The sequence below is a fragment of the Crinia signifera genome, chromosome 1 (genome assembly GCF_055691185.1).
Source record: "Crinia signifera chromosome 1, ASM5569118v1, whole genome shotgun sequence".
Taxonomy (NCBI): Eukaryota; Metazoa; Chordata; class Amphibia; order Anura; family Myobatrachidae; genus Crinia; species Crinia signifera.
In genome coordinates, this window is record NC_139217.1 from 67,522,012 (window position 1) to 67,639,167 (window position 117,156).

A 117,156-nucleotide genomic window follows, 5' to 3' on the forward strand; every position below is an offset into this window, starting at 1 on the left:
TGCGCACGCCTATGACTCCGGGTGGCTTCTGGAGACCCTGGGGTTAGTACCCCATACCTCCCAACAGCCCCGAATTCAGCGGGACAGTCCCGATTATCAGGGCCTGTCCCGCTGTCCCTCCCGTGGCAGGCAGTGTCCCGCAGTGAGGGGGGGCTGTTGGGAGTCCCCCCTGTCGGCTGCTAAGCAGCGGGGAATAAATGCTGTGCGCACGCACACAGCGTCTATTCCCGTAGCCAGGGGGCTGGGGGCATGGCTAGAGGCTCACAGAGCCTCTGGGTCATGCCCCCATAGCGGCAAAATGGGGGCGTGTCCTCACGGGAAAGCCGCGAGTATAGACCACACCCCCAAATTAGGCCACGCCCCGAAATTTTCAAAGCGCCTGTTGGGAGGTATGGTATCCACGTGTATAAGAGGTGGTTGGGGCAGGCCTGAGCCGGCAATGCGACTGACTCAGTAAAGGGGGGGGGTTTGGGTCAGCCCTAGCTGTGTGCGTCGAATCCGCGATGATGTCATGATGCCCCACGCTGGCCTGGGACCCGCGCAATGCACTCTTGGGAACGAGTGCTGACTGCAGTGACACACAGCCTGCAGTGACTTATACCCCTTTTACACCGCCGAAAAATCCGGGTCAGCGGCGGGTCAGACCCGGATCCGCGGCGGTGTAAATGGGGGGTATCCGTTTCCATTTACACGGGTCCTCTACCCAGGTCCTGACCTGGGTAGAACACGGATAGGACCCGTGTAAATGTCGGTGTAAATGGTCCCGCTGCGGGTGCAGGCACCCGCAGCGGGTCCACAGCGTGCAGCGCTGGGGAAGATGTTCCCAGCTGCTGCGGGAGGAGGGGGGTCCCTGCGGCTGCTGAGGAGAGGGGGGTACCTGTCAGCCTGCTGTGCTGGGGGTACGGGGGTGCTAGGGGTGCTGGGGGTACCTGTCCTGCCTGCGGTCGGATCTCAGCGGAGAAGATGATGTGCGCCGCTGCTGTATCACCCCCCCCCCCGCATCCGGCAGCCGGTCCCTGCGGCGTATGGAGTGTCAGTATCGGCGGTCCCTCCAGCGCATAGGAACTAGTACTAGTTCCCATGCGCCAGAGGGACCCCCGCCACTGACACTCCATACGCCGCACGCCGCAGGGACCGTCTGCCGGGGAGGGGGGGGGGTGGTACAGCAACGGCGCACATCATCTTCTCCGCTGAGATCCGACCGCAGACAGGACAGGTACCTTCAGCACCCCCCAGCACCCCGGTACCCCCAGGTACACCAAGCACAGCAGGCAGGACAGGTACCCTCCGGCACCCCCAGCACCTTAAAAAAAAAAAAAAACACTTAACCTGGGTCAGCCCTGATATATATATATATATATATATATATATATATATATATATATATATATATATATATATATATTATATTTCTATATATTATATATTTCTATATATATATATATATATATATATATATATATATATATATATATTTCTATATATATATATATATATATTTTTCTATAAATATATATATAAAATATTATTTAAGGCAGGGCTGACCCAGGTTCAGTGTAAATGGTGCAGACCCAGGTCCGACCCAGGTCAAAGTGCTGTGTAAATGGGGTATAAAGCAGGGTCAGACCCTGGATACTCCAGCATTCAAAGACCAGGGTCCGACCAGGGTTTTTGGTGTAAAAGGGGTATTAGTCTAAAAATGTTTAAAAACGGTACATTCGGTACAATAGTTATTTTCCGGTACAGACCATTATAAAACGGTACTGTAACGGGAAATTCGGTACAGTTGGAGGGTCTGGAGTGGTCATGTATGCTACTGTAATAAAACTGTGCATAAGGTATATGGACACATATATATATATATATATATATATATATATATATATATATATCATACATATATATATATATATATATATATATATATATATACACACACACACACACACACACACACACACACACACACAGGATAAACCTTTGTCAAGTTATCCAAAGCAGTAACAGGCCCTATCAAACTTAAAATTAATTGTAGAAGGAACCAGATACAGTTGGAGCCCCTGTCAACTTTGTTCCTTAGGTCCCGACTCACCATGGCTATCCTATTGTTCTCAGCAGCAATACAATACATAGAACAATACAGTAGGGGATTAGCAGAGTAATCCTATTACTCACTTAATCCAATTAACAGGCTAAGGGCCAGATTCTCTAAACTTCAAAAGTGATAAAATGGAGAGTGATAAACAGCCAGCCAATCAGCTCCTACCTGCCATATCATAGACTGTGTTTGAAAAATGTCAGACAGGAGCTGATTGGCTGGCTGTTTATCACTCTCCATTTTATCACTTTTGAAGCTTAGAGAATCTGGCCCTAAATGAGGAGGGCTCCATCTGTAGATGACAGTTTAATTGTGTCTATGCAGTTATATATATATATATATATATATATATATATATATATACTAGGTGTTTCATCACGCCCTACGGGCGCTCTTTACACCGTCGTAAGGGGCTCCGCCTTTTAACATGTAAACCCGTGATGTTGCGGTTGGGTGTGGCGGTGATGTGGGTGCTTGGGGGTGGTATAGGAGATAGAACACACTGTAATGGTTATTACATATTAGGTCCATTATATATATTATGCCGCACACTGTAATGACTATTGACTCTTAGATATCATGCCACATAACTGCCGCTTACGTACATGCTTGTTGCTAGGAGTGACATGCTTGTTGTCAGGAGTTTTTTGGTTAATGTCAGTGGTGACATGCTTGCTGCCAGGGGTTACATGGGGCTAAATATATAAGAGATTTCAGTTTTCAAAACGCTGGATAAGGATTTGCTAAGTTCCGCAGTAATAACAGGTAAGTTGACAAATGACACAGGCCCCTGCAGAGGTATATGGCCATTAGGTCGACACACCAAGGGTTGACATGCATTGGGTGGATCACTGAAGGTCAACATGGCTTAGTTCGACAGCCGAAATGCCTAAGGTCGACATGAATGGAAGGTCAAGACAAGCATTAGGTTGACAATGGCTAGGTCGACATGGGTTTTTCACCTTTTTTTGAGCCGACAGGCGGTATTTCATGCCCTTCCCTCTACTAGGTGTGGTGGGAGAATAGAATAGTGTGCAGAGAGTAACGAGGCACCGTGCCCAAATTTGAGTGGACGCACTGTACCTACGCGGTGTCCATGTCAACATGCGGGACCATAAAAAAAAAAAATGAAAACCCCATGTCGACTTTTTAACTGTCGACTTATTCATTGTCAACTTAATGCTTGTGTTGACTTTCCAACGATGTCGACCTATTTCCGGTGTCGACCTTCAGTGGTCGACAAAATGCATGTCAACCTTTGGTTGGTCGACCCAAGGACCCATACCTGCTGCAGAGACCACTACCGTGACCATTTGGTACAAAAGGTTGCACGTGGCCCCTGAGGCGTGGTGGGGTGCTTCTTACTAATCCTGCTTCACTCAGACACAAATGTACATGGCTCATTTTTACATTTAATTCTGTTTTCTGGGCCCTTCGTGTCCATTCACAGTTCCTGTATCCCCCAATGCAACACTTGAGACTTTATTGCTTTGCCTGGTGAGGAAAGAAAACACTTCAGGGTAGAATTGGCTGATACATGGGGAAAGTATTGCCTGGATTTAACCAGTAATACCAAGTGACCATTATGTGGTTTCCTATTTGAAATGTGTTTGTTATGACTGGAAACTTTTTGAAAGCTTAAGGCCAATAATCATTTCTCCAGTTCTGCGCAAATGATTTACAACGTAGAGAATATGATACTAGCACAAGACAAGACAGCCCCCAAGTGGCCAATTAGAATAATGCAGCAGAAATTCCATACACAATGGCCCTTATTCTAGTTGACTCGGACGGATGCGTATTTTCGGACGGACACGAGTGTTCTTAGCCCCGCCTACCATACGGATCGCTCACACCATCCAAATGCGGTAAGACACCGAGCGAACGGACCGCGAGTGGATGTGTCATGTGAACAACTCCCCCATCTGTGGGAACCTCCCCCATCCTCCGATGGTCGCCGACCATCGAATGATGGACCGAGGGGAGGGCAGCACCAGTGCTCCAGACCACTTGGACATTTCTCTGTGCAAAAGCAGGGATATGGGCGGGCAGCTGGCATCCGACTATGTCAGCTGTCCGCCCCCCACATGTGCGTCACGGCTGCATTACCATACGTACGCCCAGCGTTTTCAAGGGCACGCTCATGAAACGCGGGGCATAGGCATATGGTAATGAGCCCAAACAGCCCTTCACGCCCCTCTCCACCCCCTGCTCAGATGGTTCCGTACAATCGTTTTCTGTACCGAATTCACGCCGTATTCGGACGCGAGCAGCGTTCGCACATGCGCAAACACAATACATCAGCCGTCCAACCGAACACACTGCCATCCCACTCAATCAGAATAAGGGCCTATGAGGGAGTACAAAAACTCAAAAAAATGCTCCTATTTATTTATTATTTATTAACAGTTATTATCTTATATAGTAGTCTCATATAGCGCACGCATAATACACAGCGCTGTACAGAGAATAGTTGAACATTCACATCAGTCCCTGCCCCAGTGGAGCTTACAATCTATATTCCCTACCACATATACACGCACACACAGACATTCTAGGGTTAATTTTGTTGGGAGCCATTAACCTACCAGTATATTTTTGGATTGTGGGAGGAAACCGGAGTACCCGGAGGAAACCTATGGGGAGAATATACAAACTCCACACAGTTAGGGCCATGGTGGGAAATGAACCCTATTGCATATACTAAAGTTAGTGACACACAGCAGCTGGTGCACAGTCACACAAGGAATGCTATGCACAGTTGCGCACTACTCTCTCTGCATACTTACGGCATTTTCGAATGTATCATTTTCGCCGTGGAGGGTAATGCCAGATTTTTCTGGTGTTACTTTATAAAAGCCTATGGGCATCTTTTCGAATACTGTCCACCCCTGCTTGACCGCATCGCCTGCGCTGCCCCCCCCCCCCCCCTCATTTCTGGGCAGCCTCTTGCTGTTCTGCCTGGACCCAGTGACCTTCCTAGCAATGGTGACTTCCCCTTATGGGTGCAGGGAGGAGGAGGAGCCTGGGAATCCCTGCAGCCATCTGAAGCAGGAGGCTCCCAGGCGCAGAAGGTGAGAGGGACCAGCGGGGACCTCTCACCCGGAGCCGGCTGCTTTGCAAAGGGCAGCTCTTTTCACAAGAGCTGCCCTTTGTGTACTGGTGCTAGTATCAAACTGACTGAGGTAATAATTAAGACACCTGTCACAGACACTGTAAGAAAGAAGGGGGCCTCTGCGCAGGCTCCAATTGGTCCCCCTCCTATCAGTCGGTAGAGTAGACTGTGGAGATAGCAAAAAGGATAAAAAGAGTGTTTGATTGTCAAGACACTTGGTGTTTCTTACGGGATGCTGTACCTTGTTTGTCTGCACTTTCGTTGGAAACATCTATCCTTTTTGTAGACTCTAGAGTTGTCACAATCTTTAATACACATGTGTGAATCACCAGAAAATGGCCGCTATTATGATTTTTGCTGCTATGCAGCCATGTATACTTACATGGATGCAGGGTGTGAACTCCCTGGACCCAGATGCCCGTGTGCACCGCCCACCTTTCACCCATTATAGATATGCCAGTTCTATCTGTGCCTAAGTATGGGTATCCTTAAAAGCTAGGCTGTTGGCAGGGCTGGTGAAAGGTTTTTCGGCACCCTAGACAAAACTTTAACTTACTGCTCCCACCACCACTCACACACCAATACCGACTTTCCTGGACCTCAGGTGACAGTGTGGAGGTGGCATCCAGAAGTCCAACATCTGCTGCTTGCATTAAGTTCAATGAGAATGTCTCTCAGAGTCAGACTTAAATTTAAGATAGACTCGGTGTTGCCCCAAGATTTTTTAACCCCTACCAGGTTTGTGATCTTGTCTGCATATACAACATGAATGCACTGTACATGTAGAACAATAGGGGACCAAAATACTAACTGGAGGAGACGGTGTGTTATAACTGCCGACTTTGATTGGCAGGAGGATATATCTTGGTGTAGTTTCTATAGAAGCAAAGCAAGCACTTATGTTCGTCAGTGATCCTTCTTCACCAGGTAGCTGACCCTCATAGACCCTAATAGAGCAACAATGAACACAGGGGGTTATTCTTATCCATTCGGTCCTCTGTGCATTCGCACAGAGGACTGATGGTGCGCGTCTGCGCATATGCAGGCACATTTCTGCGCATGAGCGGTTCGCCGGGCGCACACACCCATGGTGGCGTGCGGGGGGGGGGGGGCGGAGAGTGCCGGCCTGCCCCATCACCATATGGGAACGCCCAGTGCTCTTATATAAGCATGCACGCACCACATCATTCGATGGTCGGCGACCATCGAAAGATGTGGGTGGTTACCCGAGGCATGCGAATGGATGTTTATGTAAAACATCCATTTGCAGCCTGTGCGGGCGAAGCCGCACTTCTAGGGGGCGGGGGTGGGCGTTAATTCGCCGGGCAGGGTTTGGTGGACTCGCAAGGCTGCAAACTCGCAGCCTTGCGAATCCACCAGAATAACCCCCACAGTGTGGACCATGAGCCCTAGAACCAGGAGAGGCTCCAGAGGTGGGGCTGCAGCACGGTTCAAAATTCAAATAGAGGAGCCACGCCCACTGCCATTTCAAACTGAGGGGTAGATTTATGAACAAACGATCAGGGGAATATGTGCTATCCCCGTGCCTTATGGCAGGGGATAGCGCTTCCCCTGATTTATGACACCCGCTGAGCGGGTGTCTATCGTGTGGGGCAGGAGGCATAGCGCAGCTACGATATTTCGTGCTGCGCGCCTGCCTCCTGCCCAATTTATGAACGGTCAGCATCGCTGACCGTTCCGCCGCCTGCAGCTATTGACTTCGACAGCTGCAGACGGCGATGCCCTATGCCTACAGCAGGGACAGCGCTGTCCCTGCTGCTGGCTCTGAGCTGCGCTGGGATCTCGCGTGAGTAGCGAGATCCCGCGCATGCGCAGTCCTGCCGGCCAGGGAGAAGCAGACAGCGCGCGCTGTCAGCTGGAGGGGACATCGCCGGAGGGGGGAGTTAGCGCTCCCCCGCTTCGGCGGCAAGATCTTAGTAGATCTTGTCGGTGTCCCCTCCTGCTTCGCCTCGCTACTGAGTGCTCTTAACGCCGCTATAATAAATCTATCCCTGACTCACTGGTAGTTGCTGTTGTTCCCCTATTTGAATTTTGGACTGAGCTGTAGCCCCACTTCTGGAGCCGCCATTGGTCAGAACATGACTGGCAAAGGCTTTCCAGGGAAGCAGAACACATATCCCTATGGGACCTTCAGCCCATTTTAGCAGTGCCGCTACTGCCAGAGGAGGGGATATGCCAGGCACAGCATCCACCAGTGGAACTGGACCCAGGGCTGCTAGTGCTGCACTTGGGGAAAGCAAATACCAGTCGGCACTCACCAAGCATTAGGTGGATATGCATTAAGGTTGACACAACTGAAGGTCGACATTCAGGAAGTTCGACATGACTGAAGGTCGACATGGGCTAGGTCGACATGGGTTAGGTCGACAGGGTCATGAGTTCGACATGGGGAAAGTTGACGGTTATAAGGTGGACATGAGGTTTTTCACTGTTTTTTAAACCGACATGTGCCAACAGGTGGTATTTCATGCCCTACCATCCACTAGGGCGTGGTGGGTGAATAAAATAGTGCGCCAAGTGTAGCGAGGCACTGTGCCCGAAGCATGGCAAGTGCAGCAAGCCATGCGTGGGGACGCGGTGTTACGTTTCAGTGTCCATGTCGACTGTGTTGACATTCGGGCCAAAAAACAGTGAAAAACCCCATGTCGCCCTAACCCATGTCGACCTAATGCTTGTCTACCCAATGATCCCATTCCATAAACAGTGAGCGGAGGGGAGACAGAAGGCTGAGGTTGCGCTACCAGAACCAGAAAGAAGGCGCTGGCTTCAGCAAGCTATGACAATACCGTAGTGTACAACGCACAGATCCACTGTAGCTTGCAAGGGTTGCAAAATAATAAATGAGATTGCCCGACAGACACTCCTATTCATTTTCAATTCATCACAATATCCCTAATTTAAAGTCCATAAAGAACAACTGCAGAACAGAACAAAAAGAACCCTTGGAGGCGCTTCTCAATCAGTTAGTGTGAGACGGCAGCTGTAACAATTAGGGGAACTTAACTCACTGTACTCAGACAAACACAGAGCCATCAGCAAGTATAATTACAGAGAGAACTAACATTGTAATTAGTAAACTCTGACCATTGCAGCAATTAATAAAAATTATCATATCATATATTCATAAACTGAACAGATGAAGAATCTGATGCACAGCTGTTCTCATTGGAATAAAGCAACAGAAAGGAAAACTCATTACAGGCTAAAAAAAACATCAGTTTAATAATAGCTAAATATAAATAACCATCAGCGGCGGCTCCTACCTGTGCTTAGTAGGGGGCTGCCACTAGCCGTGCTGCCTGGTCCCCGCCTCCGGCCGGGTCCCTCCACCTGTGCAATGCAGCAGGACCCATGTGGGGCCATTTCCTCCCACCCTCCCACTAAGAAAAGGATAATAAACGAATACCTGGCTGGGGCAAAACAAAATTAGGATGACCTCATCAGGACTAGCACCATATTTCTTGCAATAGAAGGATATGATAAAATAGGTTCATTCTGGTCATTGCAGGATAATACTTGAGGGAGAAGCAGTATAAAAAAAATATATGTAAGGAGAAGCAGATAAAAAATAATAGAACATCAGCTGTTTCCCCGCTGCAAATCAAATAAGTGTATACAGTAGTTAAAGTGCTATCCGACAAGGCTATACATAACAGAGATAATTAAGATCAAGAGGGAACAGAAACAGCACCCACAGAAATGAGATATTATAATATCAAACATACGTTCAGCCGGCGCTCTGTACTGTGTAAGAAAAAAAAAAAAAATCTCAGACAGCGCATGACACATAAACAGTAAAGAATATACATATATATATTATCAAAAGATAAATATATGTATGGATAGCGTTCTAATTTATAACAAGACCTTAATCAGGCCAACTTTTAGTCCCCTGAGGAAGCAAGGCAGTCTCTTGTAAAAAATGACAAATCTCTCGAGGACAGACAGGAAAAAAGGTGCACCGTGCACTAGACAAAGTCCAGAAGCAAATCATATTTACTGATAACTGGACAGAGAAGTAATTGCAAATTATGGCAACATCACGTCTTGCAGGGGCAGCACAGCGATTATTCTTGGAATTGTAAATGTCGGCATGAGAGGACAGGTCCATTGTAACAGCCCGGACCTTTGCAGGAGGTGTTAGATGAGCAGTGGGTATATAAAAATCCTCCACATCAGGTATATCACAACTGTCAGGTACATAAGAAGACACTGTAGCACCTCTCAGCACATCATCCAACTGGCGATAAAGTCTTGCAGAGGAGGCATATATCGCATTCAGAATCTGTTTAACAGAGGATTCCATTGTCACAGATAAGCGCATATAAAGGCGAGCCGTTAGTAATAGGATGGGCAGATGAAGGTGGCTAGCACACCTCCAGGTAGAAAACGGCAGTCGCACTGGACACTTTAGATATAGAATCCTATAGAATCCTAGGACCGTCCACCACCTCAGGGGTCACTGTATTTCGGATCTGAGAAGCGGCAATAAACCTCAGGGATCCTGGATCAGAAGTTATTAATAAAGCTGTTTCAGCCTGCAACAAGCGCCACAGCCCAGGAGACGCGTGGGCAATACAAGATGGCGCCGACACTCCCCGTGCGGTAAGCGGCAGCACGTCTTCAATCAAGACGGCTTCCCGCTCCCTCCGCTGCAAATTCCGGAGAGACACCAGCACCTATCCCGCAACCCACCCGGTCACCCGGTGGGGCGGCGCTGCACTCGATCCTGGGGAGCACACTCAGAGATCCACAGGTCCTGGTAGCCGGATCAGCAGTGGGCCGCAGCAGGCAGCCCCCTCAATATGTCGGGCGGAGTCCACCAGCGCGCAGCCTTAGAGGCACCTGATACTCAGGTATGCTGTCGGATTGCAGGCATAGGCTTCGGAGCAGTCAGCGGGGCATAGGAGGATATTTAGAAGGATATTCAGCAGGAGCTCCGGGGAGATGCTGCCTGTTCCCTGCTCGGTCAAGCCACACCCCCCAACCCAGGATTTTTAAATAAGTGGAAAAGGGGTATATAGAGGATGTTAGGTAGAAACAGGATTGGCAGTAATGTCTTAAAACAGGGAAAATCAAATGCGTCCTTGCAGGTAGCTGTAATTTACAAAGTATATTTTGATATATTATATTTTGATTATGCTTTTCCATTATTGAGATGGACAGAATATATGCACTCTGCAATTTATCTCTGCAATTGTACTCACAGACAGCTCAGAGGGAACAACAGTCATTTATTTTTGCACAACTTAGACATACCCCCGAACTAGGGTTACCACCTAGTCCCTTTAATTCCGGACACATATTAATTACACAGGTTCTGTGGCTGGCTGACTTCAAGACTCCACTTCACCTGATTTTAAACAGCCACAGAACCTGTGTAATTAACATGTGTCCGGAATTAAAGGGACTAGGTGGTAACCCTACCCCGAACCCACCACACCCACTAGTTGTCGGACCCAATGACACGACTCACTCTGAATCACATCTGAATACCATTCTTGTCTTTGTTGTACAGCGAGGGGGGGGGGGAAGAGTCACAATGATACGATTATGCAGCGACACACTCAGATCGACCCGCATTCCCACCGGCCAAATGTTCCCATCCCACAGTGATACAGGTTGAGTATCTCTTATCCGAAATGCTCGGGACCACAAGCATTTGGGATAAGAGGTTTTTACGGTTTTTGGATATTTTTTTGTTAACATACTTACCTGGTCCCCCTGATGGATGGTCCTCCGGCATCCACAGCGGCCTCAAGATCTTCTTCGGTTGTTCCAGGGGTGCATTGCGCAAGTTTACAGGTGCGCCAGTGACGTCACTGGCACAATGCACTCCTGGGAATGCTGAAGAAGATCCTGAAGGCCGCCAGGGACATCGGGGAATTGGTAAATATGAAAAAAATTCCGAAATATTCATTAAAAACAGATTTTTTGGAATATTTCGGATAAGAGATCTCCGGATACGGGAGTCTCGACCAATTCTCCACTTGGGCTTTCAGTTCTACAGTAACATCATGTTGATGGCAGAACACTCCATTCTGTATATACTTTTGCATGTAAAACTGAATAGGACAGTTAGATAACATGTTCTACAGGAAGCTGTAGAATACAGAATGTTGCCTGAAGTAACTGATACTCAAAAAAGTAGCGAGGTGGATTCCGGAGCAGATTTCTCAAAGCTTGTGGAGAGAGGTAAAGTACAGACCAATTAGCTCCTGTTATTTTTAAAGGCTGTGTTTGCAAAATGGAAGGAGCTGATTGGTTCTCGCCAAACTTGTTAACCTGACTTGTTTACCTTCTTTTGTAACATACTGTATCAACTTTATTTGCACTTTACAATCCTAACAGTACTGAATTATCCCAAATGACCAGCAGCCTTCCATGTATCAGACACTTTCCAGAGATAGTTACAGGGCCAGGCAGGACGTCACTAGCCGTTTAGTTTACAGAAGGTTTTACAGCCAAAGAACTAAAGGTTTATAATCTGTTTTTCATTTACATATTTCTGGAACAAACATGAGGTCATTACAATACAATGGCTATAGCAGGCCAGAAAATAGATTTCTGTTTAATAGCAATGTCCTTGCAATGTGAGCCAGCTTTGTGTGACAGATCTAAGCACTTTCTTCTAGTGAAAACTGTTAAAATATTTTGTTTACACTGAGGGTTAGATACAGTATAGCAAACCTTGGAGAGAGAGAGATTAAGTGCCAGCCAATCAGCTTCTAACCATGGGTGGTATCCTATCAGCCATGGTAAATAACTGCGGCTAATGACCTCACCCGGAGATATCCAATTAGCGATGATGTTGGGACTTATCGGGTATTTGACAAAAACAAATCCAGCATAAGAAGCCATTTTTCCCCATAAATGTGGCTACAAAAACATGTTGGATTTGTGCAGATTATATGTGTTTTCACATGAAAAAGCAAAAAATTAATTGGATACACCCCCCCCCCCCCCCAATAAATAAATTTTGACGGCTATTTGAATACCCCCCATGGACTATAAGGTGCCAGAAGATGATTGGTTAACACTTAGTGGGTATTCAATCCCAGTTGAATTTTTTCTTGGCATAATTAAAATTCACCCTATTCAATTCCAGTGCCGATTTTCGTCTGGGCGAAAAATCCAGCATTGGAAATCGTTTCTACCTATCCCGATTCACCGCCCCCCCCCCCCCCCCCCAAAAAAAAATTAAACGGCATCGGTGAAAATGGACTCAAGAACGACTGTGAGTGAATACTAATCAGGGAATTCTTGCTGATTTTTCACCTGACCAGGGAATTCCTGTATCTCTCTCCAAGTATTAGTACAGGTTGAGTATCCCGTATCCGAATATCCGTTATCCGAATTATTCCGAAAACCATACATTCCAGAAAGTGAAAAAAAAAAAAATTTGCCTAAAAACTTATTTGGGACATATGTAACAGCACTACTGAGGGAATGATATGGAACTGGAACTATATATGTTCAAGAAAATTATTGCTTGGCATTAAAATTCAGTATCTGATATAGTACACAAATTTTGTTTCATGTTTTGAAACCTTGTTTTTTGAACAAATAAAATATATTTGTGTGTATTTTGTGTGGTTGATGTGTTTATACAACATAATTGCAATATACTTCAAAATACATCACTGAAATATTAAAATATTCCGAAATAAAGAATAATCCGTTATCCAAAATTCTCCTGGTCCCGAGCATTTCGGATACGGGATACTCAACCTGTATATAGGGCAGGCATGGCCAAACTGCAAAGTGTGGATCTCCAGCTGTTGTGAAACTACACATCCCAACAGGTGGAGGGCCATAGAGTGGCCATGCCTAATATAGGGGGTTATTCAGACCTGATCGCATGGCTACAAATTAGTAGCCATGAGCGATAATCTGCGCATGCATACAGATTGTAGTATGCATGCGCAAGGCCATCACGCGATAGAATCCTGTTAATTTTTTTTAATCGCTGGTCGTGTGCAAGTTGATTGATAGAGAAACAGTGTTTGGGGGTGGTAACTGCCCATTTACTGGGACGGTCAGGGAAAACGCAGATGTGCCTAGTTGTTTAATGGGATGTTGTGCGATGTCAGCTCTGGCCACGAGCAGCCTGTTTCTATCGCAGCCTCCAAGTAAGTCTTGGGCTACGCACAGACTGCGCACACTGGGAAAATCATTAGCTGGTGAGCTTCTTGCTAATTGATTTGCAGCGAATCACCAATCCATCTAATTTTTGCACGACCTGCTAAACAATTGCCAAGCTTGCGCGGGGCGGGATTTCACTATGGCTGGGTGGTAACCATCTCATCGCAGGGTTCTGCAATTTAGCATCCCGGTGATCAGGCCTGAATAACCCCCATAGACCCCTTAGAAGTAGATTGGGGGTGGGGGGGACTGAGCAACTGTCACTGATCATTCCATGATATCTTTATGTCCTGAATTTGTTTTTCTAGATTGACATAATTAATTTTACATTATGATGAATTATCATATATTATATAACAGAGGGGTTAGCAACTGTCACTGATCATTCCATGATATCATTATGTCCTGAATTAAGCTCGGTGAAGTGTCTATATTTATCACCGGCCAATCAGCTCCTAACTGTGAAGTTACAGGCTTGGTTTGAAAAATGACAGGTAGGAGCTGATTGGCCAGTGATAAAAACCAGACACTTTATCACTTCCCCGAGCTTAATAAATCTACCCCAGGATATCTTACCTGCCATGGTACAGTAGTAAGGTACAGATGTAGTAATATCTTTGATCAGGTGATCAGGGCCACAGTCTGTTATCTCTCATATGAGATGTCCTGGGAACCTACTTTACTAGCAGATGACATTAGCTCATTTCAGATATAGCCAATGTACAGCTGTCTATGACAGCGGTCTCTTGATGGTAAGTGATACCACAATGGAACACTGGCAACATTAGACAGCGGTCAGAAAGAACAAAAATCCCTTGTGTCTGCATATTTCATGTATTTTTGATTTGGGATTGGTTTAGGATCCCGGCGGTCAAAATCCCGACCTCCGAAATCCCGACAAGGGGGGGACGGGACGTGGATCGTCCCCCCTTGCGGGCTCGTTGTGCTCGCCACGCAGCTGGCCCGGTGCCTCACTACGCTCGACACACTAATTTATTCTCCCTCTATGGGTGTCGTGGACACCCACAGGGGGACAAAGTGCCAGGATTTCGACTGCATCCCTTAAGATTTCTGTGACGTTTGTATTAAAGGCAGGAACAGATATGAATAGGGATACGGTCGTTTTATCGAATGACATTAGGTCGAATGTCATTTGGTCGACCCCACTAGGTCGAATGTGTAAAAAGGTCGAAATGGGTTTATGTCGAACTTCCGACTATGTCGACTGCCATTAGGTCGACTGGGGTTAGGTCGAATTGCTCTTTTTGGTTTTTTTTTGGTGCCGACATGTGCCGACAGGCGGTGGTTCATGCCCTACCATCCACTAGGGCGTGGAGGAGGTTATTAAAGCTGTGGCGAGGGTCCGAATAACTATGTCAACAGTGTCCATGTCGACACTGTTGATATTTCGGCCAAAAAAAAACCAAAAAGAGCAATTCGACCTAACCCCAGTCGACATAGTCGGAAGTTCGACATAAACCCATGTCGACCTTTTTACACATTCGACCTAGTGGGGTCGACCAAATGACATTCGACCTAATGTCATTCGATAAAACGAACCGTATCCTATGAATATGCTGTTATTACAGGTGTGCTTATATACTACCAAGTGATGAACTTCCAACAGGGAAATCTCCGGGCCCAGAACCGATGGAATAGGTACATAGAGATGTACAATAGGAACGACAAGCACTGAGGACGACTGTGTTCTTGTTTTGCATTCATATAGGGCATTGAAATTACTATTTTTAGGAGGAAAACATATAAATAAGATTATTATAATCACTATTAATATTTCATCAGATGTTATGGTTATATACTGTGTTTGTCTTTTGCTGTGATGTGATGTGTACACTCTGATGAATGATCGTAGATAAGATAACAAGAGATATTATCTGCCATGCTGCAGAAGTAAGGAAAATACAGGTAATAGTTCTGATCAGGCTGATCAGGGTGGAGTCTACTGGGCAACGGTCATTAGCTCAAATTAAGCCAAAATCTATACCTGCCACAGCCTCGGTGATGTCACAATTAGGGATGCCAATCCCGGGGAATTTTTTTCAATCCCGGGATCCGGGATTGAAAAATGCTCAATCCCGGGATTCCCGGGATCGGCATCCAAACCAAAAAGCCCATTATTAGCATTGGACCCACCCCGGCCGACCCGCACATCTACTTACATAAGGGAGCGGGCGGGCGGGCGGCCGGGAGTGGGTTTGGAGGTGCACGGTGCCTCCCGGCAAGTGCACCTCCATCGAAGACAGCAGGCAGGTGGGCGGAGGCAGGCTGGCGTGCAGGCGGGCGGCGGAGAAGAGGCGGGCAGGCGGAGGCAGGCCAGCGGTCACTGGTGACGTGTGGCCTGCGCAGCGTGACCTCTACGGTCACGCTACGCAGGCCGCACGCCGGGTCAGTTTACGGGAACAGCCGGGCAGCGTCTGAGCGAGTGCTCAGCCCGGCATTAGACTGCGCATGCGCAGTCTAATCCCGAAATCCCGGGATTGGATTCTCCAATCCCGGGATTGAAATCCCAGACTTTTTTAGGCCAAATCCCGGGATCCCGCCGATCCCGATCCCAGGATTGGCCACACTAGTCACAATGGAACAGTGGTGCTGTCATCACCTCCAGCAACCAATCGGAAAGCATAGGATAAGGAAAATAGCTTATGTGTTGGCATGATTTAGAATTTACTCTTTCTGTAACTTTTTGTATTAAAGGCAAGTATAGATGCTCCTATACAATTATTTAGGGCATATTTGCATTTATTTTCATGTATATGAATTTTTTTTCCCACAACCACCATAAAATGACTGTCACATGAAGTATGCCACTGCCAGATTCATGTATATGTGTCTCTGCATATACTGTAGCTGCTACAGTATGCTCTACCTCCTTGTGCAACACATAGCTCGCGTCCATTGTTGTCTCAGTAAACCTTGGCCTGGCACCAAAAGCAGAAAGTATATCATCATGCTTCACACATACGTGTCAGCATGTTTAACCCTTTGAGCGCCAAAATGGATGTGAGTGAGCCTCAAAATATCTGCTAAAAATGCCAGTGTCGCTCAAAGTAATAATAAATGCAAATTCGAGCGAATGAACCAGAATTACCCCTTCAGTCTGAGCCTACAATGATGCTTGCACCTGAGACCGAACAGGATATGAAATACCGGACTAATTACTAATTACTAATTACCCTCTATATTGCATTTTTGAAAATTCACTATCAACAGGTATGGTACCAAAAGACTGGAGAATAGCAGAGGTAGTGCCAATATTTAAAAAAGGTAAAAGGGATGACCCTGCAAATTACAGGCCTATGAGTTTAACATCAATAGTGGGTAAAATATTTGAAGGAATTTTAAGGGATGGTATCCTGGAATACTTAGACCTTCATAGTTTACTTAGTATTAACCAACATGGGTTTGTTAAAAATCGTTCCTGCCAGACAAATTTACTGGGCTTCTACGAGGATGTCAGCAAAAACCTTGATAATGGAAACGCAGTAGATGTGGTCTTCCTTGATTTTGCAAAAGCTTTTGATACAGTACCTCACAAGAGGTTGATAAATAAAATGGTGGACCTGGGACTAGGTGCAAATATCTGTAGATGGGTAGGGAACTGGCTGTGTAATAGAGAACAAAGAGTGGTTGTGAACAGTGCAGTATCAACTATGATACCAGTACTAAGTGGAGTGCCACAGGGTTCGGTACTGGGGCCCATCTTGTTTAACATTTATATTAACGATATCGGGATGGGGATTCTCAGCGATGTATCCATCTTTGCTGATGACACAAAACTGAGTAGAGTTATTGAATCAACAGAAGATGTGAACATACTTCAAAATGATCTTAACAAACTAGATGAGTGGGCTAAAAAGTGGAAGATGAGGTTCAATGTGGATAAATGTAAGGTTATGCATCTTGGGAGACGTAACCAGTGTGCAAGTTACAACCTAAGCGGGGAGGCATTAGGTACTTCAGCACTTGAAAAGGATCTAGGAGTCCATATAGATAAAAAGCAGGGGTGCAGTGTTCAATGTCACATTGCAACAAAAAAGGCCAACAGAATTCTAGCATGTATTAAAAGGGGCATGGAAACTAGGGACTCAAAAGTAATTATGCCACTGTACAAGGCATTGGTTAGACCACACCTTGAATATGGAGTACAGTTCTGGGCCCCACACTATAAAAAGGACATCATGGAATTGGAAAAAAAACAAAGAAGAGCAACAAAGCTTATTAGGGGAATGGAGAATTTAAGCTATGAGGAGAGATTAAGCAAGCTAGGACTATTTACACTAGAGAAGAGACGTTTAAGGGGGGACATGCTCAACATGTACAAATATATCAGGGGCCAATATAAGGAACTCTCAAGCACTCTTTTTACTGCAAGAAAGGAAACTAGGACACGAGGGCACGAATTTAGATTAGAGGAAAGAAAATTTCGTTCCCTCAAAAGAAAAAATTTCTTTACGGTCAGAGCAGTCAAACTTTGGAACTCTCTTCCTGGAGAGGTGGTGTTGGCAGATACAATAAATACGTTCAAAATAAGGTTGGACAAGCATTTATTGGATAAAAATATCCAGGGGTACTAATAAGAACCATATTCTGTCTTTTACAGGGGATAAGCTATTAAAACGTAGGTTGAACTAGATGGACGCAAGTCTTTATTCAGCCTTATCTACTATGTAACTATGTAACTATATATCAGTTAATATTGTAATTATGAATCACATAAATCAGCATCATGTATTTAAGTGATCAAAAAATTCAAATGGCATAAGGCTCAAGTGTAAATAAAATAAGTAGCAATTATAGATTTATCCCTAACATTTTTTAATGCACTGGTTAGAGATATGTGTACATGGAGTTAAAGTGCCCATACACTAGTAAGATTTATCTTCAGATCTGGCTGGTTGGAACAAAAACATGGTTATGGATGAGTAACAGTTTGTCAGTTTTCCAGCATTTCCAAGCAAATGGTCAACTGTCATTTTCTCTCATCCATAACCATGTTTTTATTCCAACCAGCCAGATCTGATAAATCTGCGTGTGTATGGCCTCCTTTATAGTTTAGAGCCAATATTAATAAGGGGATGACATCTTTACTGAAAAGTAGCATACACGGTGGGGGTTATTCTAATTGAATCTGTCCCCAGCGCATTCGCAGACACTGGGTGTGAGGGGGCACGGCAAACTACATGTTCACCGTCCCACTCGTACCTATCAGTGCGGGTGGTGGGCATGGGGTACATAGCCCATGGGAACGCCCATCATTTCAAGGGCGTTCTCATAAAAACATTGGGTGTTCCCTTTCAAATGGGCTGGTGATATGGATGCGGGGACGGGGGCTTCTTGCACTGGGTGCTCGCAGTCTGAGACACCATAGAGGTGTCTCAGATCTGCAAGCGCTGGAGAAATCTTTCGATGGTCACCTACCATCGATTAAATCTCTCCCGCATCCAAGGCTGCGAATCGATGATTATACACAAAATAAGGATATTTCATAGAACGTGTTATGCTGGGCACACACCCGGACGACTAGGGCCCGATCCCATCAATCTAGATCCAATTCCGACCAATTGGATGTAGATTGTGTGGTGATTGGGCCCTTTTCAGTCCTGTTTTGATCCGATGCCGATTGGATGCGCGGCCCCGCGGGTCGGTCGGTACTCAGATCCTACCTGCAGCAGGTAGGATCTGGAAACGACCATACACCCGGGTGCGGGTCACCATCAGATCGGTACCGCTCACGGTGCACATCGTGAGCGGATTGTGCGCTCCGCATCATCGTGAGCGGGTCGGACGAGACACTGACGACCCACTCACAATGTGCATTGTGAGCGGGTCGTCCTGGTGTGTATCCTACATTAGTGTCACGTATTATTTTTTGAACACCTCAAACTCTCTCTCCGCTGAAACTGTTACATGACGTGACTTGTAGAATTTGTGGAAAATAGCAGAATACAAATATTACGTTAATTTATTATAAGGAGTCAATTAATGAAAGGAAAAATTTTAACTTTTTTACATTATAAATGTCAAAGGGTAGAGTGTGCGTTCTGTCAGTCACTGCAATGATGGAGCATCTGTTAAACAGATAGGACTGGTCCTCAGAAACATGTATGCAATGTCAGCTGGGTTACATATACCACTTGGCTCATAACTAATGGCTACACACAGGCCATGTCATCACTCATTCAGTGTCCATGTCGGCAAACAATGGATATCACTTCCATCTACAAGCTAGTCATGTCTGAAGATCTCATTCCATGCAGTTGGAGGGAATTTTTATTGAGGTTTGTCAAAAGCCACTGAGAAAGTGTCCATAATGTAAATGGTGCCCGAGTCGCTTTTACTTTCTTGAGAAGGGGTCGCTCCACACTTTTAAGCCTAAATAAAGATAGAATAGTAAAAACCATAAATGGTCAAACAAACAAACATATATATGGACAAAAAAAAACCCACAAGTAGGTCATTGACTGATGCTAAAATTAGACTATCCATGTATTTAATCTCATTCTATTGTACACAGTGAAGAGAAATAAAACTTTTTTATTACAGTTATTTATAATTTATTAAGTTTCTTACATAGCGCATACAAATTCCGGAGCGCTTTACAGAGAATATAGAGAACAGAGAATATAGAGAACAGAGAATATAGAGAACAGACAACATTCACATCAGTCCCTGCCCCAGTGGAGCTTACAATCTATATTCCCTACCACATGTGCACGCGCACACAGACATTCTAGAGTTAATTTGTTGGGAGCCAATTAACCTACCAGTACATTTTGGGATTGTGGGAGGAAACCGGAGTACCCGTAGAAAACCCATGCAAGTATGGGGAGAATATACAAACTCCGCACAATTAGGGCCATGGTGGGAATCAAACTCATGACTTCAGTGCTGTGAGGCAGTAATGCTAACCATTACACCAGTGGTTCCCAACCCTGGTCCTCAAGTACCCGCAACAGTGCATGTTTTCCAGGTCACCTGGCAGGTGCACTCATTATTCAGGCACATTTGAAAAGATCCACAGGTGGAGCTAATTATAGCACTTGTGATTCTGTGTGGAGACCTGCAAAACATGCACTGTTGGGGGTACTTGAGGACCAGGGTTGGGAACCACTGCATTACACCATCCATAGTTGGGCCAATGTAAAGCCCTCACACTGAGCGATATATCGCTTGGTGTCCCGTTTGCATAAGCGACCAGAGATGGTCGCTGATGAAAAAGAAACTGCCGGGGGAGCCCGGCAGTGGAAATCAGCTGGTCGAGCTGAAAACGGGAGCGCGCACCCGGCGATTTATTGCCGGTGCACACTCCCATCGCTGGCAATATGGTCGCTCAGCGACCATATTTCCAGCGATATTTGCTATAATCGCCCCCGTGTGTACGCACCATTAGATAGATAATGCAGTTCATTTGCTAGTATTAATAAAAGTTGCCAAAATTGCCAAATAATATGCAGAAACTGTTGTAGGGTTATTTAAAGCATTGGAATGTCAGCATTAAGCATAAACACGATTTAAAACTAGGCGTACCATATTTGTCACTTTATAGTGCACACTCATTAATAAAACAAAAAAACAGGTACATTGCAGGCTTGAAGATAGCCAGTAAAAGAACCTGTGTAATTCATGAGTAAAGCCATTTTTATAGTCCCTATTTTCAGTCCCATAAGATAAATACCTGTGGGCTGTACATTTTCCTGTATAACACCAGCTCTATTCACAGTTTGTTCTTTCTCTGGGAAAAAGCAAAACACAGGAGAATATTAATATACACTACACACACACACACTCTCCGAGTTCTCATGTACCAGTCATACCCCTTTCACATCTCAAATGCCGGATCAAACCCAGGATTTAAACATGGGTCCTTCCCAGAAGTGACCCAGCATTTGCAATGTTTTACTGCCCACAGCAACCAGGCATATTGCCGGGTCACTGACGCCAGGTGGTGGGCAGCACGTCATTGGATGGCAGGGGAGAAGGTAGAGTTTGGAGCAGACGCTGTCTCCAAGTGCTGCCTCCTCCACGGTGTGAACGGGACCCTGGTCGCTTGACCTGGGTTACCCTTTCACACTGCACAGCATCCTGGGTCAGAATCAGGATTAACCCGGCTCGGAATGCAGGGTTGCTGGACCCAGGAAATTCAAAAAGTTAATTTCACATTGAACAGAGACCCGGGATTGAACCAGGTTAATTTTGCAATGTGAAAGGGGTATTAGTCTCACAATATAAGCAGTCTACGGATGATATTCCCACACATTTTTTCAATGTATCAGTTAGAAATGTTATGAGAAGGCTAAAATGCAATGTGGGGGAAGACCATACTGTATTTTAGAATGACCCATGATACTTGCAGATCAGTGGTACCCAACTCTAGTCCTCAGGTACCCCCCCAAACAGGGCGTGCTCTGTAAATTATTTTAATAATGCACATTAATCTTTTATGGACAGTAATTATTTAATCTGCTTCAACAGAGAGGAATCCTGAAAATGTAACATGTTGGGGATTCCCAACATCAAGCCACACTACAGCTGGGTACACTGGCAGACATGACGCACTGGCTGTGCAACACAACCAATAGCTGATACAGTATATCTGAAGGTAAGCTTAAGGCTGGGTACACCCTAATACAGGGGTGGCCAAACCTGTCCTCAAGATCTACCAACGGTGCATGTTTTCAAGGCAACCTGTGGATCTATAGTAGGAATGAATGCAGCAGGTTTGAAAATGTGACAGTTAGTAATGACTACAGCTGTGCACCAGCTAGGTGATCTGGAAAACATGGACCGTTGGTAGATCTCGAGGACCGAGTTGGCCACCCCTGCCCTAATAGAAATGTCTGCAGATTAATTGAGATATATATATATATATTCTACAATTGGGGGCAGCATGTTCTCCAAATACACTGTCGTCCAGTCCGTTGTGACTGATGTAACTGTCCCACTGAGCTGTCAATCACCACCAGCTCCTGGTGTGGGTAGATGGATCGCCTGTACGGATAGCCATACTTGAGCACAGGTGACTTAATTAGTACCGTAATCGGATTTGCACCAACAGTATGCATTGCCGATCAGTAGCATAGTCACACATGTAAGTGCGGTTAGGACAGCAGGAATACACAGTATGCATTGCCTATTAGCAGCATACACAACAGTTGCACATGTGAGGATAGCACGCACATACAGTATGCAGGGATGTATTATATATATATACTAGGTGATTCATCGCGCCCTACGGGCGCTCTTCACACCGTCGTAAGGGGCTGCGCCCCCTTAATTTGTGAACGTTTGTATATGAGAAATATGGTTAGAATTGTATGAAAGATGCCCTGTATTGCAACTTAGGTGTCCGCGAATCGCGGGAGGGGGGGTCGCGGAGGGTGCCGCGAATTGCAGGAGGGGGGGGTCGCGGGGGGTGCCGCGAATTGCAGGAGGGGGGGTTGTGGGGGGGTGGATGCTGCGAATCGCGGGAGGGGAGGGATTGCAGAGAATCACGGGAGGGGGGTCGCGGGGTGGGTTGCCGCAAATCGCGGGAGGGGGGTTACGGGGGCGGGGGTTGCGGCGAATCATGGTAGGGGGGGTCGCGGGGGATGTGCCGTGAATCACGGGAGGGGGGGTCACGGGGTGGGGTGCCGAGAATCGCGGGGGGGTGTGTGTGTGCCGTGAATCGCGGGAGTGGGGGTTGCGGGGGGTGTGACGCGAATTGCCACAAGAAAAAATCAACACAGAAAGGTCAACACATGTAAATGTTGACATAAGTGTGGCACTTCATTGGTGTCCATGTCGACACATGAGAATGAATATAAATACATTCAAAAAATGAAAAAAAAAACTTCAAAAACTCATGTCAACCTTTTTCATTGTCGACCATAGCCATGTCAGTGTTTTCCATGTGCAATTTAATTCTGGAGCTACCGGGGGTGCCGCGAATTGCGGGAGGGGGGGGTCGCGGGGTTGGGTACCGCGAATCGCGGGAGGGCGGGGTTCACAGGGGTTCCGGTGGGGGGTTGCCGCGAATTGCGGGAGGTGGGGGGTCACGGGGGGTGCCGCGAATCGCGGGAGGGGGGTTTGCGGGGGTGTGTGACGCGAATCGCCACAAGAAAAACTCAACACAGAAAGGTCAACACATATAAATGTTGACATAACTGTGCCACTTCATTGGTGTCCATGTTGACACATGACAATGAAAACATTAAAAAAATGAAATAAATCTTCAAAAACTCATGTCAACCTTTTTCATTGTCGACCATAGCCGTGCCAGTGTTTTGCATGTGCCATTTAATCCTGGGGCTGCCGCGAATCGCGGGAGAGCGGGGTTCATGGGGGTTCCGGTGGGGGGTTGCCGCGAATCACCGGAGGGGGGGTTGCGGGGGGTGTGACGCGAATCGCCACAAGAAAAAAATCAACACAGAAAGGTCAACACATGTAAATGTTGACATAAGTGTGGCACTTCATTGGTGTCCATGTCGACACATGAGAATGAATATGAAAATATTCAAAAAATGACAAAAAAACTTCAAAAACTCATGTCAACCTTTTTCATTGACGACCATAGCCATGTCAGTGTTTTCCATGTGCAATTTAATTCTGGAGCTGCCGCGAATCACGGGGGGGTGCCGCGAATTGCGGGAGGGGGGGTTGCGGGGGTGGGTGCCGCGAATCGCGGGAGGGCGGGGTTCACAGGGGTTCCGGTGGGGGGTTGCCGCGATTTGCGGGAGGTGGGGGGTCACGGGGGGTGCCGCGAATCGCGGGAGGGTTGGTTGCGCCACAAGAAAAAATCAACACAGAAAGGTCAACACATGTAAATGTTGACATAAGTGTGCCACTTCATTGGTGTCCATGTCGACACATGACAATGAATATGAAAAAATTAAAAAAATTTAAAATAAATCTTCAAAAACTCATGTCAACCTTTTTCATTGTCGACCATAGCCATGTCAGTGTTTTGCATGTGCCATTTAATCCTGGGGCTGCTGCGAATTGTGGGGGGGGAGGGGGGTTGCCGCAAATCGCGGGGGGGGGTCGCAGGGGGGGTGCCGCCAATCGTGCAAGGGGGGGTCCTTTTTGCCGCGAATCGCGGGAGGGAGGTCGCGGGGGGGGGGGGTGTTTTTTCCGCGAATCAGGGGGGAGGGTTTACAGCGATTCGCGGGAGGGGGGGTTGCGGGGTGGTGGTTATGCCGCGAATTGCGGGAGGGGTCGTGGGGGGGTTCTTTTTGCAGCGAATCGCGGGAGGGGGGTCGCGGGGGTGTTTTTGCTGCGAATCGCGGTAGGGGGGGTCGCGGGGGAGCGGGTATTTTTGCCGCAAATCGCGGGAGGGGGGCGCGCGGGGGGGGGGGGTTTTGCCGCAAATCGCGGGAGGGGGGCGCTCACCTGGTGGCTGTGGAGTAGCAGTGCTGGGCAACATGGGAAGGCAGTGGGTGTCTGGCACTGTCTGTGGGCTCACTGGGCTGGTTCTCTTTCACATACCTCCCAACATGACCCTCTCCAGGAGGGACACAATGCTCTGTTTCTAGACTTCCCCTTAATGTATGATTGCCATCACCTGTTTTAAACAGGTTAATTTCTCAGAAAGGTGTTCACCACAGATGAAGGCAATCACACATTAAGAGGAAAGTCCAGGAACAGAGCGTTATAGACACAGACACCCACTTTGAGTGACAGATGTAGCCAGATATATATATATATATATATATATATATATATAGCAATATGCCTCATAGCCAGCAATAACTATTAATAGTGTGACAATCAGTGGCTGCAGCTTGCTGGAAAACTTACTGTAGTCATCTATGTGCTCCAGTGGGTGATAGTAGATGGGGTAGAAGGCTGCGGCTACTGCAGCAATAAATCCCCCAAATATCAGCACAACCTTCCTGTTGCTCTGGGCCATGTCTGTCACTGTGTGGCGTGTGCTCACAGCAAGGACATCAGCACTGACTGCTTCCTTCCTGCTCACTGACCCCATGTGACATTCCCTGGTCATGTGACTCACTGCTGCAGTCATGTGATATAGTGTAGGCTGCAGCAGCAGCACTCGTTTCTATCCCATTGCAGCTGAAAGCATAGCAGCAGGAGAATTACGGTGCCAATACATTGGTGAGATGTATCTCAGCATGTGGGCGGAAACTTCATGGGGGACAGGATCACATATGATACATAGGGGCAAATGTATTAAGCCTTAACAAGAGATAAGTGCCAGGGTGATAAAGAGAGATAAACGTTCAGCCAATCACCTCCTTACTACCATGTTACAGGCTGTGTTTGAAAAAAGTCAGTAACATACCTCCCAACTGTCCCGCTAAATGCAGGAACGTTCTGATCTTTGGGGACGTTCCCGCCCCCCCCCCCCCCCCGTGCATAAGCCGAGCCATCATTTACATAGGCCACGTCCCCTTTTGGACGCTCACGCGGCTTTGCCGCGCGAGTGTCCCTATTCTACTATAAAGAAAGTTGGGAGGTATGCAGTAAGGAGCTGATTGGCTGGACGTTTATCTCTCCTTATCACCCTTGCATTTATCTCTTGTTAAGGCTTAATACATCTGCCCCATTGAGGCAGATGTATTAATCCTGGTGAAGAGATAAAGTGGAGCTAAAGTGGAAGGAGATAATAATGCACCAGCCAATCAACTGTGTTTGAATAATGACAGTTGGGATTTGATTGGCTGGTGCGTTATCTCCTTCCACTTTTTCTCCACTTTATCTCTTCACCAGGCTTAATACATCTGGCCCATTGTACACCGTCAATTTGAACAGGGACTTCCCTGGTAATGTATGATTGCCAACACCTGTGGGGAGCTAGTTAATTGATAAGAAAGGTGTTGCAGCACAGGTGATGGCAATCATACATTACCAGGGAAGTCCAGGGTCAGGTAGGCAACTATCTTTGTGGCAGCCAGTGATTGGGATGCGAGGACGGGAGTGCGCCTCACATTGCAATCGCACCAAAACCACCTGCGATGTGCCAGTTTTCATGAGATCCATCGCAGCAGTGTGTCACAATCGCATGAAAACTGGCCATATTGCACCAGTGTATGGGCACCTTAAGTGGCAATGTGGTGCACACTGGTGGTGAGAGAGGGATATGATGGCAAAGTTGGAGGGGCAGGGAAGTGTAAACGAGGGTTTGTGATAAAAGCGGATGAGGAGTGTACATATGGAAAAAGCTGGTAAGCTGGGGGGGGGGGCATATGTGGTAAAATGTTTTTTAAAGTGGTGTAACTATGCAATTGCTCTGGGGCTCGGGCCTTGGGGGTGGGGGGGTGGGGCAGGCTATCCCCTGCACCCCCTTGCTCCTTTTTTTTTCAGTTTTTATTTAAATATAGCAGCGCAGGGAGTGGTGGGCTTGCTGCTGTCTTCTAAGCAACTAAGTCAGCAGCGCCGGGAGGCGGTGAGCCCAGGGCCAGGAAGCAGTACAGCCTGGTGCCGCCCGGGGAGAGGTAAAGGACGGCCAAAGGGGAGAGAAACCATTCGATGGTCGACGCCCATCAAATTATTACATATTTACATCACATGTTTTATTCAGCCTACTGACTATTGCTTAATATAATCAGTGCCTTATAATGCCTTATAGTTGTTCCCTATCTTTGGATCTGATGTGTGTGTATATATACATATGTAACGTGATTTCACTTCCGGGTCACGTGATTTATGGTGATCACAATAAAGGTTTTTATACATATCTATGATTAATATTGATGTCTTTTTAGTTCCTCCTATGCATACTAATTATACAGATTATGATGATTATTATGTCTATCTGATTTATTATGTGTTTTCACAATGAATGGTTTTCCATCACACCTGGGACTATTTTCCCAATTAATTCATGGTATATATAGAACAACCCTGGATGTACAATCCATCCCTGCTCCTGATGAAGATGTGTGAACACGTTGAAACGCGTTGAGCCAGCTCCCAATTGTTCCAGTTTGCACTCTTAGGTAAACCCGACCTTTCTTCATTGCCCATCCGGACCAGTACAACTAACAACATATTGGATCCTACAACCTCAGTTCTATACACAGCATATCTGGTGGATAATGGAGCATTTGTAGCTGGCTGGCAGCAGGGTGCATGTTATACATTCACTAGGCCAACTGCCATCCAACTAGCTGGTTGGTTGGGGTTCCGACAGTCGGGATCCCGACAGTCATTAGCCGACGTCGGGATCCCGACTGCCCGGACTCAGACAGCATGGTGAGCGCAACAAAGCCCCTTGCGGGCTCGCTCACCACCTATTCTATTCTCCCTCTATTGGGTCATGGTCCCCCACGAGGGAAAAAAGCGGGTGGCCGTCGGGCACCTGCCTGTCGGCGTTTTGACAGTCAGGATCCCAACGTCGGGTAAATGACTGTCGGGATCCCGACTGTCGGGACCGCGTCCAGCACCCGGTTGGTTGGACTGAAAATCTGCAATTTGCTCACAAACCCAGGAAAATGGACAAAATATTTAGTCAAATTGATTAACCCTTTGAGTGCCAACATCTCTATGAGAGATGTGCATTGTGGTCCTCATTCTGGTTGACTCGCAAAGCAGCGGTTTTTCACTGCTTTGTGAGCCAACTAACACCCCCCACACATATGCCTGCCGGCTGAATGTCCCCACAGGCCTGCGAATGGATGTTTTGCGAGGGGATCCGAAATCATTCGATTGGCGACGACCGCCGAATGATTTCATAAGCGTTTTATTATCTATATTTTACTCCTGAAATCACCTTGATGCCCCCCCCCCCCCATTAAATTGTGATCTCATTAATAGAGGCAATTAGATGTCTTCAATTTATTTCCGTTGGTGTTGGCTAAAGCCCCGTGCACACGGGGTGACGTGGGAGCCGGTGCTGAGCAACATGCTTGAGCAGATCGCTCAGCACACATCGCTGCAAACCTACGATGTGTGCTGAGCGATCCGTGCAGAGCAGCGTTTTGCCTCTGCTAATACTGTCTAACCTGGGGCCATGGTGACACGCGGGACCATGCATCACCCGTGCTTACTAAGCGATCTAGTCAGATTACATTCATTGCTATGAAACCAGGCTGATATTAACAGAGGCAATAACACATTCATTTAAATATTTTTTTTATTGGTACAAACAGGTGTGCATCTGCATCTGCGGCCCCCGTCTCTTACCTGTGCGCTGGTGCATCTTGCGGCACAGACTTGTGGGCAGCTCTATCTTCTACCACAGTCCATGGCAGGATATTTCCTATAGTCACCCAGGGCCTAGTCAGCGTCCCATGCTGCTCCCATGCCGATTCCATGCTACATGGGCGCCGTCATGACACCTATGGTCAGCTGACAGTTTGGCTCTAATGAGCTGCCTGCTAACCTTGATCTCTGACCTGTGCACTTATTCACAGGCTTGCAGGCTGTTTCTTCCAGTGATACCTGTGCACCTATGCTGCTAGCAAACCTCCTCATTAAACTCTCCAGTGCCAGACTCCCTCCAGCTTATCATCTGCAGTCTCCTATTAAGTAGTCTGTGCCCATCGGGCTCCCAGGCCGCATCACCATTGGCTCCCAGGCCACACCTCCTGTACTCACGCACGGGCTTCCAGGCCTAATACCTACCTTGGTTTCCAGACCAACACCAGTACTCAAGTTATCCATCACCATCAGATCCCAGACCAATAAACTTCATTATTGATTACTACCTTTCTCAAAACCTAAAGTTTACTCTTCCCAGTGTATCCAGTATCTATAGCATCTCACTCCTTAGTCAGCTGTATACCAAGGACCAGGGCAGGGGCTTGTCGGGTGCAGCGAAGTCCAAAGCCCCTTGCGGGGTTCCCTGGTGAAGACTTCAAGTACACCGGACAAGGAGCACATCGCTGCAGCGTTACCCTGAAGTGCCGGGAGCACATATCGCTTTGCTTCCTGTCAGACACTAGAGGCCAAATATGATCTCTAGCATCTGTCTCCTCCGAGATGGATGTGTGCGTTGGGTGTGGGGGAAAGCGGTGGGTGGGCGGAGATCATTGGTCTAATGTGTGGTCCGGTGCACCCCTGGACCACTAGATTCGCTATGCATCCATCTTAAATGAGTGGTTCCTCACCTCCTCCATTTGTCAACTTTTGTCAAGTATTTCTTTATGACCTTATCCCCTTTGTAAAATTTCCTGAAATTGACCCATTTAAGTTTTTTTAACTCCATAAAATACCTATACCATCTTAAGATAATTTTGTAAAAATATACTTATTTTATTATACTTTTTCATATGTTTAAAAAATGTTTTACTATTTGTTGTAATGTTAAATTACGTTTTACTAACTTCTTATCTGGGAGCTAATGCTTTAGAAAACTAGTCAGATGGGTGGTGATTCTCTTTGAAGTGGACTATGGACCTGTTGATGTTTGTAATTGCACAGCTACAATTCATGCTTACTCTAACCCGCAGAAATACTAATGATATTAATTTTCCACAACTTTCCACCTCCCTCCAACAACAGCTCTCACTAATTTCTACATTTACCTCTCCTGACTCTGCTGTTTCCCACCTCTACCTGACTCTTGAAACAGCCCTTAATGAAGTGGCTCCAGCTACCCATTATACCCCACGTAGGCTTAGATGCCAACCGTGGCACTGCAAAACAACAAGACAACTACGAAATCAGTCATGAAAATGAAGAAGACGCCAATGGCGTAAATCTCATAATATGACTGATTTCCTCACATATAAGACTAGCTACCACTCCTACTGCAATGCTTTGGACACGGCCAAACAAACTTACTACCAATCTCTCATCTCTTCTTATGCCACCAACCCTAAGCGACTTTTTAACACCTTTAAGTCTCTTCTGTATCCTCCCCCTCCTCCCCCACCGGCTACCATCAGTGCACAAGAATTTGCCTCCTACTTTAAGGACAAGATTGATAACATCCGAGATGAAATGGTATGCTCCACAACCTCTAACCCGCTTTCTTCCACACCTGAACCCTCTGGCACTTTTTCTCTTCATTTGAGCCCACAAATGAAAAGGAAATATCCGCACTCTTCTTATCCTCCTACTCTACTACCTCTCCTCTTGATCCTATACCTGCACAACTCATTAAAAATCTATCTCCTGTGCTTATTCAAACCTTAACTAAAATCTGCAATCTCTCTCTTGCTACTGGTACTTTTCTGTCTCTGCTCAAACATGCAGTGATTACTCCCATTCTGAAAAAAACACAATTCTGACCCTAACTCTCTCTCGGTACTTGTGTATTTTGGCGGCGCCCATCGCATCGCATACCATAACACATACGATGGTATGCGATGCGACGCGATATCGTACGATAGTGCACGATGGCATACAATTTTGAAATTGTATGCCATTGTACATGGCATACAATGCCATACGATGCGATGCGATGCGATTAAACATTGTATAAGCACCCTAATGGGTGCTTATACAATGTTAAGCACCCAAATGGGTGCTTACAATGTTAAATGCACCCCCACGCCACCCCCCCACTATAAACGTGAACCCGAAGCGTGGCGAGCGCAGCGAGCCCGCGAGGGGCGGCGGTACGCGTCCTACGACCTTTTCATACCCCCACTATCCACGTCGGCGTGGAGTTGAGAATAGAATAGTGTGGCGAGCCCGAAGCGTGGCGAGGGGACGCGGATACCTGTGAAGCCCGCAAAGGGACGCGTTTACCTGTGAAGGTATCCGCGTCCCCTCGCGGGGCTCGCTGCGCTCGCCACGCTTCGGGCTCGGTGGCTCGCTGCGCTTGCCACACTATTCTATTCTCAACTCCACGCCGACGTGGATAGTGGGGGTATGAAAAGGTCGTAGGACGCGTACCGCCGCCCCTCGCGGGCTCGCCATGCTTCGGGTTCACGTTTATAGTGGGGGGGGTGGCGTGGGGGTGCATTTAACATTGTAAGCACCCATTTGGGTGCACAAAAGCACCCTTTAGGGTGCTTATACGTTTTTTGGTCGTATAGGGGGTCAAAATCGCGTCGCATCGCATCGTATGCCATCGGGTGCATGGCATGCGATGCGATCTGATCGTCGTACGACGGACATCGGGGGCGCCGCCAAAATACACAAGTATCTCTCTCTCTAACGTCCTATCTCTCAGCTCCCGTGCCTCTCCAAGCTACTCGAGAGGCTTTTCTACTCTCGCCTCACAAACTTTCTTAACTCTAACACCCTATTAGACCCGCTTCAGTCAGGCTTTCGCTCTCAACACTCCACTGAGACAGCACTGACTAAAGTGGTGAGTGATCTAGTAACTGCTAAGTCTAAAGGCCATTACTCACTGCTTATTCTTCTAGATCTTTCTGCTGCATTTGACACTGTGGATCACACTCTCCTTTTACAAACACTACACTCCCTAGGTCTTAATGATACAGCCATTTCCTGGTTCACATCTTACCTATCTGATCGCTCTTTCACTGTTCGCTTCTCTGACTCTACTTCCTCTTCACTACCTCTGTTAGTCGGAGTTCCGCAAGGCTCAGTCTTAGGTCCTCTGCTTTTCTCAATCTATACCTCCTCACTTGGCAAACTAATCAGCTCTTTCGGATTCACTTATATGCAGATGATACTCAAATCTATCTATCAACCCCAGAGTTGTCACCAGTGGTTTTGGGCCGAGTCTCTGAATGTCTCTCTGCCATCACATTTTGGATGTCTTTTCCCCAACTCAAACTCAATATTTCCAAAACAGAATTACTTATATTCCCACCAACTAAGAACAGTTACCATCCTGATATCTCCATCACTGTTGACAACTCTACAATCTACCCTACCCCACAAGCTCGTTGCTTAGGGGTCATCCTCGACTCTGACTTGTCCTTTCTTCCCCACATTCAATCTGTCTCCAAATCATGTTACATGCATCTAAAAAACATATCCAAAATACGACCGTATCTCACACAAAACACTACTAAATCTCTTATCCATGCACTCACTACATCCCGCATTGATTACTGCAATAGTCTCCTAACTGGTCTTCCCAAAAACAGACTCTCACCACTACAATCCATTTTAAATGCTGCTGCTAGGCTGATCTTCCTTGCAAGACGCTCATCGTCTGATCCGCTCTGCCAGTCTCTCCATTGGTTAACTGTGTTTTACCGTATTCAATATAAAACACTTCTACTTGCATATAAAGCTATTAACCATACTGCACCAGCATATATCTCCGCTCTGCACAAGATCTGCGTCTCTCTTCTGCACGGATCACTAGCTCCCATTCACTATTACAGGACTTTCATCGGGCTGCTCCCATCCTATGGAATGCCCTTCCACGCACAATAAGACTCTCCACTAGCCTCCAAACTTTCAAGCATTCCCTGAAAACTCACCTCTTCAGGCAAGCCTACCATATTTAAGTTCTACAGGCATAACCCTCTGAGGCACTTATGCATTACATAGCTTCCCTTCTGGACCTGTAACTTGGTGTGACTGCTATGCTATTACTGGTGCCTGTCCTTGTATTTCCCTTTTATATCCCTATAGATTGTAAGCTTGCAGCAGGGCCCTCCTACCTCCAAGTCTGTCTGCTACCCAGTTTGTTTTATCACTGTCTACAATTGTAAAGTGCAACGGAATCTGCTGCGCTATATAAGAAACTGTAAATAAATAAATACAATTCAGTGTCATTAAAATTTGAAGAAGCCTCCCTAGGCGATAGACGCCTACTATTTGCATTAACAAGGATCTATGGGCCTAATTCTGGAAAATCACAGCCTACCGAGTCCCACAGTGCCTTTGGCACCGACGCATTTCGTTGTCTCTCCCTGTAACTTTTTCAAGGAGAGACACTTGCCAGATCCCCCTCCAGTCCCCAACTCACTCATTCCACTACTTGTATGCCTGAACCATCTTCCACCACAGCATAGAGAGGACATAGTGGGTTCCTTAACAAGTCCATTGTTCTTCCTCGAGCGGTCTCCATTGTTACAGCTTTGTTGGACCAATCGTGCCATCATGAGGAAAATTGGACTCCAAGTCATTAAGGATCCCAACGACTCCTCCAGTGGTGAGATTTCTTTGCAAGCGGCATTCAATACAATTTACACAATGTGGAACTTTAATTAAGGACCGTCAGATACTTATTTCCAAATAGAGGGACTGGCTGTATAACAATTTTGGTGCCTACCCCTACTCTATTCACCTAGCAAAAAAAAATCTAAGGATCGGCCATTTCATAGTGATTAAGTATAATCAAATTTATCTCATTTTATTTGTAATTTTTATATATACAATAAATTGTTTATGTACTTTTAATTGCAAACAATCCCACCTTAATTTTTTTCATAGCGCTGCTGTTTATGCTTTACCAATTTGTTGGGTATTATACTCTACCTGATTATACTTGTCACCTGTCTCTACAACATTTCCACACAAGGTGAACAGACTATAAAATATATTGATATAATCGCAACTGTATAGTGTGTACCTCCAAACAGAGGCAGATTTTCCACAAGGCAACCAAGGCACTTGCCTAAGGCCCAGCAGGTACCAAGGGGCAACATAAAGATATCATGGCCATCCAAAACGTTCCCAGATGAGCATTGCATGACTACTGTGTGACATCATAACATCACAAGGACCTGCTCGCACCCCCAAAATCCCTTTGATATTCTTTGATAGGATAAAAAAAATGTCAAATGGGCATTCAGTTTACTTTAAATGTGACATGGGTATTAAGCCTACTTTCAAAAAACCTAGAACCTGATTCAGATTTGTACCCAATGCCTATGTTCACCCAGCTCACCATATCAGGGTCCACCCACAGCCGAGTCCCCAAATGTGAAGAACTGGTACCAGAAAGCACTATGACTTACGTTTCTCCGCCTAGTAGACAATCGGCGGCTGCCCTTCACAGTCATTTTAACAGAGAAGGATTATAGTTTGCAGGGTGGGAAGGAGCTGATTGGGATTGGTATTATGCTCAGGAAATTTCTGTAAGGAGCCCTCATGGAGGCGGAGTCTTTAGAGGGGATGGGGTCTGTTGAAGGGACGGATCCCTCCTCATAGAGCACGATCATTCTTGTGTCTTTTCCTGCAGTTATGTGTGTGACTTTATGCTAATTCCACTACGGTGCTTTCCCTGGTGTCATGGACCCCTATACCCCCTAACGCCCGCACCTAATGGTGGTACGGACGAGGGGTTATTAGGTGGCAGAGGGCAATGAGTTTGTCCATTGCCCCAGGACCACTGTATCATACCTCCCACCATGACCCTCTCCAGGAGGGACACAATGCTCTGTTTCTGGACTTCCCTCTTAATATATGATTGCCATCACCGGTTTTTTAAAGGTTAATGGATAAGAAAGGTGTTTCCACACAGGTGATGGCAACCATAAATTAAGAGGGAAGTCCAGGAATAGAGCATTCTGTCCCTCCTGGAGAGGGTCATTTTGGGAGGTATGCTGTATGCCCTGCTAGGGCCCCATGAATTCTAAATACACCCAATTTTGGTATTATTATAATCATCATGTTTGCAGAGTGTTTGTGACACCTGTCCAGCATAAATACTACTGCATGTCCCACTGTGCATATTAAACTGGTTCATAGATGATAGTTCTGTCAGTGGCGTAACAATAGCCCCGCAGACCCCGCGGTCGCGGAGTGGCGCTGATTAAGTGTGTGCGCCGGGGGTCTGCGGGGCTATCATGCGCTGCACTGCTGACCAACCTTGCCCCGCTCTGTTCGCCGCCAGGACACGTGACCGACTTTGCTTCTTTTGTTCACCGCCGCCGCCGGGACCGCAGATCTACTTGTCTCTTGTCTGCGGTCCGGGCTCCCGGCTCTCCTCCTGTCAGGCTTAAGGAAAATGGACCACCCAAAATGGCCGCCCCTTAACAGCAGACCATTTTTGAGGATGCTAGAGGAGCCCACCGCCTCCTCTAGCATCCTCAAAAAGTGTCTGCTGTTAGGGGGCGGCCATTTTGGGTGGTCTATTTTCCTTAACAAGCCTTAAAGGAGGAGAGCCGGGAGCCCGGGACCGCAGACAAGAGACAAGTAGATCTGCGTAGAGATGGGCAAAACGGGTCACTGAGCGGACCCGGGTCGACCCGGGGCGGTCAGTGAAAAGATCTGGATCCTTTCGGCGGCTCTGCGGCTCAGTTTGTGTGAAAAAGACAGTTATTTATGGTTTGAGTTAGTGTACCATACCTCCCAACATGACCCTTTCCAGGAGGGACACAATGCTCTGTTTCTGGACTTCCCTCTTAATGTTTGATTGTTATTACCTGTGTGGAAACACCTTTCTTACCCATTTACCTGTTTAGAACAGGTAATAGCAATCATTCGTTAAGAGGGAAGTCCAGAAACAGAGCAAAGTCGTAGGTCAGAGATGGGGAACCTTTGGCCCTCCAGCTGTTGTTGGACTACACATCCCAGCATGCCCTGCTACAATTTGGCCATGATAAAACTGTTGCAGGGAATGCTGGGATGTGTAGTCCAACAACAGCTGGGGCCAAAGGTTCTCTAACCCTGACCTAGGTGGTGCACTTAACATAGATTGTTCTCCACAGTATTAGCCTGTAGAATCTATGGTTTTACACACAGGGGAAATTGACTAATAATTGAATAGCCCTGCGTGGTAAACACAGTAGATAATTGAATATTGAATACGTTGGGTTTGCCCCCTTATATATCTCAGGGTCCCTTCCTGTGGGGCTACTGGTCTCTGTACTACTACTATAATTAGCCTGTAGCCCCTCCCCTTGAATATCTCCCCAATAGGCCCTCAGCATTTCAGGCATACACGCCGCCAGATACGGCAGTAGGGGGAGGTGGAGTCTGACATTCTGTGGCTCACTGTACAAATCAGGCCTCCCTCTTGAAGACCCCTTTTCATTGCCAGTTTCGGGAGGGAGGAGGGGGTCCCTATGATATAAAAATAAAAGTGTCTACTCACCCATTCAATACAACCATTTCCCTCATGCCTACCTATATACTTGTACAATGACAAATACAGGGAATAATCCTTTGTGAGGTGGTGTCCTGGGGTATTGATCATATTGGGGCAATTTATCAATTTTGAGGGCGCAGGGACAGGGCTCCGAAAGGAGCCCGTCCCTGCGAAGCCCTAACCTGGAAGCCGGGGGGTAATGACATCATCTCCAAGCGCCAGGCCCGCGATGATCCCCGCCGGGACCACTCATCGCCGTGCTGGGGACTGCCCAGCACCAAGGTAAGCTGCTGGGCTGCCCCCAGCCCCTGTGCACCCCTCCAGCCATCGTCCTGGAGGTGAATGGATGCCTCACACCGGCATCCATTCACCTCCTCCACTGCTGTCTGCTGAATATAGCAGACAGCAGCGCAGGCTGTCTGTGCCCCCCTGTCCAACCTGCGGATGCTGCGGTCCCCCATTGATGTAAATAGGAGCCGGGTCGGATGACCCAGTGTACCCATTTACACCGACTGCCCTCTACCCAGGTCATAGTCATGTTCTACCCAGGTCAGGACCTGGGGAAACGGTCGTTTGGTCAACTGAACTAGGTCGACATTAGGTCAACAACACTATTTATCAATTTTTATAAATTGCTGACCCCTCTCATTCGAGCCGGGCAGTGCGATGTGTAGCCATAGACTACAATGGGCTATCGCCATCTCAGAATGGCGGTAGCCCAGGGGTGCGAAGCCGGGCTGCCCGATGTTGATACATCAGGCAGCTTCGCATCCCCCATAGAAACCTATGGGGATGCGGCCGGCGGCGCTGAAAGGGGGATCGCAGCAGGGATCGGAGATTCCTGCTGCGGTTCCCCGATGATACATTTAGGGGATACTGGCTTACTAGAGTAGAAGATACCATGTCTCTGGTACATGTACAGCTTCTAGCCAGGGAGTACACGGAGGGTGTCAGAAGGAGAAGAGGAGCTTACAGCGGGATGCGGCTCCTTTAAGCGTTCTGTACATTACACATTTTAGAGAAATGTAATGACATCATCTCCAAGCGCCAGGCCCGCGATGATCCCCGCCGGGACCACTGATCGCCATGCTGGGGACTGCCCAGCACCAAGGTAAGCTGCTGGGCTGCCCCCAGCCCCCGTGCACCCCTCCAGCCATCGTCCTGGAGGTGAATGGATGCCTCACACCGGCATCCATTCACCTCCTCCACTGCTGTCTGCTGAATATAGCAGACAGCAGCGCAGGCTGTCTGTGCCCCCCTGTCCAACCTGCGGATGCTGCGGTCCCCCATTGATGTAAATGGGAGCCGGGTCGGATGACCCAGTGTACCCATTTACACTGACTGCCCTCTACCCAGGTCATAGTCATGTTCTACCCAGGTCAGGACCTGGGGAAACGGTCGTTTGGTCAACTGAACTAGGTCGACATTAGGTCAACAACACTAGGTCGACATGCTGAAAGGTCGACATGGTTTTAGGTCGACGTGGTTTTAGGTCGACATGGAACAAGGTCGACGTGGTTAGTAGTAGTAGTAGGTTTATTTATAAGGCGCCGCAAAGTGTCCGCAGCGCCGTACATAGCAAACAAAAAACAAATGACAAGGTAACATACAGGGTGTGTTGAAAAAGTCGATGTGGTTACAGGTCCACGTGGTTTTACGTCGACATGGAACAAGGTCTACATGGTTATAGGTCAACATGAGGAAGGTCGACAGGTCATAAGGTCGACATGGGGATTTTCACTGTTTTTTGAGCCGACATGTGCCGACAGGCGGTATTTCATGCCCTACCATCCACTAGGGCATGGAGTGAGATTATAATAGTGTGGCAAGCGAAGTGAGCCACTGTGCCCGAAGCATTGCGAGCGATGCGAGGGTCCGATTTCACTTCCAACTGTGTTGACATTCGGGTCAAAAAACAGCGAAAACCCCATGTCGACCTTATGACCTTTCGACCTTCCTCATGTCACCCTAACGTCCATGTCGACCTAAAACCACGTCGACCTTGTTCCATGTCGACATTTTCCCATGTCGACCTTTCTGCATATCGACCTAGTGACTGTCTGACCAACGCTTGTCTGACGAACAATCCAGTTCCCAGGACCTGGGTAGAAGTCCCGTGTAAAGGGACACGGCGTGTCCCATTTACACTGCCGCTGACCGGGGTCTGACCCGCTGAAGACCCAGGGTTTTGCGGCGGTGTAAAAGGGGTATTAATTTTGCTCGTTGCCAAGGGAGACTAAATTTGCTTATTGCCAAGGGGGATTAAATTTGTTCATTGCCAAGGGGGACTAAATTTGCTCAATGCCAAGCCCCCCCCCCCCCTTAAATGAAAGTTAAAAGAAGGCCCCCTCCCCCTCCAAATTAAAGTTAAAAGTACTACACAGCCCAGCAAACACAGATCTACATTTACACTGCCTAACTAAAGTCTGTGGGTGAGATTTAATAGGATGAGATTTTCAGAAAGTGAGAGATTTGGTGAGAAATCTCCAGTTTTTTTAAAGCGGCAATCATTTACACTTTAAAATCAAACTGATTTAGCAGTGTAAATGATTGCCGCTTTAAAAAAACTGGAGATTTCTTACCGAATCTCTCACTTTCTGAAAATCTCATCCTATTAAATCTCACCCTGTGTGTCTGTGAGAATGTGTGTTCATACTTCTACACAACTTTCTATGATACTGTACTAGTAGAAGATGGTGAAGCAATCTTGCAATGCCTCTGCTGTTGAACTCCTTCAGGGCTTCAAGAAGAATCTAGAACTGCACATGACACAACAACAGCAGCAGCAGCAGCAGCAGCAACAACAGCACAAGCAGGCTTGTTTTTCTATTCACTCACAGTCTCCAATTAGAAGAAAATATGGTACTTGTTTCCTAGCACGGCCACACCGATTTACATCGGGGTGGTCGTGTCGGAAAAATCGATGCGATCGACGCGACCGACCGATTTTGGACCCGATTTTTTCATTGAATGAAATGTAAATCGGGTCCCTGGGACCCGATGTTACATTGGATTCAATGTAAAATATTCCCAACCCCCCCAAATTTAACGGCGTAAACCCCACCCCACGATAGACGCCAACCCGAAGCGTGGCGAGCGCAGCGAGCCCGCGAGGGGCGGCGGTGCGCGTCCTCCGACCTTTTCATTCCCCTACTATCCACGTCGGCGTGGAGTTGAGAATAGAATAGTGTGGCGAGCGCAGCGAGCCACCGAGCCCGAAGCGTGGCGAGCGCAGCGAGCCCCGCGAGGGGACGCGTATACCTGTGAAGTTATATGCGGCCCCTCGCGGGGCTCGCTGCGCTCGCCACGCTTCGGGCTCGGTGGCTCGCTGCGCTCGCCACACTATTCTATTCTCAACTCCACGCCGACGTGGATAGTAGGGGAATGAAAAGGTCGGAGGACGCGCACCGCCGCCCCTCGCGGTCTCGCTGCGCTCGCCACGCTTCGGGTTGGCGTCTATCGTGGGGTGACGACGGGGACATCTATAATGTGAAATGGGTCATATTGGCCCATTTCACATTTTTCACATTTTCTCACGATTTCAATGTTAAAAAATATTTTAACATTGAAGCCTATGCCCTCGGGGGCATCGCGTCGGTCGGGACCATTAACATTGGTCCCGACGCGATGCCCCCGCTATTGTGTCCTAGCCGGCAAAATGGACCTGATTTCAAAGGAAATCGGGTCCATCGTGTGGATCGTGTACCTTAACTTAAAGGTACACGATCCATAAGATTGTGGCCGTGCTAGGAAACAAGTACCGAAAATATCTCAGCTGCCAAAGGTGGCAGTGCTGAGCTCAAGCAATGCATTGTATTCAGGGCCGGTGCAAGGCACCGGAGCGCCCCAGGCGAGTCGGGGTGGGGGCGCCCCGGTGCCGGGCGGGGGGGGGGGGGGGGGGGGGTCTTGGTTGGTACCTGCGTAAAAAAAACTTCTGTCCCCGGCGTCCCTGCTGAGTGCTGGTGTAGGGGTGTCCGTGCCGCCGGGGGAGCCTGCGGCGCTGTTATCGTGTATACGCTTGTCGCGCCCGGCGGGGTCCCTACAGAGCATAGAAAATAACTAGCGCTATGCGCGCGGCGTTATTTTCTATGCTCTGTAGGGACCCCGCCGGGCGCGACAAGCGTATACACGATAACAGCGCCGCAGGCTCCCCCGGCGGCACGGACACCCCTACACCAGCACTCAGCAGGGACGCCGGGGACAGAAGTTTTTTTTACGCAGGTACCACAGTGCAGGGGGTGAGGGGCGAACTGCCGCCCTCCAGGTGCCGGCGCCCTAGGCAAATGCCTAGAGCTGCCTAGTGGTGGCGCCGGCCCTGATTGTATTGCATGCAATGTAAAGCAAAACTGATCCGGATCACCATGTGGGATCGGCGACTCCCTCGTTCTTTGAAGGGAACCGTTCAAAAGAACCGGATCGTTCACGAACGACCCACCTCTAGATCTGCGGTCCCGGCGGCGGCAGCGTCGAGCATAGGGTAAGTGCGGAGTTGGAGGCGGGCTTTACTTTAAGGGGGCAGGGCAGCCTTTATTTTAGTGGGCGCCCAAAATTGTAAACAAATTACACCACTGAGTTCTGTAGTAAGTAAAAGTACTTGTAGTGTAGCCTGCACATATAGTAACATCACCGTCTGTCTTATGCAGTATACACTGTGTATATATACTGGTGGTGTACATGTGAGCGCAGAGCAGCAGTATTATACTATAGTAGGTATGCATGTAATGTATCAGTGTCACGGGAGGGGGCAGGTCCAGGGCGGTACCCCCCCCCCCTCAGTCCACAGGTCTCTCCCACCTGCTGGCAGCACAGCCCTGCCCCGCCCGCAGCACAAGCAGAGGAAGCGCTGTGACCGCAGGTGACAAGTATGCCGGGCTGGCTGCACATCCCCCGGGACCCCGAGCAGCAGCACACAGCCGCACTTCTCCTGCTGTGCATGGTGAGGATACCCCCGCTGTTATGTATCACCCTGCTATAGGATGTCCCTTCCCACTGCATTACCTGCAGGTCATGCTGAATGGGACTCGCTAGCTAGGGATTTACTGTTGCCATTAATCAGCACCTGCTGGGATTACAGTGTCTGAGCTGTGCCCTACTGCTGCACTCTCCAGTGTGTAGTGTCACTTGCTGCACTGTCCAGTGTGTGTAGTGTCACTTGCTGCACTCTCCTTTCCTCCATGTACCTGTAGTAGTCACCAGCACCTCCCTGTACTATGACCACCAGGTGCATTGTTGTGTCACATCTGTCTCTGAGATTACACAGTGTCACTTCCTTGTACACACCTGCAGTATACCCACTCTCAATGCTTTACTCTTGTGTATGCCTGTTGATGTAGTCATACTTATTACTGGAGCCAGACAACCTGTGGTACTTCAATTTCTGTAGAACTAGAAGTACCAGCATGCCCTGCTCATATGGAAGCAGCTAGTTATGTAAGCTCTGAATCCACTTTTTATTTCATTGTATTTCTTGTTTTCTTTTCCTCCTTTTAATATGTATAAGAGAGCTCCCTGATGCTAGAGGTTGGTTTCTGGCTTCTCTCAGTGGGGGAAATTTACTAAGATGGAGAGTTCTATTTCACTTGGTTGCTATGGGCAACCAATCAGAATCTACTTATTTATTTAGCACCTTCTGATAATAGATAGTATCTGATTGGTTGCCCATAGCAACATCATATGTGAAGTAGAACTCCCATCTTAATAAATTTCTCCTGGTGTATACCCATATATATAGTAGAATTCATGCACTGGTGTATACCTGCACACTTCCAACCAATGCAGTGGCTCATCCTGCACTCCTTAGATGTTTTGGCCATGTTTGTTTCCTCAGAGGGATGTGGCTAATACCCCTTTTCCACTAGCAACCTGGGTCGGACCCGGTAATTTGTACCCGGTTCGAACCCGGGTGGGACATGGGTAGGAGACACATTTCCACTACAGTGCTACCCGGTAAATTGCCCGATCATCCCCTTTTACACTTAACCCGGGTAAGGCCTTTTTTTCCCTATAGATAAACATAAGAAAAAGCCTTTTTAAAGGGCTTTACCATGGGAGGTCACAAAATAGGGCCACCATTACACCAAAAGGGCCACCATTAAAAATATTACCATATTAGAAGAAGGGACCACACTCATTTCTTTTAAAATAACTTTTTTTTTTTTACTGGCAAATATTACCACACTCATTTCTTTTAAAATAACTTTTTTTTTTTTTACTGGCAAATATGACCACACTCATTTCTTTTTAAATAACATTTTCAATATTTTACTGTAAAATATTAAATATTTGGAACTTTTAAAAGTTTCTTCACACAATACAAGAAAAGACATGCCAAAAAAGGGTAACAAACAGAGTCCTGGGTGCTTCTTTCTGGTGTTATGCTGCCTTGCCTTAACCAGTGGTTCCCAACCCTGGTCCTCAAGTACCCCCAACAGTGCATGTTTTGCAGGTCTCCACACAGAATCACAAGTGCTATAATTAGCTCCACCTGTGGATCTTTTCAAATGTGCCTGAATAATGAGTGCACCTGCCGGGTGACCTGGAAAACGTGCACTCTTGGGGGTACTTGAGGACCAGGGTTGGGAAACACTGGTCTAAACCTGAGGGCTATTCCTTCTTCGCCCCAATAGAAGCAATGCAAATAGGTATTTTGGTAAGGAATCTGATGTAGCGCCTTATTCCTTACCAAAAAACCTATTGACAAGAAAAGACATGCCAAAAAAGGGTAACAAACAGAGTCAGGTAAAATGTTTGCCGCACACCTGAGCCTTTGGCATACATAACAATGAAAAAAGTGCACGTAAACATGTTAAAAAACAAGTGCCCATAAGAATTTTTAAAAGTGCAAGATGTAGGCTTTAACCAAACTGTGCCCACAAGGCGACTGAATGCTATAAATGTATTCAACATTGTTATTGCAATAATGCAATAAAGAACTTCGAAGAAAAAAAAACAAGTATTTCTTAGGACAAATTACGATATACCGTAAATTCAGGGGAGTCTAGGTTTGGCAGCAGCGTGTTGTCAAGGCTAGTGGTGTTTGCCTCACTATACTCTGGGTTTAGTGGGGCACTGGTAGCAGTGCTGGAGGCATAGCTAGTGGAAGTGTTGGGTGCGTGGCTAGCACCAGTGGTGGGGTGGTAGCTAATTGCTGTGCTGGGGGCGTGGCTACTGGGGCCTCTATATGGTAGAGGCTCTCGGTGTGGCTGTTGCTCACACGAAGTGCTAGGGGCGGAGGGAGTTGGCCCTCTACTGTATTGGCCATATGCCTACTCATGGTGTGCTGGGTATGCTGGGGCCTGTGAAGCATGTGGCGGATACATTGGATAATGAGGAGGTGGCATATACCCACGATTAAGTATCCGTTCCAAGAAGGACAATTGTCTGTCCTGCATGTCCTTTAATTGATCCAAGAAAGAGTGCTGCATCTGTCTTTCATTTTCTAAAAACTTCTCCATACGAGCATCCTCATTGGCCTGCATGTCGGAGTCCATTTCACGCAGTTGATCTATTACTACTGAAGAGAAAGCTCTCGCTGCTTGATCGGAACGGTTTGCTTTTTTCTTCTTTGGAGGCACCTTGTAAACTGCAAGTGGGAAAACAAAAATACACTATAAACATTAAATAGCAGAGGTGTTTGCAGCCCTGTGCTTGCGGCCCTATCCCACCTGCACACTTGCGGCACTCTGCAACATATACCATTGATTACTGGGATAAATGTTTTTTTTACTTACTATTTGAACGCAGTTTTGGTGTTTGATGTTCAGTCGCTTGCTCCGTTGCTGTTTCGGACCCCTCCTCCACCATGGACTGTGCGGTGTCAGACAAAGCAGACCTATCAAGTAGACTGCACTCTTCATCGCCATCTTCCGAAATCAGGAGCGGAGAAGTTGGGCAGCACGGTGACATTGCCATGGTGGACTGTGTGTCAGGTGGCTCCTGGCTACTCTCCATTGGTGGCTCCTGGCTACTCTCCATCTGGCTGGCCAACGAGGATGACAGTGCCACAGGATTAATCAGAGCTGTGTTGCCAAATGCCCTGCAGCATAGATCGTAATGGACCCACTCGACACGTGCGGCACCGCTTTTTTTCCTGTTCTGGTCACAGACCTTGGTGAACTGCCTCTTTAGTGCTTTCAATTTGTTAAGCACTTGCTGGTGAGAGCGGTGTATCCCAATAGACTCCAGCATCTGGGCAATATTTCTGTACAAGATTGCGTCTTTTATGGTACCAGTCACCTGGCGCTTGATTTCCTCCTCTGCCCTAATGAGCAGCAGCTCCTTCACTTCAGCATCAGACCAATTGCTGGCAGCCATAATGAAGTTGTGCTGCGGGATGATTAGCAGTGTCCGCTGGGGCAGCCTGTGGTGCTGGTGGCAGAGAGGAAGGTGGCTGCTGGAGCAGCCTCTGATACAGCAGGGGAAAGTCAGCAGGACAGACATGCAGCACATGTGCACACAACGCTGTCCTCCGTGCTATGTGCGCAGTCTGCGGGGCTCTGAGTGATGACATCACTCACCAGCGCCCCAGCAGCACCAATCAGTGAAGATTTTTACATGCTCAGTCAAATAACCCGGTTAGGGAGCGTTTCCACTACCCTTGAAGCCGGGTGCGAACCGGGTGCTACCCTGATCATGACCTGGGTAGGATTGCCGGGGAATCCAAACCGGGTTATTTGAAAGGGAGCATTTCCACTAGCAGAAAAACCCGGGTAGAAGTGCGTCCCCGCGGAGATTACCGGGTTATTTCTTCTAGTGGAAAAGGGGTATAATTCTTTAACTACTGGCCTGGACATTGTAATCCCTGTTATTAAAGCTCTGTAATTAGTCCTCAGCATGGGATATGTTAATGGCAGTGCTTACAGCAATCTGGATACGATTTCAGATACGTTCTTTTTATGTATTTAGTCACAAATCCTATATAACTAGTATGACGCACCCAGGATATCTTATTTGGAGTAACCCTGCAGATTAAAGTTACTCTACAGGGTTTTGGTGATTAAAGAGGAGAAAAAAATGGCTTCGGCTTCAACCAATTCATATACTCGAAGGCTGTGACTTCACTGTAGTTTGAGTGATGTCACTAGTCCTTTGACATCATTTCAGCATTCAGGATGTATTGGTGGGAAATCCACTATGAATATAATTATATATATATATATATATATATATATATATATATATATATATATATATATATATATATATATATATATATATATATATATATATATATATATATATATAATGTACAAGGTACAGGCAAACCTGATAAATGACAGGAGTTGCAAATGGACCCGCAGAATGCTCAATGTCTCATTGTGACATCTCCTACTACAGGGATTCTTAACTACGGGCCTCAAGGTACAACAGTTCAGGATCTAGATTCTGGTTCACTCCTTCTGGCAAATTCCTTCTTAAATGAACAAAAGCATGTACAGGGGGGGGGGGGGGGGCAGATGTAACGGAGAGTTAGATTTGGGTGAGTTATGTTGTTTCTGTGCAGGGAAAATACTGGCTGCTTTATTTTTACACTGCAATATAGATCTCACTTTGTAGTAAAACCCCACCCAAATCTAATTCTATCTGCACAAATAACATCTGCCCCACCTGCAGTGCACATGGTTTTTGGAATTTGCCAGAAGGAGTGAACCAGAATACTCCCCTTAGTGATATCCAGGCTTGAACACAGGTAGTTTCATTAAAAACCCTGAAGTACAAATTAAGTCATCTGTGGTTAAGTATCACGCACTATAACATGCCCTACCACGGGTTGTTAACAATACAACATTAACAGTACAACATCGTTCGCCCAGGAGTTCCTTGAAAAACACAAATGATATTGCTCATGGTCACACCGTATGTATTTTTTTACAGGGCTTTATTGTGTTTTAAGGACCGTGGATTGGAAACTCATGTCCTAAAATATCCTCTATTTCATTGGTCTTTCACGTGGGCGTGTTATACCATTTGACTGCCATAGATGCATAAGGCAGGAAGTGTTCAAGTTCATTTCCATTTTTCAATTGTCCAGAGGATATTCAGTCACAGTACAATGTTTGCTCTAAACCTTGTTTGTATAGGTATTCGTAAAACAATAGTGGGTGTGATGATCATATCAATGCCAGTATTGCGAATTATGAAAATTTATTTGTGGGATAATAATGCAGGTCTGGTCCTATGAGATCACTGCAATTCAATTGGATATGAGGAGTACCGGATTGCACAGATAATGTAAGTAGTGATTCATTATGGTTGAAATGCAAAGTTAATGGCAGCATGTTCTATACGGGAATAGGCAAAATCCAGAACACTGGACCGGACAGGCTCCATTCATCAAACTGCCATTCCGGAGTGTGTAGTGTCCAGTCTGAGGGTTGCCTGTCCGGTGGGGATGTCTATGACAGCTGTCACCTGGGAGACAGGAAACGAGAGATTACAGACTTCTGTATGGTCCAGAGCATTCTGGTTTTTACCATACAGGGAGGCTGTAACCTGTCTCTCCCCGTCTCTCTGGTGACAGGTGTCACAGACACCCCCACTGGACGGGACACCCCCCAAACACACACTTCCAGGACCGGCATTGTATAGCGGGGGGGGGGGGGGGGAGGCACAATGATGCAATCATTCTGGCACGCCCACTTATGCCGCGTCAGACCCCCTAACTTTGTTCCCCTGTGCCAGCCTAACTGCGCCCTCCTGGAGGTGGCAGCCAGAATGTTGGAAAGTTTGGGCCACAGTTATAGGCGTGCGCACCCATAGAGGGTCGAATCAAGCACTGACGATTAGGCCCCATTTGTCATACTCAAATAAACTGTAGTGTTTTGGCTAAAAACTTTTTTAGAATAATGCAAATATCATTGTATTATTCTATTAATTTTTATAGTCAAAACTCACCACTAAAATCATATATATATGTATGTGTGTGTGTGTGCGCATCTGGCTGAAATGCTAGCCAGTGCCTCCCCAGCCATTCACCTCAGTGCACATTACTACTTCTCAGAAGCAGTTTGTATTCGGGATCATTGGAGCAACAGGGCCCACACCATCAGCCTGAGACCCATACAAATGAAACATCGAATTTGATGGCAGCTAAGAACCATTTGGAATATCTAGTTTGACTTTTAAGACTCTGAAAATTCAGTCTATGTAGGGTGCTGATGGTGCCCACACACCGTGAGGTGTGTGCTACTGGGAAGTGGGACAAGGGATCTACAGCAAAAAGATAGACAACCATTAGGTCGACACCATTAGTTTGACAAGCAAAATGGTCGAGATGCAAAAAGGTTGACACTGCCATTAGGTCGACAGTCAAAATGTCAACATGGGGTTTTCCACTCTTTTTTTTACCCAAATGTCGACATGGACACAGTTTGAAGTGAACCTTAGCCCCTTGCATCCCTCGCTTAGCTCGCAATGCTTCGGGCACACTATTTTATTCTCACACCTCGCCCTAGTGGATGATAGGGCATGAAATACCGCCTGTCGGCACGTGTCGGCTCAAAAATCTGTGGAAAACCCCATGTCGACCTTTTGACTGTCGACCTTTTTGCTTGTCGAACTAATGGTGTCAACCTTTTTTGCATGTCGACCTTTTTGCTTGTCTAACTAATGGTGTCGACCTAATGGTTGTCTATCTTTTTGCTGTAGACAAATAGTCCGGATACCGTGCTACTGTAGGTGCGGTTTGAGCCTGTAAGTGCTGTGTGATTTGGACTGTACACACTGTGCGATTTGAACTACACCAGATTTTGACTACAATGGTATGTAGTACAATAGAATGCAATGTAGTACAAAAATACCTGCATGCATATACTATTTTGCCTTGCGATATTGACTATGCGGGAGTACGAATCGCAACGCAAGGGAAAATTAACGCAATGCGATTTGAGCTAAAAAGATCACTTGAAGAGAAAAATGTAACCCCCTTTTGCTGTTGCTAATGTATAATGCAGGCCTATAGATGCCACTGCATTCACCTGTCAGTACAATTTGGTGCCCATCTGTTATTTTTATATATTATTCTTTATTTCGGTTGGTCAAGAAGATTACAATAGCATCTTTTAGTACAACTAAATAAAAAAGTAGATGTACAGTAACATGGGCAGCTATAACATTTTTATTGTTCACACGTGCAGCCATATTGTCCACATAGTACCCTGCTCTCACCACTGCTTTGGACAGAGCAGTGTCGGGATGAATCTGGGCAACCAGCGGGTGTCCCGGCCGCTCGGGCAGCACTGGAAATGGGAATGTGATGCTAGGCTCATGCAGAGCGTCTCCCATATATTGGGTGTTACTGTATGCTACAGGAACAAAGTAAGAATAAGGGGGGGATTCAATCTTTGTCGTGCTCCTGCAGCCATCTCCCGACGGGGAAGATGGCTGCGGGGCCCTATTCAATGCTGTCTTCCCCGACAGCATTGAACAGGGGTTCTCCGCAGAATGAGCCCGACATCACAAGCTGTTGGGCTCGTTCTGCCGAGAAAAGCCGGAAATAGGCGAGCTCCCTCCCTCAACTCGCGGCCACGCCCCTTTCTGGGCGGCCGGGACATTGAATCCCGACCGCCGAGCTCCAGTCGAGCAAAGCGAGAACGGGCCAGGGGCACGGCTGTCGAGCTTGCTCGACAGCCGTTCCCCTGACATTGAATACCCCCCTAAATACGATCAAATTGAATAAGGTAAAAGTGTTTAATGGTGAATTGGGTAGGGGTTAAGCAGGTTAAAAAGGGTGTCGAGCAATGGCGTCCTAATTAACTCACAATGGTTAGAGGGGTATTACGCATTGATAAATAAATGGGAAAGGGGCAGCACTGAAGCATATTTGTCCCAGAAGCTGCAGGAGACTCACGATTTTTAGGGTAGTCTTCCGCAGCCCCAGAAGGATACATGTCTCTCCTGCATCCTGCCTGCTTCCTTGGGGACCGGCAGGATGAAGATTAAAAGCAGTGATATCTAAACGACACCGTGGCAAGGGGGCAGGGCTAAAGATGGGAATGATGTCATGAAGTCCCGCATCCCCGCACATCAAAGGTATCCCTCTATCTTATGGGTGGGGTCTGATAACATGGCAGCTGTGACGCGAGACCCCCCCCCCCCCCCCGAATGACGTGAGGCATCTCCTCTCTGAGCTTCTACAGTAGAGGAGAAATGAAAAAGGTGAAAAGTGGTACTGTAAGTATAGAATGCACTGCAGGGCTTAAGGACTGTTTGAGTATTGAGCGTCACATTGTCAGTAGACTGTTGTTTGACAACCTCTTTCTGTGCAGGATGTACAAAACAGAAAATGAGGTAAAAAACCCTGCTATCTGGACATTATAACTTATAGATAAAAATGCACTTTGTACTATTCCCTCAGTTCTACACCCCCCCCCCCCCCCCCCCCCGCCTATCCACCTTGTGAGTTCCCGCTCTAGTTGTGTTGTGTATATTTGTGACTGGTGGTGATCCTATTTTTTGTTCTTAGAATATGTTATCTTATAAAACAACACTGTTTTATATGCATTTTCTGTTTTTTTTTGAGTTGATATTGCATATATGTATTTACGTTTTTCTTTGGAAAATAAAGAATTTCTAAAAACCAAATAAACTAAAAATATCAACAAAAAAAAGAATCAGCACTTTGTATTGTACGTGTTCTTGTATATTGATGGAATTTACGCTGCGTATGTATCATGTGACCAAATTGTTCAGTTGTCGGCTATGTCAGTATTGCTGCTACACAAGTTTTTAGGTCATTATCATTGATTGGTATGCGCTGCTTGGAGAAATCTGCCCGTATGTAGAAACAGAATGCAATTGAATTATCACTGAGGTTAATAAGTGCCTCTCTCTACAGGTTCCTTCACTGTGCTCAGCCAAAGAGACAACATCTGTAACAAAACAACCGGAACAGTACTTGAACAATAAAGACTATGTTGCTCTTGAGGACTTGCCAAAAACTCTTGCCAGTTCAAACATTTCAGTAAATTATCTGTGTACCAGACCTTGCACGGTACATATGGATGTCATAGCTTCCTCGGAATTTAGGACTGGGATTTCTGTATTCAAAAAGAGCTGGAAGAGCGATAAACCTCTCCATCAGCTATGGACTTGTTCAGTCAAGTTAATGTTTCCGAGCAGCATGGTCTACAGGAATGACTATATCATAAAGCATTCTATAGACGTGTACTATGCAGCTGTTCGAGCCTGGGTTGTACACAATGACGAGGTAGACACTGACAGCCGACATAATGAAACCATGTTCTATGCAGTAGCTAAAACCTTTGCAGTGTTGAAGACTATTCCACCCCACCAACGACCATACAAAGACCATCTGGTATGCACATCGTCGCTTTTTAAACACATGTGGATGCAAAGAGAAAAACGTTCTGTGTGTACATTGGAAACAGGTAAGAGTCGCAAGAGTTTGTGGTAGGTAGTGGTTCATTTATTTGTCCATATTGCTTACACAGCTATTCATTCATAAATGCATTTTTGGAAAACTGTAGTACCATTCCTTTTAAATCCGCCCAGATGACGCTGTTAAACTCATCCTGAAGTCTATAGCGAAAAATTTGGCAATAATAGGGTTTGATTTGACAGTTTTCACCTAGGATTAGGGATGTCCATCGACCACTGGTGACCAACAAACATTGATGGTTTATAAGTGAGCCTCGATGGCTTTACCACTTATAGCGGAAAGCAAATTGTGTTTTTTTTTTTCCCTTTGTGCCTGGAAGTGGAACATGGCTCCACCCCCTGATGCAACCCACAACACCCTATCCCCAACTCTGATTGGCCTGCTGCCTAGTGAGTAATAAAGCAGGGACAATAATTGGTGGGTAACACCATCAATGTTTCCCATGTTAATAGATTCATACCATCAAAGTTAACCACCAATGGTATTATCGATTGGGACAGTTGATGTTGGCCATCCCTACCAAGGATACATTTTCAGTTTGGGAATTCATATTCAATTCATTCATTATTACTTATTTGATTATAAAGTTGATAAATGATAAACCCTTGTCCCCTGAACTAATGTTTAGCCCTATTTGAGTCCACATGTTTAGTAAGATAAAACATATAAAACATGTGTTTTCTTTATTAATGTTGTGTTAGTGTCTAACTTATATGTATTTTAAGATACGTTAATGTTTCCCATATGGACGGCATGCAGTCACAATGTGGACAATGAAAATATTAACACCCAATAAGCCACAATTACAAAATGTCCACGGGTACAAAATGTATACAGTCAAAATGTCAACAGGTAACAGTATTAATCTTAAAAATTGCATCTTAGGGAAAATAGTTTTCTTTTATGCGAGAGATGTCTAGGGATAATTATGAGAAGTCCTTTGGTGAAGATCGCGTCTTCTTGGGTGCCTCTAGGCCATGGGTCCTCAAACTGCGGCCCTCCAGATGTTGTGAAACTACAAATCCCAGCATGCCTTGCCACAGTTTTAACACTCCCTTATAGCAAAACTGTGGCAAGGCATGCTGGGATTTGTAGTTTCACAACATCTGGAGGGCCGCAGTTTGAGGACCCATGCTCTAGGCATTCAATTGCTTCGTCTATCAGACACCTATTAGCCTCAGCAGACACATCTCTTCTCATAGTCACCGGAGGTGTGATAAAACATGTGTGAAAAAGTCTTTAGTTTGTAGTGGTTTATCCAGAGCTATCAGGTGCGTTAACGACTAGAATAACATGGGTAATTGTGTCACTAGGGGCTATTCAATTAGTCCCAATAAACTGGTGCGAGCTGGGGCTTATCACAGATTTTGTTTCACCTGCCTCCGTGACTAAATTCAAATTTCTAGAAAAAAATATCGGAGAAACATCAGGACAAATTAGGAATAAACCAGTTATTTGCTCCCAATGTTTCTTCAGGGCTAGTTAAATTCCCTTCATGGTGTGCAGATCTTATATTCCAGAGGCGCCACACGCATCCGATGAGTGAGGTCTTTTCCTGCTAAGCTCCCGCAGTGCCGGTGTCCTGAGCTGGAAGCCGCCTGGCACAATGGAGTTTTGCCTCCTTTAGGACCAGAGGCGCCCGACTCCATTGTCTCTAGCTGTTCCACCCCTGACACCGTGCCAACTTCTGAATCGCCCTGTTTTTTAGGGGGTTGCTCCTGGTTAAGGATATGAATAATGCCAATAAAATATTCAATGCCGGTGTGCTACTTGCACAGATATATATATATATATATATATATAACAGACTACTATGCCACAAATAGCCATATTCACCATCTGCATTTAGGCCCTTCCAAAAAGACCCCAGTAGGCACCAATGGGCAAATATTATGCAATGCTCATCTGCATTTTTTTCTGTGTTACTTAATACATGTATAAACCCAATGAGAATACTAATGTTCTTTATCATAATACATTAAATAAATATGTATTGTGCACATTTTGTTTGCTTACCTTTGATCCTTTTCTTTAGATGTGGTTACATTGCTGTCTAGTCCACCACTTGCATCAAATAATGAACACAGTGGTCTTATCAAGACATTTCACCCATTTAAGAACCGGGAACTCGAGATTAGGAGACAGCAAAGTGTCAAATATTATCCAAGGTGAGATGTAGTCAAGTAACAATGAATAGTGGGAACAGCCAGCTTTATTCTCCTACGTAATATATACAGTATATCTCTGTTAGCTTTTGCACATCTCCCATATACGTTTTCTCCTATACATTATGTACCCTTCCTCATCCTTCCTCATAACATCTCACACATTATCCTCCTTATTCCATCCATCTTCTTCTGCCATCTTTTCTCAGGCTCTCCCATTTACCCTCTCTCACCCACTTACTGCATTGCAGATTATGGGGTAGATGTATGAAGCGGTGATAAGGGAGGAGAAGTGATAAAGTGCCTGGTACTTTATCACCGGCCAATCAGCTCCTGACTGTTAAGTTACAGGCCGGGTTTAAAAAGGGACAGTCAGGAGCTGATTGGCCGGTTATAAAGTACCAGGCACTTTATCACTTCTCCTCCATTATCACTGCTTCATACACCTACCCCTATGTTTGCTTACTTTGTTTGTTGCTTACTGTGTCACACGTTGTCTCCTATCTGCTGTCTCTTTTATCAGCTATTCCAAACGCTCTTTGTGGCCAATTCAGACCCATACTTTATGGGCCAAATTCGTCCCGATGTTTTGCGCATGAGCAAACCCTGGGAGTGAATGGCTTCGGAGGGGAGGGAAGGGGACGGGACCAGGGGAATGTTCAGCGGTTTATGGGCGTCCCCATAAAAATGCTGGGTGTTCTCCTGCACATGCAGGTGCTGCTATGCCTGCTTGGATCAGGCAGCTGGCATCACATGACATCAGCGCCCGCCCCGAATTCGGAGGAAACCGTGTAAATGAAAAGTCAGTCAAACCGAGCGAACAGGTCTGAATTAGGCACTTTGTCCATACACAGCATTTGTGTTCCCCACATGGTTCGCTCTAGAAATGAACCATCCTGATAATAGAAATCCCATGTTCCCATTGGACTAGTATAGTAATTGATAGATTTGCTACCATTGTATTCCAGGACTACTCTTTCCATTTGGATGTATTTGCTGGACTATTGCAGAGCTAAAGAGTGTGGCATTTTCCACCACATAGACGCTGATAGCATGTATGCTACACCTCTTCTCTTCCTCACCAGTGAAGGTAAGTAAACACTTAATAAACACGAATTATGCTGTCACACCCTGCATTTATGGCTACTGGTACAAGTAACATTTACTGTACATGATTTGTAAATACTGCTGTTATGTGGACTCGATCAAGGATACATCAATTAACTAATTAAGAGATAAACTCAAACCAATGTTTTCTGTTCTGGGCATGCGCAGGACCCGTTCTAAGCAGCAGTTGTTATGAGCCACAGCAGTGGCTCATTCCTGTTCCATATTTCTGTCTGTTTGCATACCATGTCTTCTGGTATATGGTTTTGGCACTCTGGAGCTGCAGCCTGACTCCTGTGTCCTCAATGTGCAGTGCAGCTGCTGTATAATTAGATCATTAGCTCTGGGCCTTGTGTGTCAGGCTGCTCACCTGTATTAAGGGAGCTTGTCAGCCTTAGCTATTCTGATTGGGAATGGTCCCTTTATCTCCCATGCTGCCCTTCACCAAGATGCCGGTGATAGCAGTTTGTAAGCTATTCAGCTAAGCCTTTGGTGTCCCTGGTTTGTTTGCTCTTGTTGCTCCAGTGTCTCGTGCCCTGTCTGCCAGCTCCTGAAGTTCCAGCGTCCTGAGCCCTTGCTTGTGCTGCAGTCCTGCATGTTCCTGGTCCCATTGACTTGCTGTCCCAGTGTACCAGCTGTGTGTGTCTCCCGCTCTGGTCTGCCATTCCCACTTCAGAGATAAGTCAGGAGATATCTGCTTAACTGTTTGTGTACTTGATTACTAGTGTAATCCTTTTGCATTGTTGCATTCCAGTCATTGTATTACTTCACGGTCTCAGCTTGTGTATTGTTACATTTACTTGTCATTGTCATTTCTTGTATCCGGTATTATCTTCATGCATTGTTACATTGGTGGGTTTAACCCGCATTTGGAATGTGTTTGTTCTCAAAGCCTGTTTATCCCATCTTGCTGCTCTCTACCTCCAGCAGCATCCTTGTCACCCTGAGGACACCAGGGTTGGGGTGAACCTTATTTACCCCTTCGAACGTGGCTGTTAGAGGTGGGCAACCTGAGTTACTCACATGGCCGATGCTTACATATAGTGATCCGGTGCTGCATGTCTGAAGCATAAACACCTCCTAAACATTATACACCTCCTGCAGCATTGCTTCGACATCGATGACATCACTAAAGTATGACACAAAAAAATCTTACCAATTCACTAGCAAACAGCAGCATTGTACCTCATTGATGTCACTAGTTGACATGTAAATTAATTTGAGCAAAGTTGTTCACTTCGAGAATATTGGCGAGCTTACAAAATGGCTGCTCCCTTTGTGTAAACTTGGTATATACAGATTAATATATATATTGCGACATTGTGAGGATCTGTTTCCTTCTGTTATTAGGTAAAGTTCATGTGCAGTTGCAACTCACTGATGGGAACACCAATGCTATATTGTCTACGTTTTATCTCCCGTTGTATCAATGGTTCCGCCTGGATGTTACAGTTTACAGAAAAAAGGTAATTTTACTGAAGAATTATTATTTTCTGTTTTGGTTTTATTGTATACATTAATATATTAAACAAATGACATAAAGAATTATCATATTTACAGATAATCAGAGTCAGACCCATAGGGCCAAATCTAGCAAAAACAGATTTATATTTCAGGCGCTGATAATACATGTAAAGTAATCCGCGTCCCCTCGTGGGGCTCGCTACGCTTCGGGCTCGGTGGCTCGCTGCGCTCGCCACACTATATAAGACCAGCTCCACGCCGACGTGGATAGTGGGGTAATGAAAAAGTCGGAGGACACATTCCGCCGCGCTCGCCACGCTACGGGGTGGCGTGGATAGTGGGGGATGCGTTAAACTTATTTTTGGGACATACAATCATATTATTGTATAATATTGTATTATTGAATGCGATTTTCCTACGTTACCGTCCGTATGCTAATTGGGCGCCCAACTAACATATAAGTACCGTTTCGACTGTCGAGAGTCGGAAAGTTTGCGGATTGGCAAAAACGGCCACGGATTCAACATTCCACGGCCATTTCCAACTAAACAGATTCAACTTTAAAAAAAGTTGGAAATATTGGCACAGATTGAATTCCCCCTTAGTCTGTTCTTGTTATTATTTGTTGATGTGACTATAATTTCTTTGCTGCTATTACTGGTGTTATCCGTATTTAATATTAATAGAATTGCTATTTATTCTTTTTATTATTGGTATTATTATGTTGTTGTTTCATAGCAATACTTTTTTTGACTTTTAGATAATATTAAAAATATTTCATGGACAAGAGTTAAGAAATCCTGAAGATCAAACATACAGGCAAGTAAATTGTAATGAGCAAATATTAATGGTCATATGTTTTTTTTTTTTATCATACTGCTCAATCTATAACACATAACATCTGACAGATCTATCAAAATGATATACAGATAAATAGATTTACTTATCCCATGCCTTGATAGACTATGACAAAATCACAGCAATAGGAAGTGACCTCATAACAACAGGAAAGCCGTGAAAGTGGGAGAACAGAGAGGAGGAGGTTGCAATAGTTGAGGCAGGAGATGATTAGTGCTTGGACAGAGGTTTTGGTGGCATCAGTGGTGAAAGGGGAGGTTTTGGTGGCATCAGTGGTGAAAGGGTCTGACCATTGAGATGGTTCCAAGATGGAAGCAGTAGGAATATAATTTGGTTGAATGTGCCAGGTAACATATAAGAGGATTTGAGTATGACTTCTTTGCAGCATACTTGTCGAAGAGCCTGGAGGGAGATGTTGTCAACAGAGAAAGGGCCAGATGCACTAAGCTTCAAAAGTGATAAAATGGAGAGTGACAAACAACCAACCAATCAGCTCCTACCTGCCATGTCACAGACTGTGTTTGAAAAATCTCAGGTAGGAGCTGATTGGCTGGTTGTTTATCACTCTCTATTTTATCACTTTTGAAGCTTAGTGCATCTGAGAGAGAGAGAGAGAGAGAGAGAGAGAGAGAATGAAGATCATGGGAAGATCATGAAGTAGAGCTAATACTTTCACAAACTGTGGAGGTGTAAAGGGAATAGGAGGGGCCAAGGGTGGATCCTTGTGGAAAGCCACCAATTAGAGGAAAAAAGGGGAGTAAGCAATAGACATAGAAATGGAACAGTTACTGATGTACAGTAAGAGGTGAATCAATAGAGAACTGATTCATAGACCAATGGAGTGGAGAGTTTGATGGAAAAATGGGTGATCAACAGTGTCCAAGAAATAACGTTACCTTAATGGCTACTGGAATTCATTCTCTTAACAGCTCAGTGATGGCAATTCATTTCTCCCATGACACCTATCCATTTCTGCCATACTCTGGGGCAGATATATTAAGCCTGGAGAAGAGATAACCTGGAGATAAATTGGGGATAAAGTGAAAGGAGATAAAGCACCAGCCAATCAACTCCCAACTGTCATTTTCTAACACAGTTCATTGGTTGGCGCTTTATCTCCTTTCACTTTATCTCCTATTTATCTCCAGTTTATCTCTTCTCCAGGCTTAATACATATGCCCCAATGTGAGACACCTGCATGATTCTTGTGCTACGTGCTTTCTTCTCAACTTTGATGATTTTTCCTGCTATATTTTAATTCATTGTGCTTCTTTTTTTGCACCAATGTTTGCTTTTGGTGTTCTAGTTACTTAGGGTTTGTGCTTTGGTGAAGTATCAAAATATATCGTGAGATATGGGCTATTTGGGGATTTAAGGATAGACGTATGAATAATCTGTCCTGAAATGTGTGAGGAAATGTAAAGATAAACACAGAGATACTTGGGAGTGGAATACGATAGTCATAAAGAAGAGGGGATGTTCGGAAAAATTATCACTGCATATCATTAAATTTCACTTTATCATATACTGTACATAAAGTAAACATTTTGCCCCAAGTATTTGGGCTGTGTTGCTCTAAAAGTGGGATAATGGGGCAACAGACAAATGTTTGATGATTTTTGCTAACTTTAAAGTATTTTACATATTTACAATGTTTTATACGCAATTAGTGGATATTATTCAGTATAAATATAGTTAATTTTGATAAGACTTGGATAAGCCCCTAATCTAACTGCTTCTGCAGGCGCTTGTGCCTGTGTAGACCGCCCACTTCCTTCATGGCTTCTTAAATATCTTCTGTCATTGCTAGAACAAACAAAGCCATTATTTGCGTTGAGTGCACGGAGGTGTCATTGTGTAATATTATTCTCTCACAGACAGCACAGCTCACCAAGTCTCCTTTGCGTAGCTGAATGTATTAAAGAGCCCTATCCTACAAATGTGAATAAAAAAAAAAAAAAAAAGATTTGCAAATGAATTTACTTTCATTAGAAAATTTGCTGAATTTTAATTTGGTCCTCTCTAACGTGGTTGCAGCTCCTCGCTGGAAAACGTAAAGGGCCAGATGTTTAAAGCTTCAAAAAGTGATAAAATGGAGTGTGATATACAGGCAGCCAACCGGCTCCTAACTGTCATGTTACAGTCTGGGTTTGAAAAATGATAGGGAGGGGCTGATTGTCTGGGTGTTTGTCACTCTCCACTTTATTACGATTCAAGATTAGTCCAAAGTGATGAACTACACCAATGCTGTATTTGGAGTAATTTTCTTTAGTAGTAGTTAGTTTGGCTGTGTGTGTGTGTGCACTAACTATAAATACTTATTAAAGTTTGGATGAAGATGTCTATTTTGATGACACAGTCGGTTACATGGCTCTTGGAGGAAGCAAGTATGTGGTCGGTATTGAAGGATTCTTCGGACCTGTGAAGTATTATCGGCTCAGGGCTCTGCAGATGGATGAGGTACAAATATAAACAGTTTTTAATATGCTTGGGTGTCACTCCTAATTCTTCCCTCTCTTTAACACCCCACATCCAAGCTCTGGCACAATCCTGTAGGTTCCAGATACGCAACATTGCACGCATCAGGCCATTTCTCTCCCAGAGGGCAACTAAACTTATCATCCACTCACTGGTAGTCTCGCGCCTATACTGCTGCACTGTTCTCCTCACTGACCTCGTTCGCTCTCGTCTCTCTCCCCTCCAATCTGTCCTCTGCGGCTAGGCTTATCTTCCTCTCCTGCCACTCCCCTTTGACAAGATCTGCACTGGCTCCCATTCCCCTACAGAATCCTCTTCAAACTCCTCACACTTACATACAAGGCCATCTTTAATTCCACTACTCCATACATCTCCAACCTCATCTTCATTCATACTCCCTCCCGCCCTCTACAGTCAGCCAATGTCCGTCGCCTCTCCTCTACCCTGGTCACTGTTTCCCATGCTTGAGTTCAAGATTTTGCTTGTGCTGCTCCCGTTCAGTGGAACGTGCTCCCACTTATTCATCAAAGCATAGCCTTCTGCTGTATATTCTAGTCATGAGGCTGCTCCTCCAACCCCTGCCTCCTGCCTTGACCATCTCTGCTTTGCTTACATCCTGCCATCAGGTCACCGCACGCTTGCTTGCACCTCATGTTATCTGTATGTCCCCCTTTCCCACTAGATTGTAATCTACTCAGAGCAGGGCCCTCTTCCCTCTTGTTGTCATAGCCCTTTTCTCCTCATAATTCACTTACTGCTCTCTCCTACTCAGTGACTATCTTTGCTCGCATACTCTCCTGTTGATAAATGCTAATCTCCTGCCTGTGGCCGCCAGCCCATAATAGTATGCTGACTACTCCCTCGCTACAGACATCTAAGCTGTATTGTGTATTGTATTGTGGTGCTCATTGTTACCTGTACTTATTTTTTGTTATTTATTTTCTTAAGGTAATGCTAAGTCCTGTCTCCCTGTACTGTTTCATTGTATACCCTTTGTACGGCGCCGTGACCCTGTCTATCGTCCAAGTGATGCAAACGAGCCCCAGCGGCTTCCCCTTCCTCCCTTACCCAGCCGGCTGATGATCCTGATGCTTCTGCGGGCTCTGCCGCCTCCTCCCTGCACCCGGAAGGGGATGTGGGCGGCGTGCGTCGGTGTGGGGCGGTGGGGGTCCGTGGGGGGCTGCTGGGTTGCTGTGGTCCTGCAGCGAAAAACACGGCGTGTGGGTTTTCGTGCATATTAAAATGCTGTAAAACCCAGATAACGGGGTTTTTACAGCATTTTTTTCGCTTAGAGCATCCCATCCAGAAAGTGGCCATTTTGAGTTGGTAATGGGGAGTTTAAGGGTGGTCATGCCCATTTTAGGTTACATAGTAACACAGAAACATAGAACTTGACGGCAGATAAGAACCACTTGGCGCATCTAGTCTGCCCCTTTTTAAAACATGTTACCTCAAACCATATTTGATCCTTATTTCTTTGTAAGGATATCAATATGCCTATCCCAAGCATGGTTAAATTGTACTACTGTATTTGCCTCTACCACCTCTGTTGGGAGGCTATTCCACTTATCTACTACTCTTTCTGTGAAGTAAATCTTCCTCACATTTCCCCTGAATCTTCCTCCCTCTAGTGTCAGTGCATGTCCTCGTGTTCTGCTGCTCCTCTTCCTGTGAAGAATGTCTCCCTCCTGTACCTTGTTAAAGCCCTTGATATATTTTAACGTTTCTATCATGTCCCCCCTTTCCCTTCTCTGCTCTAAAGTATACATATTAAGATATTTTAGTCTTTCCTGGTAAGTTTTGTGATGTAGGCCATGCACCATTTTAGTTGCTCTTTTTTGTACAGTCTCTAATGTATTTATATCCTTCTCCCGTGGATCTTTAGCTGAATCTTCTGATCTTACGTGCTGCACAAAAGATCAGAAGATTTAACAAAAGATCCATAGGAATGCACATGGGATCTAAAAGCCTTAAAGACTAAAGTCTAGATAAGCTACATCTACAGCCCCACCTTGATCTATTACTTTAGTCACCCGGTCAAAAAAGTCAATAAGATTTGTTTGACATGATCTTCCCCCAGTAAACCCATGCTGTTTCGGATCTTCTGATGGCTTCATGATCATATGCACAAACACATGGCTTCTGATTTGTTACTGCTGTGGCCAGTGTGTGTAGCTATGAACCAACCCTTAGCTTTCCGTAATTGTGTATAATCCACTTTTCTGCACCAATTGAACTTCCGATGAGTGTGGCCGGCATCCGTTTTTATTACCATTACCAGTTCCGTGGCCTGAAAGATCATAATTGCAACATTAATTAGGCCTTTACTGCAAGATGATACCATGAGTTTATTTCTCTTTTTTTATTTGTTATTAATGTAGATATCGAACTTTCTCCCAGAACATGAGATTTACCATCAGATAGGCGATTACTATAGCAGGTGTATGAACGCAAAACACATAGTGCGCCTTCATTCTCTTATCCATCTGGAGAACCGCAACAAGGAAACCAAGTGTAAGTGCAGTGCATGCAACTAGTACCAGTAAATACATGAGGTATATATCAAACCGTGTTATGGGCATGTACTGTATGGGCAAGTTATTTACTGAGGCAGTGGCTTGTATTTTGTTTATACTGTGGCCCTTATTCTGATTCACTTGCAAAGGCAAATTCCTTCCCAAATGGACAAAACCATGTGCGCTGCAGGTGGGGCAGATGTAACTTGCACAGAGTAATTAGATTTGGGTGTGGTTTTACTTCAAAGTGAGATCTATATTGCAATGTAAAAATAAAGCAGCCACTATTTTTCCTGCACAGAAACAAAATAACTAACCAAAATCTAACTCTCTCTGCACATTACACTCCCCCTCCACCCCCCCCCCCCCACCCCTGCAGTGCAAATGGTTTTGTCCATTTGAGAAGGAATTTTCCTTTGCGAGTGAACCCGAATAAGGGCCTGTACTTGCGTTTTCATTGGCACATCCCAAGAATGAAACTTACCAGTGATAGTGTAGGCTAATACTGTATATCATTCATTTCCAGGTGCAGCAAGGAACTATTACAAAGACATGTACCTGAAATATGGAGATAGACCGACTTCTAGTTTGGATCCTTGGACAACAGAGGACCACGATAAACATAGTAGTCTGTTTAGCTTACTGAGCTCTCCCGAGTGGATTTCCTGGGGTAAGATCTGCCTAACGCATCTTCATGCTGTTACAACCAATCCTGTACTGTAGACGAGACTCTCATTAATAACCTATAATTCATAAGTCTTGCTTGGAACTCCAGTTAGCCCAAGATAAAGCACCCATGCCCCCAACCATTGTTAATATGTAGGGTCAGAGCAAAAAACATTTTCTTTTACATGTAGAAAAGGGTGTAGAGTCTCCAAAAAGGGTCTTCAGGGTGAGCACATATAGAACCTTGTATTGATAAAGATCACAAACCTTACTAGTTCCTGTAGCTGCCAGTGTAGTGCCAGCTATTAATCAACATTTAGGGGTTGTTTTTATCAAGAAGTGCAATAATAAGAGCAACCAATCAGCTTTCTCTAAAATAAGTGGAGTGGTTACTATAGGCAGAGGCGTAGCTAGGGCGGAGCCAGTGGAGCACATGCTCCAGGCGCAGAGATGTCACCTGGCGCCGGAGCCGTGCACTCTGCCACCGGCTACCCTGCCCTGCTCGCCGGCTCCCCCGCCCAGACACTACCCCCGCTGTGCCCGACGCTGACCGCCTCTTCTGGGGGGCTTGTGCAACCTCATCTAGTTGCCGACTGACCAATATGCCGCTGCTGGGTGCCTCACAGTTTTGACGCCGTGCGGGTGATGTCATATCACCATCGCTGCCCGCGCGTCTGAAGTGGGATGACGAGCCGCCGGGCAGAGATACAATACTGTGCGTGACCAAGGACTCCCCGGGAGTGACCAGTCCACTGACAGGCAGCATTTGAAATGTGCGTCTGACACCTCTGCCACCCCCCTCCCTGCACTGCAAGTAAATCCAGGCTGCGCGGACCGGAGCAATGGAAGGCAGCAAAAGGAGGAGAATGAGGAAGGAGACTGCAACATCTAGGTGAGAGTAGGGGGAATTTCACAGCTGTAGCAAGCACCTGTTATATTCATTTGAATCTGTTTATATTCTATTCTTTTTTTTAAATCTTGTTTTATATTATTTTTATTTATTTTTTGTGTTTTTTTTTTATTTGTTGCTGCTAACATTATACTCATATACTTATTAATTACATTTGACCAATACAATACTGCTTTCTTACTGCTATATTTTCTTTTAGGTGCCCCCCCCCCCCCCCCCCACGTCATTTTTTTTTCTGGATCCGCCTCTGTGTATATATATATATATCTACATAACTATACGGATCACTGCACTACAATGTGGTGCTAATAGTCTAGAGTTTTGTGTATGGTTTTTTTTCATGTGGGGACCAATATGTATATTTTTTAAACTGTGATGCCAAAAGGGTGAGGGTGGGGGGCCCCAGAGGCGTACCTATATATTCGTGGGCCCCATAGCAAAAGTTTGTAAGGGCCCCCTATTTAGCAAATGATGGTGATAAATGTATGTAAAACGTATTACTACACAGCAAAGATGGGCCCCCTTCAGCTCTGGGCCCCATAGCAGCTGCACCTCTTGTACCTATGGTAGTTACGCCCTTGGTGGGGGCCCCTTTCAAGAGGATTTATATGCCCAGAGGGGGAGGGGGGGTTATATGCGCAAGAGCCTGGCTACTACAAATCAGGGGGGGGGGCGCGCGAAACATGCCCTTGCTCCGGGCACCGTGGCACGTAGCTACACCACTGACTATAGGCAATGTCTACACTGGTCCACTTCTAAACTCTTTCCCCTGCTTGGTACATGAATGTTTTATGTCCTTACCTTACAGAATCCTCTGCATTTCCTTAGTATACTGTAGCACATTGCACTCCACTAACAGCTGCAGGAGTTGATGTGTTCTGTGCTGGAATCTGTCTCCATACAATATATACTGTAGCTGATATCGACTGATCTCGCATTCTATCAGCCCCTGTATAATTGGTGTTCAGTAATCTGCTGGCATAGAACCCTTTAAGTTGTGACCAGATTGGTAATAACTACTAATATTTGAAACCATTCTTGACATTTGGACAAAGTGAAGAGATCAGCCATGTTTAGCTTCAGGAACTATATTTATTTGCTTAATTAACTTATTCATGTAAAAAATAAAAAAAGTTGAATATTAGTTAATACCAAGTAATCTGTCCATACCTGATATGAAATCTGCTGTGACGGCGGTAGATCTATTTCATGAATTTTAGCAGTTTCCTGGTAAGATGATAACGATCATAAGTCAGCTTTTTATTTATTTATTTCATATGCAGTCAGGTCATCAGTGGTATTACATGGAATTATACAACATTCTACTTACATTTATCTATTTATGTTCTAGATTTTTCAAATGATCCAGTTGTTTGGTTTGGTAAAAATATATTTGAAGCTGCAATGAAGAATTTATCTGACAGTTCCGACCTCAGTGCTGTTGTTCCCACCCTGTCGGATGCCAGCTGCAGTGGGTACCATAAAGCATCGTACATGCTTGCCATTATGTATGAGATTGGTCTAGGTGTGCCTACTGATCCAGCCCAGGTTGGTACCATCATGGAGAACATTATGCGGGTACTGATGTGCTCTCATACACTCTGTAGGCCATATGGTGGGAGCCACTTGGCAATGATCGCAGACACAGGGAAACACCATTGACGGTGTACTTTAAACTAGGCTGACACAGGTACAATGTCACAGGTAAAGCACCACGGAACTTGCAGTGGCGTAACTAGGGCTCCGCAGCCCTAGCGGAGGTGGGGGAGAGCCGGCGCCACAGCCCAGGTACCTCAGCAGCAGCCGCCGAACATGAGTAAGCCATGTATCTTGATCTGCAGCATGGCTGAGTTGGTAGGAGCTGCTGAATTTGCGTAGCATGGATGGCCAGAGTCTGGGAGCAGGAGACCCGCCGATGCTGGTGCTCTGCCACTGCCATTCACAGTTCATTCAAGCACTGAGGATGAAGCTATTTCCTGCTCAGCCAGTAAAGCCTTATGAGCAGCAGCTACTGACAGTAGCATTCTGAATCTGAAGAGCTCTGCCTTCTTGATCTTCCCGACAGCTCTGTCCCTGTTTGTTATCTGCTGGAGGTGCAGTGGACGTGAGCCTGGACACAGGAAGGAGGAGGAAGCCCTAACCTGTGACCGCTGGCTTGCCAGAGGCAGGCGAGCAGGGGAGGGAGGAAGGAGGTGGGAGGCTAGGAGCCCTCCCCCTTGACTGTCTCCTCAGTGGCCCACAGAGAGCTTTAATTGATGAGGGAGGGGGGGTGCCAGAGACTTTTTTTTGGGGGGGGAAGCAAAATTTCAAGTTACGCCACTGGGAACTTGGCAGGAGAAAAAGCCACAGTTGCTCACATCAGAGTCCTTGCGCACAGATTCACTCAGTCGCACACAAGTGTACAAATGTCACACATCAAATTGACCAGTGTAATCAGGCAATGTAATTTTGTTGCTACCAGTAATTTTATTTATTTACGACAATAACAGCGAGAGTGATAGCTGCTATCTGGCTCAGCTGAGGTGTATACATCTGTTTACACTCAGGGCCTAATTCAAACCTGATCACACATCTGCAAATTAGCAGGCCGGGCAATTATCGATAGGCAGCACATGCGTACATACAGCGGGATTTTACTCTGGCGGGCGGCCTATACCTAATTGCAAGGCTCCAAAAATTATCTGCCCAACAATCACGCCTGAATTAGGCCCTTAGTACATATTTGTTATTTTGTACTTTATTTTTTGTAATGGTCTATTCCTAAAGTTTCCAATACCATACAAACGCAGGAAATGTTTTACTGCCAATTAAACTTTCTTTGTCGTTAGTGGGTTTTTTTTCAGGTTTCTTTTTACTAGCATTATTGAAAAACTTTATTGAAAAAATAAATTAAAAATTATACAGTACAAGTAAACACATTTGAACAGATTTATTTCACTGGGAAATTATTTTTGATGTATTATTTGGTACAAAGGGTTTTCTTTTCACCGGGACCTATCTGTTATCTATTAGCTCTTTAAGGCAAAAAAATAAATAATTTGAAATGATTTACTGAAATATTATAATCCCTTATGTTCGCTAGTGATTACAATTAAGATAAACGAGAGCTTCTTCTTATAGGGCAGCTTTGAAGACGCTTTCGTGGTTAATCCACTTTACTGCATTCATTAATCCCTGTTGTACCTCATTAAGACTATTATAAAAGGCTGTTATAAAAGGTCATAGAATTTGAATGTTAATCAATTGATGAACATTTCCTTTTTCTGTATCCAGGGTCTGCTTTACAGTCTGGTTGCAGCACAAGGAGAGGATAGGCTCGCTCTGCTGAAGCTTGGGTATAAGCATCTCCAAGGAATTGACCATCACAGTTTGGACTTAGATATTGCATTTGCTTACTACATGAATGTGGCAAAAAAGACTCAAAAGGATCGTTCGGCAGGACATGCAGAACAAGTATTATGCATTTCTCTATTATAGACATTCATAGATCATGTCCCCCAGCTTTCAGCATATACCCTCTGCTCTATACTCTCACCCATGTCTACTGTCCAACTGTCTGCATGTCTCCCGTATGTTTAATGTAAAATGAGGTTGTTAGCTTACAGTACCTGTGATGTCAAGTGATATTTTATTTAAAAACGTGCTATGAAAGGGTTGTGGCCAGGCGGCAGTGGGTTGTCAGTGAGACGACAAACTGCCATTCAGATCACTTTTAATTCCAGGAATAGCAAAAATAATGATCTACAGGTGAACTGTCCTTAAGTTCTGAAAAGGTTGAAGTCGATTGCCACTAACACCCACAGTTGGGAATTACAGATAGATTCAAAGGTGGACCCTGCTATTTGCCTGATCCATAAGGTGGACCCTGCCACCAATGGATTTATCTATAAGGTGGACCCTGCCGCTGTGGGCCTGATCTATAAGGCGGAAAGCTTCCACTATTGGCATGCTCTATAAGGGGAAAGCTGACACTATTGTCCTGATCTATAAGGGGAAAGCTGACACTATTGTCCTGATCTATAAGGGGAAAGCTGACACTATTGTCCTGATCTAGAAGGGGAAAGCTGACACTATTGGCCTGATTTATAAGGGGAAAGCTGACACTATTAGCCTGATCTATAAGGGGAAAGCTGACACTATTGGCCTGATCTATAAGGGGAAAGCTGACACTATTGGCCTGATCTATAAGGGGAAAGCTGATGCTATTAGCCTGATCTATAAGGGGAAAGCTGACGCTATTGGCCTGATCTATAAGGGGAAAGCTGACGCTATTAGCCTGATCTATAAGGGGAAAGCTGACGCTATTGGCCTGATCTAGAAGGGGAAAGCTGACACTATTGGCCTGATTTATAAGGGGAAAGCTGACACTATTAGCCTGATATATAAGGGGAAAGCTGACACTATTGGCCTGATCTATAAGGGGAAAGCTGACACTATTGGCCTGATCTATAAGGGGAAAGCTGATGCTATTAGCCTGATCTATAAGGGGAAAGCTTACGCTATTGGCCTGATCTATAAGGGGAAAGCTGACACTATTGGCCTGATTTATAAGGGGAAAGCTGACACTATTAGCCTGATATATAAGGGGAAAGCTGACACTATTGGCCTGATCTATCAGGGGAAAGCTGACACTATTGGCCTGATCTATAAGGGGAAAGCTGATGCTATTAGCCTGATCTATAAGGGGAAAGCTGACGCTATTGGCCTGATCTATAAGGGGAAAGCTGACGCTACTGGCCTGATCTATAAGGGGAAAGCTGACGCTATTGGCCTGATCTATAAGGGGAAAGCTGACACTATTGGCCTGATCTATAAGGGGAAAGCTGACGCTATTGGCCTGATCTATAAGGGGAAAGCTGACGCTATTGGCCTGATCTATAAGGGGAAAGCTGACACTATTGGCCTGATCTATAAGGGAAAATCAGACACTATTGGCCTGATCTACAAGGGGAAAGCTGACGCTATTGGCCTGATCTATAAGGGGAAAGCTGACGCTATTGTCCTGATCTATAAGGGGAAAGCTGACGCTATTGTCCTGATCTATAAGGGGAAAGCTGACACTATTGTCCTGATCTATAAGGGGAAAGCTGACACTATTGGCCTGATCTATAAGGGGAAAGCTGACACTATTGTCCTGATCTATAAGGGGAAAGCTGACACTATTGTCCTGATTTATAAGGGGAAAGCTGACGCTATTAGCCTGATCTATAAGGGGAAAGCTGACGCTATTGGCCTGATCTATAAGAGAAAAGCTGATGCTATTGGCCTGATCTATAAGGGGAAAGCTGACGCTATTGGCCTGATCTATAAGGGGAAAGCTGACGCTATTGGCCTGATCTATAAGGGAAAGCTGACGCTATTGGCCTAAAGTGTTGGTTAAAAAAGGGCGTCTCATAAATGTGTTATAAGAATTTCACAGATGCGTCAGTGAACATGGCTGCGTTCCCAAAGCTGATCCACAGCCACAGATGCCATGTTTACAGAAATTTCCATAGGAGACCCTGAGAAGCATATAGGCTTTTGCAAGTGTCAATGGTGCACCAATGGTGAAGTGTCCAAAACTGCCAATGCCATTGCACTGCAGTCAGCTTCCAGTGAGCCCCATTTCCAGTCCTGGAGAGAAGGCCAGTGCTCAGAGATGATTGAATGATAACCTTATAATCGATGATCTTTGCTCTTCTCCTTTTCTTCTGTGGATATATTTAGATTCGGTACTTGTTTCCTAGCACGGCGCCCCCGATGTCCATCTTACAGCATCGCATCGCATGCGGCTATATGGCATGCGATGCGATGTGTTTTTTAATTGTACAAGCACCCTGATGGGTGCTTACAATGTTAAATGCACCCCCACGCCACCCCCACTATCAACGCAAAGGCGAAGCGCAAACCTGAAGCGTGGCAAGTGCAGTGAGCCTGCGCGGGGTGGCGGTATGCGTCCTCCGACCTTTTCATACCCCCACTATCCACGTCAGCGTTTAGTTGACTTTAGATGGGTGCTTACAATGTTAAATGCACCCCCACGCCACCCCCACTATCAACGCAAAGGCAAAGCGCCAACCCGAAGCGTGGCGAGCACAGCGAGCCCGCGAGGGTTGAAGGTACGCATCCTCCGACCTTTTCATACCCCCACTATCCACGTTGGTGTGGAGTTCACTTTAGATAGTGTGGCGAGCGCAGCGAGCCACCGAGCCCGAAGCATGGCGAGCGCACGCGTATTACTTTACATGTCTTCCGCGTCCCCTCGCAGGGCTCGCAGCGCTCGCCACACTATCTAAAATTAACTCCACGCTGACGTGGATAGTGGGGGTATGAAAAGGTCGGAGGACACGTACCGCTGCCCCTCGCGGGCTTGCTGCGCTTGCCAAGCTTCGGGTTGGCGTTGATCCTGGGGTGGCGTTGACTATGGGGGGGCCATTTAACATTGTAAGGACCCATCAGGGTGCCTGTACAATAAAAAATCGTATACAATCGCATCGTATGCCATTGTATGGCATACGATGTGATGCGATATTTTATTGTACAACATCGCATCGCATGCCATTGTATACCTTATTTAGCACAATGGTATACGATGCAATGGGCGCCGTGCTAGGAAACAAGTACCTTAGATTCTTAATGTCCTCAATAAATCTACATGTCTACATGACTTTATCTCTGCGGTTTTATAACACACCCCATGTCTTCCATTTAAGGCATTTGTCGAAATCATAAGGCTAATGGATGACGACATATTGAAAGAGCAGACTAGAGAAAATGATGACTTTTTCTTGTGGCTCAAACTGAATGCAGAGAGAGGAGACGCATATGCCCAGGTAACCAGAGCGTCTAGGCATGACTATTATTGCTGAATAACATCATATAGAGTACAACTGGCAGCTTGGAGACAGACAGATTATGGACCAAACCACTATTGACAATGCTTCATATTCAAATATAAACTTATATTTAGCCCACAGAAGTGATGCCAAATTAGGTCAACTTGCATTGGGTCGACCACTGAAGGTCGACGCCTGGCCCTTTGCAACTCTGCAAGCATTGGGCATCTTTTTTTGACCACATTGCTGCAAAGCAGTATGGCTAGGAGGCAACAGGAGACTGTGCTGATTTATATATGTGACACTTGTATATCTGCATGTGACTGAGTCTGAATATGAGGCACAAAGTAACTTGACTTGGAAGAAAATCCACTGCCACTGCATCATGTCATTGTGTATGCTGATTACGGGGTATACACATGGGGCGATTTTTGCCTGTTTTCTAAGGAATCTGTCTAGATCACTTAGAACACAGGTTCTCAAACTCAGTCTCCAGGAGCCCACACAGTGCATGTTTTGCAGGTCTCCACACAGCAATGATATGTGGTGAGATCGCTGGCTGGTGAGGCACCTGCATCCACCCCACCCTTTGGAGCTGGCCCTGGATCCTAAAATATCCAAGATGAATAGGGGACAAGATGAATAGAGATCCCCCGTATTTTAGGAACCAGCACCGGGCTCCACCAGCAGGGGGTGTAATGCCATAGCCAGCGGAGACGCATGACGGGGTCCTGTGGCCAAAACATTACCCACCCTACTAGTCACTCCAGGCCAGGAGTTCTTGAGGAGATGGGACCCCCCCCCCCCCCCAAATAAAGAGGTCCCCCGTCTCCCGGGAGCCCCAGACTTGGGCTGAAGCCCAAGGCTAACCCCCACACCCCTGGATGGTGGGTGTGGGGTTAACAGCAGGTTAAAAAAAAAATATTGTCTTTTACAGTGGGACTACAGTTCCCAGCAAGCCTGCCCCACATGCTGGTACTTGGGAGAACCACAGGTACCAGCATGTGGGGCAGTAAAAGCCCTTTACATAGCTTAGCACCCAACGTTAAGAAGGATCACCCCATGTTTATGGGGCTTAAGAGAGGCACACAGTTATACCTGGCAGTGCCACACATCAAATTAATCAGCAGAGTCTGTTGGTGTGTTCTGACTAAGAAGCATTTTGAAAAAAAGACATCCAAGGCTTGCAGAGTCTCACGGGACATGGCATGCCAAGAGAGGCTTTTTGGCATGACAGCAGCAAAAATGCACAAGGACATATCTGGAGATTATAGGACCATCTTTAGGGCAAGCTTTGCGTCCCCATAGAGTACCAGTGCTTCTAAGACAAGAAGGTTTGAGAGCTGTGGGGCGTGACAGAAATATTGGAGGCGAGGAGATAATCAGATTGGAGGAGAGGCAGCAGTAGTGACAGAAGTGTGTAGGCAAATGAGGTCCGAAATCTCGTGGGGAGAAGACTGGAAGAGTGTGAGGAGCCTCAATTGGAATGTGAAGGGAAAGGGGAGCCAGTGTGAGCCCGGAGGAGATACATGAGCGTTACGTTTGGAGGGGAAGATGAGCGAATGTGATGTGGGAGGCAAGATGGCCAGATAAGAGAGGCCACAGTCCAGAGATATATTCTGTGAGAGGATGATTATACTATTTCATGTAAGAGAACCAACGGATGCCATATGGAATATCACAGCATTACAGTAATAGAACGTGTTATGTAGATGGCGGAACCTCCTTTGTTGTGTTCTTAAATGAGGAATGAATGTCCTCTACATGCTCCCCATGTACGGAGAGTTGATTGGATTCATCTTTGTACTGACCTTGGATGTATTTAGCCATATCACCTAGGACCAGTTCCTATTATAAGAGCATACGAGCCTTGTTCCTGGCACTGATACATCTCCCTCGTCTATGTTTGGCTCTGCCTGTGTTTGCTCATTAGTTCTGAGTATTGTGCAGTCTCATTGTGCCAATGTCTCGTTGTCTTGTAGCACAGGTTGGCACAGATGCTTTTCTGGGGTCAGCAAGGTGTTGCCAAGAACACCAGAGCGGCCATGGAATGGTATGAGCGCGGGGCCCTGGAGAACAAAGAGCCAATATTAATGTACGACTATGCTGTCTTGCTGTTTAAGGTATGTTGTGTGAGTCTACATTACTGTATGTCGCTATATATGAAGGCTTATAGAGAAGGGGATTGGTCATTAGGTCGACATGCATTAGGTCATGGCTTGGCTGAAAGATCAACACAAGCATTAGGTCGACAATGGCAAGGTCAACAGTCAAAAAGTTGACGAGTTTCCACGTTTTTTCTCTTCCGAATGTCAACCTAGCCGTCATGGACACCGTCAAAGTGTACCGCGTCCCCTCTCATGGCTCGCCATGCTTTGAGCACTAGTTTATTCTCCCGCCATGCCGCAGTGGACGGTAGGGCATGAAATGACATGTGCCAACATGTCCGCTCAAAAAAAAGTGGAAAACCTTTTGACTTTTGACCTTGACACTTGACATTGTCGACCTAATGCTTGTCAACCTTAGCCATGTTGACCTATTTCAGGTGTTGATGCCCTGTTGACATTAAGTGGTCGACCCAAGGCATGTCGACCTAAATAGGGTCGACCTAGTAACTGTGGGGTAGATTTACGAAGTGGCGTTGATGTGTAAATGCGCTATCCCCGTGCGCTGAAGCAGGGGATAGCGCATCGCCTAATCTATCACACCCGCCGAGCGTTTACTCTAACGCCGGCGGTGTGGGGCAGGAGGCATAGCGCAGGGGCGATATTTTGCACTGCGCCCCTGCCTCCTGCCAGATTTATGAATGTTTAGCATCGCTGACCGTTCCGCCGCCTGCAGCTGTCGACTACGCCAGCTGCAGACGGCGATGCCTATACCTAACAGCAGGGACAGCGCTGTCCCTGCTGCTGGGGCTGAGCTGCGCTGGGATCTCGCGAGACTAGCGAGATCCTGCACATGCGGAGTAAGCCGGCTGGGGGGGGAGGAGACGGCGCATCAGTATTAACTGATGCGCTGTCTCCAGGAGGGACATCGCCGGAGGGGGGAGTTGGCGCTCCCCCACTTCGGCGGCAAGATCTTAATAGATCTTGTCGGTGTCCCCTCCTGCTTCGCCTCGCTAATGAGGCGAAACAGGAACTGTTATAGCGGCGCGATAGGCGCCGCTATAATAAATCTACCCCTGTATCCCATAAGGAACATGCCAGCAATACTCAAGAACACACAAAGTGAACATTTGTCATAGATAACAGAATATGCTACATACAGTTCTGTCAGCGCACTCTTCCTAAGGTTCAGTGATGTCAGTATACAATGAGAGATGAGCTATGTTCCCACAGCTTAGATCACACGTACAGTATCACATGTGTAAATAAAGCAGTGCACAAGGGTGAACTTGGTATATGTTAAATCAGTGCTGGAAGTGGGCAAAAGAAGGACCAGACGTCGGAGCCCCCTTCTGTCTCCAGCCCTCTTTTGTCTCTTCATCCCTCCAGTGTCTCCAGCTACAGTTTCCCATTGTCTCTCCAGCTCCTTTCAGACTTTTCAGCCCATTTGAGGTGGAAATATCACCTCAGGTGGATCATTTATATTCCCTATTCCTTACCCCCCTTCCTTCTCTTCCTTCCCCTTGTCCTCTCTACTTTTCTCTGGTGGCGTTCTGTACATACCCCAACTAACTGCTATGGCTTTTCCATGGAGGGGTGTTTCCGATGTCATGCCATGGTTTGAGTTATAATGAATACAGAACAGATACTGTAACTAAAATATAACACCCAGCACATGTCACAAACCATGCAGTTCCTCTTTCCTAAAAGAAAAAGGGGTACACTGCGCTGTGCAGTAGATGAATGAATTAAATAACATGGTGCAAGCATAAAAGTGCAATAACGTTTACTAAAACACATATAAACACTAATGGTATGTACACACGGGGCGATATGGCTTCCAATGTTGCCGATATAGTGAACATCGGAAGCCATATCGCATGCAGATCGCATGCTTTTTTAGGGCTTGCGTGCCTGATGTGCTGCCGATGCGCACTCCCGTGTGAGTGCAAGTCGGCTGTCAAATAGAGAGGGCAGCCAAGACTATATAGTGCAGATCTGCACTATATATAGTCTAAATTGTGCCACTGCATGCATGCCGTGCGATGCGAGTCCCGATGCGATCTGATCGCATCGGAACTCGCATAGCACGGCATATCTACCGTGTGTACACACCATAAGACATGACATATAACAACATAAAGTAAAAAGTCAACAGTGTGACGGTGGGAACTACTATTAGAGCCAGTCTCAGGGTTTTTTCAGAAGGGGGTTTCCAGAGGGGCGGAGCAAATCACGGAGATGGACACTTAGGTGACCCAGTATATGCCGGGTCAGTTAAAGTATTTTAGATAGACCAAATGTATATAAATAATAATAATAAATATATATATATATATATATATACATAACAGCAGTGTAGACCCCTGGGCATAGCAATGTATTGGGGCCCCTACCTATCCTCCAGCTGTAGGGGTGGGGGGTGCTATGAGCGTAAGCTTTGATGTCCCGCGGGTGGTAGGGGGTATTATATCAACCGCTCAGCATGTAGGGCTCAGTAATTTCTACTAATTACCCCTTTACTGCAAAGATGGTGGGAGATGAGGTGGGAGAAGGGGGCATTGGGCTGAATGAAGGGGCCCCTATACATAACTTCCAGGGTGGTAGAGGATGTTTAATACGCAGAGGAGGGGTGTATAGTGGAGTGGGCTTATTATTCATAATTTTCTGGGGGGAGGACAGCTTGCTAGACTGCAGATATCTCCAGTTCCCGGAACTAGATTTCTTAGCTTTTTTTTGAATAAAGTTATTTTATTTTGCAGGTAGTAAAGACAGAGCAAAACAGCGAATCAGACATTGTGCATATAAATCAATCAGTCCAAATCAATCAAAATAAAGCATCAGAATGTACATATCGTTCACATACAGTGTCATTATTTTGCAACAATGTAAATCAACCGATTAATAAAGGATAAATATAATTTTGCCAATTTTCTCTGACTGGGTAGCCATCTTATTTTGTTTTTTAAATTACATATTTAAAGATACAAACAAAAGAGGAAAGAGAAGGAGAGAGATAAGAAGAAGAGATAGATGGAAAGTGGAGAATCTTAAGTCACTAATGAGAGCGCATATGGGGGGGTTCAGTCTCACCCAGAATAGCATATCAGTGGGCTTCACACAATACATTGGACTTAGATGGATATTGGTCTTGTGGTTATCAGCATCCGCATCCCGCGATATATACTGACCCTGGATTCATCAAATATGAGCTGAGTGCGGGGATTCCAACCACCTGCCCCATACCTTGTCGAATTTAGGAAGAGTGCCCCTAGACATGTACACGTATTTCTCATGCTGTACTGTGGTGTTAACCAGTGCCCTCCACTCCGCCACCGTGGGTCCCAGGCTAGCCATCCAGTGCCTAGCTATGACAACTTTAGCAAGGGAGGATAAGTTTGTCACATATTGACCCTCATTGTTATTTAGTGAAGTGCCTGCTTTACTACCCAGAACACACATCTTGGGGGTCAGGGCCTGTCCAGGTATTCCAGTAGATGTTATAATCGATTTAACCGCCACCCAGAATGAGCTAACTAGAGGGCATTCCCAAAGGAGATGCCACAAGTTCGCCTGCAAAATTCCACACTTTGGGCAGGCCGAGGAGGCCCGTCCTCCAAACTTAACCAGGGTGTATGGAGTCAGGTATGTTCTGTGTATGATAAATATCTGAACCTGTTGAAACCTCGCGGAGACCGTGGCATGTCGTGGTGAGGCCAATGCCTCCTCCCACTCCTCCTCCTCAAAGGTGCCAACATCGTTCTCCCACTTGATCCTCAGGGCGGGAAGTGAGTCTTTATGTATAAAGGACAATAAGAATGAATAGGCCAGAGAGATGGTTTTGACTTGTCCGAGATTGGCTAGGAATATTTTTGCTGGGGAAGCTAGTAGTTCAGGGGGGCCATTGTTAAATTGGGTATTTAGGGCATGGCGTAACTGCAGATACCTGAAGAAGTGCACCCGGGGCAACCCGAACTCCTCCCTCAACTGCTGGAAGGACTTCAGCACAGCTGCCTCATATACTTGTCCAATCGTCACCACTCCCCCAGACGACCACAGACTCTTTCCTGACAAGCAGGCAAGTTCAGGTAATTTGGTGGAATGCCAGAGGGGAGCTCCAGGGTCTATAGCTGTGTATCCCATCAAGGATTGGACCTCCTGCCATATCTTGACAGCCTGGACCACCAGGGGAGGGGCGCCTCTTGGCACCCTCCCACCCAGAAGCAGCTGCGTGGGTGTGATGTCAGGGCATATTTGGTGTAGAAATGTGGTCGGGAGTGAACTTTGGTCGGTGTCCTGCGTCCAATGCCTAAGTAGTGAGAACTGGCCAGCGTAGTAATATAGTCTGAATTGTGGCAGGGCCAGGCCCCCATCTGCCCGTGGCCTAGTAAGGGTGCTGATACTAATTCTGGGGCGTTTGTTGGCCCATATCAATGAGGACAGCAAGCTGTTTAAGTGTCTGAAAAAGGAGGCAGGGACGTACACCGGGGACTGATTTAGGACATACGTTATTTTAGGCTGTAGGATCATTTTGACCAAATTGACTCTGCCAATGACATTCAGGGGTAACTTGGTCCATACCGACAATTTATCTTTAACCATGGATAGCAAAGGAGCTAGGTTCTTAGGTATAAAATCTGAACTAGTATTAGTGATAATAATCCCCAGGTACTTGAATTGGGAAACCCAACTAAGTGGAAGAGGGGTGCTCGTGGTCACGGGTGGTGGACCTCTCAGGGGCATGATGGAGGATTTGGACCAGTTCACCGTAAGACCGGAGAAGCCGCCAAATTCACCCATCAGTTGCAGGGCAGTCGGCACAGACAATCTGTAGTCTTTTAAAAACAGGAGTAGGTCGTCAGCATAAAGTGCTACTGTGTCCGTTCTTTGACCCAATTGGAGCCCGACTATATCTCGGTGTGACCTAAGGAGACAGGCAAGCGGTTCTACTGCTATGGCGAAGAGACTAGGAGAGAGGGGGCATCCCTGTCTAGTGCCCCTTCCCAGCGCGAAAGGAGATGAGACATGACTGTTGACAGAGATCCTGGCCATCGGGCAGACATATAACAACTGGACCCACCTTAAGTATTGTGGACCAAAGCCCATACGCTTCATTACCTGCCATAGATAAGGCCACTCGACGGAGTCGAAGGCCTTATTTGCGTCGAACGAAACAATGGCTGAGTGGGTTTCCTCAATATGGGTGGCCTGAATATGGGTGAACAGCCGTCTTAAATTTATACTGGTGGACATACCCGGCATAAAGCCGGTTTGATCCGGGTGAATGATTGATAATATTACACTATTTAACCGAACGGCCAGGACCTTCGCCAAGATCTTAATATCCGTGGTAATCAGGGAAATGGGTCTGTATGAGTCGGGGTACTCGGGGTTTTTCCCGGGCTTGGGTATAACTACTATAACCGCTTCGGACATAGAGTCCGGTAAAGTATTGAGGTCGAAGAGCTCGTTAAATAGCTTCAAAAGCTTAGGGGCAAATGAGTCTAAATGCATCCTGTACAGTTCCACTGGGACTCCGTCTACCCCCGGAGCCTTTCCCCCGGGGAACGACCGAACCGCAGTTTCTATCTCAATAGTTGTGATGGGCGCCTCGAGGGAAGACTTAGCCTCCTCAGACAGTGTGGGTAAGTCAATACGGTCTAAGTATTCAGTAAGTTCCTCCTGTGTGCATGTCAGGCGTGTGCGGTATAACTCCCTATAGAAGTCTAGAAATACATCTGCTATTTCTTTGGGGGACGTCCTCAGCACTCCGTCAGGGCCAAATATTTGGGCCACAGAGTTTGCAGGGCGGTCCAAGTGTATCAGGTGAGCCAGGAGGCTGCCTGTTTTGTCAGCGCTCATGTACAGTCTGTGGGATTTAAACAGTAGACTACGAGCGTTGCGCTCCTCCAAGTGGGAGACCCAGGTGTTTTGTGCTAACTCCCATTTTGCCCTGGACTCCTCTGACCCCTCCTCCAGGTGAGCAATCTCTGTATCCCGACATTCGTCCTCCAGTGCAATACCCTTTGCCTTATACGTTCGTTTAGTGGAGGCTATTTTGGATATAAGGGTGCCACGTAAGAATGCTTTAAATGCCTCCCACACTATCGGGGCAGGGGCTGTGCCAGTGTTTGTGTCAAAGTACCCGTCCCACAGATTCTGGAGGTCCGAAGATTCTCCAAACTGCAGTAACCAGGAGGGATGTAGCTTCCAGAAGGACTGTCCCCTCTGGCATTCCATCTCCACCGTCAGTAACAGAGGAGAGTGGTCTGAGACGCCCCTCGCCTTATAGCAAATGTTTTGGAGTCTGGGCAGTACTGAGGGAGTAACGAGGGCCAGATCGATACGCGAAAATGAGTGGTGAGATTTGGAAAAGCAGGAGTACTGGGTGACCGCCGGGTGCTTAAGTCGCCAGGCATCTCTGTAGCCAATTGACTCTACATATTTAGCAAAACCTGTGGTGCGATCATCAGGGAGGACGGAATCGGGGGGCCACCATCTGTCTAGCCTAGGATTCATTAGCTTATTAAAGTCCCCGAGACATATGACTGGCGTATCAGGGGATTGGGCCACGTAGGCAGCCGCTTGTTTCAGAACATCGTAGTTAAAGGGGGGTGGGACGTAGACCGCTAAAATAAAGAAGGGTTGGGAGTATAGCTTACACTGGAGGAAAACGTATCTGCCCAGAGGGTCAGTCTTAACATCAATCAGCACAAATTGCACAGACTTGTTTATTAGTACTGAGACCCCTCTAGAGTGAGTAGAGTGTGAACTATGGTAGACCCACCCCACCCAGGGCCTACGTAGTGACATTAATTTGTTACCTTCCAGATGGGTCTCGATCAGGCAGGTGACATCCGACCTATACTGCTTAACCATCTTGAGAACTAGAGAGCGTTTAACTCTATCATTCAGCCCCCGGACATTCCAGGCTAGAATATTAAGTTGCGTCATGTCGGGGGTATCGGGTATGGGCAGTGCGGACTTGTGGTGGTGACACTGTCACCTTGCGGGTCTGAGTAAACTACAGCTAGTATCTGAGCTAACCTCGCATCCCCCAATTGCATACATAGTAGATTATGGTATTTAGTGTGACTAATAAGAAGAAGAAGAAGAAGAGAAAAAGAAGAAAAACAAGAAAAAATGGAAGAAACAATCCCAACATAGTACACCCCCACCCTGTATACCTCCCCCAACCTAGGCATACTTATATCCCTAAACCTAATACCTAGTAAACTACCAAACTATGAGAGCAATCAGTTAATAGCTACCAATACAAGCTCCGGGGCCCCCTGGCCATATATTGCCTACACTTGCCTACAACGTTATATAAGCAAAAAACAAATAAACAGAAAAACAAATGCACAGTATATATCGAGATTTCTTAGCTTTTAATGAAATTAAAAACTAGACAATCCCACCTACCAAATGGCACTGGGGACTATGGGGTCAAAGTTCAGGAGGCAGAGCAATCCCCCAATGAGTATATAAAACTACATACCAGGTGTGTGGAGCTGGAGCAGTAACCAGCTGCTGGAAGGCTAATATCTCTGGTTCTGGGAATAGTAGAGACAAGCTACTAGTGTCCATCAAAATTCTTATACCCATGGAAAGAGGGGACCCTCAGCTTTCAGAATAGGGCCCTCAGATTCCTACGGTAACGTATTTTTGAGTCCTGTACTATGATTCCTGCTGCAGTTAAGCTGTAAAAAGCAACTTAATGCCGTCCAGCAAATTTGTCTGTTCCTCCAGCAGAAGGGCTGTCTGTGGCCCAACCCGAACTGAGGTCCCAAAACCAGCCAGGGAGTGCTATCCCACATAAAAGGAACCACACCGCGGGTCACTGGGACTTATTTCCACGACAACAAATTTGCTGGACGTCATCAAGTTGCTTTTTACAGATTTACAACTCCCGGAGGCATCATAGGAACGGACCATTACTGTACATGACTCAAAAATACGTTACCATATAGACTGGCTCTAATAGTAGTTCCCATCTTCACACTGTTGACTTTTTACTTCGTATTAAACGTTATTGCACTTGTATGCTTAATTGGCACCACGTTATTTAATTCATTCATCTACTGCACAGCGCAGTGTACCCCTTTTTCTTTTTGTATTTTGTATAGGGGTTGACTGCCCCTTTTTCACACTGCAGCTTGACAGGGCACCTCGTATTATCTGTGCCCCTCAAAGTTTGTTGATAACCTGTTATCAACTGTTCCTCCAAGTTCCTATTTCCTACCTGGGGTGTTGCTCTCTGCTTTTGAAGCTTCTAGCACACTCTGGTCTGTATTTGAGTGCTGAGAACAGTATGTGCTAGAAGCACCAAAACCGACAACCCAGCTAGAAAAAGGAGAACTTCATGGGTTTTGACATGTGCAGGATTGTAGAATGAACAATGTCTTACATATATTTGACTGAATAAAAACATATTTTAAAAAAGTGTCTTATCCATTGCTGTGTTTTAGGGCGATGGTGTACCGAGGAACATGAAACTGGCATTAGAATTAATGAAGAAATCTGCTGCTAAGGTGACAATAAAATAATGATTCAATGTTAACTGGTCTTCCGATCTCTTGCCACGCTTATGGCCATTGTTCTGGAAGCTGACATCACGGCTCAGACATTAATTTATAGGTATACAGTACAATGTCTTCTCTGGAGAACAGGGACAATAGATTAGGGAATTGTATAGTAAATATTGTGTAGGACGCCTCCAGGCTAGACTACGTCAGTCATTATGTTACTGTGTTAGCTTATACAAATACACTGTACCAGATTTGGAACTGCTTGCAAGAGATCTGCACTGGTCAGGGAAGAAGTCTGACATCCTCATTGTTGGCTTCCTGGAACCATTATGTTATTAACAGCAAATGATCAAGAACTAGAATTCCTTATGGCATTGTGAAATGTTCCACAGTATTTGTATTGGCTCAATGGCTCAGTCCTATGTCGGTATTTGCTCACAGGGACAAGTCGAAGCTCTCAACGGCTTGGGCTGGTATTACCAACATTTCAGGAAAGACTATGTGAGGGCTGTGAAATACTGGAAAGAAGCCTATGATGAGGGGAATACAGATGCAGCATTTAATCTCGGAGTGATGTGTCTACACGGCACTTATCCTGGAGAACCTGGAGCCAATGAAGTGAGTATGACCGCATCTTTTCCTTATGGCCAACGTCTAGCTACAAAACTGCAAGATATTCAATTAAAGGGAAAATATTATGTTTCCAAAGTATATGACCTTAGGCTGAATGCATCATTTAGTTTAGCAAGTTTGTAGAAACGGTAATTAGAATAATATCAAATATTAGGGCAGGTTTGGTGCTAAAGCTTCTTTGTAATACATTCTGCATGGAATGATGGAGTAGTTTAATCGGGTTTGGTTCATAGGGTCAGTTATTAGGTCAATAGTGTCTAGTTTGACCCCAGAAGGTCAACATGCACCAGGGTAACATGCGAAAAAGGTTGACACACGGAAAATGTCTACATGAGGTTTTTGGGGTGCCAATTTTTGTCTTATTTGGATCTCCAATTAGATCAAGGGATGGCATTAGCAGGTGTCATAATAAATGGATTTAAGGCCTTCGGTCGGTCAAATATTACAGGGAAAACTGCTATGTTTATGTATAGTATGTTTTGTTTAGCTGCTGTAACAAATAGACAGCGCACAGTAGACATATCTCTTATGTAGAGATGTGCAGGTTCTGATTTACTCTGATTTCAAAGCAGGATCTTATTGGCTATCCCAAATCACATGACAGTTGTTGACAGTTGATAGCCAATAAGATCCTGCTTTGAAATCAGAGTAAATCAGAGCCTGCACATCGCTACTCTTATGCCGTACCTTTTGGCACATTAATACCCCTGGGTCATACCTTTCATACAGGAGAGGGGCACTGTCACTGCTTTGCTAGTCACTGGGAAAAACCCTGGTCGTTTGCTGGGTCTCAGGGCCCGGGTCTATCAACCCGTGTTGACCTTATGGTTAGAAGTTGGAGCTGAGTCAATTTGCGTTAACGTAAAAAAAAAAAAAAAACAGTGTATTTCATTTATGTCTGACACATGTATTATTATTATGTTCTTTCCTCAGACACGTGCTTTCAAATTCATGTCAAGAGCTTCTGAAGGCGGCCATATTGAAGCATCCATTAATGTAGCACAGTATTTAATAACTGGACATTTGGAAAATGTCCCAAAGGACCCTGAGACAGCGATACTGTAAGTAACATACATGTCAGTAAAACAAGCACACACTTGGTATATGGTATCCAACATATATCATAATAGTTTCTTAGTAAATTCATCTAATGGACATTTCTGATATAGTTTGCAATGAGGCATAACATGAAACAGTTCCAGAGCCCCTTTCACTTTCCGTTACTTGCCAGTTGCGGCCACCCCACCCCAAACCAGTACACTTTTATGCCATGATCTAATCCGGACAGGGGTCTAGTGCAGGGGAATACACAGCATTTTTGGGGGGCGTCCCCATGCGAAACCTAGCGAACTAGTCTGAACCAAGCCTACTTTTTGGGATGTCACTGGTACCTAATATATGGCTAGGTTCCACCATTAGAAATACTGCATTAGCATATGTTCTTACTGTGCTCCCAACTCAGCACCAGCACCTATGTGTGCATTGAATTCCAAAGTATACGAGTAGTAGTGCAATATAATACACTACAAAGTCGCATCAAGGTCATTCGGCCATACTGTATTATGTGTATACATGGCTAAGTTAATGCAATGATATATATATGGTATATATAAGCCAGGCTTTATTCTAGCTGGTAATGACTGTGTAAGTCTTGTAGAAACCAGTTTGAGAACCACTGATCTAGAAAAACTACATTCTACATTAAATAAATGATTCCCATGTGATTGTGCTAATGTAGATTTTGAATTTGACCAAAGTCTGGGGTCATTAGTCTTTTATTCCTTTATCATTTGCACCTTTTCATGGTGGAACAAGCCAGCACCACAGCAAACATGGATGACATTCCTGAGGACACCTTTATTACACAAGCTCTTAAGTTGTCATACCAGGCTTAGTACACCTGGCAGAGCTTGCAGACAAGATCAGGAATGCTCTGTGTTAGCAAATGAGTCCATGGATAAATCGTAACCAGTTATTAAGCAGTGGGCTAAATTCTGATATTATACACTTACTGCACATACTACTGAACCTGTGAAATTGTCATTTCTTTGTCACATAGTGGGCGTGGCTACTCTCCCAGGAACACTATTGGCCATGTTGCATACTGGGATTTAGTTTATAACATGGGTCTTCAAACTGTGGCCCTCCAGATGTTGTGAAACTACATGTTCCAACATGCATTGCCACATTTTTTCCTATAAGAGCATGCCAAAACTGTCAGGGCATGCTGGGACATGTAGTTCCACAACATCTGGAGGGCCGCAGTTTGAAGACCCATGGTTTATAAGCTATGTGTACACTGCACAAAGGCTGGTGACAGTGTAGGACCACACAGTACTTGAGGGGATTATCTGGGAAAAAAACCCCTATTCTGATGCCTTGGTCTGGGGACCAAAGAAATCCAAAGTTTAGAAAATCCTAGATTCTGACCAAAATAAAATCAGGAATAATGAGTCAGGAATTTTTATCGTCTTGTTTTTGGTTGTTCTAGGTGTATGGCCTGCATTAGGAAGAATAGTTTATATATATATTGCACCATTCAGCTAGTCTTTATTAAAAAAAAAAGTTACTTCTTTCTATAGAATTCATGGCAAATATGAACATGAAACACTTATGGTGCGTACCCACGGTACGATTTATGTTCCGTAAGATATCATATACAATTCCCCAGAAAAGTCCTGGTGGTTAAAAAGCATAAGATTTGTGCTTAAAATAAGGTACGATGTGCATAAGATATAGCAAACGATCTGACGTCACAGCTATACTACACTATACTAACTTATGCTTTCTAGACAGAATTGGGTTGCATGTTCACCCGATCAGCTCCCTCCCATACGACCTGCGGGAGCGCGCATCGTACGTCGGATAGTGCATACACACGGTAAGATATAGTGCACTATCTAGCATGCTATTCGAAACTGGCTAGATAGTGTGCTAGATTGTGCACTATATCTTACCGTGGGTACGCAGCTTTACAGGTGTGAACTGGCACACCTACAGTATACTTTTTGTACCACGAGATTTAGGCACCTCACTCTCGGTCGCAATTCCTGTGCTTTAAGCGCTTTTTCCAGAATTTTGCGTCTTCTTTGCATCTCAGCCAAACACAGTTTCCCTTATAAGGCCTCATTCAGGTTTGTTAGCAAACCAAAAAATGCGCACAACTGAGCACAGGGCCGAAACTAGGGTTACCGGCGCCCGGGGCAAGGCAGTCATTTGGTCGCCCCTTCCCCTGACGGGATGGGGGAACAAATTACTGCCTTGCCCCTGGCGCCGGAGGCTGGGCGACCCCCCCCCCCCTGCTGACAACATACCTGTGTACAGGCAGCGGGGGTCCGGGGACAGGCAGCGGGGGTCCGGGGACTGGTGTAGCCGCTGTAGCGGCAGCTTTCACTCCGTCTCCTAGCGCTATTTGCCTGGCGGCGGGTGCTGACTTTGAAAAGAGTTGCCGGACGCTGATTGGCTGAATTCAGCCAATCAGCGTCCGGCAAGTCTTTTCAAAGTCATCAGCGCTTCCCGCCGCCAGGCAAATAGCGCTAGGAGACGGAGTGAAAGCTGCCGCTACACCAGTCCCCGGACCCCCGTTGCCTGTCCCTAGACCCGAGCTGGTCTGACCCCCCCAGCTCCCCCTAGTTACGGCCCTGCTGAGCAAAACCATGTTGCACTGCAGGTGGGCAGATGTAACATTTGCAGAGATATTTAGATTTTGGTGGTTTATATTGTGTCTCCGCAGGGTAAATACTGGCTGCTTTTGCATGTAGTCCACAAATGTAAAGGGCCCCATACATCAGCAATTAATTGTGACAATTTTCAGATATGGAGATGATTTCCACAATAAATTTTAGATGTGTGGGCTCCCCCTTTTGGCAATCCCAATCAAAATCGCCAATCGATTGCTTAATCAGATTTTTAAGCATGCTTAATAATCTGGTATTATCTGCAGATCTTTTTTATATGTGTGGGCATTCCCAATTCGTCTTCTTCATCTATTTACATTATGAACAGCTGAAATGACAATCGATTGGGCAATTTCCAGATATGAAGATGCAATCTTTAGATGGAAAAATCTGCCGATCACTGAAATAAATCTGTAATGTGTGGGCAAAGTCAGATAGATTGTAAAATCCATTTATCTGGCCAAAAAATCCCTGGATCTGGAAATCCATAAATTGTGATTGCTGATGTATGGGGCCCATTAGACAGCTTTATTTTTTAACTGCAATTTAAACGTCCGTTGGAACGGGATGCGGTCATCTATTAGAATGAACTTAGGTCTACAGTCATTAGGTCGACCCCACTAGGTCGACTGGCAGGAAGGTCGACCTGACTTAAGGTCGACATGGGCCAAGGTCGACATGACTTAAGATCGAATTTGCATAAATGTCGACATGAGGAAGGTCGACTGGTCATAAGGTCGACATGGGTTTTTCACTGTTTTTTGAGCCGACATGTGCCGACAGGCGGTATTTCATGCCCTACCATCCACTAGGGCGTGGTGGGAGAATAAAATAGTGTGCCGAGCGCAGCGAGGCACCGTGCCCGAAGCATTGCGAGCGATGCGAGGGTCCGATTCTCATTGCCAACTGTGTCCATGTCGACTGTGTCGACATTTGGATCAAAAAACAGTGAAAAACCCATGTCGACCTTATGACCAGTCGACCTTCCTCATGTCGACCGTTATGCAAATTCGACCTTAAGTCATGTCGACCTTGGCCCATGTCGACCTTAAGTCAGGTCGACCTTCTGCCAGTCCACCTAGTGGGGTCGACCTAATGACTGTAGACCTAAATGCAGTCTGACGAATGATCCCATTCCGTTGGAACACATCTCATCCAAATCTAAATATCTCTGCACATGTTACATCAGCCCCAACTAATTGTTGCATTAACGATACCAATAATATACATAGGAACTAATTCAGGCTGGTTTGCTAGGCTGTGTGAACTTGCAGCCTATCGCACAGATAAGCGCCGCCCGCCGAACGCCCCCGTCACCCGAATCCCCTTAGTAGCATGCGAGGGAATGTGTCTGAATCGGCCTCATAGTCCATTGAAAAGTGTATGGTAAGAAGCTGTTTGGTGTCTGTAAAGAAGTGTATTCTTTAGTAGCCTTTTACATATTCAGGTAGATTTATCTTTTGTGTCCTGTAGTTTGGCCAAGTCTGTTGCAGAGCAGAATGGAAACATTGGACTCGTCATCCGGAAAGCTGTGAATGCATACCTTGATGGGTCCCTGTAAGTACTGGTATTACACCGGTCATTTATACATGTCTAATTATCACCACCAAGTCAAAGGCACATGACACATAGAACCAGATTAAGTAGGTAAAACTCCCAGAGTACTACAAAGGCCAATGTACGCATGCACTCAGGTAAAGTGCTCAGGGGTAGAGGTATGAAGCAGTGATAAGGGAGGAGAAGTGATAAAGTGTCTGGTACTTTATCACCAGCCAATGAGCTCCTAACTGTCATGTTACTCAGGGGTAGAGGTATGAAGCAGTGATAAGGGAGAAGTGATAAAGTGTCTGATACTTTATCACCAGCCAATGAGCTCCTAACTGTCATGTTACTCAGGGGTAGAGGTATGAAGCAGTGATAAGGGAGAAGTGATAAAGTGTCTGATACTTTATCACCAGCCAATGAGCTCCTAACTGTCATGTTACTCAGGGGTAGAGGTATGAAGCAGTGATAAGGGAGAAGTGATAAAGTGGCTGGTACTTTATCATCGGCAAAACAGCTCCTAACTGTCATGTTACTCAGGGGTAGAGGTATGAAGCAGTGATAAGGGAGAAGTGATAAAGTGTCTGGTACCATTATCAGCGGTCAATCTGCTCCTAACTGTCATGTTACTCAGGGGTAGAGGTATGAAGCAGTGATAAGGGAAATATGATAAACTGTCTGGTACTTTATCATCGGCCAATCGGCTCCTAACGGTACCTTTTCAAAAACACTGTAACTTAAGTCAGGAGCTGATTGGCCGGTGATAAAGTAAAAGGCACTTTATCACTTCTCCACCCTTATCAATGCTTCATATATCTACCCCCCAGTTATGTAAGGGAATTAACCAACCTCTTTAATCTTTTTTTATTTTTAGACTACTGTATCATGTTTATATTTTAATAACTTCTAATCTAATCAATTTGTATATTTTCTAAAATCGCCCAAATCATTGATTTTAGCAAATCTGCGCAGCACGTTTGCGCAAACCGCCAAACTGCAGTGAGTAAAAAATATGAAACTGCAAATATGAAATGAGCAAGTGAATGCAAGTGCCCCAAGGGTGTAGAGACTAAGCCTTGCATAGCCCTGCATTCTCCACAAGGGGTGCCATTCTAATCTTGGGATCTTGGGAGAGAGGAAGTGGGCAGAAGACAGATGTACTGAAATGAAATGTCTTTAAAATCATGGCGCATACAGATCTATGCTCTCTTCTAGGTGTCTACCCTTGTACAGTACATAACAGCTCTCCCTTCCTCTAGTGTCCATGTAAGGCAGAGGAAGCCATTCACTAGTCATTATGACCGTCCAAGTCAGTGTATTTGTACACAGAGCACACTCCTTCCAATGTTCTATTTTGAGTGAATGTAGTGTAAGTAAATTGTGACACTATGACTTCAATTTCAAGCATGGACCCCATCGGCTCAGTCCAGCTATAGGCGATGATCTTAAACACCACAGCAATGGCACATTGAACCCTTGGCATATAATTGGAGAGATATGTATAGAGCCGGCATGTTATCCCACTATATATCTGAATTTCCATTGGTTTGTGGGATGTACTAAAGCCCCTCCCGGCAGGGCTTCGCTGCGGAAGGTTACGCCAGCTAGAGCCTATGGCCTATGCCTCCTCTCCGCAGTGCTGCTGTGTGAGGAATCTGATATGGATCCCTCCCAGCATGACACTTGGGCGCCAGCATCCCTGCACATGTGCAGAGGGACCCCTGGGTCACAGACTCGGAAGTCCAGGCAGCGGCGGGGATTGCTCTTATCGGGAGAGCTGCCCTTTGCGTTGCTCATCGCATATGTCAGTACATATGTGATGAGCATCTGTGTGATGGGCAGCGGGATGTACCGCCACTGGTTGGTGCACCCCACCATAAGTGCCTAAAAGGTAAGCTTGATTAGTCCTTTACACTAGCACATAGTGCCATCTGAGGATAGAGCTATGGGGCGGGATCTTCTATCATTTGCTGCCCTTTATCGCCCCCCTCCACCAACTACCGCATTTTTACTAATTGCATATGCACTAACATATGCGATTAGTAATGCAAAGGACAGCTCTTGCAATAAGAGCCAATCAGATTCTACTCCTTATTTATTTAGCACCTTCTAGAAGATAATAGAAATAATCTGATTGGTTGACCGTAGCAACATCCCATCTTTGAAAGTACTCCCCTCTTAGCAAATAAACCCCATAGTCTCAGAAAGAACTGCATAATATTGTCATACTGCACAAATAAATGGTGATACATAAATACAGTAAACACACATACAGTATTAAATACAATAACCACAGACATATTTCAAAGAAAAAACTTGCTATAATTATGCCATTATTTTACTATATGTGAGTTACGTTGGGCAACGATCATTACATAGTGTATAAAAAAAATTAGGATTCTTCTGATTTTTATGAGGTCTGCTTTTTATTTTTTTATGTATTCATTTATTATTTTTTTTTATTAAATCTATTTTTATATTTATTAATCATTACTATACTATGGTGTCCCAGTAACTGCTTTTGTAAATTTTGTGTCACTCATTTAAAATGATATATATTTATCGCAAAAAAAAAAGTAAAAATTAGGTTTTCTTCTGTGATTTTCTATGGTGTGTAGCTATTGCACGATTAAAGCTTTGACCTTTTACACTTTTCATGTAACTTGTAATTCTTGTTCTAACCAGATGAGGGAGCCATTAAACCACTCGGCTGTCAAATTATTGAGCAAGATTATTATTATTTATGAACAGTTTCTTACATAGCGCACACATATTCTGCAGCGCGTTACAGAGAATAGTTGAACATTCACATCAGTCTCTGCCCCAGTGGAGTTTACAGTCTATATTCCCTACCACATGTACACGCGCACACAGACATTCTAGGGTTAATTTCTTGGGAGCTTATTACCAGTATATTTTTGGATATTGGGAGGAAACCGGAGTACCCAGAGGAAACCCACGCAAGTACGGGGAGACTATACAAACTCCACACAGTTAGGGCCATGGTGGGGATAGAACCATTACACCATCCGTAACTTAATGGTGGCTTATAATTAATTTTGCTGTCAGTTGAATGTCATAGCCATAGAAATTTAAATGCCTACATTCATTTTTTTATTTATTTATTTTTATTCTGTTTGACAGACAGGTTTGTGATAACTCTGCACGGTTTTGGAGTAGCACCTCTCCCTGAACATGCTGCTTGGAGTCACACCTTATAATTAAATCTAACTATCTCTTATTTACGGAATGTTTAACTGAGCTTTAAATTGTTGTCTAATTACAGGACTTACCTTTATTGTGCAAATAAGTCCTTCCTTTTTAGTTAATACACTTAGAGGTTTAATATAGAAATAATACAGTGTACGTATAATAAGGATGGTTACACAGGTAATACACTCATGCCAGTAATTTTTATTTTCTGAACAAACACATTTTGTCTGATTTCCCACAGTAACGAGGCGTTCCTGAATTTCATTTTGACAGCAGAAGCCGGGGTTGAAATGTCTCAGACAAATGCGGCCTATCTGTGCGAGGAACTCTCAGTATGTTATTGCCTGACTTATCCTATCTTGTATATTTATCTAGTGACATTTATTTATACAGCTCCTTTGCAGCTAGAACACATTCATAAGGGGAACTTTGTATTAACAGACACACAGAAAGGTAAGAGGTCCCTGCTTGCAAGCTTGCGCTCTTCAGGAGAATAGGTATTTGATACGTAAGGCTTCATGCTACGTTCTTAAAATTGACTGCAAGGTTGTTAGTGAGATAATTGATGACAGTTTCTTATATAGCGCAGCAGATTCCGTTGCGCTTTACAAAAGTAGACAGTGATAAAACAAACTGGGTAACAACAGACAGACTTGGAGGTAGGAGGGCCCTGCTGCAAGCTTACATTCTATAGGGACATAGGAGGGAAACACAAGGACAGGCACCAGTAATAGCATAGCAGTCCCACCAAGTTGCAGGTCCAGAAGGGAAGCTATATAATACATAAGTGCCTCAGAGGGTTATGCGATAATCGCTCAGCATTTAAATCCAGCTGCTGGAACATAGGGCCTGATTCAAGCCTGTTTGCTGCTCTAACCACACAATTATTTTCTCCCATTCGCAGATAAGTCAGTCTAGACAGATTATTTTCTTGCCTGGAGATGGCCAAATTGAAACATGAAACATGTGACATCAGCGCCCGCCCTGAGTAGGCATTAACACGCCTGCATTTGCAGGGGACCGCCCAGTGTTTTTATTATGGGCGCGGCCATGAAACGTTGTGCGTTCCACTGCTCAAGTCCCCTGCCCTCCCCTCACTGACTGAACACCTCGGGGTTTGCACATGGGCATTTTTGCTCATGAGCAGACCCCCAGCATCATCCGGGGGACCAAATTGGCCCCCCTCCGAGTCGGTCTGAATAACCCCCCTAGTGCGATAGCTTTGCAGTTATCTAGGGCACTACAGGACAGAAAACCCTGCTTGTGTTCCTGAAGGATAGCCAGCAAGTGTATGCCAACAAATACAAATGTTTTGTGTCATTTGGGCTACATTTAAATGTCTCTATTGTTATTTTTAAGTGTTTATGTATAAAGGAAATAACTGTAGGAAATAACCCTTGCAACCTCTACCTGCAAGTGCAAAACCCACTTTCCCATTAGTACAACACTTCAACATACATGTGTTATGGGGCCCATACATCTACAGATCGATTGTCAGATCGGGCTGATTTGAACAAACACCTGGTAGTATCTGGATGACCGTTTTTGGCAGTTTTCTAGCATTTCAAAGCAAATGGTCAACTGTTTTACTCTCATCCATTACCAGGATTTTGTTCCAACCAGCCTGATCTGACAATCGATCTGTAGATGTATGGCGGGCTTAACACACTGATATGTTACTAATTAAACACACCTATACATTATTATTATTAATTGGGAGGCTGTACTAACAGAACTGCAGTGTGTTCTGACATTTATAGTCAAAATTAGGACTTTTTACTAGATATCTAGAGTTGTGAATTAAAAGCTGTGCTTTATCCCTTTGATACATCTGTTAGCTTAATACAGATATATAACTGAATGGGGGGATGTATTATTATTATTATATCTTATTTATAAGGTGCCACTAGTGTTTCGCAGCGGGGAGACAAAACTTAACATTTCAGTAAATAAATAATGAGAATAGAGTACAGGTAACAAAGAGCACCACAATGTAACACACACAACAACTTAGATGTAAGTAGGGAGAAAGTAATCAGCGTAGTAGTGGGGGCTGGCAGCCATGGATAGAGATGCACCGTAACCATCTGGAGAGTATGCGAGCAGAGATGGTCACTGAGCAGGGGAGAGCGGTAAGCGTGTGAGGAGAAGAGGGTTTTGACAACGGGAGTGAAGAGGGCCCTGCTCAGAGGAGCTAAAAATCTAGTAGCAAGGGGCGACAGACAGATGACATGAGGTGCAAGCGAGTGGAAGGTGGCTTGGTGGCAGGATGTAAACAGGCGGAAATGGTCATGGCATGAGGCAGGGGTTGGAGGATCAGCCTCAGGACTGGGTTATGCAGTGGAAGGGTACGCTTTAATGAATAGACGAGTTTTAGGAGCAGCAGCAGGAGTGGTAGTAACCACTGAAAGATATAAATAATACAGTGTTTTCTCTGTTGTTGTTTTTAATATAGGATTTAGACACCATTCTATTGAGAGATACCTGTGTCTGGAGATATTATAATTTTTCAGCACACCAGCATAATCCTTCCACGTATGGTAGGTGATTTATTAAAATGTTATATAGAGAGAGAGAGAAAGAAAGACTGTCTGTCTGTGTTGTTCGGCACCCAGACTGACTGAGAGATAACTGTGCCGGGTCAGTGTCATGGTTCATGGTCAATGTTTCCAACGATACGAATATCAATAGGACAATAAAATACAATAAACAAAGCTCTCACCTTATATCCCTTGCACCACACACATGTGAAGCGAGAAACAGGCGACGCAAACTGACGTCATCACGCAGCCACCGTGTATGACCAACCAATCACCTAGCAACACCTAGTGTACGAAAATTGTACATTAGGTGTTGAATAGTAGCGGAAGAAGTAGATAATAATCTCATCTTATACATAAACATAACCTATGCACGTTATACATAAATCTCATAGTAAATAAATATGAAACTGAGCAGGGTACTGTAAATCCTAACTCATATAGTACTTGATGGAAAAACTACATGTACATGGTACAGGTTGAGTGTCCCTTATCCAAAATGCTCAGGACCAAACGCAATTTGGTTAACGGATTATTCCGTATTTTGGAATATTTTTATTATTCCATGAGATATCCTGAGGTATCTTGAATTTATGTTGTACAAACACATGAAATACACACAAATATATTTCATTTGTGCATGAAACAAAGTTTGTGTACTATCTCAGATACTGAAATTAAATGCCAAGCAATAATTTTCTTGCACATATCAATTGCAAGTTGCATATCATTTCCCCAGTAGTGCCAGTTACAGATGTCCCCAGTAGGTTTTTAGCAAAAATAAACTAGTACATTTTAGAGACTTTGGTTTTCAGAATAATTTGGATAACAGATATTTGGATAAGGGATACTCAACCTGTATTGAGTTTGCTAGATTGTATCCCTATCACCACCTCTAGTCAGGGGAGGGATGTGGTTGATCATTCTATACCCAAAGCTGGAAAGGTTATGCTTGGCCTCTAGAAAGTGGCAGTTGTTGTGCCCTGAAATCAATGCAGACCATATTGAGAAGCAGTGAACTGCCATTCTCTCTTTGAATTTCCTTTTGGTTCTCTTATTGAGAAGGGAAGCAATGAGGATCCACAAACTCAATACCATTTACCTGAGAGGACTTAACGATATATTACTTTTATCCTGTTTTTCTAATCGTTAAACAATGTCTGATACGTGTTGTGTTTCCATTAAGTACCAACAATCCTTCTGTCTCGATCAGTGAGACTTTATGAGTTAGGGCTTACATTACTCTAAATACCCTGCTCATTTTCATTTTTATTTACTATGAGATTTATGTATAATATAACAAAGCGTTCAAATTAAGTGTTAATAGATTGTATTTATCAATTAACAAAATGCAAAATGAATGAACAGAAGAGAAAAAATCTACAGCAGATCAAAATTTGGTGTAACCGCCCTTTCCCTTCAAGATTCAAATTCCTAGGGACGAAAATGTCCAGTGACCTAAGATGGGGATTAAACATAACCACAAACATCAAAAAGGCCCAACAGTGCCTGTTCTTCCTGAGGCAACTCAGGAAATTCAACATCCCACAGGAGCTGCTGTGCGTATTCTACACCGCCATCGTGGAGTCTGTCTTATGTTCCTCGATCACAATCTGGTACGGTGGCGCAAGCCAGAACGACAAACAAAAACTGCAGAGGGTAGTGAAGACTGCGGAAAGGATCATAGGGACCGACCTCCCCCCGATAAGGGATCTGCTCTCATCCAGGGTAAGGAAACGTGCTGAGAAGATCGCAAACGACAAGCTGCATCCTGGTCACAACCTGTTCGACATCCTACCATCCAGAAGACGGTTCAGGTCCATCTCCGTCAAAACGTCCAGATCCGCAAGAAGCTTCTTTCCGTTAGCCGTTCATCACCTGAACAATCCAATCAAAGCGAATGCAATCCCAATATCAACAGCCAAACAACGTGTCCCTACTTGGCGACCTGACCACCATAGTCGTAGCTAGAAATGAAATGCTTGTAATGTCTTTATGTAATATATGTAATGTCTCCCTCCCGCCCTTTTCATCCCTGTTTGATGCTGCACTGTAATCCACAAAAAATTCCTAGTGTGCGCAAGCACACATGGCCAATAAAGTTGATTCTATTCTATGTCATACTGCATCAGCAAGGTCTCTCCCAGGCAAAGATTTCTGAGTAGACTGGAGTTTCAAGATGTGCTGTAAAAGCTTTTTTTTTAAGACGCATAAAGAAACAGGCAATGCTGAGGACTGTATTGATCAGCAAGGAAACATGCATCAGACACATCAAGCTTACTGCCCTTCAATATCGGAAGGTGTCCAGCAGTACCACCAGCTCAGAACTGGCAGAGATCTGTGGGACCCAGGTACACCCATCTACTGTTCAGAGAAGTCTGGCCAGAATAGGTCTTCATGGAAAAATTGCAGCCAAAAACTCATACTTTTGACATGGAAATAAGGTCAGGCAACTCAACTATGCACAAAAGGAACTGTGGTGCATAATATGGCAACAGGTGCTCTGGACTGATGAGTCATAATGAGAAATGGTACTTGTTTCCTAGCACGGCCACACCGATTTACATCGGGGTGGTCGTGTCGGAAAAATCGGGTCGATCGCATCGCATGCGATTTGGTCGCATGCGATTTGGTCGCATGCGATGCGTTCGACGCGACCGACCGATTTTGGACCCGATTTTTTTTTTTTTTAATGAAATGTAAATCGGGTCCCTGGGACCCGATTTTACATTGGATTCAATGTAAAATATTCCCAACCCCCCCAAATGTCACGGCGTACACCCCACCCCACGATAGACGCCAACCCGAAGCGTGGCGAGCGCAGCGAGCCCGCGAGGGGCAGCGGTGCGCGTCCTCCGACCTTTTCATTCCCCTACTATCCACGTCGGCGTGGAGTTGAGAATAGAATAGTGTGGCGAGCGCAGCGAGCCACCGAGCCAAAGCGTGGCGAGGGGACGCGTATACCTGTGAAGTTATACGCGTCCCCTCGCGGGGCTCGCTGCGCTCGCCACACTATTCTATTCTCAACTCCACGCCGACGTGGATAGTAGGGGAATGAAAAGGTCGGAGGACGCGCACCGACGCCCCTCGCGGGCTCGCTGCGCTCGCCACGCTTCGGGTTGGCGTCTATCGTTGGGTGACGACGGGGACATCTATAATGTGAAATGGGTCATATTGGCCCATTTCACATTTTTCACATTTTTTCAGGATTTCAATGTTAAAAAATCTTTTAACATTGAAGCCTATGGAAAAATCGGGGGCATCGCGTCGGGACCTATGTTAATGGTCCCGACTGACGCGATGCCCCCCATATTTTACCTTTCCCGACACGATTTCAATGTTAAAATATTTTTTAACATTGAAGCCTATGGGGAAATCGCGGGCATCGCGTCGGTCGCGTCGGGACCATTGTTAACGGTCCCGACCGACGCGATGCCCCCGATATTTTGTCCTAGCCGGCCAAATGGACCTGATTTCAAAGGAAATCGGGTCCATCGTATGGATCGTGTACCTTAACTTAAAGGTACACGATCCATACGATTGTGGCCGTGCTAGGAAACAAGTACCTGAGAAATATTTTGCATTTACCAGGAGGCAGTTTGTTGACAAGACTGGGGAGTGGTACAGTAATGAGCAGGCAACTCTGAGGCATGGTGGAGGAATTTGGTCAGGATCAATGGTGTAATCAATGTTGAAAAATACAGGCAGGTATTATGCAGTATCATTAGAGAGGCATCTGATTGGCTCCAAATTTATTCTACAGCAGGGCAATGACCCTAAAATTAGAAATTAGCGTATGAGGGGGGTGCGTTGAATACTGACAGGGTGAGTGGTGACAGCGAGCAGGAAGCCCTGCTCGCTGTCGCCGCTCGCCCACGGCATTGAATATCCCCCATTGATTTCATTTAGGTTTCTCTTCTGTTCATTCACTTAGCATTTTTAATTGAAATATGTATTTTCATGTAAGTTTATTATGGCTGTCTAAACACATATACTGTATGTATGTAGCATGGACAGTGTAATGGTTAGCATTGCTGCCTCGCAACACTGAGATCACAGGTTTTATTCCTTCCTATATGGCATGTCGGTGTGGAGTTTGTATATTCTCCCCGTGCTTGAGTGGGTTTCCTCTGGGTTCTCCAGTTTCCTCCCACAATACAAAAGTATACTGGAAAGAAATAAGCATGGGGCGCTCAAAGGTACACATTAATAATAAAAATGTATTAAATAAACAGAAAAACAAAACAGTACATTAAAATATAAATTGAATATTCAATTAGTGCACATACCGATATGGACTTAATCACTCCCAAAGAATCATTACTGTAACCATTGAGTGTATAAACAGTCAATCCATCTATGGTGAGTGTCGGTGAGCTATTATTTGGAATGGTAGCTCAATAATATAGCTGTTAATTGGAATGATAGCTCAATTATATGGCTGGAACTCAGCTGGATTTGAAAGCAACCCTGAGAGTGGCGAAACGCGTACTCCAAGGAGTCTGTCCATCTGACATCCGGCCTCCCTCGTCCCCATCACTACAAGCGAATCCATCTCCAAGTGGAGACAATCACGTCTGGACTGCTTGCGCTGTGGCAAGGCCTCATTCAGCATACCCACGCCACACGAACGCCTAGTGGTGAGCCGGCAATAGCCGGCGGGACTGTGCAAGCCGGGCATTGTGGATCTAAAGCCGGAAGGCTGCATTGTGGCTAGCTGGGAAACCGGTGCCATACAAAACACTCTTCAGCAATCATCGAGCCATGCAAGCTCACACCTGCAGGAGCCCCTTCCCACCTCCAAATAGCGAGCACTAATACTGCCATGAACTGGTAATATAATCTGAACCATCGGAGGTAATATAACAATTTTGTATATGGAGACATTGTTGCCATCTATATGCCTGGCAGATCACATCTGAATGCTGGATGGTTTTTGTGTCAATTAAGACATTTGCTACAAATTACAGATCGAGCCATATAATTGAGCTATCATTCCAACTAATAGCTAACTGACACTCACCATAGATGGATTGACTGTTTATACACTCAATGGTTACAGTAATTATTCTTTGGGAGTGATTAAGTCCATATCGGTATTTGCAGTAATTGAATATTCAATTTATATTTTAATGTATTGTCTTTTTATTTCATAAATTTTTATTATTATTGTGTACCTTTGAGCGCCCCATGCTTATTTCTTTCTTCTGCAAAAAAATTTGGAGGCTGACATTCGTCCAGCATGGTGGCTGCAGGGTGACACATTATTCACTAGCGCCGAAGATACTTTTGTCTATTTCCACAAAAGTATACTGGTAGGTTAATTGGCTCCCAGCAAAATTAACCCTAGTGTGAATGTGTGCACATCTACAGTCAGTGGCATAACTAGGGTGTGGCAGCCCCAGTTGTGGCTTGGGGGAGCCAGCGGTCGGGGCGCACTGAAAACATGAATACACAGTTTGCTGTCACTCAGTAGTAGTAGGCGGCGGTGGCTGTGTACTGTAGCTGCATACAGTAGGGGACAGCCCACCCTCCCTCCCCAGTTTCCTCCCCTCTGCGCCTGGGGGCAGAAGGTACAATTACCCGCACACGCTTCCACTAGTATCCCCTGGTGACGGGAGGCTACAGTATTTCAGCGGACGGGATGGATGCTCCTATTTGTGAATATAATTCTGGTTATATACAGTCTTCAGCAGAATTCCCTATCAGGGTAATGTGGTACGCTTGGTTTCTAAATGATTTTATTGGTATCTCTTTTATAGCTTTATTGAAGATGGGAGATATGTATTATTATGGTACAAAGGATCAGCAGCGAGAACTGGAGCTGTCAATGGAGATGTACACACAGGCGGCATTGCAGGGTGATTCTCAGGTAACCCCATGTTCTCTCCCAGGATGCAGTGGGGCAGCCACCTTGATATTGTGTCTTCTGTGCTAGCATATTATTGATGTAATTATCTCTATAATCCTTTATGTTTTTTAGGGATTTTTCAATTTAGCACAGTTGGTGCAGGAAGGATTTGCCATACCGGAGTACATTTTGCAACATATGAAAATGGACACATTTGTGTTTAGTGACAACCGCAGCCTTCTGATAGAGCTCTATGAAAGGTGCCATTTTGAAACGTTTGATATTTACTGGACTGCATTCACTTTTGATTCTTTTTAAAATCCAATACATCACTTATTTTGTGAAGGAAAGTATTATAATGTTTAAAATACAGATGTGTCCTCATACATTATTCCTGCAGTCATGCCAAGTAGCCCATCTTGGTGTGCCAGGTTCCATCAGACTCATTTAGCGCTAGGTGCCAATTACAGTGGATGCTTCTTCTTTTCACATTAAGGTGCTAATTCAGCATGGATTTCTAAATACAGAATTTGCGAATCGATCAGATACAATTATCGAAAGACTGCCCATGCACCGGGGAAATTGCGACAGTGCAATGGAACCGAAGATTAACTGACAGGAAGTTGGCATTTGGGGTGTGTCTGCAAAAACAACAGACGTGTTCAGGCGGGTTTTGAAGAGGGTCTGTAAAATCAGCAATGACCACTTACTTTATTTATTAACAGTTATTTTTATAGCACACACATATTCCGCAGCACTTTACAGAGAATATATGAACATTCACATCAGTCCCTGCCCCAGTGGAGCTTACAATCTATATTCCCTACCACATGTACACGCACACAGACATTCTAGGGTTAATTTGTTGGGAGCCAATTAGCCTATCAGTATATTTTTTGATTGTGGGAGGAAACCGGAAACCCACACAAGTACGGGAGGAGAATATACAAACTCCGCACAGTTAGGGCCATGGTGGGGATCGGACCCATGACCTCAGCGCTGCAAGGCAGTAATGCTAACCATTACACCTTCCACTTACACCCTGTCTCAGTCAGAGATTAATGAAAGCCCCGGACTACTCAGAATTGCACACACAACAAAAACTGTTTGATAGTTCAGGAATTGCGAATGGATTTGCGAATGGATAGTGACTGGCGATACATTCGCAATACTGTCACAAGTTAGCAAGGAGCGCTATTTCCTTTTTGTCTGTGCAGCAGCTTTCTCCCCGCAGTCCACTGCGAATACATTAGCGATCCATGCAGAGTTAGCACCCAAGTTCTAGTGTACTAAATATACCGACACCGTGGCACACAGGTATGCAACTTTTACATATAAAATTAATCTACACTCTCCTGGTGCATCCTAATTGAAGGGCATAGATTAAAAAGTTGCTAAAATGATTCCCACTGTTAGCAGACAGGACCTCAGAGCTCTCTTATCATGTGGCATTCTGAGGACATTTCCAGCTAAGGGGGATATTCAATCCCGGGTCACAAGCCACTACCCTGTCCCATTTTTGACCGGCTTGACTTGAAATCGGCAGGCGGGATTCAATGTCCCGCCTGCCGAACGCTGAAAAGGGGGCGTGGCCACAAGGTATGGCCGTGGATTGTCGAGCTATGGCCAGGATCTCAACAATCCTAGGCAGCTCTTGGCAGAACGGACTCGACTGCTACTAAATTTAGGCACGTTCTGCCGGGATCCCTGTTCAATACTGTTGGGAAAGTCAGCATTGAATACGGCCCCGCTGCTATTGGGAATAACGGCGGGAGATTGAATACCTCCCTTAGGGGCAGATTTATTAAGCTTCGAGAAGAGATAAACTGGAGATAAAGCGGAGAAAAGGTAAAAGGAGATAAAGCACCAGCCAATCAGCTCCCAACTGTCTTTTTCAAATGCAGCTGATTGGCTGGTGCTTTATCTCCTTTTACCTTTTCTCCGCTTTTTCTCCAGTTTATCTCTTCTCCAAGCTTAATAAATCTGCCCCTCAATGTGGGGTCACAAAGAATTTTATACCTACAAATCACAGGTACAAAAAACATTCAGAAACGTGAGGCATATGTAATCTAGTTCTGGTGCTCTTTATTTAGGATAGAAATGAGGCTTAGCCCTTTTGAGTTCCAACGTTGCTGTGAGAGATGTACAAAATATCCACTAAAAATGCCAGCGTTGCTCATAGCGACTGTTTAATGGGGGCGTAATATTTAACTAAACTTCAAATAATTGACTTCAGATCCTATTCCGGCAATAACTAAAGTGATTCATGTTCCTCGGTTACAGTCCTGGCATTTCTAGCGGATATTTTGCACATCTCACAGCAACGTTGGCACTCACAAAGGTTCATAAAGCAGTATTTTAGAAGAAGAATGAATCGGTTATTAATAAACAGTCAGTTCAAAAATGATTGTAGATAGTACTAACGGCGCCCAGATTTTCTACGTACGGCACCGTAGGGAAATCGCATCGCATGGGCCATTATAGCGGCATGCGATGCGATGCAATTTTTTTCATGTCATTTTTTTTTTTTGCATCGCATGTCCCGCAAAATCGCATGTGATTAGGTATACATTAGGTATACAATAATATGATTGAATGTCCAAAAATATGGTTTAACGCACTCCCCCACTATCCACGCCACCCCGAAGGAACGCAGATTACTTTACATGTATTCCGCGTCCGCTCGCCAAGCTTCGGGGTGGCGTGGATAGTGGGGGGGGGGGGGGGACATACAATCATATTATTGTATACCTAATGTCATGGCATCACACACCCTATAAAATTCCATGCGATCGCATGCTATTTTGCGGCAGATGCGATGCGATGGCCCGGGGCTGAGAGAGCAGTAAATAAATTACATAGGAAAATCGCATCGCACATCGCATGGCCCATGCGATGCGATTTCACTACGCAGAATAGCCCACTAAGCAAATTGCTTAGTGGGCGCCGTGCTAGGAAACAAGTACCGTACTTTCATACGGAATTTGGACCATATCCACCTTGCATACTGTATTTCTACCTGAGCCAACAAGGCCATACACGGCCATATAAAGAACCTGATTTACAAAGTGCATTGGACGGATGCCGTAAAACCGATTGCTTTTGCAACTTAGGTGGGCAGCACCCAGCACACTGAATGGTTCACAGCTAGTCTCTGCTCTATATTCCGTTCTTCTCCATACTCCTTGGTTAATACTTGCTTTAGCTTAATTATTGCATGATTTAAGAACATTGTTTAATTTTTTGATGGACTTTGCAGGTGCCAGAATCACAGTAAAGACGAGGCTGTGAGCCCTTGCAGTCTAGTGCTGATTTACATCCAGCTGACTGACGCTTGGCATACCATGCTGCATTCTACTATGGTACGGTATCCAGCCTACAGGTGCAGTGTTACTTTAAAGCTGTTGTGCAATCTATAATATTTTCTTTTTTTTTCCCTCCCCAGATTTATTTCCTTGTGTCGCTCACACTGGCTGTGCTGATAGCGCAATCCATATATGCTGTGCGTGGTAAGAGCTCCTTATATTAATCAGATTAGTGGTACAAGTAACTCAGACAGATGCTAGTGGTTCTCAAAGTGGTTCATCTAAGCAGTTATACAATTTGCTAAATATTCTCAACATTTGCATTAGACTAAACTAAAAGGCAAAGAGGTTCCATCATGTTTAAGATTGTTTGAGCATAGTTATTGCACATTTTTAACCCTTTGAGTGCCAACGTTGGCCAGACTTTTGCAACCCAGGATCTACTTTTTGTAAACTTACTTACCGGGGATATACCGCTATCTCCCTTTGTGTAAAAAAAACCTCTCCAAATGCAATATGTCCCTTACATATTCTGTCACACGGAATGAGCCGAAATTCACATTCTGACACAGGGAATGTGCCCGAAATTCACATTCTGACACAGGGGGCCATAAAAAAAACACTCCATTCAACTGGGATCAACAGAGACCCTGTCCCTGTCGTGTAAGAACAAATTTTGAAGTAACGGGGGCTTAATACTTTCGAAAACTATCATGATCTACCGGCGGAAAGTCCACAATCGGGTTTGGCCACCCCTGCTGTAAGAGGTCCTCAAAATATCTTCTAAAAATGCCAGCATCGCTCACAGAGACTGTTCTTTTAGTATAAATAATTACAAATACAGCCAAGTCAATTAATTGAAGTTTAGTTAAGCATTGCACCCAAAAAAAGAACAGTCACTGTGGCGCTGGCATTTGTAACGGATATTTTGTGGATCTCTTACAGCAGCTTTGACACGCAAAGGGTTAAGGGTGCTCCATGCAAGCAGTGATGTTCAAATTCAAACACAGATAATAATAAAAGATCTATCATTTGAGCCTTAACAGACAACATTCTTACTGTATACTTTAACTTAATAACCGTGAACACAAGTAGTAATGCAAGTTTGAGCTTCTACCTCAGCAGCAGGCGATCGATACTGGTTTAACCTATTGCATGGCTGTGAGCACAGAAGGCTGTGGAACTGGGATATATCTTTTATATACGTTTAACATGGGGGAAAAGATTGGGTTTAGAAGCTTTGCTTTTGAGTATATGTGTGTTTCTATGTGCCAGCGGGACAGGAGTTCTGGAAAAGCCATGGTTAATAGTGACATGATTTGTTATTATTATTATTATTATTATTATTATTATTATTATCTTTTACTTAAATGGCATAAAAAGGGTTCCGTAGCACAGTACAAAAGGAATAGAAAAGGCAACAGGTTGCAAATTTAAAAATAGTCGGTATCCTGACTACGGGGGTTATTCTAGTTCATTCTTTCTGACAAATTCCTTCTTAGATGGACAAAACCATGTGCACTGCAGGGGGACAGATGTAACATGTGCAGAGAGAATTAGATTTGGGTGAGTTATTTTGTTTCTGTGTAGGGTAAATACTGGCTGCATTATTTTACACTGCAATATAGATCTCCCTTTGAAGTAAAACCCCATCCAAATCTAATTCTCTCTGCACAAATATCATCTGCCCCCCTGCAGTGCACATGATTTTGTCCATCTAAGAAGGAATTTGTCAGAAAGAATGAACTAGAATAAGGGCCTACATTCTAACATAATTATGTAGAGAAGCCAAAAGTAGAGAGGTCTTTAGTTGCAAGAGCTTACACTCTATGGGCCTTATTCTAGTTCACTCTCTGACAAAATCCTTCTTAGATGGACAAAACCATGTGCACTGCAGGGGGGCAGATGTTACTTGTGCAGAGAGAATTAGATTTGGGTGGGGTTTTACTTCAAAGTGAGATCTATATTACAGTGTAAAAATAAAGCAGTTACTATTTACCCTGCACAGAAACAAAATAACTCACCCAAATCTAATTCTCTCTGCACATTTTATATCTGCCCCCCTTCAGTGCACATGGTTCTGTCCATCTAAGAAGGATTTTGGCAGAAAGAGTGAAATAGAATAAGGCCCTATGGGAGCTGGGGAGGAAATGTTGGAGGTACTTCTATTGATAATTACTCTATAGATGCCTGACTGTAGAGGACCTTGCAAAACAGTATAAATGCTGCCTGTGAGTGTCCGTAGAGCAATGAGTCTAGTAGCCTGCATACTACTGCCTATTTTGAGATTGTGGGCGTATTGCTTAGTGCCGGGATCCTATTTACCACAGTTGCCTATATGTTTGTCTAAGAATGTATGAAAAGACAGAATTCTATAGGTAAATATTTATTGTGGGTTTATCTGTCTTTGTCAGGATTTTAGTCTCTTGTTGTTATTTGCTTTGTTATCCCAACTGACCATTAGCAAACCTCTTATTTTTAAATCCTTTTAGAAAAACAGTGGAGATAGTGAACTTAATGTATGGAGTGTCAGCTCTGTGCTCATATTTCCACTCTTCTACCGACACCAGTCCTGACAGGTTACAGATAACCATAGAGGTGATGTCATGGGTTGGGTTAGAAAGTAAAAACAAATAACCGAGGCTTAGATTAAGAGAGTTTTCCGAATGTTCTTAAAATGTGTTGTAGGGTTTGTGTTGATCTAGTGGTTATAATTCTGCTGGGTGTTGTACTGTGGAAGCTCCAATGACCTTTCAGCAGATGTACTAAAGCCCCATAGGCACTAGTCGACTTTTTAAAAGATATAGCTAAATGTGTCCCTTCTAAGTGACATGTTTTAACAAAAATAGCTTAGTGTGTGTGTGTGTGCTCAATATTGTTATGGATGCATCCCCCCAATCATCTGTGCTGCATGCTTAAAGTTGACTATATGTCAACCAGGCACGCAGCATCGTGGGGGGGTTTGTGATGTCACTCCTTATATCGTTCAGTGTGTATACATAATATTCTTTGCCATTCGTCTAGTGTGTACGGAGATTAAACTTTGGAGAGTCATAAAGAGTCTCCAAAGAGTAATTATTCTTTAGTACGGATGGTGTAATGGTTAGCATTACTGCCTCACAGCGCTGAGGTCATGGCTTTGATTCCCACCATGGCTCTAACTGTGCGGAGTTTGTATATTCTCCCCTTACTTGCCTGGGTTTCCTCTGGGTACTCCAGTTTCCTCCTACAATCCAAAAATATACTGGTAGGCTAATTGGCTCCCAACAAAATGATCCCTAGAATGTCTGCGTGTGTGCATGTAGATGTGGTAGGGAATATAGATTGTAAGCTCCACTGGGGCAGGGACATATGTGAATGTTCAACTATTATTTGTACAGCGCTGCGGAATATGTGTGCGCTATATAAGAAACTGGTAATAAATAAAAGTACCCACCAATCAGCTCCTGTCATTTTTCAAGCAGCCTGTATCATGGCAGTTAGGAGCTGATTGGATGGTACTTTATTGTTCTCTACTGTATTACTCCCCAGGAACTTCTGCCCCCTTATGAGAAATGTCTGGCCACTAGCGGCGTCACCGTGTAAAAGTCAAAAAGGAAGTAAAATTATATAAAATATTAATTATACCACCCAGCACTATTTTTCAGGAAAAATAAGTCCAAGAACTCGAGGTCTGGGGGTGGATCAATTAAATAAAAATAGAAAGAGAGAGAGATGTATATATATATATAGTATTTAGAAACAAAGGCACTCACAGGGGACTTTAAAATAATGTATTTATAATAATTATTATGGAAAGTACATTTTGGCCCAGAACAGGTTCAGGAACCCAGTTGCTGATGATGTCATATTTAATTAAAGGTTCAGGAACTGAGTTCCTACTGGTTCCTGCTGAAAATAGCTCTGATCCCACCTGTATTCAATTCATAAATGTGTGTTATATTGTATGGCATGTACTATTTTCTATATGGTTTCTGGGTGCACATCTACCGCTTTTATTTAGGCATATGGGTGGAAAGGATCAGTTTTGTAATATGTTTGAATTTATTTTGGATTTTGTTGTTTCTAACAATGAATCTGCATAGTCAGGCCATGGTGTCCCCTTCCTCTGTTTTGACGCATTCTTTAGATGTCTATTTTATACCAGTTTATGGCCCTCTATGAGTTATGAGTTGCACCTTTTGTGTGTGCAGTATTCATCAACTAGATCGCACCCCAGTAGGACCTCTCGTTACCTGATCTACAAGCTCTCAAACAGAATATTTCTAAGTATTTGCTGCCCTCACAACAACCATAATATATATTACAATAGTGAACTGTGAGTGCAGCCTGTTGTAGATTATACAAAAATAGTTAACACCAGTTGAGGCACTGTTTTTGTTTTATAAGAAGTTGCAGTTGGACAACGTCCCACACCTCTCTTCACTTTTCTAAACCATAATCCCACGTGCTGGAAATCACCACTTAGATTATTACACTTTATTAGTCTAATTATAATTAGCGTCTCATTGTGTCATGCGCAACTTTCAGATCGTGCTGTGCAGATGAGAAGAGATGAGAATGTAAATAACTCACCGCCAGAAGAAGAAAACCACAATGCTCCAGCACCTAGGACTGACCAGAGAGAGCCTCCCGTCAGAGCTGACTTTACACCACAACCTACGGAGACCGGGAATACAGATTTACAGAGATGACACATGGTGTACAGAGATGACTATAAATCCGAGATTTTGTGGACAGTATAAAGATGGAAATTGCTGGAAGCACTGCGTTCGTGTTATAGGTCCATCATAATCCAAATCTGTGGAGGACTGAGCACTTTTTTACTATTTTACTACCAATGCTGTGATTCTGACTATGAAGGATTATTTTACAGGGGGGTTAACTCTTACAGAGCCAAATTGTGGTAGCATTTTAAACAATATAAGGGATATTTAATCCTTTTTGCTGCTGCCATTTCCTTGAGTTTAATGTTAGGCCGGCGTTGCAGTTTCTCCGACGCACCTTTATGGGTGCACATTGCAGAGAATAAGATTTTCCACTATTATTTTTTTATTTTTTATAAAGGTTTAACTGCCGTCTTTTAGGCTATTTCATTACTTATTGCGGGATGGTGAGAATCTTTATCTGGCTGCAGAAGAAGTCAATAGTAAAACCAATAAATAATCTCCTGTCTGGTTCAACCTAAAAGTCCAATAAAACGCTACCACTGTGATAATTGAATGTTCGATGCTCTTTATTCTAACTGTACAAATCACACCAGACTGGTGGCATAACCTTTATATAGTCTGCCAGTGGATCTATTACACATCGTTGTCCTTTGTAAGAAAATTCATGTCATTTTTATGTACAGCAGTGTTTATTATTTGTCCCATCATAAAATGTGCTAGTGAAACCCAAGACTAGTTTGGTGTAGTATGAAATCCTAACGGCCCAATTCAATTAGCTGAGCTTAAGTAATCCCCCTATTCAATTAAGAGCTGTGATCAGCCGGCAGGTTGCGGTTATCGCAGATTTCTGTTGGAACCTAAAGATGCTCAAACCAATTTGCTTTAACTGATCTGATTGTGGAAGCCGCAAACATGTTAACACTTATACCGGATTCTGTGGGTTAATGCGGGGTATCGGGTAATTTACAGTGCAAGGGAAAGGCTACCACCCCTTTCCCCTCCCAGTAATTTACTAGATGAATATGGCATACTTATGGGATGTTGTACTTGGGCGGGTGGGGCAGAGCCGCACATGGGCAGTGGTACACAATCAGAGGCACTTATAGGTAGTGAAGCATAGTTACACGTGGGCATAGGGGAGTAGATTCATACTTGGCCGGGGGGGGGGGGGGGGGGGGTCACATATTTGCAGGAGCAGTAGAGTCAGACTTGATCTGTTGGGAGTAAAGCCAGACATGGGAACTAGTACAGATAAGCCAGTTGAACCATTGTATACCTTAATCTGTAATAGAGCAGGATATAGACTGTTTTTCCAGGTTACAACAAAACAAGCACCATGAAATCCTGCAGTTAGTGTTGCCCCATGGAATGCCAGCTAGTACTCTATCAATCAAAAGCAACAAAGGATTCTTCAATTCAATAAGTCACTTGAGCATCTGTAATCATGCTTGTCCCATCTTGTGTCTACTTACATTGTCTTTCAGAGGGGTCAGAAACAGGACCACTGAGCCTGGGGCCTGTCCTGATGTATATATGCATAGGTTCCGATAACATGACAAATGACAAGACATTGCAACCTCAGGTCAACATTCAGATGAAAAGAGGTGATGTTGCCCATATCAACCAATTATATTCTGTCTATCATTTATCTATTGTATACTAGAAAATGATAGAATATGATTGGTTGCTATTGGCAGCATAATTTATTTTCATTTTCAGAAGCTTTAATAAATTTTAACCCTGTATATCTATATGAAAAGTAGTAATTGGCGGCACTGTGAAATTAATTCAATAATATCATCAGGTAATAGCCAAACAAATTTGAATCCATTATATATATATATATATATATATATATATATATATATATATATATATATATATATACAGGGGCGGATCCAGGATAAAATGACAGGGGGGGCACCATGATAAAAGAGGGTTTAGGTGGGGGAGGGGCGGAGTTAGTGGTGCCAGTGTACATGCTAAGAGAGCGGCTGAGAGAGGGTGGGAATGGGATTAAAAGTACGCAGGCCCACCATGGCGACAAAAGTGAAGGATGCAGTTGTGCGTGCGCCGAAGGCGCTCTCCGGAAAAGGGGGTGTGGCCACTCAACAGGGGGCGTGTCCTTGAGTGTAGTGTACCACACCATATACAACTTCTGCACATTATGCAACAAAATACTAGACCCCATTATACTTGCCCCTTACACATGATGCCAAATGTAATGAGCCAAAATTCACATAATGCCACATGGATTGTGTCAAAATTCACATAATGCCACACGGATTGAGCCAAAATTCCCATAATGCCAAATGGACTGAGCCAAAATTCACATAATGCCACACGGATTGAGCCAAAATTCATAAAATGCCACATGGATTGAGCCAAAATTCACATAATGCCACATGGATTGAGCCAAAATTCACATAATGCCACATGGATTGAGCCAAAACTCACATAATGCCACACGGATTGAGCCAAAATTCACATAATGCCACATGGATTGAGCCAAAATTCACATAATGCCACATGGATTGAGCCAAAATTCACATAATGCCACACGGATTGAGCCAAAATTCACATAATACCACATGGATTGAGCCAAAACTCACATAATGCCACACGGATTGAGCCAAAATTCACATAATGCCACATGGATTGAGCCAAAATTCACATAATGCCACATGGATTGAGCCAAAATTCACATAATGCCACACGGATTGAGCCAGAATTCACATAATGCCACACGGATTGAGACAATATTCACATAATACCACACGGATTGAGCCAAAATTCACATAATGCCACATGGATTGAGCCAAAATTCACATAATGCCACACGGATTGAGCCAGAATTCAGATAATGCCACACAGATTAAGCCAAAATTCACAATACGCTTCATAAACAGGGACATTGTTCACCAAAGGCGCGCATTAAACATTTACACCATAATGTCCATTACACATTAAGTCACACGCCATTATGTCCATTATGTATTATGCCAAACACCATAATGCTTATTAAAAATGATGCTACATAAATGCTGCTTATCTACATGCTCATTGCCAAGGGTTCCATGCTCATTGCCAGAGGTTCCATGCTCATTGCCATGTGGGATTACATGCTCATTGCCAAGGGGGAATACATGCTCGTGGTACAGTAAATGGGGGACAGCCGCCGCCAGGCAGAAGTGATAGCCACTGTCAGTGGCAGAGCCTGGCTGTATTCAGAGCACTGCAGGTCCCGGCTATTTGAAATAATACTCCTTTCACACCAGAAAATGCATTCCCAGGTTGGCCCCTTTTACACCAGCCTAGTCCCTGCATTTTCTGGTGTGAGGGGGAGAGAAAACCACCCCTCCCCCCTTTAACCAGTTATCTCATTTAACCGGCTATATCTTCGGAACCAACTGACCCACTTACATGACACAAGTATCATATTGAAGAACTTTTGAGTGGGCTTTGAATGATTTTGGTCCAGTGTTTGGTTCCAGAGTAATCTGCCCTCAAAGAACATGAACAGCCATGAAATTACATTTCAAAAATAAAAAAATTGGTTTACACGCAATATCTCTGGAACCGATTGACCGATATGGACCAGCCTGGTATCATATTGAAGGCCCAGCGATTTGGAATTGAATGAGATCAACCACAAGCTTCTGTGATGCCAGGGGGGGAACTGGCAGCCGTCGGAACCGGGTGGGGGTCGGAATTGACGGGTCTCATATTATGGTGAAAAAACGTTACAGCTTTGCCTTTTGCCTTTTGTTTACTAATTATCAAAGTAATATCTCACAAAAAGATTACTTTGATAATTAGTAAACAAAAGGGTAGTGTACTACAGCGCCTGATTATGTCTGATTTATTATCAGATTTTATAAAAAATAATAGTTTTTAAAAAAAAACATAAAAATAAGTAACTGTTTTTAATGGTGTGTATATGTTTGTATTGTCTTTTTCATATTATTGTAAGATGTATGCCCGTTATGCCAGTAAGGGGTTGATTTAGCTTGGTTGTAAATAGCCCTCATATCTAAGCACTGTTTTGAGCAACTATATGAATGGGTTGCCCACGAGTGATTACCACACATCGCTATAGTGAAACGCATGTGCGTTCCATAGGGATTGGCTTCCACCTGTGACATGCATTGAGATTGCGGGCTTGCGTTCCAAATGAGCCTTCCGGTGGAGGGGAGTGAGTTGGGGCCGCATATACTAACGAGCGACGCCCACTCAGTTAGGCGGATGTGTCGCGAGTCATTACTTTCGGTAAATGACACGCAAACACGCTATCTGGAACACACGCCATCTTTGCTTGCTTAGTGGGGCGGATGTGACGTGGGCCACTAGTTCCGGTGAATGGGACGCAGTGCGTTGTCTGGGATGCGCACCATTGCTGCCTCATATGTTTTCTAGTGTGGACGGGGCGGAAGTGACGGAAGCGACTGCTTCCGGTGAATGACCCGCATGCCTGTTTTGACACGCACGCCGGGATCGGCATATGGAGTAAGGTGAGGAGGTTATAATGTGATGGACGCATTTAGATACTATTGAGAGGTACTAATAATTTCAGTGCTTGACACCAGTGCTATCAAAGTGAATAGATGTGTTAGTAGATAAACTTAGATTTATACACTTCCGGTTTTGAAAGGGGGTGTTCCCTGTTACTGGCATATAAGGCGTGCATTTGGTTCTATGGTTGCACGCTGATGGAGACAGGAGAAGGGGTCTTGATAAAGGTCTTGGAGGGACCGAAACGTTGACCATACCCACTGTCATGTTTTGATTTGTTTTTCACGTTGTGAGATTAAAGTGCAGAAAAAAGAAGACCGGTGAGTGCGTCTGTTTTCGGACATTTGTTATATATATATATATATTGTAGGGGCTCTGCACACACTAAATTAACTGATAATAAATAGTGGAGATTTGGTTCATGAATTGATCAATGCATTTAAGCCTGCAGCCCCCTTCACGGGACCCCACTTTTGAAGGGGGCTGCAGGCTTAAATGCATTGATCAATTCATGAACCAAATCTCCACTATTTATTATCAAGTTAATTTAGTGTGTGCAGAGCCCCTACAATGTCTGTTTAAACAATGTGGTCACAAACCATAGGGCACCCCAAAACTAGGAAAGGTGAGTGCCGATGTTAAGTGTATGTGTGTATATATATATATATATAGTGAGTTGGTGCCAAGTGAAGAGAAAGACCAAACCAGAGAATCACAGACTAATTCTGAATCAGGCACAGCCGCGAACAACTGTATCTTTTGCCTCGGGCATACCTGCAATTTTGTGTACATGCCGCTAAATAGCCCCTCCCTGGTGTACATCAGTGGGTCCAAGTGTGCAAGGACTAAGACACCCACTTGAAGCATCATTAGACGCACCATTAGTCGCATGATCAAAACCAGTTCTATTTGCTTGTGCAGATAGTGTGTCTGAACTTGGCCTCCTAAGTAAACGGTTCTGCATCTATGAATGCAACTACTATAGATGGCATTTTCTCACCCAAAAATGTCCCACCCCTTCTTCTCAGCCTCCCACCCAGCCCAGCTGCTGTGTGCCGGGCCGCACAAGGACCAGTAATCCATGTTCTTTGTTAGCATAGTATGTAAAGAATCCATTCTGAAGCATTCCGTGAAGAAACTGACATCATGCCGCCAGCCACATGTTGCTGATGTTAAAGATGTCACTACACGTTTCCTGAGATGTCTAATTGGTATCAAACCTCTTATGGGCGTTGCACTTTTTATGACTGATGGTATTTTTGGGATCTTTTGACAATGCAGCTTAGAAATTTATTTTCTATATGTACAATTTGTCATGCTGTTTTTCCTGGTGTTATACTGTGCTATTGTATTACAGGTTGAGTATCCCTTATCCAAAATGTTTGGGACCACGAGCATTCCGAATAAGGGAATTTTCATTTTTTTGGAATAATTTTTTTTTAGGCATACTCACCTGTCCCCTGGTGGTGGCCGGTGCTCCCTCGGCATCCACGTTGTCCCCCGGAGTCCACAGCAGGCCTTCAGCACCGTCTCCGGCATCCCCAGAAGTCCCAGGAGTGCTTTGCGCGAGTTCCCAGGCACGCCGGTGACATCACCGGCGCGTGCGCAAAGCACTCCTGGGACCGCTGGAGACACTGGAGAGGATGCTGAAGGCCTGCCATGGACGCCGGGGGACTTGGTAAGTCTAAAAAAAATGGGTGGGGGGGGGGAATTCTAATTGTTCAACCACGGTTTTTGGAATAATTCAGATACGGGATGCACGGATAGGGGATACTCAACCTTTATAACCAAGCATCCAGTATTGAGTGTGATGTCCTCTATATATTTACCCATTCCCAAGTGGTTTGTCTTGTCACTGCGGTTGAAGGCTGCGGAATGCATGCCAGCTCCCTCTGTGCAAGTCACAGGCTAATCAGTGATCTCACTGTTACTTAAAGTCACTAGTACTTAAAGTCAGGCCCAACAACAAGTACCAGCCAAAGGTACAGTCATATAACTAAGATATTATGTGTTCTCCTTTCTTTATAGGGATCTACTAAACATTGCACATTTTTTTTAGCAGCTTGTTTGTTAATTGAAAAGTAAATCCACAAATTTAGGACTTGTGATATTAACGCCAAGGGTGTGTACTGCGAAACTATAAATTGTTGACAGAATAATAGAAGAACCTCTCCTTGAGAAATTGTGTGCATTGAGTCATAATTACTCAAGATTTAATAACGACACCATTGTAATAAATTAAGGCGCAAGCCAAAACATGTAGCAATATTCAAATAAGTTCCTGAAATGTAGGTGAAACTTTTTAATGACTTTCTTCATAAAACAATTTGGTATTTAGAATCGGAGAAGAGAAATATCAATCGCACAGAAAAGTAAAAATAATTTTGCAAATTTTCGGACCCTCCTCATTTGTTTATGTATTAAATTTTATATATGACTGGTGAGGGTGTGCTACCCTAGGCATTGGAGTTGTAGGTAAAGAAATAGAAAGAAAGAATGCCTGTTGCTGGTGCACCAAGAATAAAGTAAGACTCTTAATATATAACGTTTATTTCATTTATTTAAAAATAGTTTAGCGAAATAAAACCACACATACAAGAAATGACAACATTTAATAAAAAAGGGGAAGATGTTACCCTTAACTCAGTGTGACCCCTCTTTCCCTCTACCCTATGTAAGAATATACAAAGTGTATTTGGCATCCACAAAAGAATAAATGCTCTTAAATAAGCTGGAGAGCCTGTAATGCACAATCGGATGTCTGTTTAAGGTTTGATACAAATAAGTGCTTGATTCAATTAGTATACACTGTATCTTTCCTAAACACTGATATCTCCAATTTGGTATTTAGTTTTACACACCTGTATGCTTGGTTTGGAGTATATATATATATATATATATATATATATATATATATATATATATATATATACAAGCAACGTAGAGGCGGCACACGATAACTGTAAATGACTCACACGGACCCCTGCTGGATGCAGGTTGTGGCGTGCACCGGATTTTGTATTCTGAGAGGAGTGCTACTCCAGACTGGAGACATATATATATATATATATATATATATATATATATATATATATATATGTATATATATATGGTACTTGTTTCCTATCTGGGCGCCCGCTAAGTTAATTGCGCACCATGCTATTCTCCGTAGAGAAATCTGATCGCATCGCATCGTATACATACACGATATTGAACGATGCGATGCGATGCGATGCGATCCGATTCGATTTCCCATAGGAAACAATGTTAAATGGATCAATTTACCCAAATCAGCATAGGGAAGAATGGTAAATGGGCCAGAAACCCCAAAAAAACCCACAGAGCAGTGGAATGTCCCCCCAAAAGTAGTTGACGCCACCCGCCATCAACGTGAACCCGAAGCGTGGCGAGCGCAGCGAGCCCGCGAGGGGCGGCGGTACGCGTCCTCCGACCTTTTCATGCCCTACTATCCACTAGGGCGTGGAGTGAGAATAGAATAGTGTGGCGAGCGCAGCGAGCCACCGAGCCCGAAGCGTGGCGAGCGCAGCGAGCCCCGCGAGGGGACGCGGATACCTTCACAGGTAAACGCGTCCCTTCGCGGGCTTCCCAGGTGTCCGCGTCGCCATGGACACCTGGGAAGCCCGCGAGGGGACGCGTATAACTGTGAAGGTATCCGCGTCCCCTCGCGGGGCTCGCTGCGCTCGCCACGCTTCGGGCTCGGTGGCTCGCTGCGCTCGCCACACTATTCTATTCTCACTCCACGGCCTAGAGGATAGTAGGGCATGAAAAGGTCGGAGGACGCATACCGCCGCCCCTCGCGGGCTCGCTGCGCTCGCCACGCTTCGGGTTCACGTTGATGGCGGGGTGGCGACAACTACTTTTGGGGGGACATTTCAATGTTCAGGGGTGTTTTTGGCCCATTTACTATTGTTCCTGTGATAATTTGGCTAAATTGAGCCATTTCACGTTGTTTCCTATGGGAAATCGAATCGGATCGCATCGCATCGCATCGTTCAATATCGTGTATGTGTACGATGCGATGCGATCCGATTTCATTACGGTGCCGTACGTAGAAAACCTGGGCGCCCAGATAGGAAACAAGTACCATGTATATATATATATATATATATATATATATATATATATATATATATATATATATATATATATAAATAGATTCAAATTTGATATTATTGAATTAATTTCACAGTGCCGCCAATTACTACTTTTCATATAGATATACAGGGTTAAACATTAATCCACCGCACTCACTAACAGTTGTTGATTTCTGGACTGCTCTCTCAGGGCCTTATTCTGGTTGATGCGTACATTTCCGAATACTTTCGGATGGCGTTTTTTAGCCGTCTGCGCATGCGTGGGGAACGCTATGCACATGTGCCACGCATGGTCTCCGTACTTGTTCTCACTAATACCGTACAGAAATGTGCACCGCAATCACTCTGGAAATATGGGCGTATTATGGGCGTCATTCGGAAATACACAGGGGCGTACTTTCAAAGTGGGCTAAACTGGGCGTAAACATGGGCGTGCACGAGGGAGTGCACTCATTCTGGTAGGCGTGCTTTCGGACAGCACACCAAATGCACGCGAACAAAAAGGCAAGAAATATGCGGTGTCCATAAGCAAGTATTGCTTTGCGGACACCACTCGTTCATGCGCTATGCAATCGGAACGCCTAATCAGGACGGCCGCACCTCAACCAATGTCAGCTGAACACAATACAATCCACTCCTTTACTCATTACTCATTAATTACACGCTTGTCAGTGCTTCTATTGGAACCATTGCAGCTTAAATGGACCATTACTAAACACACACACATATATGCTGCAGTTTTCACACACATTTACACTGCAAACAATGGATAGAACTTACTATCACTAATAGAAATAGACCTGTCACTTCTACATGTAACAATTAAACCACACATTTGGGGATCAAAATATACATTTATTACAATAAATTCTAAAATAAAATGGAAAGCATGTTATGTCTCACATGCAACAAATCAAAAGGTACCATGGCAGGAATGAATAAAAATTTTTTTTAAATAAAATATTAATGACATACATAGCCACAGCAGAATCATTAGGAACACATCAGGTGGCTTCACAACAAAAGTATAGCACCAACACTTCAAGTACAGCAGACAGTAATGGTAGCCGAAAGAGGGGAACCAAACAAGACATTCGAACCGAGGGCAAATGTGGGTACCCTCTGCACGGGATTGGATACAGGAAGCTGACACACACAGCTCAATGAAAGATTTGGGAAGACATAAGGGTGGAGATTAATGCGGACACAAGTTCATTTGCGGGCACGTTTGGCTGGTGCAGCAGCTCTTCGGCCACGTTCGGCTGGTGGCCCAGGTGGAGCAGATGCTGGTGAGGGGGGGGGGGGTGGTGTTCGCCCTCTGCCAGCAGGGAGTGCTGCTGGTGGTAATGCACCAGAAACGGATGACAATAGGACCCTATTGCTGGAAAATAGCTCCACCATAAGCTCATTATGGTGGAGGAGGACATTTTGGCGCAGGGTTTGTTCTGCCAGCACCTGCAGGCTTGCAGCTATAGACTGCTGGCTGGCAGCCATGGCCTGCTGGGCCTCAGCCATAGCCTGCAGGCTCCCAGCTATTGTGTGCTGGGTGCTGACCAAACCCTGCATGACCTCCTCGGTCCTACGCATCCGCTCTGATGCTAAGTCTCCCTGCTGGTGAATCTTCCCAAGCACCTGCACCCACCTGTCGTATTCGGGCTCGCCGGTGGCTGCTGCTGCTGCACATGCCTGGCACTGGTGGCAGGTGGCACAGACTCCTCAACCTCCTCAAGAGATTCTTGACCAAGCGGTGGGGATGCTGGTGAAAGAGAAAATTACAATTACAACACATTACAAAGGCTTTGCCTGCTCTTAGCCTGCATCGTAAGCATGACAACAGAAGCATGAGTTTGACTGGAGAGAAGTTCTGAAACCATCTCATCTCCTATTTTACAGGTACATGAATCCCATTTGAACATCTGATGCTTTCATTTAAAGAACAGTCTGCATTGTGAATTGTTTTGTTACTTGGAGCCTGCAACTTCCCCCTTCCACTAATTAGCCTGTTGAGGAATTTGTGCAAACACCAGCCCCTCCCCCTGTACCAGCTGACCCAAACTTTCCTTTAATATTGGAAATGTTTGCAAGCCTGCTTTAAAGGCTTTGCCTGCTCTTAGCCTGCATCGTAAGCATGACAACAGAAGCATGAGTTTGACTGGAGTTTGGACTGGATTTGGACTTACACCCGCACATGGCATCATTTTATTTTTCACCAATTACCATCTCTCTCAGCCTCTAAGCCGATGAAAGCTATGTATTTTCTATGTATTTTCTTTGTTTACTGTCTCTTTACAATGATTTGTACCATGTACCTCCGTAACCACTGTTTGCAAAGCCTGTATGCTGTTCCATCACTAGTTGCACACCCGTTGAACAACAAGCTGGCAGGGTGTGCCAGCTTTGGAAGAAAAGTGCTGCATCCGGTTGAACTCATGCTTCCGTTGCCATGAAAATAATATTATTACTGCTGCCTTTGAGCAGCATGATCAAGATGGCGCCGCTGATGGCTGCCTAGGAGCTGTGCAGCTCAGCCAAATATGTTCCATGTGTGATAACTGTACTGTCTCTCTGCTTGTATTGTTACCTACCTGGCTGTTTCTGTGACCAGTGGCGCCGCTGATGGCTGCCTAGGCGCTGTTCAGCTTGGTGGGTATGTGCTCCCTATGTGATAACTGTACTTAATGTTACCTTCCTGGCTGTTGCAGCGACCAGTGGCGCCGCTGATGGCTGCCTAGGCGCTGTGCAGCTCGGTGGGTATGTGCTCCCTATGTGATAACTGTACTTAATGTTACCTTCCTGGCTGTTGGCAGCGACCAGTGGCGCCGCTGATGGC

The 117,156-nt window shown here is 45.0% G+C and overlaps 2 protein-coding genes across 3 annotated transcripts; one reads left to right on the forward strand and one right to left on the reverse strand.

Annotated features, from left to right (window-relative positions):
- Window positions 1-19,344: 19,344 nt before the first annotated feature.
- Window positions 19,345-25,349, reverse strand: SMIM20 (small integral membrane protein 20). The gene is made up of 3 exons (XM_083159896.1): window positions 25,176-25,349; window positions 21,076-21,132; window positions 19,345-19,772 (listed from the first exon to the last, which is right to left on the reverse strand). Exons 1-3 carry the CDS (start codon window positions 25,285-25,287, stop codon window positions 19,735-19,737), a joined length of 207 nt encoding a protein of 68 aa, XP_083016022.1. The 5' UTR covers window positions 25,288-25,349; the 3' UTR covers window positions 19,345-19,734.
- A 15,237-nt stretch (window positions 25,350-40,586) lies between these two features.
- SEL1L3 (SEL1L family member 3) lies at window positions 40,587-106,247 on the forward strand. 2 transcript variants are annotated; one of them, XM_083160326.1, is made up of 24 exons: window positions 40,587-40,732; window positions 50,090-50,642; window positions 52,689-52,821; window positions 53,787-53,908; window positions 55,276-55,391; window positions 56,150-56,208; window positions 58,575-58,707; window positions 61,107-61,239; window positions 61,768-61,911; window positions 64,169-64,365; window positions 66,091-66,270; window positions 69,510-69,629; window positions 71,615-71,755; window positions 80,209-80,271; window positions 80,710-80,886; window positions 81,835-81,962; window positions 86,052-86,135; window positions 89,575-89,665; window positions 91,789-91,873; window positions 97,636-97,745; window positions 97,857-97,984; window positions 100,984-101,086; window positions 101,170-101,233; window positions 105,560-106,247. In XM_083160326.1, exons 2-24 carry the CDS (start codon window positions 50,252-50,254, stop codon window positions 105,721-105,723), a joined length of 3,066 nt encoding a protein of 1,021 aa, XP_083016452.1. In that variant the 5' UTR covers window positions 40,587-40,732; window positions 50,090-50,251; the 3' UTR covers window positions 105,724-106,247. The 2 variants fall into 2 exon arrangements, with proteins under 2 accessions (XP_083016452.1, XP_083016376.1); XM_083160250.1 differs by lacking the exon at window positions 40,587-40,732 and adding an exon at window positions 41,024-41,191.
- The last annotated feature ends 10,909 nt before the right edge of the window (window positions 106,248-117,156 follow it).

Coding starts and splice junctions, on each gene's coding strand:
- SEL1L3 (XM_083160250.1), top strand. CDS start 41,120: ATGCCGGGCTGGCTGCACATCCCCCGGGACCCCGAGCAGCAGCACACA. Junction 86,136..89,574: donor GCATACCTTGATGGGTCCCT/GTAAGTACTGGT, acceptor GATTTCCCACAG/TAACGAGGCGTTCCTGAATT. Junction 91,874..97,635: donor GCATAATCCTTCCACGTATG/GTAGGTGATTTA, acceptor TCTCTTTTATAG/CTTTATTGAAGATGGGAGAT.
- SMIM20 (XM_083159896.1), bottom strand. CDS start 25,287: ATGGCCCAGAGCAACAGGAAGGTTGTGCTGATATTTGGGGGATTTATT. Junction 21,133..25,175: donor GGAGCACATAGATGACTACA/GTAAGTTTTCCA, acceptor GCTTTTTCCCAG/AGAAAGAACAAACTGTGAAT. Junction 19,773..21,075: donor GGAAAATGTACAGCCCACAG/GTATTTATCTTA, acceptor ATCTTTATTTAG/GCTTAAAAGTGTGGAGCGAC.